General features: G+C 36.3%; 8 protein-coding genes and 1 long non-coding RNA gene across 9 annotated transcripts; all 9 read left to right on the top strand.

Moving 5' to 3' along the window:
• The first annotated feature begins 17,877 nt into the window (after positions 1-17,877).
• On the top strand, positions 17,878-18,875 carry LOC102918672 (olfactory receptor 4A5-like). The gene has a single exon (XM_015991096.3). It carries the CDS (start codon positions 17,934-17,936, stop codon positions 18,873-18,875), a length of 942 nt encoding a protein of 313 aa, XP_015846582.2. The 5' UTR covers positions 17,878-17,933.
• Positions 18,876-31,502: 12,627 nt separating this feature from the next.
• LOC102918368 (olfactory receptor 4A5-like) lies at positions 31,503-32,518 on the top strand. Its single transcript, XM_006998188.3, has one exon. It carries the CDS (start codon positions 31,574-31,576, stop codon positions 32,516-32,518), a length of 945 nt encoding a protein of 314 aa, XP_006998250.2. The 5' UTR covers positions 31,503-31,573.
• An 815-nt stretch (positions 32,519-33,333) lies between these two features.
• Positions 33,334-52,062, top strand: LOC143272720 (uncharacterized). The gene is made up of 2 exons (XR_013050333.1): positions 33,334-33,464; positions 51,917-52,062. It is a non-coding gene; the product is annotated as an uncharacterized LOC143272720 (long non-coding RNA).
• An 18,019-nt stretch (positions 52,063-70,081) lies between these two features.
• LOC102918053 (olfactory receptor 4A5-like) lies at positions 70,082-71,023 on the top strand. Its single transcript, XM_015991098.3, has one exon. It carries the CDS (start codon positions 70,082-70,084, stop codon positions 71,021-71,023), a length of 942 nt encoding a protein of 313 aa, XP_015846584.3.
• Positions 71,024-82,894: 11,871 nt separating this feature from the next.
• Positions 82,895-88,384, top strand: LOC102921437 (olfactory receptor 4A5-like). Its single transcript, XM_006998194.2, has 2 exons — positions 82,895-83,829; positions 88,342-88,384. Exons 1-2 carry the CDS (start codon positions 82,895-82,897, stop codon positions 88,382-88,384), a joined length of 978 nt encoding a protein of 325 aa, XP_006998256.2.
• Positions 88,385-94,887: 6,503 nt separating this feature from the next.
• On the top strand, positions 94,888-95,918 carry LOC102917748 (olfactory receptor 4A5-like). Its single transcript, XM_006998187.3, has one exon. It carries the CDS (start codon positions 94,974-94,976, stop codon positions 95,916-95,918), a length of 945 nt encoding a protein of 314 aa, XP_006998249.2. The 5' UTR covers positions 94,888-94,973.
• A 5,522-nt stretch (positions 95,919-101,440) lies between these two features.
• LOC102917430 (olfactory receptor 4A5-like) lies at positions 101,441-107,800 on the top strand. The gene is made up of 3 exons (XM_076568701.1): positions 101,441-101,910; positions 103,412-103,598; positions 106,362-107,800. The coding sequence occupies exon 3, from the start codon at positions 106,596-106,598 to the stop codon at positions 107,538-107,540; it is 945 nt and encodes a 314-aa protein (XP_076424816.1). The 5' UTR covers positions 101,441-101,910; positions 103,412-103,598; positions 106,362-106,595; the 3' UTR covers positions 107,541-107,800.
• Positions 107,801-119,601: 11,801 nt separating this feature from the next.
• Positions 119,602-120,540, top strand: LOC102906814 (olfactory receptor 4A5-like). Its single transcript, XM_006998643.4, has one exon. It carries the CDS (start codon positions 119,602-119,604, stop codon positions 120,538-120,540), a length of 939 nt encoding a protein of 312 aa, XP_006998705.4.
• An 8,921-nt stretch (positions 120,541-129,461) lies between these two features.
• Positions 129,462-130,393, top strand: LOC102907124 (olfactory receptor 4A5-like). Its single transcript, XM_015991432.3, has one exon. It carries the CDS (start codon positions 129,464-129,466, stop codon positions 130,391-130,393), a length of 930 nt encoding a protein of 309 aa, XP_015846918.2. The 5' UTR covers positions 129,462-129,463.
• Positions 130,394-144,179: the final 13,786 nt, after the last annotated feature.

The following is a 144,179-nucleotide window of genomic DNA, read 5'->3' as shown; positions in this document are numbered from 1 at the left end:
ACCTTTCCTGCAGTGATGCAAGCCACTGAGCTCTTGAAGCCTCTGTCTGCTGTTTGCCTTTTTTGCAGTATAGGGTCTTGGCTGGTCGTTCCAAGCTGCTGCCTGTCGTTAGCCTTTCTCATAGCTTAGCCTGTCCACTTCTCACCGTCGCTTCTTCACGACTGAAAGCTTGCAGACCCTTGCAGCTAGTGTGGGCTCTGCTTTCACTGGCTCTTGGTGTGCGCTGCTTGGGAAGCTATGACTCTCCATGGGTCTCAGCTGTGGACACCTGGCTGCTGTTTTCTAACGCTGTTTTATGTTGTTATTGGTGGCTTTTAGAACTGCATAGTCTGCTAAGGATGCTATTTCCTGAGTCTCAGGTTCCTGCTCTACTCTAAACGAATTTATTAAACCTTCACTATATAATCCCTGTATTAAACCTTCACCATATCCTTAGACCCAAAGCTTATATCTTCTAAACCTACATTTCTCTGACTTATTTTATTTACACTTCTTATTTACAACGGACATGGCCATTACTGTGTGAATTTACATTAAGCGTTTAGGCTCACATTCAACATAAACTTTTTTATACTTCTTACAACTTTATATACTTAAGGGAATTCTACAGGACTACCTTAGCAAATATACTTTTGATATTCATACAAGCTTATACTCTTAAAGAAATTCTATAAGACTACCTCAACAAATATTCTAACCTAATATATACAAGCTTATATTGCTTAAAGAAATTCTACAGATTTATTTTACAAACTTGCATTCATAAGGAAACTATAGGGCTGCCATTAGCAAATATCTAACTTAGCAAGCACTTCAAAGATTTCTTAACACTTAGAAGAGATTTAAAAAAGATTTCTTAACATTTTTACTTCTCACTCTTAACAGAACTAACTTACGCTAGGAAGAATCTCTTAACTATTGTTACCTATCTTTTAAATTTATATCCAGCAAGACAGAGAGTAATTTTTCTATAAACCTTACCTAAGTCTTACTTAAACCTACACAATAAACCTTCATTCTATAGGACTAATTTTTAAACCTTACCTAAGTCTTACTTAAACCTTTATTTAAACTTACATTCTGTAGGTCTACTTTATAAACCTTGACATCTAGAAGAGATCTCTTAACTATTACCACTATACATATAACAGAACTAACTTAACACTAAAGCAAACATCTATAAGATATTTCTTAACCCAATAATTCTATATACTATCTTACTCTAAATTTCTTCCTGCACTATATTACTGCACTCTACCTTCCTTAATTTTTATAGATAGAAGAGAGAGAGAGAGAGAGAGAGAGAGAGAGAGAGAGAAAACCTAATAGAGAGAAATCTGCAGGATTGTGGTTTTTCACCCCTAACCTATACACCCAAGAATGAAATACCATTGCATTCATTTTATAATTTTCTTTTTTTTATATTAAGAAAAAATTTCCATTCATTTTACACACCAAAGATCCCCCTCTTCCCTCTTCCCACCCTCAGCCTTCCTTCTCAACCCACCCCCACTCCTACCCACAGGGAGGCAAGGCTTCCCATGGGGAGGCACATATAGTAGAGGCAGGTCCAAGCCCTTTCCCCTGCCTCAAGGCTGCATGAGGTGCTGGATATAAATTTAAGAGATAGGTAGTGGACCCTAAAAAGCCCACTCATGCACCAGAGATGGATTCTGATCCTACCGCCAGGGGACCCCCCCCCAAGCAGATCAAGCTACACAACTGTCTTACCATGCAGAGGGCCTAGTCCAGTTCCATATAGGCTCCACAGCCATTGATCCAACTTTTATGATTTACCACTAGTTTGGTTTGGTCATCTCTGTATGTTTCCATGCATCATGACCCTTGCTCAGAGAATCCCTCCTCTTTCTCTCTGACTGTACTCTTGGAGCTCTGCCTAGTGTTGGATGTGGATCTCTGCATCTGATTCTGTCAGTTACTGGAGAAACGCTCTGTGATGACAGTTGAGTATTCACTGGTATAATCACTGGTGTAGACCTGTTTGGTTTGGACACCCTCTCCATTATTGCTAGTAGTCCAAGCTGGGGTCATCCTTGGGGATCCCTGGAAATTTTTTCTGGCCCTGGGTTTCTCTCTATCCCTATGATATCTCCTTCTATCATGGTATCTCTTTCATTGCCTTCCCCCTCCATCCCTGTTCCAGCTCAACCATCCCATTCCCTTATATTCTTATCCCCTATCTCCTACTCTCCATTGCCCACCCCTCATCCTCAATTTACTCATGGAAGTATTGACTATTTCTCCTTCCCAAGGTGATCCATGCATCCTTTTTTTGGGTCTTGCTTATTAGTTGGCTTCTGTGGAGTTGTGGTTTGTTGTCTGATTATGTTTTGCTTTACATCTAGTATCCACTTATGAGTGAGCACATACCATGTTTGTCCTTCTGAGTCTGGGTTACCCCACTCAGGATGATATTTTCTAGTTCCATCCATTTGCTTGCAAATTACATGATGTCACTGTTTTTCTCTGCTGAGTAGTACTCCATTGTGTATATGTACCACATTTTCTTTAACCATTCTTTGGTTGAGGGGCATATAGGTTGTTTCCAGGTTCTGGCTATTATGAATAATGCTGTTATGAACATAATTGAGCATGTGTCCTTGTGGTATGATTGAGCATTCCTTGGGTATGTGCCCAAGAGTGGTATAGCTGGGACTCAAGGTAGATTGATTCCCAATTTTCTGAGAAACCACCATACTGATTTCCAAAGTGGCTGTACCAGTTTGCACTCCTATCAGCAGTGGAGGAGTGTTCCCCTTGCTCCACATTCTCTCCAACATTAGCTGTCTGCAGTGCTTTTGATCTTAGCCATTCTGACAGGTTTGATAGTATCTTAGAGTCATTATTTTGATTTGCATCTCCCTGATGATTAAGGATGCTGAGCAATTCCTTAAATGTCTTTTAGCCATATGAAATTCTTCCTTTGAGAATTCTCTGATTAGCTCAATAGCCCATTTTTAAATTGGATTGTTTGGTATTTTGGTGTCTAGTTTCTTGAGTTCTTTATATATTTTGGATATCAGCCCTCTGCCAGATGTGGGGTTGATGAAAATATTCTCCCATTCTGTAGGCCGTCATTTTGTCTTATTTACTGTGTCCTTTGCCTTAGAGAAGCTTCTCAGTTTCAGGAGGTCCCATTTATTAATTGTTGTTCTCAGTGTCTATGCTACTGGTGTTATATTTAGGAAGCGGTCTTCTGTGCCAATGAACAGTTCAGTGTAACTGGTTTTATATTGAGTTCTTTGATGCACTTGGACTTGAGTTTTGTGCATGGTGATAGATAGGAATTTATTTGCTATCTTCTACACATTGAGGTCCAGTTATGCTAGCACCACTTGTTGAAGATGCTTTCTTTTTTCCATTGTACAGTTTTGGTTTCTTCATCAAAACTCAGGTGTTCATGGGTGTGTGGGTTAATGTCAGGGTCTTCAGTTCAATTCCATTGGTCCACATGTTGGTTTTTAATCTAATACCAAGCTGCTCTTTATTACTATAACTCTATAGTAGAGCTTGATGTCAGGGATGGTGATACCTCCAGAGGTGGCTTTATTGCACAGGATTCTTTTAGCTATGCTGGGTTTTCTGTTTTCCAAAATGAAGTTGAGTATTGTTCTTTCCAGGTCAGTGAAGAATTGTGTTGGAATTTTGATGGGGATTGCATTGAATCTGTAGATTGCTTTTGGTAAGATTGCCATTTTTACTATGTTAATTCTACCTATCCATGAGCATGGGAGATCTTTCCATTTTCTGATATCTTCTTTGATTTCATTCTTCAGAGACTTAAAAGTTCTTGTCATACAGGTCTTTCACTTGCTTAGTTAGAGTTACCCCAAGGTATTTTATATTATTTGTAGCTATTATAAAGGGTGATGTTTCTCTGATTTCTTTCTCAGCCATTTATCATTTGTATATAGGAGGGCTACTATTTTTTTTTTTTAGTTAATCTTGTGTCCTGTCACATTACTGAAGATGTTTATCAGCTGTAGGAGTTCCCTGGTCGAATCTTTGGGGTCACTTATGTATATTATCATATCATCTGCAAATAGTGAAAGTTTCACTTCTTCCTTTCCAATTTGTATCCTGTTGATCTTTTGTTGTCTTATTGCTCTAGCTAGAACTTCAAGTAGTATGTTGAATAAATATTGGGAGAGTGGACAGCCTTGTCTTGTTCCTGATCTTAGTGGAATCGCTTTGAGTTTCTCTCCATTTAATTTGATGTTGGCTGTTGGCTTGATGCAAAAAGCCTTTATCATATTTAGGTATGTTCACTGCATTCTTGGTCTCTCCAAGACCTTTATCATGAAGGGGCGTTGGATTTTGTCAAAGGCCTTTTCAGCATCTAATGAAATGATCATGCAGTTTTTTTTCTTTCAGTTTGTTTATATGATATATTACATTAACAGACTTACAAATGTTCAACCATCCTTGCCTCTCTGGCATGAAGCCTATTTGATCATGGTTGATAATTTTTTTGATGTGTTCTTGGAGTCTGTTTGCCAGTATTTTATTGAGTATTTTTGCATCAATATTCATGACAGAAATGGGTCTGTAATTCTCTTTCTTTGTTGCATCTTTCTTTGGCTTGGAAATCAGAGTAACTATAGCCTCATAAAAGGAGTTCAGTAATGGTCCTTCTGTTTATAGTTCAGTAATGGTTTTTCTGTTTCTATTGTGTGGAACAATTTAGAGAATATTGGTATTAACTCTTCTTTGAAGATCTGTTAGAATTCTGCATTGAAAATATCTGGTCCTGGGCTTTTTTGGTTGGGAGACTTTTAATGTCTGTTTCTATTTTCTTAGGTATTATTGGTCTATTTAAATTGTCTATGTTGTCTTGATTTAACTTTGGTATGTGGTACCTATCCAGAAAATTGTTCATTCCTTTTAGATTTTCCAATTTTGTGGATTGTAGTTTTTTTCAAATATTATCTGAAGATTCTCTGGATTTCCTCTTTTTCAGTTGTTATATCTCCCTTTTCATTTCTGATTTTGTTAATTTGGATGCTCTCTCACTGCCTTTTGGTTAGTCTGGATAAGGGCTTGTCTATCTTGTTGAATTTCTCAAAGAACCAACTCTTTGTTTCATTGATTTTTTGTATTGTTCTGTTTCTGTTTTATTGATTTCAGATCTTAATTTGATTATCTCCTGGCATCTATTTCTCTTAGTTGACTTTGCTTCTTCTTGTTCTAGAGCTTTTAGGTGTGCTGTTAAGTCACTAGTGTGAGATTTTTCCAACTTCTTTATGTGGACATTTAGTGCTATGAATTTTCTTCTTAGCAGTGTTTTCAGAGTGTCCTATAAGTTTGGGTATGTATTATATTCATTTTCATTGATATCTAGGAAGTCTTTAATTTTTTTATTTCTTCCTTGACCCATTGACGATTCAGTTGAATATTATTAAGTTTCAATAAGATTGTAGGCTTTCTGTAATTTTTGTTGTTCTTGAAATCTAATTTTAAGGCATGGTGGTCCAATGAAATACAGGACGTTATTCTATTTTTTTTTTGTATCTGTTGAGATTTGCTTTGTGACCTAGTATATGGACGACTTTAGAGAAGGTTCCATGGGCTGCTAAGAAGAAGGTATATTCTTTTTTTGGGGGGTGGAATTTTCTATGGATATGAAGTAAGTCCATTTGAGTCATAACATTCAGTTAGGTCCCTTATTTCTCTGTTAAGTTTTGACCTGGTAGATCTGTGCATTGGTGAAAGTAGGGTGTTGAAGTATCCCACTATTAATGTGTGGGGTTTGATGTGTGATTTAAGCTTTAGTAATATTTCTTTTACATATGTGGCAGCCCTTGTATTTGGGGCATAATTGTTCAGAATTGAAATTTCATCTTGGTGGATCTTTCCTGTGATGAGTATGTAATATCCTTCTCATCTCTTTTGATTGATTTTAGTTTGAAGTCTATTTTGTTGGATATTAGGATAGCTACATCAGTTTGCTTCTTAAATCCATTTGATTGGAAAGACTTTACCCAGTCTTTTACTCTGAGGTAGTGTCTGTCTTTGAAGTTGAGGTGTGTTTCTTGTATGCAGTAGAAAGATGAATCCTGATTTCATATCCATTCTGTTAGCCTGTGTCTTTTATAGGTGAATTAAGTCCATTGATATTAAGGGATATTAATGACCAGTGGTTGTTATTCCTGTTATCTTTTGGTGGTAGTGTGTGTATATTTCCTTTCTTGGGGATTTGCTGCTGTGGAGTTATCTATTGCCTGTGTTTTCATGGGTGTATTTGACTTCTTTAGGTTGGTGTTTTCCATCTAATGCTTTCTGTAGGGCCAGATTTGTGGATAGATATTGTTTAAATTTCGTTTTCTTTTGGAATGTCTTGTTCACTCCGTCTATGGTGATTGAAAGTTTTGCTGGGTATAACAGTCTGGGCTGGCACCTGTGGTCTCTTAGTGTATGCATTATATCTACCCAGGACTTTCTGGGTTTCAAAGTCTCTATTGAGAAGTCAGGTGTTATTCTGATGGGACTGTTTTTATATGTTACTTGGCCCTTTTCCTTTGCTGCTCTTAATATTCTTTCTTTATTCTGTATGTTTAGTGGTTTGATCATTATGTGGTGAGGGTATTTTTGGGGGAGGGGTCAAGTCTATTTAGTGTTCTATAAGCTTTTTGTATCTTCATAGGCATTTCATTCTTTAAGGTGGGAAAGTTTTCTTCTATGATCTTGTTGAATATATCTTCTGTACCTTTGCATTGGTATTTTTCTCCTTCTTCTATCGCTATTATTCTTAGGTTTGGCCTTTCATGGTGTCCCAGATTTCCTGGACATTTTGTGTTATGACGTTTTTGGCTTTGGTATTTTCTTTGATTGATGAATCTATTTCCTCTATTTTATCATCTACACCAGAGATTCTTTCATCTCTTGTATTCTTTTGGTTATGCTTGCATCTGTGTTTACTGTTCCTTTACTCAGATTTTCTATTTCCAGCATTCCCTCTGTTTGTGTCTTCTTCATTGTTTCTATTTCACTTTTCAGGTCTTGAACTGTCCCTCACATGTTTAATTGTTTTTTCATGATTTTCTTGGCTTTCTTTAAGGGATTTATTGATTTCTTCCAAGTTTTTTGGTTTGTCTTTTCCTCAATTTCTCTAAGGGAAATTTTCATTTGTTCTTTAAAAGTCTCTAGCATCTTCTTGAAGTTATTTTTAAGGTTTCTTTCTTCTGCTTCTACATTGTGATGTTCAGGTCTTGCTGTTGTAGAAGGGCATATTGCTTTTTAAGTTGTTGTATGTATTTTTACACTGGCATCTACCCATCTCTTCCTCCAATAGGTGTCAGAGGTGTCTGTGTCTGAGTGAGATGCTATTGGTCCAATCTGTGCTTGCTGTGTCTGTGTCTCAGGGGGCCCCTCTGGTGTAATCTTAGCTCTTAGTCTAATTGGAGCTGGCAGATTTTGTATCTGAGGGAGCTGCTCTTGTTCCAATCCAAACTAGTTGATTCTGTGGCTCAGAGATACACTCTTGGTCTTATCAGGGCTCTTGGTACAGTCAGAGCTGACAGATTCTGTGTCTCAGGAAGCCACTCTTTTCCAATGACAGCTGATGATTTCATGTCTCAGGAAGTTACTGGAGTCCCAGGTCTGATGGGGGCTTTTGGTGGGGAGCGTTTTCTGCAGGAGTTTTCCTTGCTGGCCAGCAACTGGGCAGAGTTGGGTTGGCATTCCCAGGCCATTTTTTAATTTCTTATAAGCATGCCTACACTAACAGTGCCCCCTTAATCCTTTCACCAAGGACTAGGGTTATTTTTTCTTGTCTTTTTCTTTATCCTTGTTCCTACTCACTGTCACCATCTGTGGGGGACCAGGCCCCAAATTTATTCACCCAAGGGACTCTTGAGGAATGAGGGATAAGAGCCTTAGTTAGAAATAAAGAGGTGAGAGAAACAGAGAAATGCAGCATAGTTTCAGGTGGGCCTGGATCCTTATCCACCAGCCCACAACTTTATTCCAAAAGGCTATTTATAACAATGCCAAGGGGTGGAGCAAAAATATCCCCCTTGCTAGTTACAATCAAGTGTAGACCCTTACAAACACCTGGTACCCAGGCCCATGGTCCAATCATCCTCTTTTGCAGACCTGCTGGGTATAGCCACTAGGAAACCTAGTGGGCTCCAACATACCACCTCTGGTTTTGACAATCTTTCTACCTCTTCTTCTGCATAGGCATAAGCCTTGAAGGGGTGCATTAGATAGAGATATTACATTTAGGACAAAAATGAGTTATTTAGTCCTAAATGTTTTTTTTTTTTTTAAATATATTTGGTTCAGTGGAATTCTTTAGGCATCCTTTCAACTAATTCTATATATTTTCATATGGATTATAAAATCTCTTCTTATTATACTTTTTCTATATACTTTCATTTATTTGGATTAACAAAAATTTCTAATTTAATTAAACTTTAGTTAGAAAGAGTTCTCTTTAAATTTTTTTCTAGATTAATTAAGTTACTCATAATGTGTGGTCTTTTCATGTTGTTCTGAATTGTGTAAGAATTGTATAGTGGTAAATTATCTTAATTTCCATTTTGTTATCACTCATGCTATTTTTATCTGTGTGATGAGAAACCCACAATCTACTTGTTACACATCGTAGACCGGGGCAATTTTTATTATTTTAATAATTGTTCCTTTTTGTTACCTCCAGAGTGTTTCCTAGTTTGATGCCCTACCATGTCCTTTATGTTTTGTGTTAGTGTTCTTATGGATCTATTTCCAGACCATTTAATTTGGTGAATTGAACTATTTCCTAATTTAATACTTTATTATTAGATGCCAGTGAAGGAGGTTTTGAAAAGTAATAAAATATATGCTATTAAATAATCTTATTCAAACAACCTATCCACAATATGATAGCTTTGGCTGGTGGTGTGCTAACTGTGTAAGTAGTTTAGAGAAGAGCTGATGTCTTGATCTGAGTAGATCTTTTCTTTGGGGGACAGGAAAACTATCTTTCTGCTGGCCCTAGAAACCATCAGCATTTTTCTCTCAGTTTGTTTCATCATTCAGAAGTTTCACATTTTTCCTTTGAATTTGTGTAATTTGTGTTATTTTAATTACACTTTAAAAATGCTTTCCATCCTGAATTTTCTAGTGACCATCACATATATGTAAGGAAGTTAAGCCATAAATTTAGATACTTTATCTTTGTACAATGTGATGAATTGTTTATTTCTTGGATTTGCTAGATAAAAATGATACCATCTGAAGTAAGTCTTTTTATTTCCAACAAATTCTACCCAATATTTATAAAACATCTCTTCATTAGGCTGATAAATTAGTTAAAATTGAAAAATCGGAATCATCATTTGGAAGATACTTCCTAGTTTATTTCATGGAGGCAATCAAAATCTATTGATAAAGCTCCTCACTAACTAGCCATTTGGTTTATTTTAAATGACCATAACCCCCTCACAGAACTCTTTAATTTACACTCTGAGAACCCAGTTAATGGCCAGTGTCCTGAGAAGCTTTATCAAAGAAGAGCCATGTTAGGTTGCACACAACTGAATCACCATCAGTATAGAGAGATTTAGCTATTGTTTACATGATCTGCAGAGCAAGGAGTCTTCTTAAATGTGATGCTATGTTTCTCTTCAACATATTTATGGTAATTACAACTGAAACATGAATTAGTGCTTCTGTTATCAGTAATAGAGTCTTTTTGATAATATAAGCTCTATGATATATTATTTATAAATACATGTAACAATAGGGAGTTTGAAATTTACATGGAATGAATTACTGAGTGAAAATTTTATGCTTATACAACTCTAAAGTCATTTTTCTTTTTAATATTAAAAAATACCTCTTTGCAGATGCCATGCTCCTATACTTAAACTATACTAAGGACTCCACCAGAAAATCTTAGTTATGAAAACCATTTTCAATTAAGTGACAGGTTTACAAAATCACCATTCAAAAACAAATGGAATGGTGGGTGGGAGGCAGAGTGGTGCACAGAGTATGGGGAAGGATAACGCTCTCCACACGTATATAGTTGGTTAACAAGTTGCATGTTGTTGAGTTTAAAAAATTGTATAATTACTCTTAAGGCCCAGGGTCCATTATTGAAGGTGTGGGGAAGTGGAAAGTTTGAAAATGACAGAGAAAAATGGGGACTGGAGTGAAACCATGTCTTCTGGTCATGGAAGAAAGTAAACTGTGAAACTATAAAATCCCCACATATTAGAACTAATACCTAGCACATATGCAGATGGACTACCAAATATGTGTTTCAGAGCTCAGTTACTAATTCAATTCTTCTTTTCATACTTTCCATTCACGGTTCTACTAATAATGAGACATATACCATTTAATTTTAAAATATGTAGGGATATTAGCAACACTTTAGTGATTAATGTTTTTTTTCTTACATGTAATTCAGGTTTTAGCCTGTTGGAATCATAATATGATACAGGAAACTTTAAGGGGAAAGCTTTAGTAGGTGTTTGAATTCAGAATAAAAGACATAGAGTTGATGTCTTCATATATTTCAATTCTTCATCTTTGAGTGATAATTTCAGCTTCAGAAATTTGTGCCCTTTGTCTGTTTCTTCCATTTACTAACAAGAAAAGCATCTTGATTAGACATGCTCTTTATCTTACAAACAATGCATTGAAGTTGGGACCTTGTATCTAGGTCTTTGCAACACAGAAGATCCAACCTGGAAGTAAGCACGTGGGAGCATCTACTCACTGGAGCTGATGACTGCTGTGAGCCACAGAAACGTGAAGTAGGAATTTAGCTGACTACAGCAAAGCTAAAACCTGCAAGAGCAGGGCCCTTCCAGAGGATACAGCCAATCCTGAAGGAGCCTTGGTGATCCTGGCTTTTGAATATATTAGCTGTTTCCTACAATGAATTTCTTGTGTAATCAGCTTTCCCATTTTATTCTTTCCCCAAGAACTTCTAACAGTGTGGCTGAATCATATTTGGACAACATCTCCCAACTGTGCTGAAGGCAGTTACACAGCCAAGACCTATTTCAGGCCTTTCTGTAATTATCATCATTAGCAACATCTGGCCAGGACCATCTCCAGATGAAAACATTTTATCTGGGATACTTTCCAGACCTTTTTTTTTTTTTTTTTTTTTTTTTTTTTTTTGGTTTTTAGAGACAGGGTTTCTCTGTGTAGCTTTGCACCTTTCCTGGATCTCGCTCTGTAGACCAGGTAGACCAGGCTGGTCTTGAATCACAAAGATCCGCCTGCCTCTGCCTCCCAAGTGCTGGGATTAAAGGCATGTGCCACCACCACCCAGCTTTCTATGAACAGATTGCAGACAGATATGCATCCATACTATCTGTTAGTTCCTGAGGGAAGATAAAAACTTACACTGAGACAACCACCCAGGTTAGGCGGATATGCTAATTAAGCTTAACCTTCCTTCTTCCAAGTGCTAGTTTTTGTTCTAAATCTCCCTTTAACAATTAACTCAGAACTAAAGGGCTTTTACATACTAGATACATCTAGCCATGACTCAGGTTGCCTAGTTACTAAGTACACTTCCCCTGCCCTGCCAGAAAATGGTGCAGCTTGGATAGATTTGGCTCCAAAGGGGGGGGGGGAGAAAGGGAGTTTTGTAGCAGGAATCTTAAAAGTTCTTATTAATAAAAACAAACCCGGAGCCAAGTATTGGGGTGAACACTGTGATAGACCCCAGACTCAGGGTACTACCTTCTCGAGGGGGCGCCCCAAGAACCCAGACTCCAGTCCAGCTGATGCAACAGCACGAGGTTTTTATTGAAGCGACTGTACAGACGGGCAAACTCTGCTCCTAAGAGCAGGAGCCACATCTTACTGTAGCCACATGGGGGCTTTTAAAGGAAAAACTCACAAAAGCCATAAGATTACAATTCCCACACAATTTTGTTTCACAAGATCATGGTCTGATCACAGAGTGGGTACAGTCACATCCACATGTAAATTCTTCCTAAAACCTCAAGGGGGGTATCAGGGCGGGAGTGGAGTTTACACAAAGGTCACAGTGGTCCTTCCTGGAACACTTGCAACTATCCCAGTCACACTTGAGTACATCTCTTAACATAAACCTTTTTACATTGTTACATTGTTACAGGGGAGATTGAACAATGATTGAGTCACCTTGCCCTTGGAACTAGATTTTTAGTTTCTCATTTCCTGGGGCTTGGGGGGTGTAAGCCTGAAGGGTTAGGGTCTTTCAACTGGAAGATCAGAGAGCCAGAACAAGCCACAGCTAACTTCACCTGGCCAACTTCTCAGTTGATCTTGTTTCCTTAGACTGGAAGCCTCTGTGTCCTCATATCCGAATGGCTCTCAGCTGAACTGTGCTGCTAGAAGCCTGAAAGCTTAACCAGCCAAATGCTTCTAGTTTCTGGTCCTCATGTCTTATATACCTTTCTGCATTCTACCACCACTTCCTGGGATTAAAGGCGTGTGTCACCATGCCTGGCCAGTTCCAATGTGGCCTTGAACTCACAGAGATCCAGAGGGATTTCTATCTCTGGAGTGCTAGGATTAAAGGAGTGAGTGCCAGCATTTCCTAGTCTTTGTATCTAGTGGCTGTTCTGTGTCTGACCCCAGATAAGTTTATTAGGGTGTACAATATTTTGGGGAACACAATACCACCACAGAGTTTTATTTTTACTCAGTGATATACAGAATCCTAACATTTCACTTAATCACTTCCTAGAATATAGTTTGAGCACTATATATATGTAATCTCCCCTTTTTCTGATCTCTTAACTGAATTTAGCCCCTAAAAGATTCTTTTCCCATTAGTCACTTTCTGTTTGGGTTGCTAATGACAGCTGACAATTACTGCTATTTGTGTGGACTTTATCACCCCTCCTTTTGACCCTGAATGCATTCAAGCCTGGTGACCTTGCCTTGACCAGAATACTGCTGATTGCTTGGGTATATAACTGAAAACCTCAGAGGTTTAGGGAAGAATTAAGATAGGAAGAATTTAGATGGAAAAGAACAAGATCACAAAGAACTAAGATGGTAAGAACTTGATGGGGAAGAATTAGATGGGAAAGAACTAAGGTGGGAAGAACTAAAATGGGAGAATTAAGATAGAACTTAGAACAGCAGAAAAATGTAAAGAGAATCAGACAAGAAAGGAGCTGAGTATGAGACCAGGAAAAAAAGCTGTGTAGAGAGAGAACTGACATAGAAGAATAAAGTGAATGGACTAAAGAGATTTTTTTTTGTATGTGGATTCATTTGATATTGTCTAAGATTAGATCCTCAGCTGATTGTAGATTTTTCTACAGACCCTGGGAAAAGACTATTAAGGTTCTGGACCCCAGTAATGTTTGTTAGATGACTAAATCACAAGCTCAATAACAGAGGAAGATCTTAATCAGTGTTATTTTTTGTTTAAAAATAACAATTTCTAGTAGAGTCATTCAATTAATATATAGTAATTACAGAATTGAATGAACACAACAAAAGTCATTATAATCCTTTCTCACATAATTAAGGCCTCCATCAAAAGCTTCCATACTACCAAATAGCAGAAATATTGTCTGTCCCAAAATTAGATAATAAGTACAAACTTCACAGACTGCACTTCAAACTCTGCAGCTCAAAGCAGCTGTGCAGATTCTCTCTGACCATCAGTGAAGGACTGTAGTTTTCTGGGGTGAGGTTGGGAATGGGGACTAAGGTTGCTTCCTCTTCAAGGATGCTTTAAATGTTACCCACATCACTTAAATATTTCGTACTCCAACATCAGCTCATAGCCTCTTGATGAATACACCTGGAAATTTGTTTTCTTATTATACATATTTCAAATCAACTTGGCTGTTAGCTACTCATTCTTGGCAAGATTCAAGGTTTTTACCTCTAGGGATTATTGAAAAGAAGTCTGTTCAAAACAGATGAGCTCGTTTGAACTTGTTCCAAATATTTTAACAAGCTTATCTATTTAAATAGTGATGGTACAAAAAAGTCATAGACAGTATTGTGAATATAAATGGAAAAAAAATGTTTTCCTGACCAAATGACTCAGGAAGCCTCTGGTATTTACCCCTTGATGTATCCCATCCTTGTGCTTTATTCATCATTATGACAGTCTGTGGATAGTTTCAAGTTCCTGGAGTATTCTACAAACAGGGAATTTTTTTTTTAAACAAGAAATGAAAGGATTTTACAGAGATTCTGTCTGAGTGATGGAAAAAAAGACTTCTGGTAGTAGTCATGAGAAACTTCCACCATTAATGCTTCAGTAACTTAAACCACTATTTTGTCATGTTGATTATCTGGATTATTTGTGAGACACAAGGATGCTGTTGTACTTTCTTAAAGTCAAGACCTTTGGGATGCCTTTAGTACAACTGACTAAAAGAAAAATTCATAAATTAATTGTAGGGTTGTGAATTTGTAATTAATATGAGCACATAAAGAGAATTAACAATTTCTAATTATTTGGTGGACTTTTTATACACATGAAAATAATATCTCTGTACTTTTATGAAGAAAATTTCTCAGAATGTGAGATTATTCACCGACCTTTTTGAGTAAGTTTTGATATTGAATTATAAATTTTAACTTGGATATTCTGTACATTCTTTCATGTAAGTCTTTGAAAGACTTAGATAATAGGAAACTTTGTAGAAATGTGTTTTCTACAGTCTCTTTGTGCTCTTTCCTCATCTGTTGAATAATGTTCATATGATGTCATGTATTCCATGAAGTCACATAGGTACACAAAATAGTTGCAGCCCTACCAGCAAAAGAACCTTTGATTTTTATGGAAGAAAATTTAGAGCCATGTTGTGAGTCCATGAGACCACAAATAATGAATGCTAACTAAAGATTCCTGTGATACATTGAAATACAGCTGATATTTTAAGTCACATATTCTAACAGTAAGTATCTAACTTGGGAATATTAAGATGCTAAAATCAATCATAAAATACAAGTATATTTTCTATGAGTGTCACAGACTACTATTTTTGGGGGCAGATTGCATGGTCATGTTCCATTCGGCCAAATAGCAAGTGAAATTTTTTTGTGTATTATAAAGCACAGTGATTTTTATTTTTATTTTATGGGACATTGTGTTTTGTGTGCTTTGTTAAAATGGATGCATAATCACTTCAGATATTTGAAACAGGGAAATTAAAAATTCTGTATCTTCACAAGTGCTTAAGGTGTACAAGATCAAATATCTATTATATTTCAGTTGATTGATGCTGGATTTCATGTGTGTATCTTAAAATTGTCCAATGAATATATTAGTATATGTAAATAGAGAACATAAACATATAGTAATGTGTCATCTTCTGCCATATATGTTTGTTAGTTTGGTATTGTGTAGTACTGTATATGGTATTAAAACCTCGACAGTTTTCCCTCATATTTTTCCTTCCACTCTCATGTCTTCTGTGAGTGTATGATTTCATGTATCTCCTGAAATCCTAAAACTCACAAATGAGAGAAAACTTAACAATGTTCCTTCTGATACTGAGTTAAATTGACTAATGTGTTTATTTTCACTTGTATCTGTGTTTTGTCAACTGATATAACTTTACTCCTCTTTATGAGTGATAGAATTTCAGTGCATGGCAAAGTATTTAAATATATAAGACTTTTTCAAAAACGTGTTCTTAATAATTGATTATACTACTATTTATCAGGAAGTGTATCAACAGTAGTTCCAAATGAAAGCAGTCACACTATTCTTCAGTGTTTATAGAATTGACCCTAGATAATGTACATTATATGTGTCTAGTTTTGTGTAGCTTATGTACTCTGTTTTTTCTCTATTACATAAATAATCATGTAAGACTCTAGAATGTTTGGCCTGGTGAAAATCAATGCTGATCAATATTGAAGGCAACTGAACTGTGTAGAAGTAAAATGTAGAAGTCAGACTTGGGCATAAGTTATATGATAACGGTATGTTCTGTGACAGGCATTCCTATGGCAGTTGGGAACTTAAAAATGACAATGATAGATGTTCTGACTCAGATGGAAGCATATATTGTGAATGAGGCATGTGTAAGCTGCATCCCAACTGCTTCTACAGTTGCTCTGACTGCACATGGCCTTTTTGATGACAAGTCAGGGCAAATGGGATTTTGCTTGCTGTTACTCCAATTATATTCCTTCACAGGTAAATATTGATAATATTTTGCATGTAATAAATGAATTAGTATATACGATAAAATAAATCATTCCTAAGATATGTGAGTTGAATCCAAGTTCATAAAGTGGCTCATGAGGCACACATATGCTGTTTTTTTTTCTAAGTCAGACTATGTCTATATTCCTGTTAATGGACAGAAATTCTAGTGACTTATTGTCAGAGGGTGCTCACAGTGAAACATTTAAGAATAGCAATCATAGCCACCACTGAGATGTCGATGTCTGATGTGCTGGATGGGGTTTAGGCATTTATAAGAACAACACCTACCCCTCTAGGAGATGGATATTATGGATGTTTCTGTGATACAAATGGTGAAACAGAGGCGAGGGAAACTTACTAAGATGGTCAAGATCAGGATGATACAACAGGAATAATCCTCATGCTGTAACCAGGTGTGTGGCTGCAGGGTCCACAGCTTTCATCACTGCTGTTTTTCTGTCCAAGTATGTCTCACATTCTTTCCTGCTACACTTTGTACAATAAAGTTAGAGATATTATTTGGTCACAGTAGTTTTTAAATTTAATTTTACATTATTTGTATCACTCAGGAAGCCATGTTAAACTTGGAAATATTGTGTAAATGTGAAGAAAGGAAAAATGACATCAGAAGAGAAAGGGAAGGGGTCAGAAGTAACAGTGTTACAGACCATTAGAGACTGTGAGACTGGGAAAGACTGTGCGATATTGTCCAACCCCTTGATTATCAGGATGCAAACAGAGACATGGAAATGAACACAACCAACACTTGCATTATGGTTGTGCATTTTCTTTGAGTGATTTGCTTTTGTGGATTCAGGCAATGAATTCCAGTGTGAGGCCCCTCCTCATCTAGAATGTATTAAGATTTAGTATTAACCATTTACTATTCACTCAGTATTCAGTATTCAGACTCTCTATTCAGTTTCTATTTCCCTCTGTCTCTATGCCTAGTTTTTCCTGAGAGTTCTGGAAGAAGTAAAATGTCTGCTGATGCTGACATAGTAAAAACAATGGATAAGATCAGGTAAAGTAAAAATACTTGAGAAAAACATGCTGGTGGGTGTAATTGTGTTACTAATTATTAAAGAAAGCATCATATGGAACTGTAACTATTAAAATGTCAGAGTCAGATGAAGTGATTGTGCTTAATAATATTGGAAGCATTTGGTGCAGTTCAAAATCTACATTTTTTTAGATTAAGTGATATGTGTATGATGACTAAAATTATCTTGTGACATGTAGTGTCTATGCCTAATACTACAGCAGTGTAATAGTACTGGCATGGATCTTTGAGGACCAGTATTATTGTGGGCACTACCCAAGTTCAGTTTTTAAAATATTATCCACAGGTATTATCAGCTCAAAGTCTTGCTCTTTATTAGTTGATATACTTGGGTTTAATGCCACAGTCCTTTTCAAGTTTCTTACAGGAGAGTCCTTTTCTCTGTTCACTTGCTGCTATCAATGCCAAGGTGTAATGTGCTTTAAATAACTACTTTTAAATTATGGGGCACAGAGATACCTCTGTATACTTTTCTGTCTAAGGATTCACTGATATTGAGATAAACCTAGTAGTTAGAGATTTTAGCAGAAAGTCATGGAGCTTATTTCAAGGAGAAGCTCAACAGATATTTACTAAATGCCTAGTACTGGTTAACTACTGTAGAAGACAGCATGTGCAACATTATGACAGAATGTATCATGGTCTTGTTCACAATTTGTGGCAGGCCCTGTTCTTCTGTGTTCCTTTTCTGAAACAAGCCTGATAGAAGTTTAAATGGGCCAGAACAACAATGTCACCGAATTTATTCTGCTGGGCTTCACTCAGGATCCTGCTGGGCAAAAAGCATTATTTGTTATGTTTTTAATCATCTACATTGTGACAATGGTGGGAAATTTGCTCATTGTGTGGACAGTGATTGCCAGCCCCTCCTTGGGCTCCCCAATGTACTTCTTCCTTGCCTCTCTGTCACTCATGGATGCTGTTTATTCCACTGCCATCTCACCCAAGTTGATTGTAGACTTGCTCCGTGTTAAAAAGACTATCTCCTTCAAGGCATGCATCAGCCAGCTCTTTATAGAGCATTTATTTGGTGGCGTTGATATTGTCATTCTGGTGGCAATGGCCTATGATCGTTATGTGGCCATCTGTAAGCCCCTGCATTATTTGATTATCATGAATCGACGGGTATGTATCATCTTCTTAGTGATGGCCTGGGTGGGAGGTTTTGCACATGCTTTGTTTCAAGTTCTTGCTGTGTATAAACTTCCTTTCTGTGGTCCTAATATCATTGACCACTTTGGCTGTGACGTCTATCCACTATTGCTACTTGCATGCACTGATACCTACTTCATTGGCCTCTCTGTCATTGGCAATAATGGGGCCATGTGTATAGTGATCTTCATCCTCCTACTACTCTCCTATGGAATCATCCTAAGATCTCTCAAGAATCACAGTCAGGAAGGGAGGCGCAAAGCTCTGTCCACCTGCAGCTCCCATATCACTGTAGTTTTCCTCTTTTTTGTTCCCTGTATTTTCATGTATGTTAGACCTGTTTCTAGTTTTCCTATTGATAAAGCCATTACTGTATTTTATACCATTGTCACTCCCATGTTGAATCCCTTAATGTATACTTTGAGGAATTCAGAGATGAAAAATTCTATAGAAAAGCTCATGCAAAAGTTATTAAGTCCCAATAGATTAAGCCTTTCTTCTTGATGCTTATGTTACTTAGCACTAGGCAACAATCATGAATGAATTCTAGTAGTATGTATTCCATCTTGAACATTCATCAGCCCTTGATATTTTGAAAATACTAGTACTTGTAAATACTGTTCTCTGTTGTGATTTTTAAAAATAATTAGTACAATTGCTTATAGTGTCATTTATTTTTAGCTATTCCTTTTAACTATTTTTGATGAGTTGCATATTTTAGTTCATGTCAAATTTTCAATAAATAATTTACTTCAAATTTTTTTCAAACAGTGTATTTTAATCATGTTTTTCTTCTCTTCCATCTCATCCCAGATCCTTTTTCCTTCCTGTCTCAATCAACTTTATTTTCTCTCTCTCTCTCTCTCTCTCTCTCTCTCTCTCTCTCTCTCTCTCTCTCTCTCTCTCTCTCTCTCTCTCTCTGTACTTATCCCTCCTAACCGTCCCTAAACCAAACATAAAAAAAAAAACAAGCAAAAGCCCAACAAGATAAAAATGGCAATCCAAACAAGATGAATGACCCCCCCCAACACACACACACACACACACACACACACACACACACACACACACACACACCAAAATAAATCCTTGGAGTTCATTTTCTGTGGGCTAACTGCTCTTGGGCATGAGGCCTGTCCTGAAGTGTGGCTCATATACCTAGTGACAGTGCATTAAAAATATATATTTCTTTCCTCTCCCAGGAGTTATCAATTATATATAAATTCTTGGTTAGGTATGGAACTTTGTGTCCACTTTCTTTTTACAGGACTGGGACATTGCATGGTTTGATTCTGTACAGGTTGTGCATGCCATCACAGTCTCTGTGAAACCATCTATACATCAGTGTCTGGAAAACATTGTTTCTTGAATTCATCCACCACCTCTGGCTTTGATAATCTTTCCATCACTCCTTCTGCATAATTGATGAGCCTTGAAGGGAGGCATTAGATGGAGCTATTCCCCTTGGGCCAAATGTGATGTACTTATCTTAAATCTTAAATGGTTTTCTTAATATAATCAATTTGGTGGAAATCTGTAGGTTTGCCTTTCAACTAATTCTATATTACTATTTGTGTTACAAAATCTCATCTATTTATAGCTTTTGCTATACTACTTTATTTTGATTAATAGAAATTATTTTTAAAAAATTTATTTAATTTTCTTTATTAAGAATTTTTTTGTTCATTTTACATATCAACCACTGATCTCCCTCTCATCCCCCTTCCGTTCAGTCCTAGCTTCTCCCACAACCAAAGCCCCATCCCCTCCTCCCAAAAGGTAAGGCTTCCCATGGGGAGTTAGCAAAGCCTGATATATTCAACTGAGACAGGTCCAAGCCCCTTCCCCCTACCTCAAGGCTGTGTAAGGTATCCCACCATAGGTAATTGGCTCAAAAATATTAGCTCATGCATCAGGGATGATAGATCCTGATCCTACTGCCAGGGGCCCCTTAAATAGACTAAGCTACACAACTGTCTCGCTTATGCAGAAGGTCTAGTCAGGTCCCATGTAGGTTCCACAGCTGTTGGTCTACAGTTCATGAGTTCCCACTAGCTTGGTTCTGTTGTCTCTGTATATTTCCCCATCATGATCTTGATTCTCCTTGCTCATATAATCCCTCTTCCTTCTCTATGAATGGATTCCTGGAGCTTGGCCTGTTGCTTAGCTGTGGATCTCTGCATCTGCTTCCATCCATTACTGGATGAAGGCTGTATGGTGACAATTAGGGTGATTACTGGGGTAGGCCAGCTCAGGCACCCTCTCCACTATTGTTAGTAGTCTAAGCTGAGGTCATCCTTGTAGATTCCTGGGAACTTTTCTAGCACCAGGTTTCTCTCTATCACCATGATGTCTCCCTTTATCAAGACATCTCTTTCATTGCTCTCTCACTCTGTCCTCGTTCTAATTTGACCATCCCATTCCATTATGTTCTCATGCCCCATCTCATACCCTCTATTGTGCTCCCTCACCCCCAGTTTACTCAGGAGATCTCATCTATTTCCCCTTCCCAAGGTGATGCATGCATCCCTTTTAGGGTCTTCCTTGTTAGCTAGCTTCTCTGAAGCTGTGAGTTGTAGTCTAGTTATCCTTTGCTTTACATCTAGTATTCACTTATGAATGAGTACATATCATGATTGTCTTTCTGAATCTGGGTTGCCTCACTAAGGATAATATTTTTCCTTCTATTTGCCTAAAATTTCATGATGTCATTGATTTTTACTGCTGAGTAGTACGCCATTGTGTATATGTACCACATTTTCTTTATCCATTCTTCAGTTGAGGGGCATCTAGGTTGTTTCTAGGTTCTGACTATTATGAATAATGCTGCTAAATAGCATTGAACTCATTGGCACAGGAAACCGCTCCTTAAATATAACACCAGTAGCACAGACACTGAGAATTACAATTAATAAATGGACCTCCTGAAACTGAAAAGCTTTTGTAAGGCAAAGGACATGGTAAATAAGACAAAATGACAGCCTACAGAATGGGAAAAGATCTTTACCAACCACCAATCTGACAGAGGGCTGATCTCTAAAATACATAAAGAACTCAAGAAACTAGACACCAAAATACCAAACAATCCAATTTAAAAAGGGTCTACAGAGCTAAACAGAGACTTCTCAACAGAAGAATCTCAAATGGCCAAAAGACGTTTAAGGAATTGCTTAGTCATCAGGGGAATACAAATCAAAATGACTCTGAGATACCATCTTATACCTCTCAGAATGGTTAAAATAAAAAACACTGAGGACAGCTTATGTAGGAGAGGATGTGGAGCATGGGGGACACTCCTCCACTGCTGGTGGGAGTGCAAACTTGTACAGCCACTTTGGAAGTCAGTATGTTGAATTATCAGAATATTGGTAATCAGTCTACCTTAAGACCCAATGATACCACTCTTGGGAATATACCCAAGGAATACTCAATCATAACATAAGGACATTTGCTCAACTATGCTATAGGAGCATTATTTGTGATATGAATAATTTGGGCTGGAGAAATAGATCTGTGGTAAAGAGCACTGACTGCTGTTCCAGAAGACCCAGGTTTGATTCCTGGCACACACAGGGCAGCTAACAAACATCTTTAACTCCACTTCTAGGGATTCTGATGCATTTCTTCTGTTCTTTTGTTTTGTTTTGTTTTGGTTGAGTTGGGTTGGGGTTTTGGGTTTTTATTTGAGACAGGGTCTTTCTACATAGTCATGACTGTCCTACAACTCACTATGTAGACCAGGCTGACCTTAACTCACAGAGATTCACCTGCTTCTGCCTTCAGAGGTTTTAGGATTAAAAACTCTGGGAAGAAAAAGTGTGCACCAACACTTCATAGGTTTAGCTTCTGACATTACTACTTGACACAATGAAAAACTCCATGGTCCTCTGGATCTAACAATCTTTCAGACCCCTCTTCTGCAATGTTCCCTGAGCCTTAGGTGCAGAGGTGTTTAATAGGTATGCCCATTGGAATTAGGTGCCACAACTCTGTATTTTGGTTGGTTGTGATTTTCTGTAGTGGTCTCTGTATGTTGAAAAGAGAAGTATCCTTGATGATGAGTTAAGACTATATTTATCTATGAGTATAATGACCAATGCTTATAGATTGTTGTTAGGGATTATGCCAGTTTAGTAAATTAGTGGCTGGCTGTAGAGTCTCTTCTTGTAACCATTATTTCATTAGTCCTGAGTAGCTAGCGAGGTATCCATTCCAGGAATGGGATCCTTCTTGTTGATCAAGTCTTAAGTTCAGTTAGATTACTGTTGGTTACTAGTGAGTTATACACACTGCTTCTGCACCCTTAGGGTTATCATGCCATGTTTGTCATTCATGTAGCTCATTGCCATCCTAGCTGGGTAGGACTCTTGGGTGTTTCCCTCCTTTAGAAGCATGCATGGTACCTTTTGGAATCATAAAAGCTAGTCCTCAGAAAGGGCACATTCAGATGAATACTAGCTCAGCTTAGAGTCTTTAACAATAGAGACTTAACTTCCAGCTCTGGGGAGCAACCATGGGAAGTGGCAACATACTGTGTGTTTTGAGAGTCTCTTGGAAAACCCTACCCAGCAACTCAAAAGAGAGCTTCTCATGTCTAGTATTGGGAGGGGGAGTTGTCAGGTGGTCTTTAGAGTCTTGGAAGGAACATTGTCAACCCAGGTAAGTTTTTCTTTGGCTCTTTTTCTCCTATTAGTTTGTTTACTCCTATCTTAATTTTTTGTTATGTTTTATCTTATTTATTATATTATTATTTCCCCCCCCCTTTTTTTGAGACAGGGTTTCTCTGTGTAGCTTTGCACCTTTCCTGGAACTCCCTTTGGAGACGAGGCTGGCCTCGAACTCACAGAGATCTGCCTGCCTCTGCCTCCCCAGTCCTGGGATTAAAGGTATGCACCACCACTGCCGGGCTTAGAGACCTGTTTGCTTTCTAATGAAAGACAGAAAGTGTTTTATCTGGAGAGGAAGGCAAATGGGAATGAACGGGAGAAATTGGGAGACAGGAAACTGTAATCACTGTATATTATTTAAAAAAACTATTTTCAATAAAAAAGAAAATAATCATTAAAACAACATGGGTATATTTATACACAGCATTATTGTATTAGAGGTTTGTTATTTGGGCATCTTTGTGAAATGTTAAGTGGCTGGACTTCCATGTACTCACATTTCAGTCTTCTATTGTGTTCCATTTATTTGCATGTCTACTTTTCTGCCAGTACTATATTGTTTTTATTACTATAGATTTGTAATATAATCTTAGGATCTGAAATGGTAATCTCTCCAGCATTGTTCTTTTTAAATAGAATTAGTCTGGTTGAATTGTATGGTTGTACTTTCAAGTAATTCTATATTGTCATATGTATTAAAAATCTCTTCTATTTATAGTTTTTCTACACTACTTTCATTTATTTCCATTAACCCAAAATTCTAATTTGTTTAAACTTTAGTTTGAAATAATTCTGTTTAAATGTTTTTCTATATTAATTAAGATAAATACAATCTGTGATCTACTCATGTTGTTTTGAATTGTATAAGCATTGGATAATGGTAAATTGACTTAATTTTAATTTTGTTATCACTCATAGTATTTATTTGTGTGGTGTGGTGAGAAACCCACAATCTACTTGCTATCCCTTGCAAACTGTGGTATTTTCTCATTATTTTAATAATTGTTTCTTTTTGTTGCCCTAAAAGCATTTTCTAGTTTGATGACATACCATGTTCTTTATATTTTATGGTCATGCTGTCATGGATCTCTTTCCAGATGATTTAATTTGGTGAACTGATCTTTTTCCTAATTTAATTCTTTATTATTAGATGCCAGTGAAATAGGTTTTGAAAAGTAATAAAATATATGTTATGAAATAATCTTATTTAAACAACATTTCTACAATAGGAATAGCTTTGGCTGGTGATGTGCTAACTATAAGTAGTTTAGAGAAGAGCTGATGTCTTGATTGGAGTAAATCTTTTTTTTTTTTTTTGGAGAACAGGAAAAGCTATCTTTCTGCTGGCTCCAGAAACCATCAACGTTTTTTTTTTTTTTCTCAGTTTTTTCATCATTCAAAAGTTTCACAGTTTTCCTTTAAGCTTTTTTTTTAATTTGTGTTATTTTAATTATACTTTAAAAATGCTTTCTATCCTGCATTTTCTAGTGATCATGAAAAATATGTAAGGAAGTTAAAACAAGAATTCTGATACCATACCAGGAATCTTTATCTAATGTGATAAAATTTTTGTTCATTCCTTGGATTTGCTAAAAAAAAAAATGTTACCATACTGAAATAAGCGTTTTTGTTTCCACCAATTTCTACCCAATATTTATAACATATCTCCTTATTAGGCTGGTGTATTTGTTAAAATTGAAAAATAAGGATCATCAATTGGAAGAGACTCCCTAGTTTATTTCATGGAGGCAATCAAAATCTATTTATAAATCTCCCCCACTAACAAGGCTTTCAGCTTTTTTTAACTGGCCATAACCTCCTCACAGAATCCTTTAATTTACACTCTGAGAATCTCAGTAATGGCTGATGTCTTAGAGAAGTTTTATCAAAGAGCCATGTTAGGTTGCACACAACTGAATCATCCTCAACATGGAGGGATTTAGCTGTTGTTCATATGATTTGTGGAGCAAGAAATCTTCTTAAATGTGATTCTATGCTGCTCTTTCTTCAACATATTTAAAGTAATTATAACTGAAATATGAAGTAATGTTTGTGTTATCAGTAACAGGATCTTCATGGTAATAAAATCTTTATGATATATTATTTATAAATACACATAAAAATAGGAAGTCTGAAAATTACATGGAATGAATTACTGAGTAAAAATTTTATGCTTATACAAATCTAAAGTTATTTTTCTTTTTTTACATTAAAATATAAATATACCCTCTTTGTGGATGGCATGCTTCTATACTTAAACTATACTAAGGACTCCACCAGAAAATCTTAATTATGAAAATCATTTACTATTAAGTGACAGGTTTGCAAAATCATCATTCAAAAACAAATGGATGTGAGGCAGAGTGGTGGTCAGAATATGAAGGAGGATAACATCTTCCACATATATGTTGTTGGTTAATAAATTGCATATTGTTGAGTTAAGAAATCTATATAATTACTCTCAAGGCCCAGGGTCCATCACTGAAGGTTTGGGGAAGTGGAAAGACTATGAAAGACAGAGGATAATAGGGACTGGAGTGAAACCGCGCTCTCTGGTGGTCATGAAGAAAGCAAACTGTGAAATGACAAAATGCTCACATTTTAGAACAAATAACTACCACATATGCAGAAGAACTATGAAGTGGGGGTGTTTCAGAACTCAGTCACTAATTCAACTGTTCTTTTCATACCTGACACCCACACTCTGTTATTTTTATTATGTTAACAGCATTTTTACATCATACCTTTTGTAGAAATCATGTAACTATTAGAACCAGCAAAGTTCCTCCACGTAGGTGAGAAGGGGCTCTAATGACTTTTTGTCATATCCACTGACTTCCTGACACACATAAGAGAAAAATTCAGTTTGATTCTTTAGAAGCAGAAAGATTGCAAAAGTCAGAGATTTGGGAAGACCGCTGTAAAAAACTATCTTCTCAACATGACAATGTCATTAATTCATGACCCCATAACAGCTGGAGTTGACTGTACAAATCAGGTCGGTTAGTGTTTCATTCAGTTAGTGGGGCAAGGACTCCCAGGCCACTTCCCCAGCTGAGGAGCTATTAGCAGTTAATAGTTTCTGGGTGAGAGGAAGTTTTCTTCAGTGTGTGGCTCCTAGTAGATTACTAATGCTGTGGTGTAAACTGTCTTAATTGAACACAGTGGGATGTATGAAAAATAAATAAGTAAGTAAATACATAAATAAAACATGAGGAGTATGTGGTGATTGGTTCCTAGGAATAGCTGGAGGGATGGGGTATGGGTGAACATGATCAAAATATATTGTATACATGTATGAAATTCTCAACAATACATTAAAATTATCAAAACATTAAACAATTCATTTAATAATATTAATTATTATATAATTCAGTATTAATTTTTTTAAATTTAAAATTTTTTTTTTTTTTTTTTTTTTTTTGGTTTTTTCGAGACAGGGTTTCTCTGTGTAGCTTTGCGCCTTTCCTGGAGCTCACTTGGTAGTCCAGGCTGGCCTCGAACTCACAGAGATCCGCCTGCCTCTGCCTCCCGAGTGCTGGGATTAAAGGCGTGCGCCACCACACCCGGCTAAAATTTATTTTTAAAAAGCACCAAGAGTACAGTTGCTGTTTATCTTGCAAATAATACATTTGACATTACAGGATTTAATCCATTTGTTTCGTAAAATTTAAAACGTTTAAAATTGTTTAGTAATTCCATCACCTATCAGCTGTAGTTCACATTTAGGCCTTTGTGACACAGAAATACCAATATGTATCTAAATGTCTGAAGTACATGTGCTCACTGTGTTGATGACTGCCAAAATAAGAGAATAGGCTGGAAGCCCTTGAACACTGTCAATTTTAGGAAGACATGAATGCTTTTCTAATAGCAACAGTTGTTTAATATTGGACAGAAACTAAAGAATAAGATAAAAAGAATGAGGATCACTGTGGTTCCATCTCACACAGATCCAAGCCTTAATCAAAAGCTTTGTTTCCCTGAAAGTTAAAACACCAATTTTCAGCTCTAAGGGATGCAGAAGGCTCAGCTCTCAGCCTCTGTAGCTCATGGCTTTTTGGACTGATTGAGACTATGCTTTGTTGTGGTGTCCTTAATTGCAGGGACCAAGGCTGCTGCTATTTCATGCTGGTTTAACCATTACTTGCCTTATGTAAATGCATCATGATGTGCAACTCATAGTTCCTATACATTATATTTTGGAAATTTTCTTTTCACATTATAGGTTTTCCAAATGATCTTGGGAGTTAGGTCTCATTTTTGGCAAGATCTGAGGCTCTTATCTCCAGGGATTACAGAAGTGCAGAAGCCTGTTCAAGGGACACTGCTTCATTTGAATTTGTTCCAAATAGTCTAATTAGCTTATCTACTAAAATAGATGTGTTCATACAGTTAACATAAATGGAAGAACTATTTTTCTAATTAAATGATCTAGAGGCCTTCGAAAACTCAGAGATTGCCAAGCTGGAGTATACTTTCATTTGATAGTTAGTCCTTGTTATATTATGTTTTTACTTGCAGTATTTATCTTAGAATATGAAAATTTGTGGAATGTTTCAATTTTCCTGGATTTTTTGAATATGAAAATTTGTGGAATGTCTCAATTTTCCTGGACCTTCTACATATAAGGATGTGTTTCTAAACAGGAAGAAAGGGGTCTTAGTGAAATTCTATTTCAAGATCTTTAAAGATAAAAGATTTCTTTCAGTCATTGAAATTCTTTATCATCAGTGTTTTAAATATTTAAATCATTACCTTTTTATTGTTAGTTACTACTATATTTATGAGGGATATAAATCCTATCATATTTTCTGAAAGCAGGCCTCCTCAGAGTACCTCACTTCAGTGGACTGAAAATGGAAATAGTCTCATAATTAGTTCAGAGATAAAAATTTTTCATCAGTAAATACTGAAGTTGAGCAAATAATTTCCCTTTATTCTGTTAACTGTTTACATACTTGAATAAACACAGATTCTTTGTTTTTTTTTTTTTTCCTGAAGATATTTTCCCTGAGGATGAGACTATCCAACTGTCTTTTATAGTAAGTGTTGATGTTGTATTTAAATGCTTCTTGGTTTATATATTCACTTGGATACACTTACACCTCCCAAAAAGACTGAGATAAAGGGAAGTCTTGTGAAAATGTACTGGGTGCAGTCACTTGATAATCTTTCTGTGTTTAGTGAACAGCTATAAGTTAAGATGTTTTCTCAAAGGCACACAGCTGTGTGAAGAATTTGTAATCAATACAGTAAAAGACACTGCATTTTCCAGAACAAAAAAATAGACCTAAGGTATATGTTTATAATGCTAGCAACAAAACACATAACTTAAATATTCCTTTACTAATGTCTTAAAGGTCATGCATTCCCATAGGAAATATATAAATTGGGAATATTAAATAAAATCACACAAAACCATATGTAATCATAATATACAATGTATTTTTAAATATAGACTGATTTATTTATTTTCTATTTTACCAGCTAAAAAGTGAATGCATTGTATGTGTTCAAAATCAGCAATGGATTTATTATTTTATTTTATTGCACCTATAATGTGGATGTATTAACAAAGATGTGTAATTATTTTTATATACATTTAAATGAAGATATTTAGAATTGCATATTATTCCTAGTGCTTAGCATGTGGGGAAACAAATGTCCATCAAGTAGCTACTCTCTACTCTTTCTCTTTTAGCTACATACAAAGCACACATACATCTGTCATTTAGATGTATGCTTTTATATGTAGCTAAAATTATTCAATAGGATAGTATGTATGTAAAGAGTAATCCATAGTGAAGTAACTCATCCAATTAGGTTTGTTACACTGATATTGAAAAGTATTTTAATTAAAAATTAAAAATTTTAAATGTTATTGTGGTGACTCTCATAAGATCACTTTTCTAATAAGTATATAATGCACTTTGAGCCTATTTCCTCCCTAACCATCAACTTGCATTCCTTTCACTCTCTGCCTCTTATTTATATCCTTTATTCAGAGAGCTTCAATTTACCTTCATATTATCTATACACATACAATTTGACATTTCTACAAAAATTTGGGATCAACAAAATAAAACAATTCCACATTAATGTTTCAGAAATGGACTTAATTTCCTCATTATATAATTTTTTGTTACATCATCTTCCAGTAAGTGACATAGCTTCATTCTTCTCTATGGTTGAAAAAGTTCTAGAATTATAAAACTCTCTTTCAAAAAAGCAATTAATGCCTGGTTTAATTATTACTTTTTTTTTTCTGAAAGTAATGAACAGAAATTTAAATTTAAAGCATTTGTATTCTCTATTTTTTTGTAATCAGATCTTTAATAATCTATAGTCTAGTTTACATGAGCATAAATATAAGATGGCTGAAGAACTCTGTTCTCACTTTGTTATGTAATAACTATACTGGTTTCCAGAAAATTTGTTCTGGTGGAACCCAATGCTGGTTAAAGTTTGAAAGGTGCTAAAACATATAGAAAATTGATGTGAAAATGATAGGACTGGATGTTTATCCTTTTTTTTTTTTGAGACAAGTTTTCTCTGTGTAATAGCCCTAGCTTTCCTGGAACTAGCTCTGTAGACAAGGTTGGCCTCGAACTCATGGAGATCAGCCTGCCTCCCTCTCCTGAGTGTTGGGATTAAAGGTGTGTGCCACCTCTGCATGGCAACTGGATATTTTCTATTCTTATGCTGTACTAAATGTGGGCCTTCATCAGTCTGAAGCTTCAAGTATGGCAAGTGTAGATCTTCTACATCAGGTAATAGCCAAAATGTGTCTGAATTACATAGAAGGTTCATCACAGCTTACATCTGAAGGAAGTGAAGATTTTGCACATGCCCTTAACTACTACTAAGCCATGTAGATGAGTTTCTCCTTGCTTGTTTCCAGTTGAAACATAATCCTTCACAGGTAATGGTTGTGGACACTTTACTGTAATAGAACACCAAATCCCTAAACTACTTTTTTACCTATGTCCTAAAAGAAACACAAAGCACAGCACTACTAATAGCTAACATTCATTTAGATGTCATAAATAGTGAGGAGAGCAAGAAGAAAACTCAAAACTAAACAAAGCACCCTAGGAAGCAGATAGTGTAGCTCCCGGCAGTAAGATAATATAGGTAGTAAGTGAGTGATCTTGACACTGAAACACAAACACATGACTCAGAGTCCGCAGAATTCACCACTGTGCTACTCTCTCTGTTTAAAAGTGTGTTTGATGTTATTTTATGGTACATTATGAATAAAAAACAGAGTCATTATTTAGTGTCATGATCACATCCTATTTACTCCTGATTGTCATTATTAAATAAGTGAGTATAAGCTTAGAGATTGATTATGCAAAACAACTATGATAGCATCAGGAAAAAAATATAGTTTTGAACTAATCGTACTAATTGTACAGTAGACTACGAGGCTGGAAAAATTCTTAAATCATGTTTTCTAATCTCTTTAACTTACAATGTGTAAATTGAGTCATGTTCATAACTTGTTTAGTAAATGATCTATGGCCGTGCCTTTCCACACTAGATAGAATGTTTCTGTGAGCATTCTGTATTTGGAGATCTGGATCGAATTTCTTCTTGAGCACCTCAGGACCTAGGAAGCATCATTATCCATCTTTCAGTTTCTATTGCTCCTGTTTCATCACCCAGTTTATCACAGGAGTTCTGAAAACAAAGCTTCACCAGTGCTGCAGTAGTCAGTGACAACTGTGAGTTAGTTCATTTCAGGTAAAAGTATGTGGAGGCAATTATGATTCACTTAAATGTGTTTAATAAATGTGAAAGCCAGTGATTAAATGGACACAAATGTACCTCCTGAGAATCCCGACAATCAGAATCAGATAAAGGAATGGCTACAGATGGTACTATGAAAAATAATGCTAGAGCTATTTGATACAATTCAAAGGAAGTCTTTTGAGACTGAATAAAAGACATTTAAAGAATAAAAGTCTTTTGACATTTACAGTATTTGAAATATATAATAGTTAAAATGTAAATTATTGAGAGGGTGCCCTATTGAGAGGGGCCAGTCTTATTTTGGATACTGCACAGATCATATCGTGACATTTTCCCCTAAGATATTAGTAGTCAACACTCTATGTATACTAGTATACTATAAGTATACTAGTCTTAGGGTTTATTAACATTCCTCCTTCACAGGATTCTTAAACAGAGCTAATAATTCTCCAGTGTTTTGTGATATAATGTGCTTTAAATAATCACTTTTAAATGTATGAATGAGAAAGACACCTTTGTCTGCTCTTCTGTATATAAACAAGCTGAGATTTTTTGAGAGAAATGCTAATATCCACAAAATTATTAGAGCAGAACTATGGAAAATCCCCAAGAGGAACTCAACAGGTGGTCACCGAGGAACTACTGAGGTTCACCAATGTAGAAGATGTTGATGAAGACAGGCTTCTGGCAGAATGGAAATCTGGGTTTTGGTCACAATTAGTGTCAGGTCTTGTTCTCTGAGATGTTATCTCTGAAACAAGCCTGATAAAAGAATAAATGGGACAGAAAAACAATGTTACAGAGTTTATCCTTCTGGGTCTCACTCAGGATCCTGCTGGTCAAAAAGCATTGTTTGTCATGTTCTTACTCATCTACATTGTGACAATGGTGGACAACCTGCTCATTGTGGGGACAGTGATTGCCAGCCCTTCCTTGGACTCTCCAATGTACTTCTTTCTTGCTTTTCGGTCACTCGTGGATGCTGTTTATTCTACTGTCATCTTGCCCAAGTTGCTTACAGACTTATTTTGGGGAAAAAAGATCATCTCCTTCACAGCTTGTCTGGTTCAGCTTTTTGTGGAGCACTTATTTGGTGGTGCTGAAGTCTTCATTTTGGTGGCAATGGCCTATGATCGCTATGTGGCCATCTGTAAGCCACTGCACTATTTGACCATCATGAATCGACAGGTTTGCATTCTCTTGCTTTTGGCATCCTGGGCTGGAGGATTGGCTCATGCTCTGCTTCAAGTTATCTCTGTTTATATAATTCCTTTTTGTGGACCCAATGTCATTGATCACTTTATCTGTGATATGTACCCATTATTAGGCCTTGCATGCACTGACACCTACTTCCTTGGCCTCACTGTTATTGGAAATAATGGAGCAATGTCTGTAGTGGTCTTTATCCTTCTCCTTGGCTCCTATGGAATCATTCTGAACTCTCTTAAGACTCACAGTCAGGAAGGGAGACGTAAAGCCCTGTCCACTTGCAGCTCCCATGTCATGGTGGTTGTCCTCTTCTTTGTTCCCTGCATTTTCATGTATGTTAGACCTGTCTCAAACTTTCCTATTGATAAATATATTACTGTATTTTATACAATTTTAACTCCCATGTTGAATCCTTTAATATATACTCTGAGAAACCTTGAGATTAAAAATGCCATGACAAAGCTGTGGAGTAACATGTTCACTACAGACATAATAAGAATTTCTCCTCACTGAACATGCTTTACTAATGGTAAAGAAACATTCAGCAATCAGTTTTAGCAGTATGAGTTTCAATGTTCTGCATTTGTACCAGTACTTGTCATTGTGAGAACCTAGGTATTTTTTGGCAATGTAGTGGGTATAGGACCGGTAGTCACCATGATTCTAGTTTTCTTTATTGTTACTTAAGTTAATCATATCTTCATGTTTATTGGGCATCACACTTTTGTCATCTTCCATAATATTTTTTGTCCAATTTTCAATAAAGTGTACTTCTCTTATAATTTTATTGATGTTTTTTTTTTGGCTATACTGTAAACTAAATACTTTTTATATATCACGTTTCTTGTGTGTGAGTTTTGTGTCACCATTACCATTTATTTTGATGAACACAAACTTGTAATTTAAACTTATTGTATAAGAATTTAAATAATGTTTAGCATTTATCAAGAAAATTATTAATATTTACAATGTACATAATTGTTCAGAAATGTGTATGTATCTGTTGGCCCAGCCTAATGTGGGAAGTACCATGCCTGGGTAGGTAGTATATAAAAAGTCCAAATGGTGAAGTAATAGGGAGCAAACCACTAAGTAAAGTTTGTACATGGTCTCTGCCTCAGTCACTGACTCTGGCTCATACCCTCACTTCCCTTCATGATAGACTACAATCATTCTATGGAATAAACACTTTCCTCCCCAAGTTAATTAGGTTATGGGGTTTTATCCCAGCAATTAAAACTCAATAAAGACAAAATAGTTGTGATTGTGACATCACTGTGACAGACCCAGACATGTATTTTATGGAGGATTGTGATGGCATTTAAGCTGGAAAGGCTATGGAGTGCTTAGAGCTCAGTGGGATGTTCTCTGAGACCTTGGAAAATAAGAATGTTGAGAACATTGCTGACAATGGAGGCCTGGCTTGCGAGGTTTCAGAGGGAAGCAAAGGCTCTATCAGGTATATTGTGTATTATTTTGGACTAAGAATCTCTGGTTCTGGTCAGTTTGAGCTGAAGTGTTGGTTTTGACTAACAAGACACCAGAACCACTAAAGTGAAACTTTTGCCTTGTTGGGACAATCTATCGTGGTCATCTGTGGTAAAGGTATCAGCTGTGATTAAGAAGAGACCAGGAGAGGGGCAGGAGGGGCTAGAACAAGGGAATCCATGGCTGATATGTAGAACTGAATTGTATTGGGAAAAAAAAACCCAGAAACCCTAAAAGAAAGAAAAAAAAAAAAAGAGAGACAAGCATAATTGAGGCAAAATCTAGGAAATATTTCCTCCTGGCCAGCCCATAGAAGCACAGAGGGAGCCATGGCTGTTCTTTGTGCTGGCAACTCCACTTGATAATGTGCAAGAGTTTCCCAGGTGCTACTGGTTTTGAAGGCCTGAGGGGGTCACGGAGATGCTGAGATTTTGTGCTACAAGAAATCAGGAAAGGCCATTTGTGAAGGGATAGTCTCAACTGCAGTAGAAACCCTAAGACAGAGTGTACCATAAAATGATAAAACTGTATTTATGTATGTGTTATCTTGCATAGCAATTTTTTGTGATACTGTGTGATCTACATTTAAAGTAATTTTAAATTTGAGTATTTGCTTTCTTTCTATAGTGATAATAAAAATATTCCCAACACATTTATATAAAATAATCTCTTCCTTTAGCTGGTTATAATCTATGTTCATTATATACTTTGTGTGGAAGTACCAATATATGTTTATCAGTTGTGTTAACTTACTTGATTATTCATAAAGTTCATAATTTGGAACTTTATTATGTTCCAGTAAAGTAGATTTTAACAAACATTAATAGGTTTCTCATTAATAGTTTTATTAAAACAAACTCCAGCATTCAAAGTCTTCACAAATGTAAAATGTTTATAGACCAAGAGTAAATTAATGTAAATAATTTGGAAGTAATTGACTTCTTCATCATTTTCAAACAATCTTTTGGGATAAATTCTTTGTTTTATTGATTTTTTTTGCATTTTTTTGTTTTTATTCTATTAACTAGTACCATAATCTTAATAAGTTTTATATGTCTAATATGTTTAGGTTTGGTTTGGAATTGCTTTGCTAATGACCTAATGTACATAATTAAGATTTTTATTTAAGTCCTAGCTGATATTTGATGTTGGCACTTAAATCTCTAAACTTCCTTCTTCCGATTGCCTTCATTGCAATATGCAGTTTTTTTGTGTCTTGTATTTTCATTCAATTCTAGACTCATTTGATTTCTATCTTGATTGCTATAGTCACTGATTTATCACTCTTTGATGTGTTATATAATCTTCATGATTTATGACCTTCAGTTTATGGTGGTTATATAAAATATAATGAATTATTTTACATTTTTTTAAAAATTTTTAAATAGTTGCTTTGTGATCTAGTATATGCTATATTTTAGAGAATGTTTCATGAACTGCTGATAAATGTGTCTTTTGCAGTGTTTTGATGGAAAGGAATTCGATTTCCTTTGTATACTAATATATTAGTTATTATTAGAAATTGGAATTAGATTATTGGAAATGAATGGAGAAAAAAGATAAAAGAAAATGCAATAAGTTTAGTGATTAGTATAAAGATGATAGAGAGAAAGTAAAGGTGGGAAACAGAAGAGGTAATTGGAGGCCCAAAAAGTCAGGATGAAGAGAATTTTGTCTAAATAGACTGAAGAGGGAGAGGTAAAAATATGCTTTTAGGTAAAATAGAATATTTAATCTTCCAGGAGGCAATGAAAGGGACCCTGCAAACCAGACCCAATTATATCTTTGGGGAAAGGAGAAAGCAAAATGAAGGATTTGGAAGAGATTGGGGAAAAGCAAAAACAAAACAAAAGAAAAAACCAACAAGAAATGTGGAGAAAGGAAAAAGCAGAGTCCAGATGACTGGCAACTCTCAGCTTTCAAATATTACAATTTGAAAATTTTCTCTTTACATTTCAAAGTTTTCAAATCAATTTGGCAGTTAGCTACTCATTCTTGGCAAGATTCAATCTGTGGTGATATTTTGTTTGTGCTCTACCAAATAAAGCTTGCCTAGAGATCAGAGTGGGGAGCTATGCTATGGCAGGGTGGAGAGAGGAATTGATAAGGCAGGGTGGAGAGAGGAAGTGATAAGGCAGTGTGGAGAGAGGAAGTGATAAGGCAGGGTGGAGAGAGGAAGTGATAAGGCAGGGTGGAGGTAGGAACTTGGCCCTTTCAGTCTGAGGATTCTGAGAGGAAGGAAGTCTTTCCAGTGGCTGGCTGCTCTGCTTCTCTGGTCTTTCAGCTTTCACCATATCTGACTCCGGGTTTTTATAATTAAGACAAGTTACCATTCCTGCTACACCAATCTCTTGCCTCTAGTGATTATTTAAGGGAAGAAATCTGTTTAGGAGAGATTACTTAAATTTTTTTGAAATTTTCTAAAATTTGTCATAAGCCTATTTATTAAATATAACAATGGTGTAAAACAAGGTAATAGGCTATGTTGCAAATATAAATGGAAGAAATATTTTCCTGGCTTAATGATTCAAAAGGTTTCATTTTAGCTCAAATACTAGGTATCAACTTTTTGCTGAAATCATTATTTAGGGAAGTCTGTGGAGGATCTCAATGTCCTGGCATCTTCCACATAGAGGAACACATTTTATTTATTTATTTATTTCCTTTTATTTTATTTTAGAATATCATTCAGTTCTACATATCAGCCACAGATTCCCTTGTTCTCTCCCCTCCTGCCACCCTCCCCTTCCCCCCAGCAAACTCCCCATTCCCACATCCTCCAGGGCAAAGCCTCCCCCAGGGAACTGAGATCAACCTGGTACACTCAGTCCAGGCAGGTCCAGTCCCCTCCTCCCAGACTGAGCCAAGCGTCCCTGCATAAGCCCCAGGTTTCAAACAGCCAACTCATGCACTGAACACAGGACTCAGAACCACTGCCTAGGTGCCTCCCAAACAGATCAAGCCAATCAACTGTCTCACCTATTCAGAAGGCCTGATGCAGTTGGAGGCCCCTCAGCCTTTGGTTCATAGATCATGTGTCTCCATTCGTTTGGCTATTTGTCCCTGTGCTTTATCCAACCTTGGTTTCAACAATTCTCGCTCATATAAACCATCCTCTTTCTCGCTAATTAGACTCCTGAAGCTCCACCCAGGGCCTAGCCACGGATCTCTGCATCCAGATCCCTCAGTCATTGGATGGGGTTTCTAGCACGACTGTTAGGGTGTTTGGTCATCCCATCATCAGAGTAGTTCAGTTCCGGCTATTTCTCGACCATTGCCAGCAGTCTATTGTGGGGGTATTTTTATGGATTTCTGTGGGCCTCTCTAGCACTTTGTTTCTTCCTTTTCTCATGTGGTCTTCATTTACCATGGTCTCCTATTCCTTGATCTCCCTCTCTGTTCTTGATCCAGCTGAGATCTCCCCCTCCCACAGGCTCTCTTTCCCTTCACCCTCACCCTTCATTACTCCCACTCATGTCCAGGTTGTTCATGTAGATCTCAGCCATTTCTCCATCATTGGGTGAACCCGTATCTTTCTTGGGGTCCTGTTTTCCAGGTAGCCTCCCAGGTGATGTGGGTAGCAGTCCAGTCATCCTTGTTCCACATCTAGTATCCTCCTATGAGTGAGTACATACCATATTTGTCTTTCTGAGTCTGGGTTACCTCACTCAGGATGATTTTTTCTAGATCCATCCATTTGCCTGCAAACCTCATGATGTCATTGTTTTTCTCTGCTGAGTAGTATTCCATTGTGTATATGTGCCACAATTTATTTTTCCATTCTTCAGTTGAAGGGCATCTAGGTTGTTTCTAGGTTTTGGACATTACAAACAATGCTGATATGAACATAGCTGAGCAAGTTGTCTTGTGGTATGAGTAAGCATTTCTTGGGTATATGCCCAAAAGTGGTATAGCTGGATCTTGGGGGAGATTGATTCTCAATTTACTAAGAAACCAAGAAAGCGCCATATTGATTTCCAAAGTGGTTGTACAAACTTGCATTCCCACCAGCAGTGGAGGAGAGTTCCCCTAGTTCCACATCCTCTCCAGCATAAGGTGTCTTCAGTGTTTTTGATCTTAGCCATTCTGACAGGTGTAAGGTGTTATCTGAGAGTCGTTTTGATTTGCATTTCCCTGATGATTGTGGATGTTGAGCAATTCCTTAAATGTCTTTCAGCCATTTGAGTTTCCTCTGTTGAGAATTCTCTGTTTAGTTCTATAGCCCATTTCTTAATTGGACTGTTGGTCGTTTTGATGTCCAATTTCTTGAGTTCCTTATATATTCTGGATATCAGTCCTCTGTCAGATGTGGGGTTGGTGAAGACTTTTTGCCATTCTGTAGGCTGTTGCTTTGCCTTGTTGACCATATCCTTTGCTCTATAAAAGCTTCTCAGTTTCAAGAAGTCCCATTGATTGATTGTGTCTATGCTACTGGTGTTGTATTTAGGAAGTGATCTCCTATGTCAATGAATTCAAGACTACTTCCTAATTTCTCTTCTAGCAGGTTCAGAGTAGCTGGATTTATGTTGAGGTCCTTGATCCACTTGGACTTAAGCTTTGTGCAAGGTGACAGATATGGATCTATTTGCAGCCTTCTACACGTTGATATCCAGTTATGCCAGCACCATTTGTTGAAGATGCTTTCTTTTTTCCACTGTAAAATTTTGGCACCTTTGTCAAAAATTATATGTTCATAGTTGTGCAGATTAATGTGAGGGTCTTCAATTTGATTCCATTGGTCCACATGTCAGTTTTTATGCCAATACCAAGCCGTTTTTATTACTGTAGCTCTATAGTAGAGCTTGAAGTCAGAGATCTTGATGCCTCCAGAGGTTGTCTTAATATACAGGATTCTTTTGGCTATCCTGTGTTTTTGTTTTTCCATATGAAGTTGAGTATTATTCTTTCCAGGTCTGTGTTGGTATTTTGATGGGAATTGCATTGAATCTGTAGATTGCTTTTGCTAAAATTGCCATTTTTACTATGTTGGTCCTGCCTATCCATGAGCATGGGAGATCTTTCCATTTTCTGACATCCTCTTCAATTTCTTTTTTCAGGGACTTAAAGTTCTTGCCATATAGGTCCTTCACTTGCTTGGTTAGTGTTACCCCAAGGTATTTTATGTCATTTGTGGCTATTGGAAAGGGTGATGTATCTCTGATTTCCTTCTAAGTCTGTTTGTCCATTGTATATAGGAGGGCTACTATTTTTTATGAGTTGATCTTGTATCCTGCTATGTTGCAGAAGGTGTTTATAAGCTTTATCAGTTCCTTGGTGGAATCTTTGGGGTCACTCAAGTATACTATCATGTCATCTGCAAATAGTGAAAGCTTGAATTCTTCCTTTCCAATTTGTATCCCCTTAATCTTGTTATGTTGTCTTATTGCTTTGGCTAGAACTTCAAGTACTATATTGAATAAGTATGGGGAGAGTGGACAGCCTTGCCTGGTTCCTGATTTTAGTGGAATTGCTTTGAGTTTCTCTCCATTTAATTTGATGTTGGCTGTTGGCTTGCTATAAATTGCCTTTATTATGTTTAGGTATGTTCCCTGTATTCCTGATCGCTCCAAGATCTTTATCATGAAGTGGTGTTGGATTTTGTCAAATGCCTTTTCTGCACCTAGTGAGATGATTATGTGTTTTTTTTTTCTTTGAGATTGTTTATATGGTGTATTACATTGACAGACTTTCATATGTTGAACCACCCTTGCATGCCTGGGATGAAGCCTACTTGATCATGGTGGATAATTGTTCTGATGTGTTCTTGGAGTCTGTTTGCCAGTATTTTATTGAGTATTTTTGCATCAATGTTCATGAGGGAGATCGGTCTGTAGTTCTCTTTCTTTGTTGCATCCTTGTTTGGTTTAGGAATCAGGGTAATTGTAGCCTCATAGAAGGAGTTTGGTAATGTTCCTTTTGTTTTTATTGTGTGCAACAATTTAGAGAGTATTGGTATTAACTATTCTTTGAAGATCTGGTAGAATTCTGCACTGAAACCATCTGGTCCTGGGCTTTTTTTTTGCTTGGGAGACTTTTAATGACTGTTTCTATTTAGGGGTTTTTGGACTATTTACATAGTTTATCTGGTCTTGATTTAACTTAGGTATGTGGTACCTATCCAGAAAATTGTCCATTTCTTTTAGGTTTTCCAGTTTTGTGGAGTAGAGGTTTGTGAAATATGACCTGATAATTCTCTGGATTTCCTCAATGTCTGTTGTTATGTCCCCCTTCTCATTTTTGATTTTGTTGATTTGGATTCTCTCTCTGTCTTTTGGTTAGTTTGGATAAGGGCTTGTCTATCTTGTTGATTTTCTCAAAGAACCAATTCTTTGTTTCATTAATTTTTTGTATTGTTTTCTTTGTTTCTATTTTATTGATTTCACCTCTCACTTTGATAATTTCCTGGTGTCTATTCCTCTTGGGAGACTTTGCTTCTTGTTCTAGTGCTTTCAGTTGTGCTGTTAAGTCACTAGTGTGAGATTTCTCCAACTTCTTTATGTGGGCATTTAGTGCTATGAATTTCCCTCCTAGCACTACTTTCATAGTGTCCCATAAGTTTGGATATGTGGTGTCTTCATTTTCATTGATCTCTAGGAAGTCTTTAATTTCTTTCTTTATTTCTTCCTTAACCCATTGGTGATTCAGTTGAGCATTATTTAGTTTCCATGAGCTTGTAGGTTTTCTGTAGTTTTTGTTGTTATTGAAATCTAACTTTAAACCATGGTGGTCTGATAGAACACAGGAGGTTATTCTAATTGTTTTGTATCTGTTGAGATTTGCTTTGTGGCCAAGTATGTGGTCGATTTTAGAGAAGGTTCCATGGGGTACTGAGAAGATATATTCTTTCTTGTTAGGATGGAATGTTCTATAGATATCTATTAGGTCCATTTGGGTCATGACATCAATTAAGTCCTTTATTTCTCTGTTAAGTTTCGATTTGGGAGATCTGTCCAGTGGTGAAAGTGGGGTGTTGAGATCTCCCACTATTAATGTGTGGGGTTTTATATGTGGTTTAAGCTTTAGTAATTTTTTTTTTTTTACATATGTGGGTGCCCTTGTGTTTGGGGCTTAAATGTTCAGAATTGAAACTTCATCTTGGTGGATCTTTCCTGTGATGAGTATGTAATGCCTTTCTTGATCTCTTTTGATTGATTTTAGTTTGAAATCTATTTTGCTTGATATCAGGATGGCTCCACCTGCTTGTTTCTTAAGACCGTTTGATTGGAAAGTCTTTTCCCAGCCTTTTATTCTTAGGTAGTGTCTGTCTTTGAATTTGAGATGTGTTTCTTTTATGCAGCAGAAAGATGGGTCCTGCTTTTGTATCCATTCTGTAAGCCTGTGTCTTTTTATAGGTGAATTAATTCCATTGATATTAAGGGATATTAATGACCAGTGATTGTTCATCCTTGTTATTTTTTGGTGGTAGTGTGTGTGTACTTCTCTTCTTTGGGGTTTACTGCTGTGGCTTTATCTATTGCCTGTGTTTTCGAGTGTGTATCTGACTTCCTTAGGTTGGAATTTTCCTTCTAGTGCTTTCTGTAGGGCTGGGTTTGTGGATAAGTATTATTTAAATCTGGCTTTGTCTTGGAATGTCTTGTTCCTTCCGTCTATGATGATTGAAAGTTTTGCTGGGTATATTAGTCTGGGCTGACATCCATGGTCTCTTAGTGACTGCATTACTTCTGCCCAGGTCCTTCTGGCTTTCAAAGTCTCCATTGAGACATCAGGTGTTATTCTGATGGGTTTGCCTTTATAGGTCACTTGGCCTTTTTCCTTTTGCTGCTATTAATATTCTTTCTTTATTCTGTACATTTAGTTGTTTACTTATTATGTGTCGAGGGGACTTTTTTGGGTGGGGGTCTAGTCTGTTTGGTGTTCTATAGGCTTCTTGTATCTTCATAGGCATTTCCTTCTTTAAGTTGGGAAAGTTTTCTTCTATAATTTTGTTGAATATATTTTCTGTGCCTTTGAGTTGGTGTACTTCTCCTTCTTCTATCCCTGTTATTTGGAGGTTTGGTCTTTTCATGGTGTCCCAAATTTCTTGGACATTTTGGGTCATGACTTTGTTGGCTTTAGTGTTTTCTTTGACTGATGCATCTATTTCTTCTACTGTATCTTCAACACCAGAGACCCTCTCTTCCATCTCTTGCATTCTGTTGGTTATACTTGTATCTGAAATTCCCGATCGTTTACTCAGATTTTCTATTTCCAGCATTCCCTCTGTTTGTAGCTAGAGTTTTCCTGCTTTGCCCACAGTCAGGACAAATCTTTGTCACTCGCCAGTCCCACAGCCTCTCAGACCCAACCAAGTAAACACAGAGACTTATATTGCTTACAAACTGTATGGCCGTGGCAGGCTTGCTAACTGTTCTTTTATCTTAAATTAACCATTTCCATAAATCTATACCTTGCCACGTGGCTGGTGGCTTACTGGCGTCTTCACATGCTGCTGGTCATGGCGGCGGCTGCAGTGTCTCTCCGCCTCAGCCTTCCGCTTCCCAGAATTCTCCTCTCTCCTTGTCCCACCTACTTCCTGCCTGGCCAGTGGCCAATCAGTGTTTTATTTATTGACCAATCAGAGCAATTTGACATATAGACCGTCCCACAGCATCTGTTTGTGTCTTCTTCATTTTTTCTATTTCCATTTTCAGGTCTTGGACTGTTTCCTTCATTTGTTTCATTGCTTTTTCATGATTTTCTTTCAGTACTTTATTGTTTTCTTCGAGGACTTTATTGTTTTCTTCGAGGACTTTATTGTTTTCTTCTAATTTGTTTGCCCTTTCCTCTAGTTGTTCATAGCGTTCTTCCCATTTTTTTTGGTCTTTTCCTCTACACAAGCCTCTACCTTCTTCATGATGTTTTTCATAAGGCTGGTTTCTTCTGTTTCTTCCAATTTTTGATGTTCAGGTCAAGATGTTGGAAGCAAGCTAGGTTCTGGTGATGCTGTATTGCTCTTCATTTTGTTGTATGTACTTCTGCCTTGACATCTTCCCATCTCCTTGTGGTTCGTTCTTGGTCTTCTCAGTGCACTTGGTCCAGACAGAGCTGACAGATTCAGGAAGTCTCTCTTTCTTGTCCAAATGGGAGCTCTCTTGTCCAAATGGGAACTCCAGGGCAGGATACGAGCTCTTGCCCAGACAGGAAGTCCAGGGCAAAATGGGCACTCTTGTCCAGAAGGGAAGTCCAGGGCAGGATGGGAGCTCTCTCTGGTCCAGAAGGGAAGTCCGGGGCAGGATGGGAGCTCTCTCTGGTCCAGAAGGGAAGTCCGGGGCAGGATGGGAGCTCTCTCTGGTCCAGAAGGGAAGTCCGGGGCAGGATGGGAGCTCTGGTCTAGAAGGAAAGTCTGGGGCAGGATGGGAACTGGGGGCCGGTCTCTAAGTCTCAGGAAGTGGCTGGGGTCTTGGGTGTATGGGCATGGGGGCAGGGTGTGGAGATTGCAGGGTCTGCCGGGGGTCTTGGAGAAGGGGATCCTTTCCAGTGAGGCTAGAAGGGAATCTGCCTGGTGGCCAGAACCTGGGGGCAAGTTGGGCAGGTCTTCCCCGGAGTGGCTGGTGCCCAGGGATGTGGTCCAGGCTGGAGGAACACATTTTAAATGAGGAAGAAACCAGCTTTAGGGAGTCTGCTCAGAGGTCTCAAAGAGTGAAGACTTTAACTTGTACAACATCTACCACAGTGTTTCTGAGAACGGAAATCACTGATTTGTTAGGTACTTGCCTTGTTTGTGAGGCACAATGGTGTTATTTTACCTCCTTAAACCCAGCTCCTTGATGGCTTCAGTATAATTGATTGAAAAGATAGAATTTCATATAATTTCAGTGATGCTCACTTTTGCATTTGTTGGGTGAGCTAATTTCTATTTATTAGATTGACTTTTGCTATGCATAGAAGCATAGCATTTTGATTCTGTATGAAGATATTTTCCTAGAGTGCGAACATTTTTAGTAAGTTTTGACATTATTTTTCTGTGTTCCTTATATTTCAGGTATTCACTAGTATACTTGGAAACTTCTCTGAAAGACAGAATGGGAGTGATGTTGAAATGTGTTTTTATAGCAGCTTGGTACTCTTCCTACATCTAAGCAACAGCCTTTAGTTAACATGTCTTCTGTGAAAGTACATGGATATATACTGTATTTGTAGGCACCCAATAAAAAGGGTCTTTGGTTTATGGCAGGAATAAGAAAAATAATATCAATTTGTTACAGATGATAATAAGAATTGTAGCTAAAAGTTTCTGTGACGACACCATATATGTCAAATACAGGACTTGGAGGACATAAGCTGTGTGTGACCCACAATCTTCCTTCCTGAGGACTAGCATTCATAGTATTGGAAGGCGCTACAAGCTGAAAATGGAAGGAAGTAGCCAATGTTTTTACCCAGCCGTGATGTCTATGAGCCACAACAATGATCAGAATGGCAAGATTTCCCTAAATGTGCAATAGTTGTATTAGTGTCTTGGAAGTAACCAACAACTGCCAACAGGAGGGCAATCCTGTCTGGTTCTGTTATTCTAACCAATTACCGGCAGCTAGCGAAGTTAAGGATCATAATGGAGTATCCTTCCTCACCACTTTATTAAACCAGAATAATTCCTAATTGTGTTATAAATACTTTTCTTTATATGCAAAGATAAGTGTAACTTTCACTATATCAGAAAAACTTCTCTTTGCAACAGATGGTGTTCATTGCAGGACACTTCAGGTGACCATCACAGAACCACAACTGGTCCAAACAGAACAACTGCTTATGGGGTACCCAGCCCAGTGGGCGAATCTATAACACAGCATCTCTGTATATAAGGCTCAATGGTCATAGCAGAGGAAGAGGTGGGAATATAAGAAGGAATGGGGAAAGTGTGTACATTCTATCCATTCCTTTATAACAAAACAATTTAAACTGTAATAATAAGAGAAAGAAACAAAAGAGATATTATATACCCCTTACATATACATCTGTGTAATGGAATATTATTCAGTCTAAAAAATTACTAACTAAATAGGACATGGATGAATATGGAGAATAATAACAGTTTTATATATAAATACATAATATTTTCTTTTTTTGAGAATTTCATGTAAGATATTTTGATCCTATTTACCAAATAGGATCTCCTTTAGCTCCTCCCACATCTACCCTTACTTCCTTACCCACCAAACTTCTACTTTTCTCTTTTCCCCCTAAATACATGGAGTTCAGTTTGTGTTTCTCAGCTACTCTTAGGAGTGTTGTCTTTACTCAAGTGTGATCCACTTATCAGGGTCACACTGTTAGTGAAAACTGATTCTTCTCCTAGCAGTTACCAAATACCGATAACTCCTCAGCCAGTTGTGATGTTTGTTCCCACCTTTTATCCTTCACATAAGAGATTTTTTATGGCTTGAACTTGTACAGGTCCTGTGCATGTTGTCACAACAAATGTGAGTTCATATGTGCAGCTATCAATCAATTTCCAGAAAACACTGATTTCTTGAAGTTTCCCACCATGTCCGGCTCTTACAATCTTTTTGCCTCATCGTCCATGAAGTCTATGAACCTTGTAAGAAAGGATATGTGATATACATATCCCATTTAGGCATGAATACCCCCAAGACTAATTCTTTGCAAGTTGACCAGTTTCAGGTATCTGTGTTAATTTCCATTTACTGCATAAGAATCTTCTCTGAAGAATGTTGAGAGATGCACTGATCTATGGCAATCCCAATAAGTTATTAGACATTATTTTAATATTATGCCCATTTATCAGAAAATAATATTAGGTTGTACAATCAGGCCTTCATGTGCTTGGCTTTTGGACCACTTCTAGCACCCAACTATTTTCCCAGACTTCATCAATCCCACATCATCTATCCTCCTGTGTCCTGCCTGGTTGAGTACTCCAGACATCATCCACTCTTTTTTTTCTCAGACCATCAGATTTAGCCTGGGATCACAACCAGTGCCCAAACTTTTCCTACCTCCATGGCAAAGGAGCTCTGTGTTTCTGCCAGGATCTTCCCCACCTACTCACCAAACCAAATGGGTTTCTAATGTTAAATTGAATCTTCCTGCTCTGACCTATCTTCCTGCCTCCATATACTGCCTGTTCTTTGTAGCTGGAGAGTTTCTCTCCAGCTTCTGCCAAGCCCCGGCAGTCCCACAGCCCACTTATAATAAAACACACAGACGCTTACATTATTTAAACTGTTTGGCTTAATGGCTCAGGCTTCTAGCTATCTAGTTCTTACATCTTAAATTAACCCATTTTTATAAATCTATACCTTGCCACCTGGCTTGTGGCTTACCAGTATCTTACATGTTGGTACTCATGGCGGCGTCTGGCGGCGTCTCCTGACTTAGCCTTCCTGTTCCCAGAATTCTCTTCTCTGCTTGTCCTGCCTATACTTCCTGCCTGGCTTCTGGCCAATCAGCATTTTATTTATATAGAGCAATATCCACAGCAGTTCTTAACAGTAAGCTTGTCCCATATACCATCTCAGTCCTCTCTATCCACCTGACTTCATTCCACCCAAGACAAATCAAAGCCTAGACCCAACCTCTCCCTACATGTTGTCTTCTTCCCCAAACTGCTTTATCCATAAAAAACGCAGACCTAACAAAGGAAGTACACATGACCAGATCTCATCATAAGAATACCAAAAACATGAAAGACCAAGCCAGTATCTTCTCCCCAAAACCTTGCCTTGACTAATTGACCATTTCTAGAAGTTTTCTGGTAGAAGTTTGGGGATTTCTAATGTACAGCTTTTTGCCATCTGCAAATAGCGATAATTTGACTTTAACACCCTCTGTTTATATCCCTTTAAATCTGTTCTCTTTCCCTATTGCTCCAGCTCATATTTCAAGCACAATATTGAAAAGGAGTGGAGACAGTGGACACCCCTGTCTCCTTCCTGATTACAGTGGGTGATTCAGGCTTTTCTCTAGTTAGGATGATGTCAGCTGTGTGTTCCTCATATATAGCTTTTATTGTGTTGAGGTGATATTCCCTTTCACCCTATCTCTGAGACTTTTTTTTTATCATGAAGGCATGTTGGAAGTTTTTTCAAAGGCTCTTTCTACAAATATTGAGATGATCATGACATTTTGGTCTTTAAGTCCATTTATATGGTTTATTAGATTTATTGACTTGTACATATGTTGAAATATCCCTGAATTTCAGGGATAAGGCTAATTTGGTCATGGTGTACAATATTTTTGATGTATATCTGTATTCTGTTTGTAAGTATTTATTTGAGTACTTTAAAGTCTATGTTCATTAGGGGTGTTAGATGTAGTCTCCTCTGCATTGTCCTTAACTGGTTCATATGTCAGTGTGATACTGACTTTGTAGAAGGAGCTTGAGACAATTCATTTTGGCTCAATTTTTTTAAAATAGTTTGAGAAGGGCTGTTTGTAGAATACTGTGGCAAATCTATCTGTTCTTGCCTTTTTAAAAAACTAGAATGATTTTATTACTATTTCTACCTCCCCAATATGAGTGTTTATGTTGTTGACTTTTTGGCTTAATATTGGGTTTTGGATGAATCCAAAACGTGTACATTTCAGTTACATTTTTCCAGCTTTACTGAGTACAGGTGTTTTTTAAAAATAATAATTTGTATTATTTATTTAAACATTTTATTTTATTTAAAAATTGTTTTTCATCTTACATACCAGGCACAGTTCCCCCTGCCTTCTGCTTTTCCAATCTTCCCACCTCTCCCCCCACTCCCTATCCACTTTTCTTTGGGGTAGAGCCTCCCTTGGGTAGTCAAAACAGGCTGACATACCAAGTTGGGGCAAGACCAAGAGCCCCCTGCTGGATCCTGGCTGAGCAAGATATCCCACCATAGGGAATGGTCTCCAAAAAGCCACTTCATGTACCCAGGATAAGTTCTGGTCCATTTGCAAGAGTATTAGTTTCAGTTTGAATCCATTTTGTCAGATATTGGGATTGAGATGTCTCTTGCTTCCTGTCTCATTCACCAAAGTAGTTTTGTTCATCTTTTACTCTCAGGCAGTGCCTATCTGTAGCTGGAGTTTTCTCTCTGGGTCCCACCAAGCCCCAGCAGTCTGACAGCCCACTTATAAAATAAACATACAGATGCTTATATTATTTACAGACTGTATGGCCATGGTAGGCTTCTTGCTAACTGTTCTTATATATATATATATTTTTTTTTTGGTTTTTTGAGACAGGGTTTCTCTGTGTAGCTTTGCGCCTTTTCCTGGAACTCACTTGGTAGCCCAGGCTGGCCTCGAACTCACAGAGATCCGCCTGGCTCTGCCTCCCGAGTGCTGGGATTAAAGGCATGCACCACCACCGCCTGGCTCTGTTCTTATATCTTAAGTTAACCCATTTCTATAAATCTATACCTTGCCATGTGGCTCATGGCTTACCGGCATCTCCACATGCTGCTTGTCATGGCGGCGGCTGGTAGTGTCTCCCTCCACCTTCCTGTTCTCTCAATTCTCCTCTCTGTTAGTCCCGCCTATACTTCTTGCCTGGCCACTGGCCGATCAGTATTTTATTTATTGACCAATCAGAGCAATTTGACATACAGACCATCCCACAGTACTTCCCCCTTTTTTTCTTTTTCTTTTTTTTTAAAGAGGAAGTTTTTCACTTTTACACATCTCCAAAGCCAGCTTGGTATATTTGGGAATTTGGGCATAGCTCCTCTTACTACTTCCTGCAGGAGGGGTGCATTGTATCTTATGGGGACACAAAGAAAATTTTAGGATTATGGAGTAGTCCGTGAGGGTGTATAGTCTGAGCCAGTTGCCTTGAAACGGTTCTGGATGTTGGATCATCTAGGCTTTGGTGTCATTGGAGACCTTTCTGGGGGTCTTGGCTGGTCAAACCTGATGTATCTTAATCTGGGACAAATCCATAGCCTCTGGCTTTCTGTGGAAACAAAAGCAGAGACTCCTTTCCAAAGCAACATATCCTTACATCCAAATTTTGAAGTCAAGGTACAAAATATATATTTTGGCATAACTCAACAGCTTTTGCAATCAAATGTTTTTCTTTAGTTACAGATATCAAAGGGAACATAATCTAGATTCTCTGTGTGGTAGCCATCTTTACATGGCTTATTTTTTATATTACCTTGAGTCTATTGCTTTAAACTGCAGCATTCTAAGACTGAAACTGTGGCTGCTGGCTCCACCCACTTCAGCTTCCCAACATGGTGGTGGTACGTTTTCCACCAGCTCTGGGAGCCATCAACTCTCAGAAATAGTGGGTCTATGCTTCTATCAAAGCAGCGTGTAGCCCAGAAACCTCTTTTTCTGTTTTGTACTAGCAAAGGCTAAATCTACCATGCAGCTTAATGTGCCACTTGCCTATCTTTAAACTAAGACATGTTTATGGTAGACAGCAGATAGATGGATTTTGTTTCTTGATTCATTCATTCAGTCTATGTATTTTGATTGGAGAGTTGAGGCCCTGATGTTCTGTTCTCTGCTTAACTAATTTTACATGTTAGATCTTCCTTTGGGATTTCTAGTTTAATATTGTTTTCTTTCTTCCAAAATATTCCCTGATCTCTGAGGGGAAGGGCCCAATAGAGATCTCCAAATTTGACTATCTGCATAATGTATTGCTGTGGGTCTCTGCATTCATTCCCATCTGCTACCAGAAGAATCCTCTCTGATGATGAAAGGACAAGGCAATGATGTATGAGTACAGCAGAATATCATTAGGAATAATTTCCTTGCTTTCCTTTTTTTCTTTCTCTTTTTCTTTCTCTTTTTCTTTCTTTCTTTCTTTCTTTCTTTCTTTCTTTCTTTCTTTCTTTCTTTCTTTCTTCCTTCCTTCCTTCCTTCCTTCCTTCCTTCCTTCCTTCATGGACTCCCTCTTATGGAATGGCCCTCAGGTAAATAAGACATTTGTTGGCCACTTCCACAAGTTCTGTGTCACCATTGTCCCAGCATCTCTTGTAAGGAGGGCAAATTATAGGCAAATGTTTTTGTGGGTGGGATGGTGCCCAGGTTTTACTTTTGGTATCATGCTGCGTATCTTCCTTCACTAAAGAGACTTGAGTTTAAGGGTGAGGGCTCCATGCAGATACAGTCTTGGCCTGTCTATGTGCAATGTGTTGTGTGAAAGGTATTCTTGACAATGGGACTAACTGTCAATTTGTAGAGAGCAAACTTCTGTCCTTGTGTCAGCTTGGGTTGTTTGGTGAAACCCATAAGATTGTCTTGTCCTAAAACTACAAATACAATATTATTCCCATCAAAATTCCAATAAAATTTTTACAGATATTGAAAGGACAATGCTCAACTTCATATGGGAAAGCAAAAAACCCAGGATAGCTAACACAATCCTGTACAATAAAACAATGTCTAGAAGTATCATCATCCTTGATCTCAAGATCTACTACAGAAATTTAATAATAAAAACGGCATGATATTGGTATAAAAACAGACAGTTGGATCATTAGACTCAAATAGAAGCCCCAGGCATAAATCTACACACCTATAAACACCTGAGTTTTGGCAAGGGAGCCCAAGTTATACAATGGAAAAAGGAAAGCATCTTCAACAAATGGTGCTGGTGTAACTTGATGTTGTCATGGAAGAAGCATGCAAATAGACCCATATCTATCATCCTACACAAAACTCAAGTACAAGTTGACCAAATACCTCAACAAAAATCCAATTACACTGACCTGACAGAAGAGAAAGTGTGAAATAGCCTTGAATATATTAGCACAGGTGATGACTTCCTAAATCAGTAGCACAGTAGCACCAGTAGCACAGACACTAAGATTGACAATTAATAAATGGGACCTCATGAAACTGAAAAGCTTTAAGGCAAACAACACTGTCAATAGAAACAAAACAACCAGTAGCATCCAGAAGGGGAAAAGATCTTCACCAACTCCACATTTGACAGATGGCTGATATCCAAAATATATAAAGAACTCAAGAAACTAGACATCAAAAACCCAAATACTCAAATTAAAAAATGGGGCATAGACATAAATAGAGAATTCTCAACAGAAGAATCCTAAATGGATTAGAAACACTTAAAAAAAGTTCAACATCATTAGCCATCAGGGAAACGTAAATCAAAATGACTCTGAGATTCCTTCTTACACCTGTCAGAATAGCTAAGATCAAAAGCACATATGACAGCTTATGCTGGAGAGTAAGTAGAGCAAGGGTAACACTCCTTCATTGCTGATGGGAATGCAAACTTGTATAGCCACTTTGGAAATCAACATGGCAACTTCTTAGAAAATTGGGAATAAATCTATCTTAAGTCCCAGCTATACCACTCCTGGGCATATATCCAAAGGATGCTTGATCATACCACAAGGCCGCTTGTTCAACAATATCCATAAAAGCTTTATTCATAATACCTAGAACTGAAAACAATGTATATTCTCCACAACCAAGAATGGATAAAGAAATGTGGAATGGAGTGTGTGATATTTTATATGCTCTCTAACAAATAAAGATTGCCTGGGGATCAAAGGAAAAAGCCTTCCACTATATTAAACATAGAGATCAGGCAGTGGTAGCACATGCCTTTATTCCTACCATTCAAGAGGCAGAGATTCATCGGGATCTCTGTAAATTTGAGGTCACAATGGGAACAGAGCCAGGCATGGTGGCACATACCTTTAATCCCAGTACTAGTTGACCATAAATATCGGGAGATCTATATAGACAGACAGGAAGTGATAGAGCTGGGCTGAAAGAGGACGTGATGTAGCTGGGCATAGAGAGGAATTAAGATGGCAGGGCACAGAAAGGTATATAGGAAATATCTCTCTCTTGGGCTGAGGATTTCCTAGCAGTAAGAATTTGTGACTGGCTTGTTCTATTCCTCTGATCTTTCAGCTTTCACTCTAATATCTGGTCCAGGTTTTTTTCACTAATAAGACCATATAGCAATCTGTGTTACAATGGTGTATTACTCAGAAGTTAACAACAACAGCATCATGAGTTTGCATACAAATGGATGGAACTAGACAAAATCATCCCAAGTAAGATAACACAGATCCAGAAAGACAAACATGGTATGTACTCATTCATAAGTTAACACTAGGTGTGAAACAAAGGATAACCACACTACAACCCACAGCTCCAGAGAAGCTAGGTAAGAAGGAAGGCCAAATAGGGAATGCACAGATCTCCCTGGGAAAGTGAAATATGAGAGATCTCCAGGGTAGATTTGGGGTAGTTGGGATGGGAACTTGAGGGATCCAGTTGTATTGTTTTTTTTTTTTTAAATTGGCTTAGTGGCTACACCTGAATTTATTGATATTTTAACTACCATTTGTGGCCCTATGACCTCATGGCCAGTGCTCTGTAGCTCAGGCTGCATCCTGGAGGGATTTCTGGTCCTGTCAGCACTTGCTCTGCTGCTGCCACCAAATGTAGTTTTTAACTCTGTCTCTATCATTCTGTTTACCAATATAGACTTGGGAGTTGTCAGATTGCGGACTAACAAGCTGCTAGCTCAAAGAGGCTGAGAAGAGATCACCTGACCTTCCTCTTTTCCAGAGACCCAGCAAGAGAGCATCTCTCCAGCTATCTCAAATAAAAAAAAGACCGCCAAACTACAAGTCTCTCCATGGTCCTTCCTGGGCATCTCTCTATCTGTCTTCCTGGCTCCTCCATACTCTCTACCACTAATTCCCATCAGCTGGTTGCAGGATCCACCTCCTGACCTAAGGCTGAATTTATTAATGCAGTCTTGGGTTTCATAATACACTCAAACATCTCAGCTGCATGTGCCAGGCTCTGCTGACTCCCCATGGGAGACCTTGACTTGGAAAACATGGGGATGGGAGTGGGTTGGGGGAGAATACTGGGGGGTGGGAAGAGGGAAGAGGGGGAATCTGTGGTTGGTATGTAAAGTGAAAAGAAAAAAATAATAATAAAGAATTACATTCACAATGTGCAGTCCATTTGTATTTGCAAATTCAGAGAAAATACTCTATTATCTATCCTATTGTGGTGTTCCAAAGTTTGGTACCTAAACCACTTCCTATCAAAACTTGTATTACCACTCTAAAAGTACCCTTTTAAAACTTCATATATTTTCTTAGATAGACAATTTAAGTTTTTATGTCTCTCAACATTGATAAACTTTACATATCTTTTATGTTTTTCTTTTTTTAATTTGGTAACAAAGAAAATGGTAGAACTATAACTATCTATTCTTCAACCCCATCAGAGACCTGAGAAGGATAAACCATTGTCTGAAAAAATAGAAGTGTAGAGTAAGTAACTTCCAAAACGATAGAAATGACAGAGACAGCTGGCTGTCTGGACAGTCAACCAAGGTTCCTCTGCAACTTTGGAGCATCCATTTTCTTCCTACATTCCTAGAATATCTGACAGACTTTTCCATGAAGCAGAAATTTTGAAGGACTGGACTACTTTGTTTGGGCAAAATTCAGCAGTTAACTTCTTTTGTGTCCTGCTTGTCCAATTTGGACAGTATACTGTCATCAGTCAGAGAAAGAGGCATTTCTTATCCAGTGGTTAGCTTTGCCACATTGAAAGCAAACTCCATATAGAGGCTCTTTGGTGCCCATCATCTCCTTTGAAGTAGATTGGTGCTGCCAGGAGTAGACATATCTCACTGTCATGAAAAGCCTTGTGTTATTAAAACATCTTAAATGCCATATTCTATAGATTTCTAAAGTGTTTAAAGACTACCTACCTATCTAAAATATATCTCCATTTAACTTTGAAAGCGTACATGAGGCTAAATAAGTCTTATTTCTGTAATTAATTAAACTAGTACCTAACATGACTACAAGTTTGATTGTTATATGTGATGAAATACCAGCCTTCATTTCCTAATTATCCTAAACAGTTTGCAATAGTAGCTTTCAAGGAATAGAACTTTACATTACATTTATAAATAAGTTACATAGGTATGATACAGTAATAAGAGTAGAAGCATGTATAGAGTATGTTGTAGCAAAACTAACCTTAAATTTGTATAATTATAAAAAATCCATACCAATGGAAACTAGTTGAGACTAGTAGTTGCTTTTTAGTTTAAAAGTAGATTTAGCAATCTACCCTTTTATCTTATCATTCCTATATCTTCTTTTTTTTTCTTTTCACAAAGAGATCCTTGAATCTAACTTCCTTTGCTTAGTTTTTCCATGATAACTTGCAACTAACCCCCTAAACTATGACAAACACCCATTACCCACTGAATGACCAAAAACCACCAACTCCACCTCTTGGGATTGTGTATGCCATGTTCTTAAAATTACTTCATGTTATTTTGGGGTGACAGCATATTTAGTGGACCCTGGAAACTTTGGAATAAGTATCAAGCTGTGGGAGAGCTAGCTGTATCACTTTTTGTCCAGTCTCTGTGTGATGGGGAAGTACAGAGCTTAACTGACATCCTGGCTAGAGTAGTCTGTGAGGCTGGACCATCTCAGCTAGCTTCTTTGAAGTTGTCCTGAGCAGTTTATAGTCCAAAACTGATCTTTAAGTGGTGTGTTTCAGCTTAATGATGAAAACAGTCCAGGTGGTTTCCTTACTATTGACCATTTGGTTTCATTGTTGCAGGGCCCCATTATCTTTTTGGCTACCTCAAAGGTCAGTGCCAGAAATGGCCATGGTTCACTGTAAAAAGCTTAAACATTTTAAATACCATATTCAGCAGATCTCTGAAAGGTTAAAGGACCACAATCTATTAAGTATACCCATGGTACACAAACTTATTCCTAATTACCATCTTCAGACTCAAACCCCAAAACACATACAGGAAGCTAGATGAGGCTTTTTTCTAGAATTAATTAGTACTCTGTATGACTAGTAAATCCAGACAGAAAGTTTATTTAAGCATAATGATCTTATAGATTTTGAGATAATATTTATATCTTAAGAAAAGTTTTAAAGAGTCAAAACAAAACAAAACCATTATGAGATTAATGGCAATAGAATAGTCCCTTAATTTTGGTTTTCTTCTGTCCCATGCCAGCTGGCTTTTCTGACATGAGATGGAGAATTTCAATTTACCATTTACAAGCATGCTTGGGTTTAGAGAAGAAAAGAGCCACACTCCAACTCCAAAGCCAGCCTTGATTTTTAATTGAATAGAAACCATAAAAGGCCTATTTTCCTTTTATGTTTGTATAGAGCTGCAAAAACAAGTATTTGGGAGATTTATGAAATTCTACAGTGTGGGAGATGTGCTATACTGCTAGGCTAATTTACTGTTTTTCTTGGGATATTTTCTCTTGACGATTCATCCCTTTTCTTCTGATATCTCATTGTCCAGTGATATTTAGATTCCTTAAGTTGAATGTTTTTATTCTCCTGGAAAGACAAAAACAAAACCTTGTCCAAACCTTAACTTTGAGGAGTTTCTTTTCTTTTCAGATTATATATTTGCTAAGGCATTTTTTTTGCAACAGAAATAAATATTATCTTTTAATTGAATTTTTACCTTTTTTCATATCCAATCAAATGGAAGGCATTTGTTCATCTTATAAGTTAGTTTGGATTGAATGGCCAAGCTGTTTGATGAACTATCACCTCTCTTAATCAAGAGGTTTGTCCTCTTCAAAATCTTTATCAATTTTGATGGTATCCATAACTTTTCTTCTCCTGTGGAAACAAAAGCAAAACCTTACCCAGTGAAAACCATATCCTAGTTTCCATTCTGAGATCAACACATCTTTAAAATATACAGTCTGATTTAATTCCACAGTTTTTCTACTATCCAGTGTCTCTCCACAGCTGTTTCTCCTTATTCATAAACATTTAAACATTTCAAAGTTAATAAAGCACTGTGTAATCTATGTCTGGTGATTTTTTACCCCTTCTGTTTATTAAGCATATCTTTTAAAGTGTTACTAGGTCTTTCTCTAACTAGTTTTCTTGTAGGATTGTGTGGTATACCTGTAATATACTTTATGTTGTAATACACAAAAAAAATAACTATTTAATTTTACTAGAGACATATGCTAGAGAATAGTCATTCTTAATTTGTACAGGTATCCCAATAATGGCTATGACTTCTAAATAAATGTGTAATCAGCTTTTTCAGAACTTGAAGCAGTTACCCATTGAAATCTCGAATATATATCTATGGTATGATGGACATATTTTGATTTTCCAAGCTTTGCAAAATGAAACACATTCATTTGCTAAATATCATTTCTTTGTGTACCTTTTGGGTTACTTCATGCAGGTAATGGAGTTTGGTTATACAAAGAAGAAGTAGGACATTTCTTTATAATTTCCTTGACTTGTTCTTAAGAGATATAAAAAAATCTTTCTTCAAAACTTTGTTATTAATATGGTACTCCTTATGAAATTCTGAGGTTTCTAGCACATTTCCTATCAATAGCTGATCAATTTTACCATTACATTTTGCCATAGGGCCTGGTAGACCAGTATGAGATCTTATATGTATTATACACAAGGGATGATTTCTATTTCTGATTAATTGTAACTGAATAAATAACAAAGTTGATTCTGAATTATTCTGAATAAGTTCATCAGTTTCAATATGTAAAACAACTCTTTCTGCATATTGAGAGTTAGTAGCTATATTAAGAAGTTCTGGAAAATCTAATAATACCACAAGAATAGTACATAATTCTGGTTTTGAACTGAACTGTAATGGCTTTGAACCACTTTAATTATTTTTCCTGACTTATATCCTGCTTTTGTTGATTTATTTGCATCAGTATAGAATGCAGGGGCTCCAAAAATTGGTGTTCCTCATACAATGTGAGGGATGACCCAATTAGTTCTTTTTATATACTGAAGTCTCTTGCTTTGGGCTTATTTGTTGCTAATCTCCCCTAAAAATTTACTGCAAGCTCTTTGTCAATGTTCATTTTCTTCCCATAATGAGTCAATTTCAGCATTAGTAAAAGTTTACCACAATTTCTGTTGTGTCTATTCCTGCTAATTGATGAAGTCTCAATTTTCCTTTCAGAATCAATTCAGAAACTTTTTCTTCATAGCTCTTTTATTGTTTGCTGTTTGTGTGATAAATATATCCATTCTAAAATATTATCTTATTTCTGAACAAGAATTCCTGTAGGTGACTGAGTAAGTATAAGGTAGAATGATTAGGATACCATCAAGCTCTGGATCCAGTTGATCCACATGTGCATCCTGTAATTTCTTTTTTAGTAGAACTAATTCTCTCTCAGCCTCAACTGATAATATTTTTGGACTATTTAAGTCATTATCACCTTTAAGATTGGGAACAAATTGCTTAGCTCATGAGTGGTGAATCCAATTGTGGACTGTAGCTAGTTTATACCTCCCAGCAATTTTTTCATTAATAGTTTGTAATTGATATCTTCTGATTTGTATTTTCCGTGCGTGAATGTTCTATAAACCTATCTTATACCTTAAATAATTAATAGAATCTCCTCTTTGTATTTTTTTCAGAAGCAAGTTGTAATCCCTAACAAGGAAAAATTCTCTTTAATTCATTAGATGTTTTGTTCTAAGGTATCTGTATCTGAAGCAGTCAGAAAGATATCATCCATATAACAGTAAATTATAGATTGAGGAAATTGTATACAAATTATTTTAATGATTTTTGTACAAAATATTGGCACAAGGTGGGGCTGTTTAACATTCTTTGTGGAAGAATTTTCCAATGATACTTTTTAACAGGCTGGGAATTATTAAAAGTAGGCACTGTGAAGGCAAAATTTTCCATATTCTGTTTGTGTAAAGGTATAGTAAAAAAGGAGCCTTTTAAATCAGTTTCTATAATAGACCACCGTTTATATAACAAAGAAAGAAGAGAATTCCAGGTTGTAAAGAGACCATTGGATGGATCATTTTACCTATAGCTCTCTGATCTGTTGCCATTCTCTATTTTCTCAGATTTTTTTTTAATGACAAATATAGGAGAATTTCAAGGACTGGTCATTTCTTCAATATGTTGGACATTTAGCTGCTCTTGTACCAGCTGTTCTAATGCCTGTAATTTTTCTGATATCAAAGGCCATTGTTCTACCCAGACAGGTTTGCAAGTTAACTATTTTAAAGGGAAGGCTGCTGTGGATATCACTCTATATAAATAAAACACTGATGGCCAATGACCAGGCAGGAAGTATAGGTGGGACAAAGAGAGAGGAAAATTGGGAAAACAGGAAGAAGGGGAAAGAGACACTGCAGCCACCGCCAGGACAAGCAGCATGTAAAGACGCCGGTATGCCACCAGCCACGTGACAAGGTATAGATTTATAGAAATGGGTTAATTTAAGATAAAAGAGCAGTTAGCAAGAAGCCTGCCACGGCCATACAGTTTGTAAGCAATATAAGTCTCTGTGTTTACTTGGTCAGGTCTGAGCAGCTGTGGGACTGGTGGGTGACAAATATTTGTCCTGACTGTGGGCAAGGCAGGAAAACTCTAGCTACAGAAGGCTGTTGATATCTTTGAAAGACCAACAGTGGTTATGTCCTGGTATATTCAATCTGAACGATCTGTGACTGTTCTTGATAGTATCTTTTAATATTTCTCTCAGAAGTATTCTTTATTTTATGGTTTGTTTCTGAGATTGAAGAAATGTTCATGTGTGTTTTTCATTGCTGTAAAACAAATCACATCCCCATAAATTCATTGCTACGTTAGCCACATATGGCTTTAATTTCCCTACCTGTTTTTCCTGACACTATACATTTGACCCACCTTGTACTTTGTTTTACCTGAGCTAAAGTTCCAGTCCCTAGAAGCTGAATATTTACCTCTTGAAGAGGTCAACCTGGATGCCAAGATTTTGGTGAAATTATTGTTATATCTGTTTCTGCATCTATGAGACCTTTAATTAAAATGCCATTTATTTGTATTTTATACTTTGGTCTTTGATCATTTATAGAAGTTTGTCAACATACTGGTAATATGGTCTCTCCTGAATTTTTTGTTTTATCTACTGAAGCTGTTTTGTCTTTTTTCACATTCAGATCAATATGTTTCTTAACATTAGGCATTATGTCTTTTAGTCATTCTGTGGATGAGTGTCTACAATGCTAACAGGGAGGGATTGAGCCTTATTTGATAATGAGGCCTATAGGAGACCCCTAAGGCATTTCCCAATGATAAAGGGTTACTTTGCTTGCCCCTTGTTAATTTGCATTTATTAGTCCAATGACAGACTTTGCCATTCCTTCTGCATACTCCTGAAGGCTGGGACCTGATCAGTCAAGTTTTTATATTTGGCACAGTAATCAAACCACTTTTTAAAGGATTAAATATGAATTGCCAAACTGTTACTAATTATAATTGACATTATGTCAATCCCAGCTAAGTCAGTTACCCCTCATCTATTTTTTTCCATTTTCAATCTATCCATTGTAGCACCATTCAGAGTCCCAACTCCCTACCTGCATTGTGATAGTTCCCATTCTTAATGTGGGGAAGATTTTTCTTTTTAATATTTAATATTATTTAACTCTCAAGAATTTTTTGGGTGTCTCACCAATCTGCTGACCTTTCAGTTTGCCCACAGCAGCAATGTCAGCAGCGAGCTCAAGATCCATTCCACAATTGTAAGGAGCATATAAGGCCTAGGGTGAACAACCCTGGTCAGGTGTGATAAGCAATAGAATGACATAAGTAAACCACAAATGGAGTAGTGATAAGCTATAAGCTATCTGTGGAAGTAAGGGTAAGACTAGAAACCTAGCCAGAAAAAGAATATAAAAGATGAAACCTCAGACCCAGCCAACAGAGCTCGTCAGGCCCTCCGGTGAGATGACTCTCCTCCACTAGAGACGTGAGATCCTGTCCCCAGTGCAGACGTGGCTGACATGAGGAAGGCTGACCCAAGATCCAGAGGAACAGACGTCCCGAGTCCGGATCTGTACACCCGGAGAGGTACTCCTGCTTCCATTTGGAAGGCAGGATAAGTATTGCTTGTAATCTTATTGTGTGAATAAATGAGTGTTATACCAAGTCTGAATCAAAAGTGATTATTCATCCCCTGTAACCGGGGTATGTTCTCGCTACAACAATGAACCAGGAGCCACCCTCTAGAGTCTCTTAAAGCTGTGTCAGTGGCGGGAGCAGAGCCTTGTGAGGGAAACGTCCAGCTGCTACACTGCTGGCTGGTGTGGCTTCTCCATTTGTTTGGCCATGCTCCATAATGCAATGCCAGATGTTGTTTTTCTGTTGGCTTAGCTTAGCAGCTGCACCTGAATCTGATATTTTAACTACTGTCTGCAGCCACGTGGCCCCCACTGTCAGTGGCCCACCACTCAGTCTGTGGCCTGGTGGGATTTCTGGTCCTGCCTGCACTGGCTCTCTGCTGCTGCCAAATGTAGGTTTTTACTAAGTCTCTATTGTTCTAGTTACCAATAAAGACTACAAAGTCAGATGTTGGGAAGAAAACCTGCTAGCTCAGAGAGGCTGAAAAGCAACCAGCTGACCTTCCTTTATGGCCAGAGACCCAACAAGAGAAGCATATCTCCACTCATCCTGAACAAAAAAGGTTGTAAATATCTAAGTCCTTCCTTACTCCTTCCTGTGTATCTCTGTATACATCTTCCTGGGTCCTCAGTACTTTCTATGACTAATTCCTGTCAAGAAGTTTCTGCCTGGGCCTCCTGAGCCAAGGTTGATTTTATTAATATAGTCTCAGGTTTCATAGTGTGATCAAAATCAAATATCCACAACAGGGTTGGCAGTGGATGGAATAGAAGAAAACTGAAAGAGATAATTGGAAAAGGGGGGCATTTTGGGGTCAGATAGAAACCTGGTACAAGGCCAGGTAAATATTACAACAGGCTCCTAATAACTTAGTTGTAGTCCTCAGTTCTTGCTTCTTGAAATGGAGCAGGCAGTTTCTGAGAAAGCCCTGAACAAAGCACCATCAATCTCCAATGCCCCTGACAGCAGGGATGAGGGAGATAGGACACATCAATCCTGGGCCACTGGGCCAGCCCCCAAAGTCAATAGCTCAAGGTAATAAACAAATAAGGACAGGGCCTGGGACTTCTCCAGACTTGCTCCAAATGGAAAAACTGTAGCCTTAACCAGCCCCTGCCAACCCTAGTACATTTGAATGTACTAATATGATTGCCAATTGCATAAGTCAATCAAATCTGAGATAGCTATCTCTGAAACTCCTCTTAGCTATGCTTAAAAAGAGCCTGCAAGCCTCTCTCAAGATCTCCATTTTGCCTTTGTGTCAGATGTGTGACCCCAGCATACTGGTGCCTTACTCTCCAGATAATAAATGCCCTTATTGATTGCATATGTGAATGGTGGTCTTTTGAGGGACTTCTCCAGGACTATAACAATGATCTCCAGCTAAGACTCCAAGCAATAGTGAATATGTAGCCTGAACTGACCATCTCCCATGGTCAGATTGGTGACTACTTCAATTGTCATCAGAGCCTTAATCCAGTAACTGATATAAACAGATGCAGAGAGACTCACAGTCAAAGATTAGCCCAAGCTTGGAAAACTCTGCTGAAGATAGAGAGGAAGAATTGTAGGAGCCAGAGGGGTCAAGGACAACATAAAAAATCCCATAGAAACAACTAACCTGACACATAAAATGTCACAGTGTCTGAACCAACAACCAGGGACCTTGCATGGGACCAACTTAGGCCCTCTACACACATGTGACAGTGTGCAGCTTGGTCTACTTGTGGGACTCCTAACAATGGGAGAAGGGACTGTCCCTAACACTTTGGTTGGTCTTGGGAACCTATTCCTCATATTAGATTGCATTTCTCAACTTTAATAAAGGAGGAGGAGCTTATTCTAACTGCAACTTGAAATGCCAAGCTTGTTGATATCCATGGGAGAGCTGCCCCTTTCTGAATAGGAACAGAGGAGGAGTGGATCAAGGCAGGGCAGAGGGAAGGTGGGGGAAGATAATGGGTGGAGAGCAGGGAGGAGAAACTGTGATTGGGACGTAAAATAAATAAATGAATTAAATAAAAGAACAACAAAATCAATTAAAAAAAACAAACAAAAACCTCAGTTGAGTGCAATCTAGTCCCACCCTTGTGAGCCTTGCCTTGCTACAAGAGATGACCAGTTGAAACTTTGTATACTGTGTTACTATGGGATCCTCCCTAGGATCACTCTCATAGGTTTCAGGAAGTGTTTCCCCCTAGGTTCAGCCCTCTCTCCTCAAACTCACTCTCTGTATCCCATATCCCCACTCATTAATCCCCCCTGCATCCCCATCCACCCTCATTCCACCAGCAAAATCTATTCTATTTTCCCTCTCCTGGGAGATCTATTTGTAACACTAGAGACCTCCTTTTTTTTAACCTAATCTCTTACAGGTGTAGCTTGGTTATCATTTACTTAATGACCAATATCCACTAATCATTTACTTAATGACCAATATCCATTAATGAATACAAATCATATTTGTCTTTCTGGGTCTGGGTTACCTCACTCAGGATAATTTTTTTTTCTAGTTATATCAATTTGCCTATAAATTTCATGATGTCATTGTTTTTAAAACTGAACAATATTCCATTGTGTAAATGTATCACAATTTCTTTATCCATTCTTTGATGGGCATCTAGGTTGTTTCCATAATATCCATAGTCTGGCTATTATGAATGAAGCTGCTATGAATGTAGTTGAGCAAGTGTTTTTGTGGTGGGATGGAGTATTCTTTGGGTATATTTCCAGCTAGATCTTTGGTAGATCAACTCCCAACTTTCTTCAGAACTGCCCTACTGATTTCCATAGTAGCTGAACACATTTACACTTCCACCAGCAATGGAGGAATGTTCACCCTTCTTCCATATCCTCACATGAACTGTCTCTTGTGTTATTGATTTTACCCATGCTAATAGGTGTAAGATGGAATCTCAGAGTAATTTTGATTTGCATTTCCCTGATGGCTAAGGATGTTGAATATTTCTTTAAGAGTTTCTCAGGCATTTGAGATTTCTATGCTGTAAATTCTGTTTAGATCTCTATCCCATTTTTTAATTTGGATTACTTGTTTTTGATATCTAGTTTCTTGTATTCTTTATTATTTTGGATATTAGTCCACTATGGTATGAAGCAATGGTAAAATATTTTCCTATTCTGTAGATTGCCTCTTTTTCTGATACCAGTGTCCTTTGCCTTACAGAAGCATTTCAGTTTCATGAGGACCTACTCATTTACTGATTGTTGATCTTTATGCATGCATTATCAGTGTTCTGTTCAGGAAGTTGTCTCCTGTGACATGCATTCAAGGCTATTTCCTACTTTCTTTTCTGCCAGGTTCAGTGTATCTGGTACTATGTTGAGATCTTTGATCCATCTGGACTTGAGTTTTGTGCAGGGTGATAGATATGGTTTTATCCACATTCTTCTACAGGTAGACAACCAGTTTGAACAGCACTATTTGTTGAAGATTCTGTCTTTTCCATTGTATATTTCTGGCTTCTTTAAAAAAATCAGGTGTCCATAAGTGTGTAGATTTATGTCTGGGTCTTCAATTTGATTCCATTGATCAATATATCTGTTTTTATGCCAATACTATGCAGTTTTTTTTATTACTATAGTAGTGTAGTACAATTTGAAATCAGGGATTGTGATACCTGCAGTAGTTTTTTTATTGTTTATTATTGTTTTATCTATTCTTTTTTTTCCATCTGAAGCTGAGAATTGTCCTTTAAATGTCTTTAAAGAATTGCTGGAATTTTGATGGAGATTACATTGTATCTGTAGGTTGTTTTGGTAGGAAGGTCATTTGATAGTATATATAAATGATGCTAAAAATTACATCAGGGAACTTCTACAGCTGATAAACACTCCCATCAAAGATACTGGATACAAGATAAACTAAAACATATCATTAGCCCTCATATATGCAAATTACAACAAACTGACAAAAAAATCAGGGAACCAGAACAATTCACAGTAGCCTCAAATAACATAAAATATCTTGAGGTAACTCTTACCAAGCAAGTAAAAGACTTGTATGACAAAAACTTCAGGTTTTTGATGAAAGAAATTGAAGAAGATATCAGAAGATTGAAAGATCTTTCATGCTCATGAATGGTAGGGGTAACAGTAAAATTGGTTTGATATTTCACATTGTTGGCATTCTGATGATTATCTGGGCCTATGCACTCCTTTTATTAGTTCTTAACTTGTTATGGATAAGGCAGGTTGGGGAAGAAGAGAAGATCTAGGGGCAGGATGGGTCTAGGGTTTGTATTTGTCTTGAGTGGAATGAAGTTGGTTGGACAGAGGGAAATGAAATAGTATTACAAGTCAATAGTGTGTGTGGAGATAGGTCAAGGTAGAAAAGTTTGGTTTGATATGGGAGAATCTTTTGGTTTAGTAGCTAGGTGAGGAGAATCCTGGCTGAAGTCTAGAGCGTTTTGGCATGGAAATAGGGAAATCCAGATAGGATTGTGCACTGATTGTGAACCTCGGCTATATCTGGTGGTTGAGGCAGATTTTTAGGAAGCTTAGAAGTAAGCTGTGGCACAGGTGGTAGTTGTTAGATTAGGATGGAACACAGTGAGTGTTACCCTGAGATAGAATAGAGGACTACTGCTGCACACCTATGGGTGGTCAGAGTAGGCCAGGCTACTGGCTGTGGAAACTAGGCTTGACTTGGCTGGTTGCAGAGAAATGAAGATCAGGTTGCAGTGAGTATTCAGAAAGCTAGACTCTAGAGAAGTCACTGGAGACTGGGTATGGGGTGTGGTAGTTAAAGCTGATCAAAGCAACTTGTGGGTAGGTGCCTGAAGGGTAAGTCCAGGAAGAAGTATAGATATTGGTGGCAGTGCAGGAGGAGGTGGTCAGAATAAACCTTGCTCTCGCTATGGGACCATTGCTGGATCTGATGGGTTGAGGAAAAAATGAGAATTGGATTGTATGGATTGTATGGATTCACAAGATTAGACCCAGAAGGAAAACATATATTTTCTGTTTCTTTTGAGGATGCATTACACAATTAAATATAAGAGATCACTGGACACATGTGCATATATGCACATATATACTCACAAAGATGTTAGTAGATTTATGACTGTAGTCATGCTATTATACTATTATCCAAAAAGTATTCATCATTAATCATTGAGAAATATTCTATAAATTATCTATCATCTACCCTTTTCCCATTTGTATACATGTATGTGTGTGCATGTGAGAGTGTGAGGGTGTGTGTGTATGTGTGTGTGTGTGTGTGTGTGTGTGTGTGTATCAGTCTATAATCATGAATATAAAAGAGAAAATAATTAGGACAAAAGGACTTTGTTAATTACTTCATTTTTAATTGACAAAATTTATAGGCATTTATGGCATACAATGTGATATTTTTATATCATTTGGGAGAACATGGATGGTCCTAGAGGACATTGTGCTAAAATTTGTAAAACAGATGCTTTTTGCAATAATTTTTCAGTACTTAAATTCTTCGGATAGTTTTGCATGCTTATAGGCTATCAAATGTTTTCATCATTGTTCAAAATATTTTCAGTTTTCACTATAATTTACTTTTCATATGAATTGATCAAAAATGTACTATTTATTTAAAAATATGTAAGAATATTGGTAAAACCCTTGGTTATTAATTTTTTCCTTACATGCAATTCAGATTTTGGCTTGTTGGAATCATTATATGATACAAGAAACTTTAAGTGGAAAGCTTTTGTAGGTGTTTGAATGCAGATGAAAAGGACACAGAGTTGATGTCTTCATATATTTCAATTCTTCATCTTTGAGTGATAATTTTAACCTCAGAAATTTGTGCCCATTGTTGTTTTTTTCCATTTACTACCAAGAAAAGCATCCTGATTAGACATGCTTTTTATCTTATAAATATCATATTTGAAGTTGATGGATTTAACTAATTTGCAACATACATTTAAATTTCCAAATTCAGTGGAACCTATCACCTGCCAGTGTTGTAACCTAGGTAGGTCTTTGTGACACAGAAGATCCAACCTGGAAGTAAGCACATGGGAGCATCTACTTACTGGAGCCAATGACCAAATAACAAGCTCAATAACAGGAAGTTCTTAATTATTGTTACTTTTTTGAAAAATAATTTCTAGTAAAGTAACTCAATTAATTATTAATAAGTAATTATAGACTTGAATGAATACATTGAAATTCATTATAGTCCTATCTCACATAAATTAAGGCCTCCATGAAAAGTTTTTATACCTACCAAATAACACAACCATTTGTCTCCCAAAATTAGATCATAAGTACCAACTGCACAAACAACAGATCCAACTCTGCAGCTCAAAGTAGATATGCAAAGTCTTTCTGACCATTAAGTACAAAACTATAGTTTGCTGGGTGATGTTGGGAATGGGGACTGAGGTTGCTTCCTCCTCAAGGGTGTTTTAAATGTTACCCACAATATGTAAATATTTCATACTTCAACATTAGCTCATAGTCACTTGGTCCAAAAAAACCCTAGACATTTGTTTTCTTATTATAGATTTTTCAAATCAGCTTGGCTGTTACCTACTCATTCTTGGCAAGATTCAAGGATTTTACCTCTGGGGATTATTGAAAAGAAGTCTGTTCAAAAGAGATGAGTCTGTTTGAACTTGTTCCAAATATTTTAACTAGCTTATCTATTTAAATAATGATGGTGCAAAAGTCTTAGACAGTATTGTGAATATAAATGAAAGAAATGTTTTTCCTGATCAAATGACCCAGGTAGCCTCTGGTATTTAACCCTTGATGTGTACCATCCATGTGCTTTATTCATCGTTATGACAGTCTGTGGATAGTCTCAATTTCCTGGAGTCTTCTACATACAGGGCAATGTTTTTTAACAAGAAAGGAAAGGATTTTATGGAGATTATCTGAGTGATAGAGACAGAAGACTTCTGGTTCTAGTCATGAGAAACTTTCACCATTAATGCTTCTGTAGTTTAAACCACTGATTTGTCATGTTAAGTATCTGGATTATTTGTGAGATACAAGGATGCTGCTGTACTTCATTAAAGTCGAGACCTTTGGGATGCCTTTAGCACAATTGACTAAAAGAGAAAAATTTATAAAATTAATTGTAGGGCTGTGAGTTTTTAATTAAAATGATCATATAAAGAGTGCTAACAATTTTTATTTATTAGGTGGACTTCTTATATACACACAAATAATACATCTTTGTACTTTTATGAAGAATTTTTCTTAGAATGTGACAATATCTACCTACCTTTAGGAGTAAGTTTTGACATTAAATTTCCATATTTTTCATTTAAATTTAACTTGGATATTCTTACTTTTCTCTGAAAGACTTAGATAATAGGAAACTTTGTGGAAATGTGTCTTTTACAGTGTCTTGGTCCTCTTTCCTCATCTATTGAAGTTCATTTCTTGTAATGTGTTCCATGAAGTCACATAGGTACACAAAATAATTGCAGCCCTACCAGCAAAAGAGCCTTTGATTTTTTTGGAAGAAAACTAAGAACCATGTTGTGAGTCCATGAGACCACAAGCAAGGAGTACTAGCTAAAGATTCGTGTGATATACTGAAATACAACTGACACTGTAAGTTATATGTTCTCATAGGAAGTATGTATATTGGGAAAATTAAGATGCTACACAGAGAAATTTATCATGAAATACAAGTACATTTGCTATCAGTGTCACAGACTACTTTTGGGGTTGTTGCTCAGTTATGTTCCATCTGGACAAATAGGAAGTGAAAAATCTTATACGTTATAAATGACAGTGATTTATTATTTTTTATTTTGTGGGACATTGTGTTTTATTAAAAAGGATGCACAATCACTTTAAATATTTGAAACAGGGAAATTAAAAATTCTGTATCCTCACAAGTGTTTAAGGTGAATAAGATCAAGTATCTGTTATATTTCAGTTGCTTAATGTTGTATTTCATGTGTGTATCTGAGAATTGCCCAATGAACATATTAGTATATGTAAATAATGAAAAAGCATAAAGGGATACTTCATCTTCTACCATAGATGTTTGTTAGTTTGGTATTGCATAATACTGTACATGGTATTAAAAACTGGATAGTTTCCCTGATATTTTCCCTTCCACTCTCATATCTTCTGTGAGTATATGATTTTATGTATCTACTGAAAGTCTACAATTCACAAATGAGAGAGAAAATGTAATATCGTTTGTCCTGATACTGAGGTAAATTGACTAATTTGCTTATTTTCATTTGTATCTGTGTTTTGTCAAAGTGATATAAGTGAAGTGATATAAGAGAAGTGATATAACTTCACTCCTCTTTATGGGAGATACAATTTTCATGCTAGCAAAGTATTTTTAAAATATAAGACTATTTTTTTTTTAAAAAAAAGACATGTTCTTAATAATGGAGTATACTATTATTTTTCAAGAAGTATGTTAACAGTAGCTCAAAATGAAAGCAGTCATACTATTTTTAGTGTTTATAGAATTGACCATTTGATAATGTGCATTATATATATGTCTAGTATTGTATAGCTTATGTAGTCTTTTTTTGTCTATTACATGAATAATCACATTAGGCTCTAAATGGTTTAACCTGGTGAAAACCAATGCTGATCAATATTGAATGCACTGAACTGTGTAGAAGTAAAATGTGCAAGACAGAATTGGGCATAAGTGATACAGTATTCTTATGTTTTGTGATAGGCATGCCTATGACAGTGGTGAACTTCAAGAATGACAATGATAGATGTTCCGACTCAGATGGAAGCATATATGTGAATGAGACATGTGTAAACTGTGTCCCAGGTGCTTCTACAGATGCTTTGACTCTGCACATGGCCTTCTTGATTACAAGAACGTGCAAGTGGAATTTTGCTTGTATTAGTCCAAATATATTTCTTCACAGGTGAATATTGATACTATTTTACATATAATAAATGAATTTATATATATAAAATAAAACAAGATAATAAGATATATAAGTTCAATCCAAGTTCATAAAGTGGTTCATGAGGCACACGTGCTGTTTTTTCTAACCCAGACTATGTCTATATTCCTGTTAATGGACAGAAATTCTCATGACTTATTGTCAGTGGATGCTCACAGGGAAACATCCAAGAATAGCAATCATACCCACCACTGAGATGTCTAATGTGCTGAGTGGGAAGTGGTTAGACATTTCATAAGAACACCAACAGACCACTCTAGGAGAGGGATATTATGGAAGTCCCTGTGGTATAAATGGTGTAACAGAGGCAAAGGGAGACTTACTAAGATGGTCAAGATCAGGATGATACAAACTAAAAGAATCTCATACTATAATCAGGTGTGGCTTCAGTGTCCACAATTTTCATCACTGGAATTTTTTTCTGAACAAGTATTTCTCACATTCTTTCTTACTATACCATGTAAAACAGAGTTAGAGATATTATTTTGTCACAGTAGGTACTAAATTCCATTTTATATTATTTGTATCATTCCAGAAGCAGTGATAAACTTGGAAATGTCCAAATGTGACAAAAAGGGAAAAAATGACAGCACAAGAGGAAGGGAGGGGGTCAGAAGTGACTGCTGTAGACCATTAGGGACTGTGAGACTGAGAAATACTGTGGAATATTTTTCAATCCCCCTTTTTTTTCAGAATGCAAACAGCAGCGTGAAAATAAATACAACGTACATATTTGCATTCTGGCTATGCATTTTCTTTCAGTGTTTGGCTTTTGGGAATTCAGGCAAATTCCAATGTGAGGCCCAGCAGCATCTAGAATGTATGAAGATAAAATCCATTCAGTATTCATAACTCAGTATTCAGTTTTTACTTAATATTCACTTGCTCATTTCTGTTTCTATTTCACTCTGTGTCTCTGCCTAGATTTTTTTCTGAGAGTTATGGAAGAAGTAAACTCTGCTGATGGAGGACATGGTAAGAGCAGTGGATTAGTTCAGGTAAAGTAAAAATACTTGTGAAAAACCTGCTGGTGGATGTAATTGTGTTACTAATTAGTATAAGAAAGCATCACATGGAACTGTAACTGCTAAAATATGTCACAGTACTAAAATATGTCAGAATCAAACAAAGTAATTGCTGCAGGTAATGATGTGCTCAATAATATTGGAGGCATTTGGTGCAGTTCAAAATCTACTTTTTATTAGAATAAGTGATATGTACATGATGCCTAAAATTATCTAGTGAGGTTTACTGTACATGCTTAATAGTGTAATATAATAGTAATGGCATGGCTCCTTGAGGATCAGTGTTTTGTGGGGACTACCCAAATTCATATTATAAAATATTACCCACAGCTATTACCAGCTCAAAGTCTTGCTCTTTATTAGTTGATATACTTGAGTTTAATGCCACAATCATTTTTCAAGTTTCTTAAAAGAGATACCTTTTCTCTGTTCAGTTTTTGCTATCAATGGCAACGTGTAATGTACAGTAAATAACTACTTTTATAGGTATGGGTCACAGAGATACCTCTGTCTGCACTTCTGTATAGAGATTCACTAATATTGAGATAAACTTAGTAATTAGAGATTTAGTAACAGAAAGTGATGGAGCTTGTTTCAAGGGAAAGCTCAATAGATATTTACTAAATGCCTAGTACTGGTTAACTACTGTAGAAGACAGCATATGCATCATGCCAGAATGGGTTCACAGTCTTACTCACAATTTGTGGTAGGCCCTATTCTTAAGAGCTCTTTCTCTGAAACAAGCCTGATAGAAGTTTAAATGGGCCAGAACAACAATGTCACCGAGTTTGTCCTGCTGGGCTTCACTCAGGATCCTGCTGGGCAAAAAGCATTATTTGTTATGTTTTTACTCATCTACATTGTGACAATGGTGGGGAATCTGCTCATAGTGGGGACAGTGATTGTCAGCCCCTCCTTGGGCTCCCCAATGTACTTCTTCCTTGCCTCTCTGTCACTCATGGATGCTGTTTATTCCACTGCCATTTCACCCAAGTTGATTGTAGACTTGCTCCGTGATAAGAAGACCATCTCCTTCAAAGCATGCATCAGCCAGCTTTTTATAGAGCATTTATTTGGTGGTGTTGATATTGTCATTCTGGTGGCAATGGCCTATGATCGTTATGTGGCCATCTGTAAGCCCCTGCATTATTTGATTATCATGAATCGACGGGTATGCATCATCTTCTTAGTGATGGCCTGGGCAGGAGGTTTTGCACATGCTTTGTTTCAAGTTCTTATTGTGTGTAAACTTTCTTTCTGTGGTCCTAATATCATTGACCACTTTGTCTGTGACACATACCCATTATTGCTACTTGCATGCACTGATACCTACTTCATTGGCCTCTCTGCCACTGTCAACAATGGGGCCATGTGTATAGTGATCTTCTTCCTCCTCCTACTTTCTTATGGAATCATCCTAAGATCTCTCAAGAATCACAGTCAGGAAGGGAGGCGTAAAGCTCTTTTCACCTGTGGCTCCCATATCACTGTGGTTTTCCTCTTTTTTGTTCCCTGTATTTTCATGTATGCTAGACCGGTTTCTAGTTTTCCTGTTGATAAATCTATTACTGTATTTTATACTATTGTTACTCCCATGTTGAATCCTTTAATATATACATTGAGAAATTCAGAGATGAAAAATTCTATAGAAAAGCTCCTGCAAAAAGTGTTAAGTCCCAATAGATTAAGCCTTTCTTCTTGATGCTTGTATTACTAAGCACCGTGCAATAACCTTGAATAAATTCTAGTAATATGTGTTCCATCTTGAACATTCACACTAACCCTTGTATTGTAAAACTGCTTGTATTGTGAATGTAATTTGTAAATACTTTTTGTTCTGATTTTTTAAATAACTAGTGTATTTGCTTATCATATAATTCATTTTTAGTTATCCTATTTAACCATTTTTGATGAATTGCCTGTTTTAGTTTATATCAAAATTTCACTAATTTTTTTCTTACAATGTATTTAATTCATGTTTTTTTCTTCTCTCCCATATCTGCCCAGATCCTTCTACCTTCCCATTTCAACCAAGTTCATGTTCTCTCTCTCTATCTCCCCCTGCTTTTCTGTACTTTCCCTCTCAACCCTCCCAAAAACAAACATAAAAAAACATCAAAATAAACAGACAAAAAAATACAACAAGAGAAAAAAATCCCAAACCAAGCAAAATGACCTCTGCCACACACCCAAACAACAAAGCAAAGCAAACCAAACCCATGGAGTTCATTTTCTATTGGCCAAGTACTCTTGGACATGGTATCTGTCCTGGAGTGTGGCTGATATACCTAATAACAATCCAGTTGAATTCTACTTTTTCCTTGCTCAGTAGGAATCAATTATAGAAGGCTTCTTGGTTAGGTATGGAACTTTGTGTCCCTTTTCTTTTCAGTGGTGGGATTTCGTGTGGCTTGAATCTGTACAGGCAGTGTGCATGCTGTCCCAGTCTCTCATAAATGCAAAAGTGTCAGAAAAACGAAGCTCCTTGAATTCATCCCCCTTTGACAATCTTTCCACCATCTTTTCTGAATAGGTCCTTAAGCTTGAAGGGATGCATTCGATGGAGATACTCCATTTAGGACAGATGTGATTTTTTTTTATCCTAAATGTTTTTTAAATATAATTGGTTTGGTGAAATTCTTTGGGTTTTCCTTTCAACTAATTCTGTATTGTCATGTTTATTAAAAATCTCTTCTATTTATAGTTTTTCTGCACTACTTTCATTTATTTTGATTAATACAAAATTCTAATTCGATTAAATTTTAGTTTGAAATAATTTTTTGTAAATATTTTTCTAGATTAAGATACTTACAATCTGTAATCTATCTACTCATGTTGTTTTGAATTGTGTAAGCATTGATGTGGAAAATTGACTTAATTTTCATTTTATTTTCACTCATAGTATTTATTTCTATGGTGGGAAATTCACAATCTACCTGCTATGCCTTGTAAACCTTGGTATTTTATTTTTATATTAATAATTGTCCCTTTTGGTTGTCCTAAAACTATTTCCTGGCTTGATGATGTACCCTGTCCTTTATATTTTATGTTTGTGTTCTTTTGATCTCTTTGCAGACAATTTAATTTGGTGAATGGATCTTTTTCCTGATTTAATTTTTATTATTAGATGTTCAGGTTCTGACAAGTAATAAAATATATCCTATTAAATCATCTTATTCAAACAACATTTCCATGATAGGATAGATTTGGCTGGTGGTGTGCTGTGTAGGTAGTTTAGAGAAGAGCTGATATCTTGATCTCAATAAATCTTTCTTTGGGGACCAGGAAAAGCTATTATATTGCAAGTCCTAGAATCCAAGAATCCATCATTACTTTTTTCTCAGTTTGTTTTCATCAATCAGTTTCAAATTTTTTCTTTGAGTTTTTGTACTCTGTGTTACTTTAATTATACTTTAAAAATGCTTTCTATTCTGCATTTTCTAGTGATGACAAATGTGTAAGGAATTTAAACTATGAATTCTTTTTTATTTTATAATTAATTAAATTTTATTTATCAGTCATGGATTCTCCTGTGCTCCTTCCTCCTGCTCTCCCCCTTGAGCCCTTCCCCCCACCCTCCCCTCAATCCACCCCCCATTCCCACCTTCTCCAGGGCAAGGACTCCCCTGGGGATTCAGCTCAGCCTGGTAGATTCAGTCAAGGCAGGTCCAGTCCCCTCCTCCCTTCACCCAGGCTGAGCAAAGTGTCCCAGCATAGGCCCCAGGCTCCAAAAAGCCAGCTCATGCACTAAGGACAGGTCCTGGTCCTGGTCCCACTGCCTGGGGGGCCTCCCAAACAGTTCAAGCTAATCGACTGTCTCACTTATCCAGAAGGGCCTGATCCAGTTCCATGGGGGCTCCTCAGCTATTGGTTCATAGTTCATGTGTTTCCACTAGTTTGGCTATTTGTTCCTGTGCTTTTTCCAATCATGGTCTCAACATCTCTCGCTAAATGAAGACCCCATGGGAACAGGAAGAAGCAAAGTGCTAGAGAGGTCCCCCAAAGTCCACAAACATACCTTTAGCGAAAGAGAGGAGGGATTGTATAAACTATGAATTCTTATACCTTATCAGGAATCTTTATCCAATGTGATGAAATTTTTGTTAATTCCTTGGATTTGCTAGACAAAAATGATACCACACTGAAATAAGTATTTTTGTTTCCAACAATTTCTATCCAATATTCACAACATATCTCCTCATTATGCTGATGTACTAGTTAAATTGAATAATAAGGATCATCATTTGGAAGATACTCTCTAGTTTATTTCATTTAGGCATTCAAAATCTATTTATAAATCTCCCCCACTAGCAAGGTTTTGGTTTTACTTTAACTGGCCACAACCCTCTTGCAGAATCCTTTAATTTACACTCCGAGAACCTCAGTAATGGCTGGTATCCTGGATAAACTTTATCAAAGAAGAGCCATGTTAGGTTGCACACAATTGAATCCCCCTCAACATGGAGGGAATTACCTGTTGATCATATGATCTATGGAGCAAGAAGTTTTCTTAAATATAATGCTATGGTGCTCTTTCTTCAACATATTTACAGTAATTAAAACTGAAATATGAATTGATGTTTCAGGTTATCAGTAATAGGATATTTGTAGTAATACAAGTTCTTTGATATATTATTTATATAAAAAACCCTCAACAATAGGGAGTCAGAAAATTATATGGAATGAATTATTGAGTGAAAATTTTATGCTTATAGAAATCTAATGTTATTTTTCTTTTTTATATTAAAAAGTCAAACTATCCCTTTTTGCAGATGACATGATCCTATACCTAAACTGTATACTAAAGACTCCACCAGAAAATCTTAGTTATGAAAACCATTTTCAATTAAGTGACTGGTTTGCAAAATTATCATTCAAAAAGAAATGGAATGGAGGATGGAAGCAGTGTTGGTCAGAGTATGGGGAAGGATAACATCTTAGACATATATCAAGTTAATTAACAAATTGCATGTTGTTGAGATAAGAAATCTATATAATTACTCTTATGTCCCAGGGGCCATCATTGAAGGGGTAGGGAAGTAGAAAGATTGCAAAAGACAGAAAAATGGGGACTGAAGTGAAACCGTGTTTTCTGGTTATGAAAGAAAGCAATCCATAAAACTACAAAATGCCGACATTTTAGAACTAATACCTACCACATATGAAGCAGGACTACCAAATAGAGTGTTTCAGTACTCAGTTATTAATTCAACTCTCTTTTTCATACCTGCCATTCACAGTTCTGTTATTTTAATTATGTTAACAGCATTTTTACATCACACCTTTTATAGAAATAATATAACTAATTAGAAACAGCCAAGTTCTCCCACATAGGTGAGAGGGGCTCTAATGAGTTTTTGTCATATCCACTGACTTCCTGCCACACATAAGAAAAAAATTCAGTTTGATTCTTTAGAAGCAGAAAGATTGCAAAAGTCAGAAATTTGGGAAGGCAAACACTATCTTCTCAATATGACAGGGTGATTGCATTCATGCACCCATATCAGCTGTGGTTGCCTGCACAACATCAAGTCAGTTAGTGTCCACCATGTATTGGCAAGGGCTTCACAGGTCTTTTCCCTAGCTGAGGAGCTATTGGCAGTTAATAGTTTCTGGGTGAGAGGAAGTTTTCTTCAGTGTGTGGCTCCTGGTAGGTTACTAACACTGCACTGGAAGGCCCTACACTAATGCTCATTTAGACTGTCTAGTTGAATACAGTTGGATGTATGAAAAACAAACAAATAAAAAAGTAAATAAATAAGACATGAGGATTATGTGGTGATTGGGTCCTAGGACAAGTTGGAGGGATGGAATGGGAGTGAACATGGTCATAATATATTGTATGCATGTATGAAATTCTCAAAAAATATTAAAGTCATCAAAATATAAAACTATTTATTAAATAATAAGTATTAAATAATTAAATATTTAAAATATTTTTAAGATTTAAAATTTATTTTTAAAAAGCACAAATAGTACAGATGCTCTTCATATTGCAAATAATACATTTGATATTACAAAAATTAATCCATTTGTTTCATAAAATTTAAAATGCTATTGTTGAGTAATTCCATCACCTATCAGTTGTAGCTCATATCTAAGCCTTTGTGACACAGAAGAACCAATATGTATCTAAATGTCTGAAGCATATGTGCTCACTATGTTGATGACAGCCAAAAGAAGAAATTAGGCTGGAAGCTCTTGAACACTGTCAGTTTGAGGAAATCATTAACATTTTTTTCCTAATAGAAACAATTGCTTAATATTGGAGGGAAAGTAAGAATAAGACAAAAGGAATGAGGATCATTATGGTTCCATCTCATACACATGCAAGCCTCAATCAATAGCTTTGTTTCTCCAAAAGTTAATACACCAATTATTAGCACCGATTTTTGAGAGCTGAAAGACCTTGACCTCAGCCTCTGTAGCTCAACACTTTTTGGACTGATGGAGATTGCACTTTGTAGTAGTGTCCTTCACTACAGGGACCAAGGCTGCTGCTATTTCATGTTGGTTTAATCATTACTTGCCTTATACAAATGCATCATGATGTGCAACTCATAGTTCCTATACATTATACTTTGGACATTTTCTTTTCACATTATAGATTTTCCAAATCATCTTGGGAGTTAAGTCTCATTGTTGGCAAGATCTGAGGCTCTTACCTCTGGGGATTACAGAGTGAAGAAGCCTGTTAAAGAAAAATTGCTTAATTTAAATTTGTTCCAAATAGTCTAATTAGCTTATCTACTAAAATAGATGTGCTCACACAGTTAATATAAATGGAAGAACTAGTTTCCTAATTAAATGATCTAGAGGCCTTTGAGAACTCAAAGACTACCAGGCTGAAGCATGCTTTCATTTGATATTTAGTCCTTGATAGATACAGTTTTCTAAAGTATTTATCTTTGAATATGAAAATTTGTGGAATGTTTCAATTTTCCTGGACCTTCTACATACAAGGACATGTTTCTAAACAGGCAGAAAGGGGTCTTAGTGAGATTCTATTTCAAGATCTTTAAAGATAGAGAATTTATTTTACTCATTGAAATTCTTCATCATCAGTGTTTCAAATTTAAACAGTTACCTCTGTATTATTAGATGCTACTATATTTATGAGGGATGTCAATCTGATCATATCTCCTCAAAGCAAGGCCTCTTTGGAGTGCTTCACTTCAGTGGACTAAAAATAGAAAAAGTCTCTTGATTAATTTGGAGATCAACTTTTTGCATCAGTAAATATTGAAGTTGGACAAATTAATTTCCCTTTCTTCTATTAACTGTTTACATACTTGAATAAACACAGATTCTTTTTTTGAATATATTTTCCCAGAAGATGAGACAATCCAACTGTCTTTTACAGTAAGTTGATGTTATATTTAAATATTACTTGATTTTAGATATTCACTTGGATACACTTACACTTCTGAAAAAGTCTGAGATAAAGGGAAATCTTGTGAAAATGTACTGGGTACAGTCACTTGATAGTCTTTCTGTGTTTACTGAACAGCTGTAAGTCACCATTTATTCTCAAAGGAACACATGCACATGAAAAAATTGTAATCAATACAGTAAAAGACCCTTCATTTTCCAGAACAAAAATTAGACCTAAGATATATGCTTATGATGTCAGCAACAAAATGCATAATTTAAATATTCCTTTCCTAGTGTCTTAAAGGTCATGCATTCCCATAGGAAATATATAAATTAGGAAGATTAAACAAAAATCAACTAAACCGTACATACAAAATCATAATACACACAGTATTTTTTATTATTGACTGATTTGATTTTCTATTTTAAAAATAACAAGTGAAAATATATTTTATGTATTAAAAATCAATAATGGATTTATTATTTTATTTTATTGCACATATTATGTGGATGTATTGACATAGGTGTGTAATTATTTTTATATACATTTAAATGAAGATATTTAGAACTGCATATCATTCAAGTGCTTACTATGTGGTGAAACAAATATCCATCAAGTAGCTACTCTCTACCCTCTTTTAGCTACATACAAAGCACACATACATCTGTCATTTGGATGTGTGCCTTTGCATGTAGCTAAAATTATTGAGTATGATAGTATGTATTTAAAGAGTAATCCATAGTGAAGTACCTCATTCACTTAGATTTGTTATGTTGATATTGTAAAGTATCTTGATTATGAGGAGTAGGTGGGGGTGGGATGGGGGAAGTGGGAGGAGAGTGGGAGAAGGGGTAGGAGGGGAAACAGTGGTTAGTATGAAAATTGGAAAAAAAACTTTAAACAAGTAAACCTTACAAAAGAAAGAAAAAGAAATTAAAAATGTTAAATTTTATTGTGCTGACTCTTATAAGATCATTTTCTAGTAAGTATATAATGCACTTGGAGCTTATTCCCTCCATAATCATAAATTTACATTGCTCTCACCCCACTGCCTCTCACATATATCTTTTATTCAGAGAGTCTCAGTTTTACATTCATACCACCTATGCACATACAATTTGATATTTGTATAAAAATGTGGGATCTGTGCATTACCAAAGGAATTGAAATCATTATGTAAAAACAACATGAGCATCCCTTTGTTTGTCTCAGCACTTTTCATAGCAGCCAAGAAATGGCAACAACTTGTCTGTTAAATGATGAATTTATTAAAAACTTTGGCATATGTACACCACAGGATACTATTTAGCCATTAAATTAAAACCAAAATCCTGCTACTTATGACAACAAGATTATAACTGTTGTCATTATTAATCAACAGTCTAGATGATGTGCTTGAATTACATAGATGAAACACCATAGCTGACTTCATAAGGAAGTGAAGATTTTGCACGTGTCCTTAACCACTGTTAAGCCATGCAGATGGCTTGCTTCAACATTTCATATTTCAACATTAGCTCATAGTCTCTTGATAGATATACCTGGAAAATTTTTTTCTTATTATAGATTTTTCAAATCAATTTGGCTGTTAGCTACTCATTCTTGGCAAGATTCCAGGCTTTTACCTCTAGGGATTATTGAAAAAAAGAAATCTGTTCAAAAGAGATGATCTCATTTGAACTTGTTTCAAATATTTTAACAATCTTATCTACTTAAATACTGAGGGTACAAAAGTCGTAGACAGTATTGTGAATATAAATGGAAGAAATGTTTTCCTGATCAAATGACTCAGGAAGCCTCTGGTATTTACCCCTTGATGTATCCTATCCTTGTGCTTTATTCATCATTACGACAGTCTATGGATGGTTTAATTTCCTGAAGTCTTCTACATACAGGGAAATGATTACAACAAAAAAGGAAAGGATTTTATAGAGAGTGTGAGTGATAGAGACTGAAAGCTTCTGGTTGTAGTTATGAGAAACTTTCACTATTAATGGATGCTTCAGTAATTTAAACCACTGAATTGAAATGTTGAATATCTGGCTTATTTGTGAGACACGAGGATGCTGCTGAACTTCACTAAAGTCAAAACCTTTTGGATACCTTTAGTACAATTGACTAAAAGAGAAAAATGCATATAATTAATTGTAAGATTAATTAAGTCTGTGAATTTTTAATTAACATGACCATATAAAGATTGTTAATAATTTCTAATTGTTAGATGGAATTTTATACACAGATAAATAATACATCTTTGTACTTTTATGAAGAAATTGTTTTAGAATGTAACAATATCAACCTACTTTTTTGGAGTAAGTTTGACATTTAATTTAAATATTTTCTGTTTAAATTTTAACTTATATTCTGACATTTCTCTGAAAGACTTAGATAATAGAAAACTTTGTGGAAATGTGTTTTCTACAGTCTCTTGGTACTCTTTTGTTGTCTATTGAACATATATTTTTTTCATGTGTTCCATGACTTCACATAGGTACATGAAATAAATAAAGCCCTACCAGCAAAAGAACCTTTGATTTTTCTGGAACAAAAGTAAGAACCATGTTGTAAGTACACAAGACCACAAAAAAGGAATGCTAGCTAAAGACCTCTGTGATATAATGAAGTACAGCTGATATTTTCTGTTATGTGGTCTCACAGGAAGTATGTAAATTAAGAAAACTAAAATGCTAAAAATGGAAATTTATCATAAAATATAAGTCTATTTGCTATCAGTGTTACAGACTATTTATTTTATTGGGGGAGGTTGCACCATTATGTTCTATTTGGCCAAGCAGCAAGTGAAAAATTTACATTTTATAAATGACAGTGATTTATTATATTTATTTTATGGGATATTGTGTTTCATGTGCTTTGTTAAAAAGGATGCATAATCATTTTAGATATTTTAAACATGGTGATTAAAATTTGGTATCCTCACACATGCTTAAGTTGTACAAGTTCAAATACCTATATTTCAGTTGCTTGATGCTGTATTTCATGAATATCTTAAAAATGTCCAATACATATGTTAGTATATGTAAATAGAGAAACACAGAGGAATGCCTCCCCTTCTACCACAGACATTTTTTGGTTTGGTATTGTGTAGTACTGTACATGGTATTAAAACTGGATCATTTCCCTCATGTCTTCTGTGAGTATATGATTTTATGTATCTACTGAAATCTAAAACTCATTAATGAGAGGGAATGTAGTTTTGTTCCTTCTGATACTGAGGTAAGTTGACTAATATGCTTATTTCCACTTGTATCTGTGTTTTGTCCAGTGACATAATTTCACTCCTCTTTTGTGTGATAAAATTTCAGTGCTAGGCAAAGTATTTTTAAAAATATAAGACTATTTTTTAAAAAGAGTTAATTTAATTTTATTTTTTATTAAGAAATTTTCTATTCAATTTACATACCAACCTCAGATCTCCCTCCCCTCTCTCGTCTCACTCACAAGTCTTCCCCCCCGCCATCCTGCTCCCATCCCCTTCTCCTCCAAGGCAAGACATGTTTTTAATAATGGATAATACTATTATTTTTCAAGAAGTGTGTTAGCAGTAGTTCAAAATGAAAGCAGTCATACTATACTTCAGTATTTATAGAATTGACCCTTTGATAATGTATATTATATATAGGTCTAGTATGATGTAGCTATTATACTCTGTTTTTTCCCTATTACATAAATAATCACATAAGACCCTAGAATGTTTGGCCTGTTGAAAACCAATGCATATCAATACTGAACACAACTGAACTGTGTAGAAGTAAAATGTAGAAGACAGAATTGGGCATAAGTGATACAATATTCCTATGTTCTATGGCAGTTGGGAACTTCAGGAATGATGCTGATAGATGTTCTGACTCAAATGGAAGCATATATGTGAATGAGACATTAGTGTAAGTTGCATCCCAACTGCTTCTACAGCTGCTCTGACTCTGCACATATCCTTCTTGATGACAAGTTCATGCAAATGTCATCTTGCTTCTGAGAATTAGTCCAAATATATATCTTCACTGGTAAATATTGATAATATTTTACATGTAAAAATGAATATATATATATATATATATATATATTTCCTAAGAATTGAATATATGAGTTTAATTCAAGTCTAGAAAGTGGTTCATGAGGCACACATATTCTGTTTTTTTTCTAACCCAGAATATGTCAACATTCCTGTTAACAGACAGAAATTCTCATGACTTATTGTCAGTGAATACTTACAGGGAAACATCCAAGAACAGTGATCATAGCCTCCATTGAGATGTCTGATGTGCTGAGTGGGCAGTGGTTAGACATTTCATAAGAACACCAACAGACCACTCTAGGAGAGGGATATTATGGAAGTCCCTGTGGTACAAATGGTGCAACAGAGGCAGAGGGAGACTTACTAAGATAGTCAAGATCAGGAGTTTACAACAGAAATAATCTTCATGCTGTAGCCAGGTGCGTGGCTGCAGGGTCCACAGCTTTCATCACTGCTCTTTTCCTGAACAAGTATTTCTCTGCTGTGGATATTGCTTTGTATAAATAAAACACTGATTGGCCAGTAGCCAGGCAGGAAGTACAGGCTGGACAAACAGAGAAGAGAATTCTGGAAAGTGAAAGGCTGAGAAAGAGAGATGCTGCCAGCCACCGCCATGACAAGCAAGATGTAAGGTACCGGTAAGTCACGAGCCACGTGGGAAAGTATAGATTTATAGAAATGGGTTAATTTAAGATAAAAGAACTAGATAACAAGAAGCCTGCCATGGCCATATAGTTTATAAGCAATATAAGTTTCTGTGGGTTTACTTGGTTGGGTCTGAGAGGCTGCGGCACTGGCTGGCGGGTGAGAGAGATTTGTCCTGACCATGGGCCAGGCAGGAAAACTCTAGCTACATTTCTCACATTTTTTCTTGCTATACCATGTACAGTAAGATTAGGGATATTATTTGGTTATAGTAGTTATTAAATTCAATTTTGCATTATTAGTATCATTCAGGAAGCTGTGGTAAACTTGGAACTATTGCGAAAATGTGAAAAAAGGAAAAACAATGACAGCACAGGAGGAAGGGAGGGGGTCAATAGTGACAGTGCTGTAGACCATTAGAGACTGGGAGACTGTGAAATATTGTTCAATCCCCCTTGATTTTCAGAATGCAAACAGAGATGTGTTTGTACTTATGTTTAGACAATGAATACAACCAACACCTATGAATTTTGACTATGAATTTTCTTTGAGTGTTCTGCTTTTGAGGATCCAGACAGTGAATTCCTTTGTTAGGTTCCTCAGCAGCTAGAATGTATTAAGATAAAAACCATGCTTCAACTAGTATTTATTCTCTCCTTTGTATTTCTATTTCCCTCTATCTCTTTGCTTAGATTTCCCTGAGAGTTCTAGAAAAAGTCTACTGTCTGCTGATGCAGGATATGGTAAGAGCAATGGGTTAGTTTAGGTAAAGTAAAAATACTTGTGTAAAACCTACTGATGGTTGTAATTGGGTTATTAATTAGTATAAACAAGCATCACATAGAACTGTAACTAATAAAATATCATGAGTAATATGAAGTAATTGTGTGCTCAATAATATTGGAGGCATTTGGTGCAGTTCAAAATCTACTTTTTTTTAAGAGTAAGTGATATGTATATGATGACTAAAATTATCTAGTGAGGTGGAATGTATGCCTCATAGTGTAATTTAATAGTAGTGGCACAGATTCTTGAGGATTAGTGTTTTTGTGGGCATTACACAAGTTCATATTTTAAAATACTACCCACAGTTATTACCAGCTCAAAGTCTTGCTCTTTATTAGTTGATATAATTGAGTTTAATGTCACAATCATTTTTCAAGTTTCTTGAAGGAAAAACCTTTCCTCTGTTCATTTGCTGCTATCAATCTCAAAGCGTAATGTGCTTTAAATAACCACTTTTAAAGGTATGGGTCACAGAGATACCTCTGTCTGTATTTCTGTCTAGAGATTCAGTGATATTGAGATAAGCCTAGTAATTAAATTTATTAGGAGAAAGTGATGGAGCTTGTTTCAAGGGGAAGCTCAACAGATATTTACTAAATGCCTAGTACTGGTTAACTACTGTAGAAGACAGCATGTGAAACATCTTGACAGAATGGATCATGGTCTTGTTCACGCTTGTGGCAGGCCCTGTTCTTCTGTGCTCCTCTTCTGAAACAAGCCTGATAGAAGAATAAATGGGCCAGAACAACAATGTCACCGAATTTATTCTGCTGGGCTTCACTCAGGATCCTGCTGGGCAAAAAGCATTATTTGTTATGTTTTTACTCATCTACATTGTGACAATGGTGGGGAATCTGCTCATAGTGGGGACAGTGATTGTCAGCCCCTCCTTGGGCTCCCCAATGTACTTCTTCCTTGCCTCTCTGTCACTCATGGATGCTGTTTATTCCACTGCCATTTCACCCAAGTTGATTGTAGACTTGCTCCGTGATAAGAAGACCATCTCCTTCACAGCATGCATCGGCCAGCTCTTTATAGAGCATTTATTTGGTGGTGTTGATATTGTCATTCTGGTGGCAATGGCCTATGATCGTTATGTGGCCATCTGTAAGCCCCTGCATTATTTGATTATCATGAATCGACGGGTATGTATCCTTTTATTAGTGATGGCTTGGGCAGGAGGTTTTGTACATGCTTTATTTCAAGTTCTTGCTGTGTATAAACTTCCTTTCTGTGGTCCTAATATCATTGACCACTTTGGCTGTGACATCTATCCACTATTGCTACTTGCATGCACTGATACCTACTTCATTGGCCTTTCTGCCACTGTCAACAATGGGGCCATGTGTATAGTGATCTTCATCCTCCTCCTACTCTCCTATGGAATCATCCTAAGATCTCTCAAGAATCACAGTCAGGAAGGGAGGCGTAAAGCTCTTTTCACCTGCAGCTCCCATATCACTGTGGTTTTCCTCTTTTTTGTTCCCTGTATTTTCATGTATGTTAGACCGGTTTCTAGTTTTCCTATTGATAAAGCCATTACTGTATTTTATACTATTGTTACTCCCATGTTGAATCCTTTAATATATACATTGAGAAATTCAGAGATGAAAAATTCTATAGAAAAGCTCCTGCAAAAAGTATTAAGTCCCAATAGAATAAGACTTTCTTATATTACTAAGCACTAGGCACCAGTCATGAATAAATTCCATCTTGAACATTCACACTAGTCCCTTATATTCTGAAACTACTTTTATTGTGAATGCAATTTATAAATATTTTTGTTCCAATTTTTTATAATTAGTGGTGTTGTTTATAGTATTATTTATTTTTAGCTATCATTTTAAACTAATTTTGATGAATTTCATGTTTCAGTTTATGTCATATTTTCAATAAATAATTTTCTTTTCCTTATTAAAAATTTTTATTTGTTTTACATACCAACAACAAATATCCCTCACATGCATCCTCCCACTCCCCCACAACCTTCTCCCACCAACCTATCCTCCATCCCCTCCTTTGAGAAGGTATGGCCTCCCATGGGGAGTCAGCAGAGTCTGGTACATTCAGTTGAGGTGGCTTCAACCGCCCCCCTGCATCAAGGCTGTACAATGTGTCCCACTATAGGTAAGGGTTCCAAAAAGCCTGCTCATGAACCAGGGATAGATCTTGACCCCACTGCCAGGGCCCCCTTAAACTGTCCAAGCTACACAACCCTCTTGTTTATGCAGTGGGTCTAGTCTAATCCCATACAGGCTCCACAGCTGTTGGTTCCTAGTTCATGAGTTTCGACTAGCCTGGTTCATTTATCTCCGTAGATTTCTCCATTATGATCTTGATGTTCCTGACTCAGGATCTTTCTCCCTTCAACTGGACTCTTGGAGCTTTGCCTAGTGCTTGCTTGTGGATCTCTGCATGTACTTCCATCAGTTACTAGATGATGGCTCTATGATCCAACTCAGGCACTGTCTCCACTACTGTTATTAGTCTACATGGGTGTCATCCTTGTGGATTCTGGGAAACTACCCTAGCACCAGGTTTCTCCTTATCCCCATGATGTCTCCCTCTAGCAAGATATCTCTTTCACTGCTCTCCCACTCTGTGCCTGTTTCGGCTTGACCATTCTGTTTCTTTATGTTCTTACCCTTCGTCCTCTACTCTCTATTGTCCCCAGTTTACTTAGGAGATCTCATCTATTTCCCCTACCCAAGGCAATCCATGCATCCCTCTTAGGGTCTTCCTTGTTACTTTGCTTCTCTGAAGCTGTGTGTTGTAGTCTGGTTATCATTTGCTTTACATCTAATATCTACTTATGAGTGAGAACATAGCATGTATGTCTTTCTGAGTCTGGGTTACCTCATTCAGGATGATATTTTTTAGTTCCACCCATTTGTCTGCAAATTTCATGATGTCATTGTTTTTTATCATTGTTTATATGTACCACATTTTCTTTATTCATTCTTTGGTTGATGGGCATCTAGGTTGTCTCTAGGTTCTGGCTATTACAAATAATGCTACTATGAACATGGCTGAGCAAGTGTCCTTATGGTATGATTGAGCATGCCATAGGTATATACCCAAGAGTGATATCATTGGGTCTTGAGGTAGATTAATTCCCAATTTTCTGAGAAATAGCCATACTGATTTCCAAAGTGGTTGTACAAATTTGCACTACCACCAACAGTAAAGGAGTGTTCCCCTTGCTCCATATCCTCTCCAACATAACCTGTCATCAATGTTTTTGATCTTAGCCATTCTGCCAGGTATAATATGGTTTCTCAAGGTCATTTTGATTTGGACTTCCCTGATGACTGAGAATGTTAAGCAATTCCTTAAATGTCTTTCAGCCATTCGAGATTCTTCTGTTGAGAATTCTCTTTTAGATCTGTAGCCTAATTTTTAATTGAATTGCTTGGTATTTTGATGTCTAATTTTCTGTGTTCTTTATATGTTTTGAAGATTAGCCCTCTGTCATATGTGGGGCTGTTGAAGATATTTTCCCATTCTGTAGGCTGTTCTTTTTCTTACTGTGTTCTTTGCCTTACAGAAGATTTTCAGTTTCAGGAGGTCCCATTTATTAATTGTTGATGTCAGTGTGTGTGCTACTGGTGTTCTATTCATCAAGTTGTTTCATATGACAATCCATTCAAGGCTGCTTCCTACTTTCTCATCTATCAGGTTCAGTGTAACTGGATTTATGTTGAGGTTTTTGATCCACTTTTACTCAAATTTTGTATATCGCAATAGATATGGATCTATTTGCAATCTTCTACATGTTGACTATTTTTGATGAATTGCCTATTTTAGTTTATGTCACACTTTGAATAAATAATTTTCTTTCAATTTTTTCATACAATATAATTTATTAATTTTTTTACTCTCATCGCTTTCCAGGTTCTTCTTCCTTCAAATCTCAACCAACTTCATGTTGTCTCTTTCTATCTCCTTTCCTCTATATCTTTTTCTGTGTTTCACTCTCAACCCTCATAAAACCAAACATAAAAAACCCCATCAAAATAAACAAACAGAAACTCAACAAGATAAAAGTTCCAAACCAAACAAAATGAACCATGCCTCACACACATAACAAACCAAACCAAACTAAACCCATGGAATTCATTTTAAGTTGGTCAACTACTCTTGGACATGAGACCTGTGCTGGAGTATGGTTGATATACCTAATAGTCCATTGAAAAATATTTTTCTTCCCTCTCCCAGCAGGTGTTAATTATAGATGGCTTCTTGGTTAGATATGGAGCTTTGTTTCTTCTTTCTCTTTTCAGAACTGTGATTTTGTGTGGCTTGAATCTGTACAGGTAGTGTGCATTCTGTCACAGTCTCTATGATTCCATACATGCAAAAGTGTCTGAAAAACAGAGTTCCTTCAAGTTATCTACCACCTCTGTCTTTGGCAATCTTTCCACCTCCTTTTCTGCAAAAGTCTTCATGCCTTGAAGGAGAAAGCATTAGATGGAAATATTCCATTTAGGACAAATGTGATGTTCTTCATCCTAAATGTTTTTTTTTTAAATATAATTGTTTCAGTGGAATTCTTTAGGTTTTCTTTTCAACTAATTCTATATTGCCATGTATATTAAAAATCTCTTCTATTCATAGTTTTTCTACACTACTTTCATTTATTTTAATTAACAAAAAATCCTCATTCAATTAAACTTTAGTTTGAAATAATTCTCTGTAAATATTTTTCTAGATTAATTTAGATACTTACAATCTACAATCTACTTACGTTTTGAGTTGTTTAAGCATTAATGCTGTAAATTGACTTAATGTTCATTTTGTTTTTACTCATAGTATTTATTTCTGTGGTGAGAAATTCACAATCTACTTGATATGACTTATAAACCCTGTTTTTTTTTATTATTTTAATAATTGTCACCTTTGGTTGCTCTAAAAATATTTTCTAGTTTGATGACATACCATGCCCTTTATATTTTACATTCATGTTCTTTTGGATATCTTTCCAGACAATTTTATTTGATGAATGGTTCTTTTTCCTAATTTTATACTCAGTGAAGTAGGTTTTGAAAAGTAATAAAAATACATCCTATTAACTATTCTTGTAGCTGGAGAGTTTCTGTCCTGGTCCTGCCATGTCCTGCAGTCCATTTATAAAGTAATCACTCAGATGCTTATATTACTTATAAACTGTATGGACATGGCAGGCTCCTTGCTATCTAATTCTTACATCTTAAATTAACTCATTTCTATTAATCTATAATTTGCCACATGTTCCATGGCTTTGCCTGTTGCCTTTGCATGTTTCTCCCTGGATGGCAGGGTGGAGTCTCCCCATCAGCCTTCCTGTTCCCAGAATTCTCCTCCCTCTTTGTCCAGCCTATATTTCCTACCTGACTACTGGCCAATCAGCACTTTATTTATTAACCAATCAGAGCAACACATTCAGGGCATACAGAACATCCCACAGCATAATCTGATTCTAACAACATTTCCAGAATAGGAGTAGCTTTGACTAGTGGTGTGCTAACTATGTAGGTAGTTTAGAGAAGAGCTGATTTCTTGATCTCAGCAAATCTTTCCTTTGGAGAACAGGAAAAGCTATCTTTTGCAGGTCCTAGAAACCATCAATAGTTTTGTTGTCATTTTAGTTTATTTTTATCAATCAGAAGTTTCAGATTTTTTCTTTGAGTTTGTATAATTTGTGTTATTTTAATTATACTTTTAAAATGCTTTCTATCCTGCATTTTCTAGTGATTGTGACAAATATGTAAGTAATTTAAATCATGAATTCTGATACTTCATCAGGAATCTTTATACAATGTGATGAAATTTTTATTAATTACTTGGATTTGCTAGATAAAATGATACCATCTGACATAAATGTTTTTGTTTCCAATAATTTATACCCAATATTTACAACATATCTCCTCATTATGTTGATGTATTAGTTAAAATTGAATAATAAGGATCATCATTTGGAAGATATTCCCTATTTTATTTTGTTCAGGCATTCAAAATCTACTTATAAATCTCCCCAACTAACAAGGATTTGGGTTTATTTTAACTGGTCATAACTCCTTTGAAGAATCCTTTAATCTACACTCTGAGAACCTCAGGAATAGTTGGCATCCTGGAGAAGCTTTATCAAAGAAGAGCCAAGTTAGGTTGCACACAACTGAATCACCCTCAACATGGAGGGATTTAGCTGTTGTTCATATGATCTGTGGAGCAAGGAGTCTTCTTAAATGTGATGTTGTGCCTCTATTTCTTCAACATATTTATAGTAATTATAACTGAAATATGAACTAACTTTTGTGTTATCAGTAACAGGTTCTTTTTGGTAATAAAAGCTCTATAATACATTATTTATAATAAAGCTGAACAATAGGGAGTCTGAAATTAAATAGAATAAATTACTGAGTGAAAATTTATGCTTATACAAATCTAAAGTTATTTTTAAATAAAAAATTAAAATATTCCTGTTTGTAGATGTAATATTCCTATAGTTAAACTCTACTAAGGACTCCACCAGAAAATCTTAGTTATGAAAACCATTTTTAATTAAATAGCAGGTTTGCAAAATCATCATTCAAAAGCAAATGGAATGGTGGGTAGGAGGTAGAGTGGTGGTCCTAGTGGACTTTATCTTATCAATTAATGATAATCTTTTTTTCTTATATAGTGTCTGGAGAGTTACTGTTCTGTTCATTAAATATTTACATTTATTATCAATAAGATCAATTTTTGGTTTAAGCCTGTTTTGTAAATCTTGATCAGCAGATTCCAGAGAGAGAATCTTTTTTTGTAAGCCTTTATTGCTATCTTTTAAAGCAGATTCCAGAGAAGGAATCTTTTTTTGTAAGCCTTCATTGTTATCTTTTAAAGCCTGTATCAGTCCCAATAACGACTCATCTTTGTTCTTGTTATTAAACCAGTGTTTGAACACTGTGTGAATTATTACAATGAATGCCAAAATGGTACAGGCCAGATATGCCTTAGGAATGTCGTATATTTCCAGGAAGATGTCATTTATCATACAGGCAAAAAGGTTTTTAAATTCTTGTGAGGTAATGTTGTCGGCCATATTACAAGAATTACTCAAAATTTGTTAGTCAATTTTAGGGTGTAAAATTATCAAGTACCTTTACTTGAAACAATATGCTTACCTTTTCTGGTTTTGTGGCATGTAGTAGCACTTTTTAGCCAGCAGGTGGTGTTGGTACAGCTCCAAAGCAGGACCTGCTGGCTATCTTGGCTGGAGTCTAGATGGCAGAAACCGGAGCCAGCACTCAGGGAACAGTGAAGTGCCTCTTTCACTGGTCTCGGGGCTAAGCTAGGGAACTGAGACCTGATTAGCTGTTCCCTTTTTTGGGAATGGAACCTTGTAGGCGTTCCCTGGTTATATGGAACTTTGTAGGTGGGTTTAGGTACCCGCCAGCTAGGGAGGAGAGGGTGGGAGTGGCCTAGGCCTTTGGAATTTGCCCCATGTTGGGTGCCAGATATTGGTGAAATTATTAAGGCCACTCCACATAGTTAAAAGGATATTTATTTAATGGCGTAACTTACAAATGAAGGGATAGGTAGGTCGCGGGGTCTGGGGAAGGTGTATTGCAGTCCAGCGGTGTTCTCTGGAGCTCTGCTCGGTCCACTGTTCAGGGTCCCAGAACAGAGAGAGCGCTGGAACAGAGAGAGCACTGCCCCATCCAGATCTCAGGGCTCCAGGTGCCTCCCCTGGCTCTGTCTCGTAGGCATGACAGTTGCCAAGGTCTCAATGGGGGTTGGAACTTCCAGATCAAAGCTGGAATGGCTACCCACTACAGTGGGATGTATGAAAAATAAATAAATAAATAAATAAATAAATAAGACGTAAAGTTGGGAGATTTATGTGGTGGTGGGGTCCTAGGAAGAGTTAGAGGGATGGAGTGGGTGAGAACCTGTTCAAAACCTATTGTGCACACTTATGAAATTGTCAATGAAATAATAAAAATTATTTTTAAAAAGCACAAAGTCTAGAGATGTTTTTTATGTTGCAAATAACACATTTGACATTACAGGATCTAATCCATTTGTTCTGTAAAATTTAAAATGCTATTGTTTAATAAGTCCATCACCTAACTGTTGTAGCTCACATCTAGGCCTTTATGGCACAGAAGAACCAATATGTTTCTAACTGTTTGGAGTATATGTGCTCACTGGATTGATGACAAACTAAAATAAGAGATTGTATTGAAAGGTCTTTCACACTGTCAATTTTAGGGAAATAACAGTGTTTTTCTAATAGCAACAATTGCTTAATATTGGACAGAAACTGAAGGATAAGATAAAAAGAATGAAGATCATTATGGTTCCATCTCATACGAATTCAAGCCTTAACCAAAAGCTTTGTTTCTCCCAAAGTTAGAACACTAATTTTCAGCACCAAGAGATGAAGAAGGTCCAGCTCTCAGCCACGGTACCTCAAGGTTTTTTTTTTTTTTTTTTTTTTTTTTTTTTTTTTAACTGATTGAGACTGTGTTTGCTGTGGTGTCCTTGACTATACCAAGGCTGCTGCCATTTCAGCCTGATTTAATTATTACTTGTCTATTGTAAATTCATCATGATGTGCAACTCACAGTTCCTATACATTGCACCTTGGAAATTTTCTTTTCACATTATAGGTTTTCTAAATCATCTTTGGAACAGCTACTCATTGTTGGCAAGATCTGAGGCTCTTATCTCCAGGGATTACAGAAGTGCAGAAGCCTGTTCAAGAGTCATTGCTTCATTTGAATTTGTTCCAAATATTTTAACTAGCTTATCTACAAAAATACATGTGCCCATAGAGCAAATATAAATGGAACAACTATTTCCTAATTAAGTGATCTAAAGGCTTTTGAAAACTCAAAAGACTGCCAAGGTTGAGAATGCTTTCACTTGATATTTAGTCCTTGATATACTATGGTTTTTGTAGTGCTTATCGTTATTTATGAAAGTCTGTAGATGGTTTTAATTTTCTTGGACCTTCTACATAAAAGGACATGTTTCTAAACAGAAAGGAATTGAACTTAGTGAATTTCTACTTCAAGATATTTAAAGACGGAAGGCTTCTTTTACTCATGGGAATTCATCATCAGTGTTTCAAAATTTAAACCATTACCTTTGTAATGTTAAGTACTACTATACTTGTGAGTGATGTCAATGCTATTGAACCTCTTTAAAGCAAGATCTCTTTTGAGTGCCTCACTTCATAGGCTGAAATGAGAAAAATTTACATAATTAATTTAGATATCAATATTTTTGTGTAGAAAATAATGGAGTTTGACAAATTAATATTCCATTTATTCTATTAACTCTTTACATACTTCCATAAACACAAATCCTTTGTTTTCTTCTGGAAGATATCTCCCCAGAAGATGAGACAATCCAACTGTCTTTTACAGTAAGTTGATGTTATATTTAAATGTTCCTTGATTTTAGATATTCGCTTGGATACACTTATATCTTTCAAAAAGACTGAGATTAAGGGAAGTCTTGTGGAAATGTACTGGGTGCAGTCACTTGATAATCTTTCTGTGTTTACTGAACAGCTGTAAGTTACCATGTGTTCTCAAAGAAACATAAGCATACGAAGAATTTGTGATCAATCAATGCAGTAAATGACCCTTTATTTTTCAGAACAAAAATTAGACCTAAGGTGTATGTTTATGATGCCAGCAACAAAACACATAACTTAAATATTCCTTTCCAATGTCTTAAAGGTCATATATTACCATAGGAAATATATAAATTAGGAAGATTAAACAAAATTACACACACAAAGTCAGAATATACAAAGTATTTTTATTATAGAATAATTCATTTCATTTTCTATTTTTTGAAATAAAGAATGAAAATCATTTTACATATTAAAAACAGTATTGGATTTATTTTATTTTATTGCACATATTATGTAGGATGCATTAACAAAGATGTGTAATTATTTTTAAATACATTTAAATGAAGATATTTAGAACTGCATATCATTCCTAGTGCTTAGCATGGGAGGAAACAAATATCCATCTAGTAGCTACTCTCTACTCTCTCTTTGAGCTATACACATATACAATATACACACATATATATATATATATATATATATATACACAATCTGTCATTTGTATATGTGCTTTTGCATGTAACTAAAATTATTCAGTATGATAGTATGTATGTAAAGAGTAATCTATAGTGAAGTACCTCATTCACTTAGATTTGTTATGTTGATATTATAAAGTATTTTACTTAAAAATTAAAAATGTTAAATTTTATTGTGCTGACTTTCATAAGATAATTTTCTAGTAAATATATAATGCACTTTGAGCCTATTTCCTCCATAACCATCAATTTACATTTCTTTCACCCTTCTGCCTCACTTATACCCTTTATTAAGAGAGCTTCAATTTACCTTCATATCACCTATACATATCTGAATTTACATTTGTATTAAAATTAGGGATCAATAATTAAAAAATATAGAATGTTAGTGTTTCAGATATGGACTTAATTTGCTTAATATAATCATTTCCAGTTGCATTAGTATTCATATAAAGGATGTAGCTTCATTTTTCTTTATGGTTGAAAAAGTTTCCAGATATAGGACTGTGTTTTTAAAAAGATATTAATGTCTATTTAATTAATAAATTTTCTTAAAATAATTAACAGCAATTTAAATGGAAAGCATTCATAGTTTCTAATTTTTATGGAATAATATCTTTAATAATCTATAGTATAGTTTACACGAGTTTAAATATGATGTGGCTGAAGGACACTGTTCTCACTGTGTTGTATAATAACTATATTGGCTTCTAGAAAATGTGTTCTGGTGGAACCCAGTGCTGATTAAAGAAAGAAATGTGCTAACACATACAGAAAATAGGTGTGAAAGTTACAGAACTATGCTTATGCTCTAGTATATGTGTGTCTGCATCAGTCTGAAGCTTCAAGTACGGCAACTGTAGATCTTCTATATCAGGTAACAATAGAAATGTTTTCGAATCGTGCAGAAGGTTTATCATAGCTGCCAGTTGAAGGAAGTGAAAACTCTGCATGTGGCCTTACCCCCTATTAAATCATGTAGATGAGTTTTCCCTTGCTAGTTTCACATTGACATATTCCTTCACAGGTAACTGTTGTGAGAACTTAAATGTAATAGCCTGCAAAATTTCTAATATCCTCTTAACCTGTGTCCTAACTGTTGATCACGAGGCACTCAGGGACTATTTTTTTCTACTCAGGAGTATGTTTGTAAAAATCATTAACAGAGATTCTCAAGGTTTCTTGTAACTGATACTGTGACAGAAAAACAGCATTACTAATAGATAACATTCATTTGGATGTCACAAGTAGTGATCAGAGCAAGAAGAAAACTCAAAACCAAACAAAGCACCCTAGCATACAGATAGTGTAGTTCCCTGTAGTAAGATAGTATAGGTAGTAAGTGAGTAATCTTGACACTGTAACACCAGCCAGCACATGACCCAGAGTCTGCAGAATTCACCACTGTGCTACTCTCTCTCCTTTTCAAAGTGTGTCTGGGATTATTTCATGGTACATTATGAATAATAAATCTGGAGTCACTGTTTAGTGTAATTATCATATCTCATTTATTACTAATTAGCAATATTGATATAGTAAATATAAGCTTATAGATTGATTAAATAAATGTGAAAAAAGAAAACTAAGACAACATCATGAAAAAAGCTAGTTTTGAGCAAATGTTGCTGGAGACAAAGAGACTAGGAAACCTCTTAAATCATGTTGTCTAATTTCTTTAACTTAAAAAGTAAAAATGGAGCCATGTTTGTAACATGTTTAGTAAATGATCCATAGCCATGCCTTCCCACACTAGTTATAATGTTTCTCTGAGCATTCTGTATTTGGAGATCTGGAAATAGACACTGAATTTCTACTTGAGCAGCTCAGGACCTAAGAAGCATCACTATCCGTCTTTCAGTTTCTATTGCTCCCATTTCATCACCTAGTTTATCACAAGAGTTCTGAAAACAAAAGCATCAACTAGTAGAGTAGTCAGTGACAGTTGTGGGTTATTCATTGCAGGTAAAAATATGTAGGACAATTATTGTCCCTTTAAATGTGTTTAAGAAATCTGAGAGACAGTGATGAAATGGACAGAATTGTAGCTCTGGAGAACCTTGACAATTAGAATCAGATAAAGGAATTGCTACAGACGGTACTGTGAAAATTAATGTTAGAGCTATTTGATACAGTTCAAAAAGACTTTTGAGATTGAATAAAAGATATTTGAAGAATAGAAGTATTTTGAAATATTCCATGCCTCCTCTGTATATAGTTAATGATATAATAGCATTGAAAGAAGGATTCAGGGCCATTCTTATTTTGGGTACCACACAGATCATATTGTGACATTTTCTTCTAAGATACTAAGAGTCAGCACTCTATGTATATTGGTTGATAGTCCTAGGGTTTATTAACATCACTACTTTGCATTATTCTTAAAAGGAGTAATACTTCTTTTATCTTTTGTGATGTAATGTGTTTTCAATAACCAGTTTTAAATGTATGAATGAGAAAGACACCTTTCTGCTTTTCTGTATATAAATAAACCGGGGATTTGAGAGAAATGCTAATATCTACAAAATTATTAGAGCAGAACTATGGACAATCCCCAAGAGGAACTCAACAGGTGGTCACTGAAGAACCACTGAGGTTCACCAATGTAGAAGATATTGGTGAAGACAGGCCTTCTGCTGGAATGGAAGTGTAGGTTTTGATCACAATTAATGTCATATTCTGTTCTCATGAATGGATATCTCTGAAACAAACTTTATGGAAGAATAAATGGGACAGAAAAACAACGTTACAGAGTTTATCCTGCTGGGTCTCACTCAGGATCCTGCTGGTCAAAAATCATTGTTTGTCATGTTTTTACTCATCTACATTGTGACGATGGTGGGCAACCTGCTCATTGTGGGAACAGTGATTGCCAGCCCTTCCTTGGACTCTCCAATGTACTTCTTTCTTGCTTTTCTGTCACTCATGGATGCTGTTTATTCTACTGCCATCTTGCCCAAGTTGCTTATAGACTTAGTTTGTGAAAAAAAGACCATCTCTTTCACAGCTTGTCTGGTTCAGCTTTTTGTGGAGCACTTATTTGGTGGTGCTGAGGTCTTCATTTTGGTGGTGATGGCCTATGATCGCTATGTGGCCATCTGTAAGCCACTGCACTATTTGACCATCATGAATCGACAGGTTTGCATTCTCTTGCTTTTGGCATCCTGGGCTGGAGGATTTGCTCATGCTCTGCTTCAAGTTATCTCTGTTTATATAATTCCTTTTTGTGGACCCAATGTCATTGACCACTTTGCTTGTGACATGTACCCATTATTAGGCCTTGCATGCACTGACACCTACTTCCTTGGCCTCACTGTTGTTGGAAATAATGGAGCAATGTCTGTAGTGGTCTTTATCCTTCTCCTTGGCTCCTATGGAATCATTCTAAACTCTCTTAAGACTCACAGTCAGGAAGGGAGACGCAAAGCCCTGTCCACTTGCAGCTCCCATGTCATGGTGGTTGTCCTCTTCTTTGTTCCCTGCATTTTCATGTATGTTAGACCTGTTTCCAACTTTCCTATTGATAAATATATTACTGTATTTTATACAATTTTCACTCCCATGTTGAATCCTTTAATATACACTCTGAGAAACCTTGAGATTAAAAATGCCATGGCAAAGCTATGGAGTAACATGTTCACTACAGACATAATAAGAATTTCTCCTCACTAAACATGCTACTAATGATAAAGAAACATTCAGCAATCGGTTTTAGAGGTATGAGTTCCAATGTTCTACATTTGTACCAATACTTATCATTGTGAGAAGCTAGGTATTTTTGTATGCAGTGCATACGAGACTAGTGGTCACTGCAATTCTGGTTTTCTTTATTGTTACTGAAGATAATCATATCTCCATGTTTATTGGGCATTCCACTCTTGTCATCCTCTGTAATTTTTTGTTTTCTGTCCTGTTTCTAAATAATGAACTTCTATTATGATTTTATTGATGGATGTTTTTGGCTGTACTATAAACTAATTTATATTTATATATCACAATATCTCTTATTTATGAATTTTTGTCACTATTGACATTTATTTTGATGAACAACAACTTGTAATTTAATTTAACTTTATTTAATGAGAATGTGAAAAATGTTTAGCATTTATCAAGAAAATAATTCATATTTATAATGTACATAATTTTTCAGAAATGTGTATGTATCCGTTGGCCCAGTCTACTGTGGGAAGTACCAAGACTGGGTAGATAGCATATAAAAAGGCAAAATGGTGAAGTAATAGGGAGCAAACCACTAAGTAAAGTTTCTGCATGGTCTCTGCTTCAGTCACTAACTCTAGACTCTTGCCTCAGGTTCATGCCCTCACTTCCCTTCATGATAGACTACATTTGTTTGATGAAATAAACACTTTCCTCTGCAAGTTACTTTGGTTATAGTGTTTTATCACAACAATAGAAATTAATTAAGATAAAAATAGTTTTTAGTAGTATGATTTCACTTGTGACAGACCCAGACATATATTTTAGGGAGCATTGTGGTCGCACTTGAATTTTGGGTTAGGAAAACCCATGGAATGCTTAGAGCTCAGTGAGATATTCAGCAAGATCTTGAAAAATAAAAATGTGGATGATATTTAGGAAGTGATCTCCTATGCCAATGCGTTCAAGACTACATCCTACTTTCTCTTCTAGCAGGTTCAGAGTAGCTGGATTTATGTTGAGGTCCTTGATCCACTTGGACTTAAGTTTTGTGCACGGTGACAGATATGGATCTATTTGCAGCCTTCTACACGTTGATATCCAGTTATGCCAGCACCATTTGTTGAAGATGCTTTCTTTTTTCCATTGTACACTTTTGGCTGCTTTGTCAAAAATTATATATTCATAGGTGTGTGGGTTAATGTCAGAGTCTTCAATTCTATTCCATTGGTCCACATGTCTGCTTTTATGCCAATACCAAGCTGTTTTTATTACTGTAGCTCTATAGTAGAGCTTGAAGTCAGGTATTGTGATGCCTCCAGAGGTTGTTTTATTGTACAGGATTCTTTTGGCTATCTTGGGTTTTTTGTTTTTCCATATGAAGTTGAGTATTATTCTTTCCAGGTCTGTGAAGAATTGTGTTGGTATTTTGAGGGGATTGCATTGAATCTGTAAATTGCTTTTGGTAAGATTGCCATTTTTACTATGTTAACCCTGCCTATCCATGAGCATGGGAGATCTTTCCATTTTCTGACATCTTCTTCAATTTCTTTTTTCAGGGACTTAAAGTTCTTGTCATATAGGTCCTTCACTTGCTTGGTTAGTGTTACCCCAAGGTATTTTATGTCATTTTTGGCTATTGTAAAGGGTGATGTATCTCTAATTGCCTTCTCAGTTTCTTTGTCCATTGTATATAGGAGGGCTACTGATCTAGGCCCTTGGTGGAGCTCTGGGAGTCTAATTAGTGAGAAAGAGGAGGGTTTATATGAGCAAGAATTGTTGAAACCAAGGTTGGATAAAGCACAGGGACAAATAACCAAATGAATGGAAACACAAGAAGTATGACCCAAAGGCTGAGGGGCCCCCAACTGGATCAGGCCCTCTGAATAGTTGAGACAGTCGATTGGCTTGATCTGTTTGAGAGGCATCTAGGCAGTGGTACCAGGTCCTGGGCTCGTTGCATGAGTTAGCTGTTTGAAACCTGGGACTTATGCAGGGACGCTTGGCTCAATCTGGGAAGAGGGGACTGGACCTGCCTGGACTGAGTCTATCAGGTCGATCCCAGTCCTCGGGGGAGACCTTGATCTGGAGGAGGTGGGAATGGGAGGTGTGCTGGGGGGAAGGGGAGGGGAGCAGGAAGGGAGAGAACAAGGGAAGCTGTGGCTATTGTGTAGAACTGAATAGTATTGTAAAATAAAGAAAAAAAAGAAAAGAAAAAAATGTGGATGATTATGGCCTGTGTTGTGACTTACATCTCAGAGGGAAGTAAAGACTCTATCAGGTATAATTTATAATATTTTGAATTAAGAGTCTGTGGTTCCATCTTTACCACAGCCCATCTTGTAGGCAGGACACATTGTAGGTTGAAGGGTTTGTGACTGGCTTGGTGTCCTAGTCCCCCAACTGGAAGGAAGTCTTGCCTGGTCACAAGAGATGGCTGGTTCAGGCTCCTTATCTCCTCTTGCTAAGGTTTTTCACTAGAGTCATCCTCATTGATTACAGAGATTTCCATTGCTCTATTATTCTAGTTCATCCCAGATGCCCCAGATTTCACTTGTCTCTCCCAGTACTCTCCACCACCATCCTCTCCAAACCTGATCCCTCCTGTTCCCGCCCTCATTTTTCCTTCCTAGTCTGCACCCACTCCATCTACTATCAATATCCATTTTCCCTCTCATAGTGAGATTCATACATCCCCCCACCCTAGAGCCCTCCTTGTTACTTACCTTCTCTGAGAATGTGGTGCAAATGACCAACAAATGACTGGCCTAGCTGGAGACCCACACCCTGAGAGGGAGATCCCCCATGAGGGCCAGAACCCAGAGGTGGGATAACCTAGAGACCTAGGGTAGAACCAAACAGGAATGGCAAAAAATGTTAATGAAATGATTCCTAATGATAGTCTGCTATAATCATAGATTGGTTCCAAGCCCAATTATATCAGAGAGGCTTCACCCAACAACGGATGGAAACAGATTCAGAGATCCATATCCAAACATCAGGTGGAGCTAAGAGAGTCCTGCTGAAGAGGGGAAGGAAGGATTGTAGGACCCCGTAGGATAAAGTACACCACAAGAAAACCTACAGAACCAACTACCTGGGCTCATAGAGACTGAACCAACAATTAGGGAGCCTCAAAGGATTTCCCTAGGCCCTCTGCTTATATACTACAATTATGTAGCTTGGTCATCTTGTGAGACTCCTAATAGTGAGATCAGAGGCTGTCTCTGACTTTCTTGCCTACTTTTGGGATCCATTCCTCCTGCTGGATTGCCTCGTCCAGCCTTAACAGAAGAGGAAGTGCTTCATCTCATTTGCGACTTGATATACACACTATGGCTGGCTGATGTCTATGCCAGTATGGGAAGGGAAACAGAGGAGAAGGAATGGATGGGAGAGGGGAGCAGGAATCATGAGGGTGGTGGAGGTGAGGGGAGGTTAAACGGAGGAGAGGAAGGGAAGGGAGAGGAAACTTCAGTGGGATGTAAAAAAAAAAAAAAAAAAAAAGGAAGCCTAGAATAATTGAAGAAAAACCAAGAATCTGTGGTTCTGGTCAGTTTGAATTAAGAATTGGCTCTAACAAGGCAGTAGAACCATAGTGAAACATTTCCTTGTTGGGACAATCTGTCCTGGTCATCTGTGATAATAGTATCAACTCTGATTAAGAAGAGACCAGGATAACTGAGGCAAAATCTAGGAAATATTTTCTCCTGGTCAGCACATAGAACCACAGAGAGAGCCAAGGCTTTTCTTTGTGCTGGAAACTCCACTTGATAATGGTTTTGAAGGCATGAGGGGGTCATGGAGATGCTGAGATTTGGTGCTGTGAGAGGTTAGGAAAGGACACTGGTGAAAGGGGTAGCCTCAATTGCAGTAGAAACCCAAAGACAGAATGTACCATAAAATGGTAAAATTGTCTTTATATATGTGTTGCCTTGTATATTATTTTTTGTGAAATTGCATGCTCCACATTTAAAGCCAACTAAAATTGAAATATTTACTTTTTTTTTTAACTAAAGTGATAATAAAAATATTTCCAACACATTTATATAAAATAATGTCTGGATGTAATAGCTGGTTATAATACATGTTCATTATACTTTATGTGGAAGTATCAATGTATTTTTCTCAACTGTGTTAATTTAATTGTTTATAATTCACTACTTTATTATTATATGTCAATGAAGTAGATTTTGACATAGATTGAAAGGCTTCCCACTTAATACCTTTTAAAAAACATACTTCAGCATTGCAGTAATTCCAAAGTCTTCACAGATATAATAACTTTATAGACCAAGAATATATTAAATGTAAATAATTTAGGAAGTAATTGACTTCATCATACTCAAACGATCTTTTGGGAGAAATTTTTATTTTATTGATTCTTTGCAATTTTTTGTTTTTATTTTATTAACTAATACCACAATCTTAATGGGTTTTATATGTCCAGTATGTTTAGATTTGGTGTGCAATTGTTGTTCTAATGCCCTAATGTGCATAATTAAGTTATTTTATTTGAGGCCTCTCTGATATTGGCATCTCTTTCATGCTGGCACTTAGAGCTCGAAACTTCCTTCTTCAGATTGCTTTCATTGTAATATACAGGTTTTTGTTTCTTGTATTTTATTCAATTCTAAGACTCATTTGATTTCCAACTTGATTGTTGTAGTGACTGATTTTTCATTCTGTGATGTGGTATATAATCTTCATAATTTTATGAGCTTCAGTTTATTATGGTTATATTGAATATAATTATTTCTTTTTTTCAAAATTTTTTAAATATTTGCTTTGTGACCTAATATATGCTAAATTTTCAAAAATGTTTTATGAACTGCTGATAAATGTGTCTTCTGTAATGTTTTGATGGAATGGAACTGAGATGGATCAGTAGTTAAGAGCACTGGTTGCTCTTCCAGAGGACCTGGGTTCAATTCCTGGCTCCCACATGGCAGCTCACCACTGTCTGTAACTCCAGTTACTGGGGACATAACACACATAGCAAACTATCAAAATGCACATAAATTAAAAATAAATAAATTAAAAATATATCTAATATGCTATTAGGTAACAGAATATCCCATCTTTCAGAAGGCTGTGGAAGGATCCCTGCAAACCATGACCAACTATATTTTTGGAGAAAGGAGAAAGCAGATGAAGGATTAAGGAGAGATTGGGGGAAAGGCAAAAACAAAACTAAAGAAAAGCAACAACGCAATGGAGAGAAAGGACAGAGCAGGCTCCAGATGGCCCACATCTCTCAGTTTTCTGATATTGCACTTTGAAAATGTTCTTTTCAGACTTTGAAATAGTCAAATCAATTTGGCAGTTTTCTACTCATTCTTGGCAAGATCCAATCTTTTGCCTCTAGGGATTATTTAAAGGAAGAAATTTATTTAAGAGAGATTACTTATTTTTTTTGAATTTTTTCCAAATATTATATCAAGCCTACCTATTAAAAACAGCAATGATGTAAAATAAGGTAATAGGCTGTGTTGCAGTTGCAAATATAAATGGAAGAAATGTTTTCTGAATTTAATGACCCAAGAGGTTTCTGAAAGCTCACATCTACCCAAGCTGGAGTTTTCTTCATTTTGTGTTTAGTTCTTGAGATATGCTTTTGCTGAAGTTATTGTTTAGGAAAGTCTGTGGAAGCTCTCAGTGTCCTGACATCTTCCACCTATGGGAACATGTTTTACGTGAGGAAGAAACTAGTCTTAGGGAGAGTCAGCTCAAAGGTCAGAAAGACTGACAACTTTGGCTTGCACTCCCTACTTAAGCAAAAGCCTTTTGTTAATTTCAGTATAATTGACTACTGAAAAGAGAAAAGTTCACTTATTTTCAGTGTTGCTCATTTTTGTATTTATTTATATCAGCAAGTAAAATTTTTGGGGAGGTTATTTTTTAATTTACTAGGTTGACTTTTTTATATTTATATAAGCATAGCTTTTGATTTTTTATGAAGATACTTTTATCTGAAATGTGTGAACATTTCCAACTACCCTTTTCAGTAAGTTTTGACATTATTGTTCAGTATTCCTTATATTTTAGGTGCTCATTTGTATACTTGGACACTTCTCTGAAAAACAGAATGGGAGTGATGTTGAAATGTATAGCAGTTTGGTACTTTTCCTACATGTAAGCAATAGCCGTTAGTTAATATATCTTCTGTGAAAGTACTTCTACATATGATGTATTTGTAGGCAACCCAATACAAAAGGCCTTTTGATTATGGCAAAAATAAGACCAATAATGTCAATTTGTGAAAGACAACAAGATATGTAGCTAAAAATTCCTGTGAATTATTGGAACATAGCTAATCATTTAAAGGTTATTATATTCTCTTATGAAATTTCTAAATAGGAAATGTTATGGTGAAAATATATATAATTAATCAGAATTAAGTACCTATTTGTTACAAACTGATTGATTTTATTTTCCATTTGGCCAAGTAACAATGGAAACAAGTTGTACGTAATTAAAAACCCAGTGATTTTACTATTTATTTTATTTTATGAGATATTTATTTCATATGATGTTAATGAAGATACGTGGTTATGCTTATATATATTTCTATTAGAAGAATCAATATTTCTTAGCATCTCAAGTATTATTAGTATGCAAGAGAATAAAAATCAAATAGTTCCAGTAGGTACATGTAGGCTTTTGTGTGTTTCTTAAAATTATCCCTGAAAAAATGTTAGTATGTCTATGTAGAGAAACTCATAGAGGATACCATCTCCATATAGATTCTATATTTTGTTGTTACATAGTTTTTATGGTTGTATTTATAAAGCATTCTAGTTATACTGGATTATATAATGCAACATTCATGAGAGAGTATTATGCATTTCAAGAATTGACTCCTACCCCATTTCTTCCTACTCTCCCTATTTCTTGTCCTTCTCCTTTCATAGAGCCCCTTAGTTTCCCTAGATAGTTCAACTTCTACTTCTAGATCTCCTGTGCATATTTGATTTTGTGTATCTGTATTAAATCTAGAACACAAAATGAAATGAAAATATGATATTTGTCATCATTAGGCCAGTTTTTTCATTTAATATTATTTCAGGTTGTAGCAATGTTAATGAAAGGTATAATATCATTCTTCTTTATAGTTGCAAATAATATAGAGGACCCTTTTGAAATTATAAGACCATTTTTAAAAGCCATGTTCTTAATAACTATAACATTATTTTTAGAATAATGTTAAGGACAGCTTAAGCTTAAAGCATTTATATTATTCTTCATTTTTTATGGCACCAAATATTTGGTAGTTCATAATACAGTTTACCTGAGCTTAAAAATGATATAATGTAAGAATTCTATTTTCATTCTACTATATAAATAATTAAAATAGCATTCAGATTTGTCCTAGTGAAATTCAACATACTGAAAACATGATACCAATATTATTGATAAATATTGACAGGTGCTAAAACTTGTAGAAAACAAGAAGTGAATGAGGCAAAAAAGTCATAAATTATATTATATCTTTATGTTTACAACAGGCCAGGCTTTTGTGGTCTGTGATTTGATGGGCTTCTGCAGATCTGACCCCGAGGTAAGCATTCATTGACTGAATGTTTGCAGAAGGTGCATCACAACTACTAAGAAAAGCTCGAATTCTGCACAAGACCTCCACCATCAGGTCTACATGAATGGGATTTGTTTGCTTAATTTACTTGTTTACAACAGGTAAATGTTGGTAGTACTTACACACAATGAAACAGACAATCTCTTAGATTTAATTTTAGCATATCTTCAAGAAGTTCAAGGTTAATTCAGGTCAAGTAAAAAGAAAAGTATTGTGAAACCACAATAGTATGTGTAATTATGAGAACTGATATTGGCAATGATGAAATGGCAGAATTATAATTCTAGGAAAACATGACAGAGAAATGAAGTCATTGCTAGGCAACAATGTGTTAAAAATAACATTGGAGTCATTTGATACAGTTTAAAATCTTACTTGAGATGAATGGAATATATTTAAAGAACAAAAGTGTTTTGAGATTAGTGGGGCTCATTTCTTTTCCTTTTTTTTTTTTTTTTTTTTTTTTTTTTGGTTTTTCGAGACAGGGTTTCTCTGTGTAGCTTTGTGCCTTTCCTGGAACTCGCCTTGGAGACCAGGCTGGCCTCGAACTCACAGAAATCCTCCTGCCTCTGCCTCCTGAGTGCTGGGATTAAAGGCGTGAGCCACCACCGCCCGGCTATAGTGGGGCTCATTTCTAAGAGTACACTATCACAACACTCTACTAGAAGCACAAGAACATTAGGAACTACACAGACTATGCTGTAAAATATCTTCTCATAACACTAGCTAAAAACTGGCTCTGTGGAAGTTAACAAAATTAACTGTATTGCTACCATTTCTTTACAGATTAAAAAACATTTTATTAATTCTTTGAGAATTTTCTACAATGTGATTTGATCATATTCATCCCCAACCACTTCTCACCTCCCTACACACTCAACACTGAGTTTTATTTTCTCACAAAAATGTTTTGTTAACCCCTTGATTCCAATTTCTGCTGCTCAGCTATTTTTAGAGTGAGGCCAGTGCTATAGTGTGGTAGACCTACTAGGGTTGACACCATCAAAGAGCACTGATTTCCTTTCTCCTGGTAGCTATAAAATGCCAATAGCTCCTCAGCAAATGGAAGGATTTCTTGGCCATTACTTCTTCATTCTGGATTCTGTCTGGCTTGATCTTGAGCAAGTCTTGTGCATATTGTCGCAATTCCTGTGAGTTACTACATGCAATTGTCCTGTTTTGTCTGAAAAACACTATTCTCTTGAAGTTACCTATTACTCCTGATTCTTTTTTTAACTAATTTTTTTTTATCATTTTACATAACAAACACAGATCCCCCTCTCATTCCTCCTCCTGCTCCCCTGCCCCCAGCCTTCTCTTCAAGCCCACTTCTTATCCCCTCCTCCTCCTCCTCAAAGGTAAGGCCTCCCATGGGGAGTCAGCAAAGCCTGGTACATTCATATGAGGCAGGTCCAAGCCCTTCCCCTTGCATCAAGGCTGTGCAAAGTATCCCACCATAGGTAATTGGCTCCAAAAAGCCAGTTCATGCATCAGGGATAGATCCTAGTCCCCTTAAACATACCAAGCTACACAACTGTCTCGCTTATGCAGAGGACCTAGTTCAGTCCCATGCAGATTCCACAGCTGTTGGTCTAAAGTTCATGAGTTCCCAGTAGCTTTGTTCGGTTGTATCTGTAAGTTTCCCTATTATGGTCTTATTGCCCCTTGCTTATAGAATCCCTCTTCCCTCTCTTTGACTGGACTCCTGGAGTTTAGCCTGGTGCTTGGCTGTGGATCTTGGCATCTGTCTCTATCAGTTATTGGATGAAGGTTCTATGATGGCAGTCAGGGGATTCACCGATCTGATTACCAGGGTAGGCCAGCTCAGGTACCCTCTCCACTATTTATGATAGCCTAACCTGGGATCATCCTTGTAAATTATTGGGAATTTCCCTAACACTAGTTGTCTCCCTATCCCTATGATGTCTTCCTCTAACAAGATATCTTTCATTGCTCTTCCACTCCTTCCCTGTTCCAGCTTGACCATATTGTTCCCTTAACTCCTGATTCTTATTATCTTTCGATCCCTTCTTCTGAGAAGATTCAATATCACTGGCAGGGAAGGGTATGACATGCACATCTTATTTGGCATTAAATACACCATAGTATCTCAATCTCTTTATGTTGACCAGTTGAGAGTCTTTTTGTTAATTGCAACTACTGTTAAGAGGAAGCTTCTCTGATGAGGGCTGAGAGATGTATTAATATATTGGTGTAACAATAAGTTATTAGAGATAGTTTTAATTATGTCCATTTAGCACTATTAAGTTCTCCTATAGGGCCTAGAGTATATCAATCCAAAAGTTCTTTGCTCTATTAACAGTGTGAGGTATGGGCTCATCTCCTGAAATAAGCTTTAGATCTAATCAGGAAGTGGTTGCCTATTCCCATAATATCAGTGCCATTATTGTACCAGTGGGCATGTCTCTACAGGCCAGTTGTTTTTGTAAGCTGTAGGGTTCATATGCGGGTGAGATTGATGATTATTTTTCTCTTCTGGTTTAATGCACAACATCTTCCAGCACTTTCCACTAATCTAGGCCATTGGAATGAAGCCTCCTGTTGAGTACCTGCTTAATTTCTGTGTTCAATGATGCAACTATGTAGTGTCTTTAGCAATAGGATATTTTCATCAAGTTCTAAAATGGTAACCAAAATAATTGGCAATGCCCAGTAATATTTGGGGTTCTATTGACCAATAACTGCAGAAGTGGTAATCCATTCCGGGTACTGGGAGTTTAATTGTTAACATGCAGTATCTAGTTAAAAGAGGAACACTTCCACTTTGTTTATTGATGTCTATTTGAAGATAAAACACGTTTGAAATATAAATGATTGAGATACCTGTCTCCTCTTTTGTATAGATATACAATGAAGTCTTGTGATAGAAAAGAGTACTTAGAGACTTATTAACAGAGAATGAGGAAGCTCTTCACAAGAACTGCATAGATGCTTGTTATATGTCTTCTGTGGGTTTACCACTGTATAAGATAATAATGAAAATGTGTTTCCTGATGGAATGGATTCATGGACTTCTTCAGAATTCATAGTACATCCTCTTCTGAACTGTTTTGGAAATAAGACAGATAGATGAGTAAATGGGACAGAGTAACAATGTCACAGAATTTATCCTCCTGGGCCTCACTCAGGATCCTACTGGGCAAAAAGCATTGTTTGTTATGTTTTTGCTCATGTACATTGTGACAATTGTGGGCAATCTGCTCATTGTGATGACAATTATTGCCAGCTCCTCTTTAGCCTCTCCAATGTACTTCTTCCTAGCCTTTCTGTCACTCATGGATGCTGTTTATTCCACTGCCATCTTGCCCAAGTTGCTTAAAGACTTAGTTTGTGAAAAAAAGACCATCTCCTTCACAGCTTGCTTGGTTCAGCTTTTTGTGGAGCACTTATTTGGTGGTGCTGAGGTCTTCCTTTTGGTGGTGATGGCCTATGATCGCTATGTGGCCATCTGTAAGCCACTGCACTACTTGACCATCATGAATCAGCAGGTTTGTATCTCACTCCTGGTGGTAGCCTGGGTTGGAGGTTTTGCACATGCTCTAGTTCAAGTTCTTTCTGTATATAAACTTCCGTTTTGTGGACCCAACATCATTGACCACTTTGGCTGTGATATGTACCCATTATTGGCACTTGCATGCACTGATACTTATTTTATTGGACTCACTGTTGTCGCCAATAATGGAGCCATGTGTATGGTGGTCTTTATTCTTCTCCTATTCTCCTATGGAATTATCTTAAGCTCCCTTAAGACTCATAGTCAGGAAGGTAGACGCAAAGCCCTGTCCACCTGCAGCTCCCACATTATGGTAGTTGTTCTTTTCTTTGTTCCCTGCATTTTCATGTATGTTAGACCTGTCTCCAACTTTCCTATTGACAAATCTATTTCTGTTTTTTATACAGCTATCACTCCCATGTTGAATCCTTTAATATACACATTGAGAAATTCAGAAATTAAAAATTCTATGGGAAAGCTCTGGTGTAAAATGTCAAGTATAGACAGAGTCAGAATTTTTCCTTGCTGAATGTGTTATTTATTGGAAAGTAACAATAATTAGTTTTAGTAGTATATGTTCCAAGTACTAAATTGGTTACAACACTTGAAATTGTGAGATGTTTGTATTTTTGTAAAAGTAATGGGTAAAAGGCTAATATTAATTGTTTCTCTCATTTTCTTAATGGCTACTGAAGTTAAGCATGTGTTTGTTGGGCATAACAATTTATCATTTCTTATAAGGTGCATATTTACATCTTTTGTCAAATCTCCAATAAATTATTTTCCTATATAATTGGGTTAGTAGAGTTCTTTATGAGTCTTGTCACTAGCTATTTATGTTTGTGTGTTCTACAAAGTCTTTTCTAGTTGTGTTTTTATGCTATTATTATTAATTTAATTAATATTATCTCCCCAATTTTCTTATTTTAAAATATTTTTTATTAAATATTTTTACAAATTTATGAAGAAAATCCTAAAGTTTGACATAATCTCATGTTATTTTGAAGTTTAAAAGTATTATAGAGTGGTAAAATTGACTAATTTCCACATGTTCTGTCATATCATTTTCTTGTGGTCAGAACACATATTCTACTTTTTAAGTCATTGTCTATCATGATATATATTCCTTACAATTATGATAATTTTCTTTTTGATTTGTATTATCATTATTAAAACTTAAAAAATATAATTCTTCCCCTAATCTCATGATATCCCATCTATATTATATATCACTATCTATGCTATATCATTTAGGTCAATTGATGATTTTAATTAAATACTTTATTATTATATGCCTGCAAAGTAGATTTTGAAGTGGAATAATAAAAGGATTTTCATTCTTTATTTTTGTTTAAACAATAATTTCAAACTTTGAAATAATTTTAGAAGGTGGCATTGTGTAATAGTTTTATTAGCATACATAATGAGTTTACTGACATTACATTACATGCATATGCCATCTAGAAATTGAGATCTTGAGCACAATAAATCATTCTTTTTGATATCATATAAAAATTCTTTGTCTTTGGGTTCTTTTGATTTTTCAGTAATTCTTTCCTTTTATTTTCATATCAATTTTTCCTATATTTTGTTTATATTTAGGCATTTTAATTGGAATGATCTTAATTAAATCAGTGCCCTTCACATTATATTTTCAAATGGTTATGTCTAGTCTTCATGTAAAGGGAAACCTGGCTATAAGTAGTTTATTGATGTCCCTTATTAAATGTGTTAGATTTTTCATAAACTTATGGATCATTGTAAACAATATTATCTAAAATAAGTTTTGTATTTTTTAATTTTATGGAAAACAGATTTTTCTCTCATACAATGGGGCTGGGAGGAATAGAGAAAAGGGAAACTGTGATCAAAATAAATTTTTTTGAACCGAAAATTTCATTTTTAATATTTTCTGACACAAATCATTTTATTATGTTATTGTACTAATTAAAATAGGAAAACAAATATCAGTAACTAAAACCAAAATAATTAGAACTTGGTCAAGGAGCATGTTATAGCTACTGATATGTGTTTTCCAATTATGGTGATGCTCATGATATTTCTCTATAAAAACATATTCATTAAAATGGTCATATAAACCTGTAAACCTGAAAACCAGTGTTGTGACCTTTTCTAAAGAACAATTAAAAACTATTTACAAGGTTTCTCCACTAACAAGATCTTCCATGTGACTCAATTATCCTACTCCTGAGTGTGAGTGCAAAGGAATTTATTACTACAGAGACACTTGCACATCCCTGTTCATTGCTGCTCTGTTCACAATAGCTTGAAAACATAGTTAACCTACAGGTATATCAGATAGATAAGTAGTAAAAATGTAGCATACACAGACACGCAAACACACACACACACACACACACACACACACACACACACAGCACAGCACATATTATTCAAATATAAAGAAAAATGAAATCACAAAATTTTCAGGTGTGTGGATGGAACTGGAAAAATTATACTTAGGCTGATTTGACCCCTGAAAACAAAATCGTCACTTTCTCTCTCATTAGAGATTCCTGGCACTATCTTTTGTTTTATGTGCTTATTTGTAGAAAAATATGAATCTAGAAATGGGCCATTGGCAGAAGGGATGCATTTAGAAAGGAGGAAAACAGAATATGGGTAAAATGAAAGTGGAAAGGGGGAAAGTGGAGGCAGGAGTTTTCAAGTAGGGAGTAGAGTAATGCAGAAAGGGAGAGGCCATTTGAAGCCTCAGACAGAAGGAAGTGTGTGTGCAGAAGCTCCTTGGCAACCTATGATTTGCAATCCAAGTGAAATAAAATGTAAGAAGGGCTAGTAGAATATATTTTCCATGAAAGCCTGGGTGGAGAGTACTAAAAGCTAAAGGTTTAAGCAGGGAACGAGGCAGGGAGGCAGAGGATATAGGTGTAGTGTGGGTTAATTAAATCTAAGGAAGCTTGAAGAAGCTTTTTAAGATCCCACTAGTTTGTAAGCTAATGGAATATATTTGTAAAATATTATGAGTAATCTACACATATATTATATATTATACTATATGTTATATAATTATATGTAATTATGTATTATTTATGTAATAGATATCATATACACATATCTTATTATAAATAGCAATATATTATCACATATATTATATAAGTAATACCTATATATAATAATACTATATATATGTCACAATAATAAAGGCTACTGCCATTGCTCTTGACTTCCAACCATAATTAGATACTAAAAATCTATTGTTGAAGACACAATAAATTTGGTTGCAAGACACAGAGAAATGAGTCTTGAACTGACCAAGAAACTCTCTGTTGGCTAGCTTTCACAGTAATGGGTGGTTCTATGCAGACACTTGAGGGAGAAAAGATACCTGTGGTCTTTTCGAGTGCTGGGCCCTAAATGCTATAATACTGACCTGATAGACAATTGTGTCCAATTATCCAATAGTGGCAAGACTGTTTATGGAGTAATCAATCCTTCTCTTATTAGGTTTGAGACTTGCTCCACAGGAGTGAGTATCTGCATGGTACTGTAAAAATATCAAAACCCATGCAAGTGGGATCATAGGTCCTAGAGAAGAGTCACTTGATGTTGTTTTTCTAAATGGTCAAATTATCAAACTTCCTTTTAAATACATATGCCCATGTTCCTTGGTCAGAGAAGTTTCTTAATTTAGAGGGTAGTGGTCAATGCTTACTCATTACTGTTTAAAATGCTGAAAATAAGCAACTATGAGCACTGGAAATGGGTATCTAAGAAATTGAGTGCTAAGGATAGGACATCTGTATAAATCCCCTGCCAAGACTCAGTGGGCACTGCAAAAGTGGTGGTCAAAGGAGTATAAGATTGGAGGATGGGAAAGAGGCCCTTAAAATGCTATTGCACACATGAATTCACAGAAACTGTGATTGCATACACAGGATCTGTGTCAGATCTAATCAGTTTAAAATCCCAGCAGGCTTTAATATAAACTGAATAGTTAACAGCAAATGATGGCTGCAGGGTGAGTGGGTGGAGGGGGAGTCACACTTCTTTAGAGATGTGGCCACTGTAATATTCCCTATGCCCTATGAATTGTCCCATGTCCATATGAAGATGGGAAACAGATATTGGACTCAGTAGGTATAACAATAAATAAGAATGACAAGAGGATACATGAAGTTGAGAGGGAGATGTGACGGATGGACCTCTAGGAGCTGAAGAATCAGACTGAAGTATGGATATAATCAGGAAACATTGTATGCACCAGATCTGGGGAGGTGTGTGGGAGGGAACTGCAAGGAATGAAGGGAAGCTGTGGTTAGGATGTCCTGTATGAGAAAAGAATAAATAAAAATTAAAAAGAAAATATGTGCATGTAAAACATTTTCTAAGAATAAATAAAAATAAAAAAGAATCAACTTCCAGTGTATTACGGGTTTCTATGCACCACTTGACTTTATGAAATTAGTAGAGGAAAATTAGAGGAGGCATATTTGAGAGCATCAGAATGGGCAAGAGTATTTTGGATTGACCATAAAGGTTTTACAATACTATCAAAATTTGACTATCATCAATAACATCAAAATATAAATTGTCTTCAGGTGAATTAACCTTTAGACTGAGTAAAATTATTTTCAGAGTTTATCTGAAATGGTTTCTATCCAAATGTAAAAAATCTCAAACATCACAACAAAAAATGTATCAAAATGTATCATCTGTGTAATCTTAACACTATACAGAGAAGGTTGTGTTTATGTATTTGCAATTACATATATATTTACATATATATATATAATTAAGGATAAAAGAGGCTATGGATTTGAAAGATGTCAAGGAGAGGCATATGGGAGGGTCTGGAGGGAAGAAAGGGAAGAGGGGAATGGTGTTATATTATAATCTCAAAAAAAGCAGTTAAAATTGGTACACAATTTCAGTAGATATTTTACAATAGAAAATAGAGTAGAGGAACAGAAGTATCATCTAGATGTAATAATTTGTTTAAGATACAAATAATAAGAGAATTCAAATCAAGTTCACAATGAAATATCATTCTAGGTAGCCTCCCTGGAGTTGTGAGTAGCATTCCAGTCATCTTTGTTTTACATCTAGTATCCTCCTATGAGTGAGTACATACCATGTTTGTCTTTCTGAGTCTGGGTTACCTCACTCAGGATGATTTTTTTCTAGATCCATCCATTTGCCTGCAAAGCTCATGATGTCATTGTTATTCTCTGCTGAGTAGTATTCCATTGTGTATATGTACCACATTTTCTTTATTTATTCTTCAGTTGAAGGGCATCTAGCTTGTTTCCAGGTTCTGGCTATTACAAACTATGCTGATATGAACATAGTTGAGCAAGTGCCCTTGTGGTATGATTGAGCATTCCTTGGGTATATGCCCAAGAGTGGTATAGCTGGGTCTTTGGGGAGATTGATTCCAATTTTCTAAGAAAGTGCCATTGATTTCCAAAGTAGTTGTACAAGCTTGCAAACAGATCAGGCCCTCTGGATAAGTGAGACAGTTGATTAGCTTGGTCTGTTTGGGAGGCATCCAGTCAGTGGGACTCAAGACCTGTCCTCAGTGCATGTGCTGGCTGTTTGGAACTTGAGGCTTATACAGGGACACTTGGCTCAGCCTGGGAGGAGGGGACTGGACCTGCCTGGACTGAATCTACCAAGCTGAACTCAATCCTCAGGGGAGTCTTTGCCATGGAGGAGAAGGGAATGGGGAGTGGGCTGGGGGGAAGCCAGTGGGGGCAGGAGGGGGGAGAACAAGGGGATCCGTGGCTGATATGTAAAATTAAATTAAATTATAAAATAAAATAAAAAAGTTATGTAAAAGTTAAAAAAAGAAATATCATTCTATCTTAGTTTAAGTGGGTATTTCACAAGGTCATATGACCAATAATATTGAAGATGCAGGACAAGTGAACTCTCATATACTGTTCTCAGAAAATTAGCAAACTAACACGACATTTCACTATGTAGGTTCCTCAGAACCTAGAAATAGAACTACCAAATGAATCAGAAAGCCCACTGTTGGCTGCACACTCCCAGTTAGTGCGATAAACACACAAAAGAGATACCTGTGTGTTTCTGTTCATTGTAGGATTATTTGTAGATGAGGTTTGGAAACTTCAGGAGCTATCAACTCAAGAACAGACTGGAATGGGAGCTGAAATCTGGGAGATATAAATGAATTGATATAATACAGCAAATATATAGGATGACTGGAGAGATCTAACATACAACATGAGGACTACAACACATTAAAGTATGTTAGTTATAGAGTTTCACTAAATTGAGCAGATTGTACCATCATGAGCCACAGCAGAGAAAAATAGATGAGTAGGAGTGATGATGGATATGTTAATTGCTTTATCAATAACAACAATTTCATTATATATGTGTGTTATAATATTCTTCCAATATTTGTTAAATATATAAAATAAGACTCATTTTCACAAGACATGTGTCTTTGCAGATCTAAATGGCCTACTCTAGTTTTCCCTCAAGTGGTGAAAACCACTTTCTCTCATATCACTGTCCATCACTGCATTTATTGATCACCCATTCATCAAAGGCTTGCCAGGCCAGGCAAACAATGAGGCTACCCACACAAGTCTCTGAATATCCAGACATTATTCTGTGCTTAAAAAGCAAATGGTTAGTCAGTGGAACTCATATTTTGGCCTTTGATCATGTTTTACCAGTTACAGGGAGAATTTCACTAGATACCCAGATGGATTTTGCTCTCCAACTCGAGAAGTTCCTTTGGAAATAAATAAAGGATCTTGGGTTTTTCCCCAATTTTAAGCAGGAGTTGTAGTTATGTTCATATTAATATGAGTAAAAGGCACATGAATATATACCCACAAGAACACACATGTAAATATCGACATGTGATACAATGTGGTAATATAAACTGATAGTGCTGTCACTAATATTTAAAGAACATATTCATTGTTAACAAAAATCTTTCTACTTTTTATTAGTGTGTATAAGTGAAACATTCAGACCTTTAAAAGACAGAAAATTTCAAATTAGCACAAAATGGAATATTTAGTAACATAATTTTATTTGACAAGTAAAATCTCTATGTAATTATAGGATAAAACATGTTTAGCATCATTTGTAATGATATAGGTAAGCCTGGAGGGTCTTATTCTCAAAGAAATAATTTCTTGAATAAACATTTATTACATTCATTTTTCAATATTTATAATTTTGTAATACATGATAGTAAGATTTTGACTGCTTCAGAACCTATCACAAATTATACTCTCAATACCCTATTGCTCAATATATTTCTGGATTTTATTGTATTTTTACCCTAAAGGTTATAGAGAAGTGTATCAATTCATTATCAAGAATATAGAAGTTTTCTGACATATGAGTATTTTCCATGCTCTTTTCTTTATAGGAACTTTGTTCAGATAAACAGAAAGCATTAATGGTACTTTGGACTCAGATGGCAGAAGAAAGAGATAATGACTTCTGATCATGTGTAATCCTTTCATCTTCTAGTGATAATAAACCCTTCAGAAATCTGATCATTGCAGAGTTGATTTTTTTTAATGTAAAATATGCACTGTGTATCTTTTCTCACTCACCAGCAAGGGTAGGCACAATTATAAATGTATCTGTTACATATGATGTTGGATTTATCTGTTGTTACATAAGATGAAAATAGTTAAGTTTTAGTAGAGTCCATCTGGCCTCTTGACACAGAAAATTCTATTTGCAAATAAAGATAACAACGATAAATACCGACTAGTGAAGATAATAAGCCTAATTACAGAACTATAAGTGGAAGTCCTGGCTACAGTTCATTTTAAATTCTAGAAGAAAACATAGGCAGAATCCTACATGATATAGATGCAGGAATGTTCTTCCTTACTATCACACCCTTTGTCCAAGAATTAAGGTCAACAATTGACAAGTGAGACTTCATGAAACTGTATGGGTAAAGAAACAATCAATCAGGTGAAGAAGAAGCCTACATATGGGAGAGAATCATTGCCAGCTGCACGTTTAACAGAGGATTAATATCCAGGATATATAGAGAACTTAAAATACAGTAAAAAAAAAGAAAAAGAAAAAAGAAAAAACACAAAAACCCACCACTACCACCACCATCACTGCCACCACCGACAACAACAAAATAAACAAAACCAAATGACTTGTTTGGAAAATGGGCTTGGGACCTGAAGAGAGAGTTCTCTTTAGAAGAAAAAAAAATTGTTTAAGGGATATTTTTTAAACATGTTCATCATCCCTAGCAATCAGGAAAATACAAATCAAAACAACTGTGATATTTCATCTTAGCCCAGTCAGGATGGTAAAGATCAACAGAACAAGCAACAACAAATGCTGGAGGGATGCAGGGAAGACAGTTCGATTTTAAATAAAAAGTATTCAATGCAAAATGGCTTGAGATGAAGGGGTTGAAGAATGGTATAAAATTACTTGTGACTCCATATTAAGGGAATATGGAATCTACCCAAGCTCTCCACTCTATCCAAATGGGTATGGCTGACAGTCTACTTAAGAATTATTATGTCAGCTACACAAGATTCTGCAGTGCAGTTTCAAAGTTTTTTTGTTGGAACCTCAGAGTTTCTGGGCAGGGCCCTGACACTCTCAAGAGTGAGAGTGCCATGCCATTGTGTGGGTAGTTGAGGAGTCTGGGCTGCTTGCTTTCTGTAGGTGATTGAATATTACTTGTCTTTCCAAAACATTTCATAATGTTTACTTGTCCAACTGTTAGTTATTAATCATCTCACTTTGGATTTTTCTTATTTCACATTATAACTTTTTGTGTCATTTGGCATTTAATTACTCTCACTTTGTAATATACAAGTATTTCCTCCCTTGAGATTTTTCAGGGGAACAAACCTATACAGGAGAGATTTCTTTTTCTGAATTGGTTCCAAGTATTTTAACGAATTAATCTATAATGAACACAGTTTCTCCCTGATGCTATAACTAGTCACCTGTTCAAATAAAATGATGCACTAAAGTAGAGGAATTATTTATCTTTTTTAATGGCATGGGGTACTCTGGAAACAGTGTGTCCAAGCTAGATACATGTAGTTGGTATCTAGTCTTCAAGGTATCATTTTGTCTTGTTATATTCATCATTACTTATAGAAGTCTGTGGACAATATCAGTTTTCTTTTGGGATGCTTGGTGATACAAGATGATTTTCTTTTTTAATTAGAAGATAAGAATCTTAAGATTTTATTTCAATGAGTAAAGGAGTGAAGAGATTATCCTCGAGTTAGGAGAAAGTGCCACTCAGTTTTCTATGCGGCTAAATCTCGAGCCTTCTACAATTACATAAAATGTTTAATAACTAGACAAACAGCTTGTTACTTTAATCCTCAAATGAAGATTCTCACTTTGTTTCATCACAATAGAAGAGGGAAAAATTTATATAAGTACAATTTTAAATAAATTTTTTTACTATCCATACAGAGTTTGAACATTAGTTTCTGCTAATTAAGTTACTGTCTCACACTGATATGTGAATGTAGCATTTTATTTGATTATAGCAAGTAATAACATTAAACTACCTTTATAAAGTAAGTATATTATATTTGATAGTCCTTATATCTCTCTTCATAAATGTATTTATCTTTCTATACTTCATTTATACTGAGTAAAGGAGGCAATGATTTTATCTGACAAGATAAGAGTTTTGCAACACCAGACTAGGAACAAAATGTGATATTCTTGTGTTGTACTGAAATAAAGCAAAGCTTTAAAGGTCAGAAAGTTTCAAAGAGGTACCAAAACTAGTAGAATAAATCTGGAAAACACAGAAGCTCATTGGATGATACAAAATATATTGGATTAATTTTTTATACTGACATGTTTATTTTCCACAATGACCAATAACACATATTATATATTATATAACTAAATATATAAAACACAATTATTTGTTATTTATGTAATGGATATATTTTACATGATATGTTAATAAGTATGTACTTATACATATTTATGTTAGAAAATTTAAATTATATACACTAAATGTGTTAGAGTAAAAGGGGAATGTTTTTAATGAGTATTTTGGAGGCTTGATGTAGGCATTCATATGTGAATCTTAAAATGATGGTTGGCCAGCAAGTTAGTACATATACATAAAGAAAACCGTGATTGGAGAGTTTCTTTTTTTTTTTTTTTTTTTTTTTTGGTTTTTCGAGACAGGGTTTCTCTGTGTAGCTTTGCACCTTTTCCTGGAACTCACTTGGTAGCCCAGGCTGGTCTCGAACTCACAGAGATCCGCCTGGCTCTGCCTCCCGAGTGCTGGGATTAAAGGCGATTGGAGAGTTTCTTACATACTATTACCAAGATTCATAAAAATGTTATATTAAGGGCTACCATGTCTTAAAAATTGTTATTTTCTAGAAAAGCTTAACAGCTAATGTTAAATGCCTCTATGCTGTTCTATATTGTTTGTAGTATAAAATCTTTGTACATGTAAACTATATAGCATACTAGATAGCTTGAGGGCTCTATACTTGCTATTTAATTGAAACACTCTGGAGACTGGTCCTCTTGAAATGGAGCAGTGATAATCAATGAGACTAAATATGTTTAAATGTTCAGGAAGTAAGATGTGAAAACATGTATTGAACACAGAATGCTTTTACTCTTAAGCTTTTCAGCAGCTGTGCTGTGACCAGCTTGTGGCTTCTGCTGTCCAGACCTCCTGAATCAGTACTTGACACTAGTGGGAATGATACATGTAAAAGTTGCATCATGGCTTCTAGACAGTTGTCAGACTTTCTCTTAAGGTTTCCTTGCTACCCCAGTTAATATATCCATGGCAGAAGATCTTCTTGATTGATTCTAAACAAAATGAATTTCTTTACAGGTAAATATTGCCAGCGTTTACTTTTGATAAAGTAGGTAATCCCTAAAATATCATTTTTAATCTATCCCTCAAATGGTGTTCATGAATTACAAGATATACTGCTATTTACATCCTTGGCTGTGAAAATCATTCTTACTTAGTGGATAGTGATTGAGATGGTTTATTGTCTTTGCTCAGAGTAAACTCTTAAAAGCATTGGTAATGTCAGTCATAAATCTAGATTTATACTGGATGCTAAGTGGTGCTTTAGTTATCTCATATATCAAGAATAACAGTGTTGGGGGTACATGCTAAGCATGTTCTCCCGGAGGAAATGATGAAGAAGCAGCATAGAGAGGTTTGTTATGGTTCCAAAGTTACCTTCATATCAAGTTAATGAACCTGCAGTTGCAACATGAGCTGCATCACTTCAGACTCTTCATCATTCACCACTGCCCTGTGCACTGCCTTCCAGTACATACTGGTTCCTCTATAGATAACATTCAATTAGAGCAACATAGCCATTATTTGGTCACAGTAGTTATCAGATCCTAATTACTACCAAGTAGAATTTTTCAGGATATGGAAGTAAGCCTGAAATCTGTTACATGACTGTGCAAATATAAAGAGAAAATAAATCAGTAGAATAGAAAGAGAAAGGGCTGCAGGAGTATACATGTAGATTGTTTACCTGGAAGCATTTTGAAATAATTTTCCTTAGTGACTGACTTTTGGTGTGACAACAGACATTTAGAAAAGGACTTGGGTGCTGGCTTTTCCATGTAGGACATGACGTTTCCATTTTTATTTTGATGCTCTGGGCTTGTCTGGATTTCTGCTTGAGTACTTTTTAAGCAGGAAGGTTTGTGTATAATGTATAGGCTGTTCTCTAGTGCTCTACCATTTTCTATTTTCTTCTGTTTCACTGTTCCTCCCATTTTAAGGTTTCTGAAACATATTAGCAGCCGATGAAATAGTCACTAACAGTCTTGGGTCAAAAGATTTCAGTTAAACTGTATTTGATCTCCTTGAATGCTGTAGTGTTATGATGTAATGGGGAGAATTATGACAACTACTGGAATTCTTCAGAGAAAGAATCAGGTGAAATCACTGTTCTGGACAGAAATGTACTAAGTACTTCTATAGTTGTTTGATGTTGCTTCATGGTCAATCTTTTAAAATTGAATAAGATATACAAGAAAACAGAAATCCCTTTTAGATGTGAAGATCATGTGTAACATCATAGCCATAAGCTGATTGCTCCTGAAGTTACAGATCATATTTTAAAGATATTCCCCACACCACAACCCCCTCCAAAAAGTTACTTTATGGTAGTTGATAAATTTAGACTTTAATGACACTAAAGAGATTAAGCTCATATAAATCAGGAACACATTCACTATTTGGTAGCTAACAACTATGCTAAAACATAATGTATTTTAAATAAAAAGCTTAAGTGTATGAATGAGGATGATATAGAGATCCATTGAAATCTTGAGATAGACTCCAATTCTTATATGCTTAAGAAAAGTATTTTAAGTGAAACAGGATCAACAGAAGACGTGCTCAGCTCTTGGTAATGGTAATTTAGAAATGTTTATTAAATGTCCACTACAGGTTCATGACCAAAGCAGATAAGGACAATCGTGTGCTCCATGCCATAATGGACCCATGGTCACGTACACAGCTCCATGCCAGGCCTTGTTCTTATGTATTTTTTCTCTGAAGCCTTATGAAAGGATCAATGGGCCAGAACAACAATGTCACAGAATTTATCCTTCTAGGTCTCACTCAGGATCCTGCTGTGCAAAAAGCATTATTTGTGATGTTTTTAATCATCTACATTGTGACAATTGTGGGAAATTTGCTCATTGTGTTTACAATTATTTCCAGTCCCTCTTTGGGCTCCCCAATGTACTTCTTCCTTGCCTGCCTTTCACTCCTGGATGCTGTTTACTGTAATACCATCTCACCCAAGTTGATTACAGACTTACTCCACGATAAAAAGACCATCTCCTTCACAGCTTGTATGGTCCAGCTCTTTGTAGAGCATTTATTTGGTGGTACTGAGGTCTTCTTTCTGGTGGCGATGGCCTATGATCGCTATGTGGCCATCTGTAAACCACTGCACTATTTGACCATCATGAATCGACGGGTCTGTATCCTGCTATTGGGAGTGGCCTGGACAGGAGGTTTTGTTCACTCTCTGCTTCAAATTCTCTTTGTTTATAACCTTCCTTTCTGTGGTCCCAATGTCATTGACCACTTCATGTGTGACATGTATCCATTATTGGGACTTGCATGCACTGACACTTACTTCATTGGTGTCACTGTGGTTGCCAATGGTGGAGTAAGCTGCATAATAGTCTTTATCCTTCTCCTAGTCTCCTATGGAATAATTCTAAACTCTCTCAGGACTCATAGTCAAGAAGGGAGACGTAAAGCCCTCTCTACCTGCAGTTCCCACATCATGGTAGTTGTCTGTTTTTTTGTTCCCTGTATTTTCATGTATGCCAGACCTGTTTCCAACTTCCCCATCGATAAATCTATCTCTGTTTTTTATACAGTTATCACTCCTATGTTGAATCCTTTAATATATACTTTGAGAAATTCAGAGATGAAACATTGCATGCAAAAACTCTGGCATAAAATTTTAACTTCAAATAGAGTAAGAAATTATTAGCTGTATACAATCAATGGGAATAAATTCTAACAAAGGTTTATGTTGTCTACTCAATGAATCTTAAACATGCTTTTCATTATATGAAGCCCCCAGAAAAGGAGAATACATTATCTTTTGAGCTTTTATACTAAATTTGCATGCATACATGTGATGTATTTTGATCAGGTCTACACTTCATTCTCTCCCCTTCAACTCCCCCTCTATCCTTCTCTTACAAATTTTCCTCCCAATATCATGTGTACTTTTTAAAAACCACTGATTCAACCTAAGTCTACCAATATGTGTATGAGTATAGAGTCATCTATGGAGTATGCTATGCTCCAAGAGCAACAACTCTGAAGAAAACCAACTCTTCTTCTCCCAGCACTCACCAATTGCCAAAAGATTTTCATCTAGATGGGCTATTTATAGCTCAGTTTTATTCTATGTCCATTTAGCAAAATAGTAGTAGTAGGTTCTCTCATAGCTCTTATGTCCTTTCTGGGCAAAGGTTCTTGGCCTAGTTAATGCTAAAAATAAAAATGTAAGTAAATATTCACATTCATGCCATGAAAGAAAGAAAAACAAAAAGCCAGCCTGTACTTGTATCGAATGATGAATGGCTTGTGTATGTATGTGGTACATACATACAAAGGGATTTCATTAAGTTGTAAGAAAAATGAAATTATGAAATTGGCACATAAATATATAGAGCTTAAAATAGTCATTCTGAGTTTAGGTAACACAGGCCCAGAAATAAAAAGAGGCATGTTCTTTCTCATGTGCACCTTTAGGTATATGAGTTTAAATTGAATTATCCATAAAAGTCAGAAAATTATTCAGGGCAATTGGGGAATTTCAACTTAAGAAGATAGAATGTGTGTAGTATGAAAGGGAGAAAAGGAAAAGATTAAATGGAGTATGGTATGATATAGGGTAGAGGAGGTAGTATGGGAAGGGATAAGTGACAACAAAAGCCTTTAAAAAAACTTATGTAGAAAACTACTAATGTAGATGCTCCCTAAAACATATACATATGTACAGACACATATGTAAATAATTTAAATGAGAATACTCTATAATGCAGCACTGGTGGTGCACACCTTCAATCCCAGCACTCTGGAGGCAGAGACAGGCAGATCTCTGTTAGTTTGAGGCCAGCCTGGTTTACAGAGGAAGTTTTAGGAGAGCCAGGGTAGTTACACAGAGAAACCTTGTCTCAACAAACAAACAAACAAACAAACAAACAAACAAACAAACAAAGCAGGAATGTCTTATAATGGGGATGGGTGGATGAGTGGATGGACACTATAGACTATCAGTTAAAATCCTATGCCAGTAAAGGTTACTTATTTTTGAGTTGTTAGTCAGTGAGGTCCCTGAAACTGCAGACTATTATCATTGTCCTTGGTTAACTTTCAGAACTTTATCTTAGGATCCTACTGCTAAAGACAATGCATACTTGAATCATAGACCTTGGATAAACCAAGGTGATACTAACCTGGAAATTTCATCCCTATTGGCTAGCTTTCATACTGGAAGGAACTATGTTTACCATCAGGAGAGGAAAGTATCTTATGACACAACATAAGTAAGAATAAAAAGGATGGAAAAGGGGACTGATTGAATGAAATGGAATCATCAGGGCCCCATATCATAGAAAATTGAACTCAGATATCACCATCCCTATCAATTGCTCAGAACTGTAGCTGACTATCTTTTCAAGAAATGTCAGCTACAACAGATTCTTCAATTCAAGTTCTCTTTTCAGAGACCAAGAGCTTCTTGGCTAGAGTCTCTCTCCAATGCCAGAGTAAGGCTGTACTCTGCCAGGTTATGGCTGGGCAGGGAAACAGGGTAAGCTTCTTTTAGACTGATTTACACATTTATTGTTTCTCCAAAGTGTTTCATATTGTGTAACAGTTCATTGATCATTTTATCTATAATCTTTTTCATTTTAACATTACAGCATTTTGGTCTAATCGATGAGAGTTTGCTGATAGCTGCAGAAATATGAAATGGGAACTCATCTGGCACTGACAAGGCTGGCCCATTATAGTCAGGGGCTCTGGTGGAGGTTGAAGCCAAAACATGAAGTGTTTTGGGGTTATTGCCTTTTGAATGAGTTTTTCCTGCAGTAGACTTCCTGTGTGCTCTTGTAGCTTTCCCATTTGATTCATTTCCCAAGAACTTATAACAGTGTGATTGATCATTTATTGGGCATAGTTTCCACTATACGTTTGGGGCATATGGATAACTTTTCTTTAGCTGTGTGTGAAAACAGTTATACAAGCAAATAACTGTTTCCCACAACCAGGTCTTTGTTCCTTTTCCAGTGTAAACTTAGAGGTCTGCCTTCCTGAAATTCCTTCATTAGCAGGCATTTGGTCAGTGTTAAGCATCCAGGCAAAAGTATCTCATTTGAGATATTCTCAGACATCCAAGGACATGTTTGAATTTGTTGATTCACAGTCTTTAGATAGATAAGGAACCAGCATGCCCTGGGCTTACCTTGCCAGCAGATAGGAAAGTGCTGCCACAAGCTAACCTCACCCTGACAAATTATTAACACTTTGTACTTATTTTCACCTTGTTTTACTAATTAGCTTATTATCTAACCACACTTAGGAATGCAATATTACACAGGGATACCCTTTTTTCCCTTCTTAGATTTACCTAATTGATTTACGGTCTCTGTCCCTCTCATTCGACCCTGTTGCCATTAATAGTTCACTGAGGCTTTTTAAAAATATATTTAAAGCCATTTATTAGTGGAGAATTCAATATAAAAATATTGAAAAATCACACAACCAAACTGTAAGAAAATAAATAATCTGCTTAAAATCAACAAAGGTTCTGATCAGAAATTTCTCAAAAAATATAACCAAATATAAGAGATACAGAACATATTGTTCAACATCACCAATTCACTAATCATAAAGATAATACAAATAACAAAACTGTAATAAAATATTAGTGTGTGCTTTAAAAAACTATGAACAACATAGTAGACAAAAATGTCTATCCAATATAGCAAATATTTGAATGTTGTTGGCAATAAATTAATATGATAATTATAGAAAGCAACATATACAATTTTCTCAAAAATGAGAAAAACCATGAGATTTGGTAGTCTCCTTTAAACATGTCTATCCAATGGATATTAAATTGATACATCAAGATTTCTGTATAATCTCATTACTTTTAAATTTTTAATTTATTATTATTATTATTTAATTTTATAATTTAATTTAATTTTACATATTAGCCACAGATTCCCCTGTCCTCCTTCCTCCCATCCCCCTCCTCATTGAGGCTTTTATAAATCACTCCCACCTTGAGTCATAAAGAAAGCCTAACAGTCACTGCCTGGTATAAACTCTTATCTGCTTTTATGACCTTAAAAGAATTCAAGCCTTATGACCTTGCTTTGGCCAAAGAGTTGCTGATTGGATGTGTATAAAAACTGGAAACTTCAGAGACTCAGGGTAGAACTAAGGTAGAACAAAGAGAGAACAGCAGAGAAATGGATAGATAGGCAAGAGAGGAGCTAAGAGAGATGAAAAGAAGCTGTATATTTAGTTAAAGATTACTTAGGACAATAAAGTGGATAGGCTGAGCATGGTGTGTATAGATTTTTGACACCCTCATCTTAGTAGATTCCAAGCTGGTTGTAGATTCTTCCTTGGACTCTGGGAGAAAGCTTTTGGGGATGGACCCTGATAGCTTTCATTAAGATTTTCATATACATATACAATGAATTTTGATCATATCCTCTCCATATTTCCTTCTCCTAACACTCCCAGAACACTATCTGAACATTTCTCCTCCTAACTTCATGCCATCTTGTTAGGAAATATTATTTTAAGGTGCATTACTTTTGTTCATTTTGCATTTGTAGAGACAAATGCAGGATAAGTTAAGTTAAGAAAAATTGGCTAGAAACTAAACCAAGCTAGGGCCAGGCATGCATAAATAAGAATAAGCCTCCATGTGTGATTTATTTGGGAGCTGGGTAGTGGCCCCTGAAAAAAGAGCAAAAACAAACAACATTCTCTGTTTAATTCATAGATCCAATTAGTGTTGCTCATGTGTGTATGATATAGGGCCATTCTCATTAACTTTCAATTACAAATAGCTCCTCAGTGGGATGTGAGACCCAGAATGTAGACTGACTTGATCTTGTAAAGGTCTTGTCTAGGTAAACCTGGCCACTGTGAGTTCATGGTTTAGTGACTATATCATGTTAGAATGACAATGATTTGACATAGTCCTCCCTGATTGTTGGCACTTACAGACATTTTGTCTCTACTTTGACTATGTTTTCTGAGCCTTGGAGGGGGAGGAAATGTGGCAGAGATGAGCCATGTAAGGCTAAACACTCCATAGTCAATTATTCACTTTTCTTTGCCTAGTTGTGGATCTCTTTAATAATGTTTGTCTACTGCAAGGAGAACGTGATTTTATAAGGGTAAAAGATTACACTAGTGTATGGGTATAGAGTTAAGCACTTAGAAGGCAGTTGGATACCATATCAATTTAACAAAATGGTAGTACTAAGATTTCCTCTAGCATCTATGACCTCCTGTCCAGCCCCATGTACTTGGCTAGGTTCACAGTACTAGGAATGAGCTCCTTCTTCAGGAGTAGGCCTTCAGTCCACTTTGATAGCTGTTTGTTACCTCCAAGAGTTTAGTACCTCTATTATACCAATGGACTATCCTGATTTACCAGTCACTATTTTAGGATTACTGCTGTGTAAGGGTGTTGATAACTTTTGTTCTTCAGTGGGATGCATAGTACCTTCTGATACCAAGAAAGGGAAGTAGTGACCCTTTAGAATTGTATGTGTAACATTATAGATTTCTCATGTCCCTTGGCATTTAATTACTCTCCTTGTGAGTAACTCAGCACCTTTCCTCTAGAGATTGTTCAGAAGAATAAGCCTGTCCAGGAGATATTTCATTTAATTTTCTGCCAGGCCTTCTAACAAGTTCATTTATTGGAAATGTTGACACAGAGCCACATGTACATGTAAGATTATCTATATACATAAATGAAAGATTATTTATTAGAATGACCCAATGGATTTTTGAAAACTCAGTTATACTTGAGGTAGAAGATGTCTTCTTATTTAGTCCTCAAGTTATTGTCTTCTTTTATATCCACTGTTTATTGAAGTTTGTGGAAGGTGTCAACTGCCCTGGAGTTAGTAAAAGACTGAAGAGGCTGCTCCACTTATGAAGAAGATGTCATCAGCTTTGCCAAGTACTTAATCTCTGCTTTTCTATTGTTATTTAAATGTTAGAAATATTGAAGAGCTGAACACATGGTAGCTTTGGTAAATCCTCAAGGAAATATCTTTTTATCTGCTTCACCAAAACAGACTGAAAGGACAAAAATTCTTATAACTCTCTTTAATGTTTATCTTTTGTTTATGTGTGACTGTAAAATGGGTTTGAATAATTAGCCTTCACTAATTTAGTGAATTTATATATATTTGTGTGAACTAAGTAACTTTACTTTTGTCTATTATTTTCACAGCAGCTAAGAAATTTCAGTCACATTTCTACAGTGAAGTAGTGGTAGTATGTCTTAATATCTTTGTACCTGTCTTCACAAGTGTACTAATATGTTTATAAACTACAGCATTCTCTAATAAAAGAATTCATGATTCCCTCCACTGAGGACAAATGCAAGATATGAGTACTTGAAGTATTGAACTTGGAATACAAGGTAAGTATTTTTACAATGTACTATGTATTTCTTGAAGGTTAGAGAGTCTCATGAGCAGCATGTGAATAGGGCAAAGTAATGTGAAAAAAAAACACAGAAGTTCATTGGAACATACAGAGTCCATTTGCTTTTAGTTTCATAACCTGGCTGGTGCCTATTTTCTATTTACCAATTTAAAACCATTTGAATGCTATGTGAATAACAATTAAAATTAATTTAATACTTTATATTATAATTTCCAAGACATTTATCAAAGAAAAAATCACATGTATATTTGTATTAGCAAATTTAATATTATATATATCATGTGTTTGAGTATAGGCAAAAAATGCTTTATGGTTTTGAAGCTTATAATGGGTTAATTTTATGTATGAATCTTAAGTGATACCAACCAACATGTTAGTACATATACACAGAAAAAAACAACAACCTATGATCAGACTGTTGGTCATATACTTTCACTTAGATACTTCTAATTTCTATGTTAAAGTACCATAATGCTATTGAAAATTGTGTGAAAATAGTTTTCCAGAAAAATCTTTATTGACTAGTGCTGAAAGCACAATCATAGTGTGTAACATGAATCTTAAATGGTCTTATAATAAAAAACACAGAGCCAGATATTGGGGTGAAAGCTGAAAGATCAGAGAAGCAAACAGCCAGCCATTGGCTTACCTTTATGAAATTCTCAGCTTCAAGAAAGCGAGCTCCTGTTTCCTCATGCCTTATTTACCTTTCTATGTCCTGCCATATTACTTTCTGGGATTAAAGGTGTGTGTCACCACTACCTGGTTCTGTTTCTTTCATGTAGCCCAGTGTGGGCTTGAACTCACAGAGATCCAGACAGATCTATCTCTGCTTCCTGAGTGATAGGATTAAAGATGTGTGCCGCCAATACCTGCCCTCTATGTCTAATTTAGTGGCTGGCTCTGTCCCCTGATATCCAGGTAAGCTTTATTGGGGTACACAATATATCACCACAATATTGTTAGAGAGTTATCATGGTACCCAACTTTTGGAAACTTTATGATATGGAATATGAGGTGTGTATTCATGTGATATACTGTAGTACATGCATTTATAGATGGTCAGACAATCTCATGAGGGGGAAAAGAATAGGGCAAATTAAATAAACACAAAAGTTTATTTGAACATACAGAGAACATTTGGTTATAGTTTCATAACCTGATTGTTGTCTATTTTTTCTTTTCTTACACAGAACAATTTAGATTTAAAATCTTCATTTTCACTCTGTTTTGAAATTCTTAAACTGGACAAAGAGATTTTTTCAGGCAAACTATTAGTAAATAAAAGTGAAGGTGCAAAACATTAATGAAAGTAAGACATGGAAGGTTGAGTACTGGATGCACAACAATCTATTTTGTCATTCAACAGGAGTGCTGTTTGCTGCCTGTAGCTTTTGTAAGTGCTGATCTCCTGAATTAGCTGAATCAGATGCTGGAATAATAGAAAGTGTACACACAGAGAGAGCATCATGTTAAGCTTCTTATTAGAGCTCATAAACTCTTTCACATGCTCCACTCCACTATTGAATCCATGCAAACAGAATCCTCTTGCTTGCTTCTAGGCATACTATATTCATTCACAGGTCAATAAATATTCCTTTTACTTATCTATGCAAAATAGATATAGTATTATTCTTGCACTAAGTCAGTAATTCTTCTATGACAGGAATTATGATGATTTTTGTCCTTCTCAAAACATTACGTACTGCTATCGTATGCATATTGGAAAAGACTTTGAGCAGTGCTTTATACATTCTGTCTGTACTTGCAGCAACAAAGTCACAAAATAAAGGTGAATCTAAGTGTGCTCCTCTGATAAAATGATGGAGTGGAACATTGAGAGATTTATGATATAGGCCAAGGTCAATTTCATGGCAAGGGAATCTGCTTGAGATTGAATGTAGCCAAATGATTTCAGAATCCATATTATCCAACACTGACATGTGTTCTTCTTGAAAATATGTTATGAGTCCTATCTACACACTGTCAATAAGATAACTGGAGTCATTATGTCATCATTGTAGTTACTATATCTCATTTATCAGTGATTAGAATTTTTCCAAATGCATAAATGAAAAAAAAATGTTAGCCAAGTGAAAAAACAGGTTGCATTAATTACCATTAGACAGTTTGGAAAGATTGTGAAATTATCTCATCTAATCATTTCTTTCTGTGTGAATTGTGACATATTTGTAACTAATTTAGAAAATGACCCAGACTAGTGCCTTCCTATCTGGAGGATTGGCTTTTCTTTTTAAGACACTGCTTTCCTGGATGTACACACTGAATACCTAGTTGAACAAATTGTAAACCAAAAAGTTGATACTTAAAACTAATAATAGCATTCCCTATCCCAGTTTTAAGTTTCTGTTTTCTCCTGTTTTACTACCTATGTCTTTTAAGAGCAAGAAAAAACTAACTACTGATAAAGATTTAATGATGCCACGGGCTAGAAGATTTCTGAGTTATTTGAATTAAGTAAAATCAAGGATGTGGTGCCAAAACTGTAGTTCCTGGGAAGTCTCATAACAACTAGTTCAAACAATTGCCATAGACAAAAATGTTTCAAATGCATTTGTAATTACTTGATGCAGTTTCAAGTAAAATCCCTTAAATTTCCTTGAAAGATCCATGCAGACTGAAAGTCTTTTGAGAAGTACAAGTCATATGCCTAAATGTTACTATATCATGGCAATGAGCTTTATGCTCTTAGAAATCAAGATCATATTTTGGAGACAGGCTTATCAGACAAAATGAGTTACAAAAATGCTTCTATTTTATTTGATATAATGAAGCTTTATTAATACCATAGAAACCAGATTTCTGAAAAGTAAGAGTTATTTTTTTGTCATTATTGGTGGCAGTGGTGATTTAATGTGTTTTAAATATATCAACTTCAGCGATGACAATAAAACATGGGACCAAGTAGGTAATGAGAAATAGGGTGCTAGTTATAGGGTTAATATAATAATCGTAGAAGAAATAGAATTATAAACAGAAAATCTGTTTGGTTTCATAGAAGCAGAACTTAAGAAGTGTTTACTTAATATCTACTACAGGTTCATCATTGTAGAAGAAAATGATGATGATATTCTCCATGTCATAATGGAATCATGTTCACAACATCACAAAGTCTTGTTCTGATGAGATGTCATCTTTGACACTAGTGCTCTGAAGGGCCAATGGGAGAGAGCAACAATGTGACGGAATTTGTCCTTCTGGGACTCACTCAGGATCCTGCTGGGCAAAAAGTATTATTTGTCATGTTTTTACTCATCTACATTGTGACAATTATGGGCAACCTGCTCATTGTGGTGACAGTGATTGCCAGCCCCTCCTTGGGTTCTCCAATGTACTTCTTCCTTGCCTGTCTTTCATTCCTGGACATTGTTTATTCCACTTCCATCTCACCAAAGTTGATTATGGACTTAGTCTGTGATAAAAAGTCCATCTCCTTCACAGCTTGCATGAGTCAGCTCTTTATAGAGCATTTATTTGGTGGTACAGAGATTGTCATTCTGGTGGCAATGGCTTATGATCGCTATGTGGCAATTTGTAAGCCATTGCACTATTTAACCATTATGAATCGAAGGGTTTGTATCATCTTGTTGATATTTTCCTGGCTTGGAGGTTTTACCCACTCCCTGATTCAAATTGTCTTTGTTTTCAACCTTCCTTTCTGTGGTCCGAATATTATTGACCACTTTATGTGTGACATGTCCCCATTATTGGGACTTGTGTGTACTGACACCTACATAATTGGTCTTACTCTCATTGCCCATGGTGGGGCCATGTGCATTATTGTCTTTATACTTCTCATACTGTCCTATGGAATCATCCTAAGATCTCTTAAGAATCACAGTCAGGAAGGAAGGCGCAAAGCCCTGTCCACATGCAGCTCCCACATCATGGTGGTTGTTCTCTTTTTTGTTCCCTGCATTTTCATGTATGCCAGACCTATTTATAACTTTTCTATTGACAAATTCATTACTGTATTTTATACAGTTTTCACTCCTATGCTAAATCCTTTAATATACACTTTGAGAAATTCAGAGATGAAAAATTGTATGGAAAAACTCTGGTGTAAAATGTTAACTACAGATAGAATATGATTGTCTTCTCAGTGAACATGTATCTAATTGTGCAGGAACAATTAGTGAAAAGTCTAGCAAAAGACAATATTGAATAATTACAGGTAACTCCTTCAGGAATGAGAATTTGCCTCTCCCAGGAATTAGCCCCCTTATTGGTTGTCTAGTGGAGAGGTTAACCCTGAAACCATATACACACAAGCAACAAAAATGTATTAAGCCAGTTATATTTATATATCTTTATGTTTGTATATATATATGTATGTATATATATGTATATATGTATGTATGTATGTATATGTATATACATGTATATATATATATACACACATATATATACATATGTTTATTACAATAATAAAAAGGCCCAGGAGACTATCAACTTGAGAGTAGAGGGGGCATAGGATGCATTCAAGGGAAGGCAGCTGGGAGGTACTGGAGGTAGGAATAGGGAGGTATAAAGTTATATATTTCTATTTCAGTTAAAACATAACTAAAAACAAAATAAGATAATATCCTCTACTCAATAGATTTCTCTGGGAAACTCTTTAAATGTAAATCCATAAAAATAGTAAAGTAGCCTTTGATATTAGAATCAATTAAAAGTGAATTTCAGGAAATGTACAAAAGATATATGCTTTGCTCCCATAATACAGAACACTAAGCTTACTTGAACATAATTTATCTCAATTACTATTGAAATAGGATTTAGAAGAAAATTGCCCATTAATTTCAGTTAATAAATAAGGTAATTTTGAGAGAATATAACCATTCACAATCATAAGAAAGGATTATGGTTTATAGATATATTATGTAGACTTTTAATCTGTCTTATTTTCTATTGTATAATGAATTTAATTTTATGTGCTTATGTTAGATTTATGTATGCTTATATGGAATATCAATTTACTACACAGTAATATTCCATTTTATATGTATTTACTAGTTTTTTAAATCTCTTTCCAATTTGGAGTTATCTGTATTATTTTCAGATACCTGAAATTATGAGTAACATATGAAATGTACATGCATATTCATGGCTAAATTGTCTTTAAACTTGAATAAATACTTATGAGTAACAGAACTAGTTTTAGTGGTTAACTTACCTTTGACTTCATAAGAAACTTCAAGAGTCTTTTGTATATTTGAGCTGGCACCAATTTACAGTTTCACATGTTTTTAATATTTGTAAGAACTTGATATTGCTGGAGATTTTTAAGTTATTGTCTTAGATAGTATATTAATGGAGATATTAATTATCATGTTTTCAGACACATGTGCCATTGAATTTTGTTCATATTTCCCTACATAAGATCCTTCCCATGTCATCCTTCCTCATGCTGGTTCACTTTCTTCCCCTCTTTGTCCCACTTCTGACACATATCAGTGAAATTTAGATAATACATATTAGAAAATTCAAGCTAAATTTTATATTAATTCTTCCCATGAGCTTCTCTTTTCCTTTGAAATTATTTAGAGTCCTTCCTTACTGAATTTGATGATTGTTTATTTGAGTCAAGATTTTGTGAATCAGAGAAAACACATTTGTTTTGGAGTCTGGCCTACTTTATTTAAACTGATGATCTTCAGTTCCATCCATTTTTCTTATAATGAAATCATCTGAGTTTCTAAAAAAAATGGGCATTCTAACTAGTATATAGTGGTACCTTGCATCTTTAATATTCTGATTATTATGAGAGATAAGCAATGAACATGGGTATGTTAATTCAGGTTTCTATTGCTGTGATAAAACACCATGACTAAAAAGCAAGTTGGGGAGGAAAGAGTTTATTTGGTTTACACTTCAGCTTTACTGTTTCACTGAAGGAAGTCAGGACAGGAACTCAAACAGGGCAGGATCCTGGAGGCAGGAGCTGATGCAGAGGCCATGGAGGAATACTGCTTACTGGCTTGCTTCCACGGCTATCTCATCCCACCTTCTTACAGAACCCAGGACCACCTTCCCAAGGATGGCACCACCCATCATGGGCTAGGCCCTCCCTCATTGATGCTAAATGAGAAAATACCTTACAGCAGGATCTCATGGAGGCATTTCCTCAACTGAGGCTCCTTCCTCTCTGGTAACTCTAGCTTGTATTAAGTCAACACACAAAACCAGCCAAGTTCAAGTATTTCTGTGGTATGTTGATTTAGAACCTTTAGAGGGGTAGAGCTATGTTCCATGGAAATTTAATTTTTAGTTTTATAATGCAGGTAGACTGGAGGCAGATAAGGATGGGGAACCAAGTGAGCAGACAGGGGATGGAGTGGAAGAGATAGACAGAGGGAGTGTAGGGAAAGACAGTTGAAATTAAATGGTATTTGGGGGCTGGTGTGAAAACTCAGTACAGTGGAAACTTCCTGGAATCTACGAGGGTGACCCTAGTGAAGACTTCTAGTAAGAGAGAATATGGAGTGCAAACTAGTCATCTTTTGTAATCAGGCAAGGCTTCCAGTGGTGGGGCAAGATTGCATTTGTTTGAGTTGTTAGCTGAGCCAGTCCCATAGAGATCCCTAAACAACTCAGGAAGATGCTAGGACAGAGATCTCTCTCTCTCTGAAAACTGACAGTGGGGCCACTAAGGACAACATCCACACAGCTCATTTGAAAGTAGAGAGGTCGAGTTGATGCCTGCATGGGGCCTTCGTCCCTACATTTTAGTCTCTTTGGCATGGGAAGGTACTCTGAAGGCTACAGAAAGAGAAACCTGGACACCAATTCCACTACAAAATTCTCAACCTATAATTTTTCCTGTCTGCAAGATGTACTGGGTCAGTGGTGGCAAAGAGCTTGTGGGAGTGTCCAGCCATTGTCTGGTTTAATTTGAGGCCAACACCATGAAGAGCCCATGCTGATATGGTCTGGATGGCCAGGGAATAGAGACTGGATAGTCTAGAGATCTAGGTTAGAACCAAATACAACTGGAAAAAAGAATCTATTTAAAAAAAAATAAAAAAGAAAAGAATGAAAAGAAGCCTACATCTTAAATTTCAAAATAACTGTACTAATTAACATTTTCATGAGTAATGTATGTGTATGTATCGGGATGTTATTTGTTTAATATATACAGATAAAAAAAACCTCTATTCTTTGAAGGACAAAATGATATGAGTCATATGAGACAAAAATATGAATCTTACCTAAATTGTGAAAAACTACTTCCTGGACAGCATTGACAATGTCTAGGTTTGCTGATTGCCCATTTATCAAAGACTCATCTGGCTGAATAACTTGGAAAATTACATACATGAAACTGTGAATAATTAGGTACTGCCCTACAATAAGACCCAAGTGATTAATCAGTGAACTCAATTTTGTGTCCTTTGACCATGCTTTTACCATTTAGAGGGAACATTTCAGGAGATTTCCATATAGAGTTTATTTTCCAATTTGGGAAGTTCCTTTGGGAAATAAATTGTCTTTTTTTTCTTTTTCTTTTCTTTTCTTTTTTCTTTTTTTTTTTTTTGTAAATTTATTTTACAACATCATTTAGTTCAACATAATAGCCACAGAGTCCCCTGTTCTCCCACTCTCGCCCCCTTCCCCCTCCCCCCCACCCCACCCCCATTCCCACCTCCTCCAGATCAAGGTCTCCCCCGAGGACCGGGATCGACCTGGTAGACTCAGTCCAGCCAGGTCCAGTCCCCCCCTCCCAGACCGAGCCAAGCGTCCCTGCATAGGTCCCAGGATTCAAACAGCCAACTCATGCAACGAGCCCAGGACCCGGCACCAACACACAGCTGCCTCCCAAACAGACCAAGCCAAATGACTGTCTCACCCGTTCAGGGGGCCTGATCCAGTTGGGGGCCCCTCAGCCTTTGGTTCATAGATCCTGTGCTTCCATTCATTTGGTTATTTGTCCCTGTGCTTTATCCAACCTTGGCTTCAACAATTCTCGCTCATATAAACCCTCTTCTTTCTCACTAATTAGAATCCCAGTGCTCCACCAGGGGCCCAGCCGTGGATGTCTGCATCCAGATTCCTCAGACCTTCCTTGGATGGGGTTTATGGCACAACTAACAGGGTGTCTGGCCATCCCATCACCAGAGTAGGTCAGTTCCTGCCGTCTCGCGACCATTGCCAGCAGTCTTTTGTGGGGGTATCTTTGTGGATCTCCGTGGGCCTCCCTAGCTCTCTGCTTCCTCCCCTTCTCATGTGGTCTTCATTTAACATGGTCTCCTATTTCTTGTTCTCCCTCTCTTTTCTTGATCCAGCTAGGATCTCCCACTCTTTTTCCCTCGACCGTTGCCCTTCATTGTTCCCACTCATGACCAGGTTGTTCATGTAGATCTCATCCATTTCTCAGTGTTTTTTTTGGGTCTCGTTTTCCAGGTAGCCTCACTGGTGATGTGAGTAGCAGTCCAGTCATCCTTGTTCCACATCTAGCATCTTCCTATGAGTGAGTACATACCATATTTGTCTTTCTGAGTCTGGGTCACCTCACTCAGGATGATTTTTTCTAGATCGATCCATTTGTCTGCAAACCGTATGATGTCATTGTTTTTCTCTGCTGAGTAGTATTCCATTGTGTATATGTGCCACAATTTATTTATCCATTCTTCAGTTGAAGGGCATCTAGGTTGTTTCCAGGTTTTGGCTATTACAAACAATGCTGATATGAACATAGCTGAGCAAGTGCTCTTGTGGTATGATTGAGCATTTCTTGGGTATATGCCCAAAAGTGGTATAGCTGGATCTTGGGGGAGATTGATTCCCAATTTTCTAAGAAAGCGCCATATTGATTTCCAAAGTGGTTGTACAAGCTTGCATTCCCACCAGCAGTGGAGGAGAGTTCCCCTAGTTCCACAACCTCTCCAGCATAAAGCGTCTTCAGTGTTTTTGATCTTAGCCACTCTGACAGGCGTAAGGTGGTATCTCAGAGATGTTTTGATTTGCATTTCCCTGATGATTAGGGATGTTGAGCAATTTCTTAAATGTCTTTCAGCCATTTGGGTTTCCTCTGTTGAGAATTCTCTGTTTAGTTCTGAAGCCCATTTCTCAATTGGACTGTTGGTTGTTTTGATGTCTAATTTCTTGAGTTCCTTATATATTCTGGATATCAGTCCTCTGTCACCTGTGGGGTTGGTGAAGATCTTTTCCCATTCTGTAGGCTGTCGCTTTGCCTTGTTGACCGTATCCTTTGCTCTACAAAAGCTTCCCAGTTTCAAGAGGTCCCATTGATTGATTGTTTGTCTCAGTGTCTGCGCTACTGGTGTTATATTTAGGAAGTGATCTCCTATGCCAATGCGTTCAAGACTACTTCCTACTTTCTCTTCTAGCAGGTTTAGAGTAGCTGGATTAATGTTGAGGTCTTTGATCCACTTGGACTTAAGTTTTGTGCACGGTGACAGATATGGATCTATTTGCAGCCTTCTACACGTTGATATCCAGTTATGCCAGCACCATTTGTTGAAGATGCTTTCTTTTTTCCATTGTACACTTTTGGCTTCTTTGTCAAAAATTATATGTCCATAGGTGTGTGGGTTAATGTCAGGGTCTTCAATTCGATTCCATTGGTCCACATGTCGGTTTTTATGCCAATACCAAGCTGTTTTTCTTACTGTAGCTCTATAGTAGAGCTTGAAGTCAGGGATTGTGATGCCTCCAGAAGTTGTTTTATTGTACAGGTTTCTTTTAGCTATCCTGGGTTTTTTGTTTTTCCATATGAAGTTGAGTATTATTCTTTCCAGGTCTGTGAAGAATTGTGTTGGTATTTTGATGGGGATTGCATTGAATCTGTAGATTGCTTTTGGTAAGATTGCCATTTTTACTATGTTAACCCTGACTATCCATGAGCATGGGAGATCTTTCCATTTTCTGACATCTTCTTCAATTTCTTTTTTCAGGGACTTAAAGTTCTTGTCATATAGGTCCTTCACTTGCTTGGTTAGTGTTACCCCAAGGTATTTTATGTCATTTTTGGCTATTGTAAAGGGTGATGTATCTATAATTGTCTTCTCAGCTTCTTTGTCCATTGTGTATAGGAGGGCTACTGATTTTTTTGAGTTGATCTTGTATCCTGCTATGTTGCTGAAGGTGTTTATAAGCTTTATCAATTCCTGGGTGGAATCTTTGGGGTCACTCAAGTATACTATCATGTCATCTGCAAATAGGGAAACTTGACTTCTTCCTTTCCAATTTGTATCCCCTTAATATCCTTATGTTGTCTTATTGCTCTGGCTAGAACTTCAAGTACTATATTGAATAAGTATGGGGAGAGTGGACAGCCTTGCCTCGTTCCTGATTTGAGTGGAATTGCTTTGAGTTTCTCTCCATTTAATTTGATGTTGGCTGTTGGTTTGCTATATATTGCCTTTATTATGTTTAGGTATGTTCCCCATATTCCTGATCCCTCTAAGACTTTTATCATGAAGGGGTGTTGGATTTGTTTTCTGCATCTAGTGAGATGATCATGTGGTTTTTTTCTTTGAGTTTGTTTATATGGTGTATTACATTGATGGACTTTCGTATGTTGAACCACCCTTGCATCCCTGGGATGAAGCCTACTTGATCATGGTGGATAATTGTTCTGATGTGTTCTTGGAGTCTGTTCGCCAATATTTTATTGAGTATTTTCGCATCAATGTTCATGAGGGAGATCGGTCTGTAGTTCTCTTTCTTTGTTGTATCCTTGTTTGGTTTAGGAATCAGTGTAATTGTAGCCTCATAGAAGGAGTTTGGTAATGTTCCTTCTGTTTCTATTATGTGGAACAATTTAGAGAGTATTGGAATTAACTCTTCTTTGAAGATCTGGTAGAATTCTGCACTGAAACCATCTGGTCCTGGGCTTTTTTTGGTTGGGAGGCTTTTAATGACTGTTTCTATTTCCTTAGGGGTTATTGGGCTATTTAAATAGTTTATCTGGTCTTGATTTAATTTAGGTATGTGGTACTTATCCAGAAAAATGTCCATTTCTTTTAGGTTTTCCAGTTTTGTGGAGTAGAGGTTTTCGAAATATGACCTTATAATTCTCTGGATTTCCTCAATGTCTGTTGTTATGTCCCCCTTTTCATTTCTGATTTTGTTGATTTGGATTCTCTCCCTCTGTCTTTTGGTTAGTTTGGATAAGGGCTTGTCTATCTTGTTGATTTTCTCAAAGAATCAACTCTTTGTTTCATTAATTTTTTGTATTATTCTCTTAGTTTCTAATTTATTTATTTCACCTCTCACTTTGATAATTTCCTGGCGTCTATTCTTCCTGGGAGACTTTGCTTCTTCTTGTTCTAGAGCTTTCAGGTGTGCTGTTAAGTCACTAGTGTGAGATTTCTCCAACTTCTTTATGTGGGCATTTAGTGCTATGAATTTCCCTCTTAGCACTGCTTTCATAGTGTCCCATAAGTTTGGGTATGTGGTGTCTTCATTTTCATTGATCTCTAGGAAGTCTTTAATTTCTTTCTTTATTTCTTCCTTAACCCATTGGTGATTCAGTTGAGCATTATTCAGTTTCCATGAGATTGTAGGTTTTCTGTAGTTTTTGTTGTTGTTGAAATCTAACTTTAAACCATGGTGGTCTGATAGAACACAGGAGGTTATTCTAATTGTTTTGTATCTGTTGAGATTTGCTTTGTGGCCAAGTATGTGGTCGATTTTAGAGAAAGTTCCATGGGGTGCTGAGAAGAATGTATATTCTTTCTTGTTAGGATGGAATGTTCTGTAGATATCTAATAGGTCCAATTGGGTCATGACATCAGATAAGTCCTTTATTTCTCTGTTAAGTTTCGATTTGGGAGTTCTGTCCAGTGGTGAAAGTGGGGTGTTGAGATCTCCCACTATTAATGTGTGGGGTTTTATATGTGGTTTAAGCTTTAGTAATGTTTCTTTTACATATGTGGGTGCCCTTGTGTTTGGGGCATAAATGTTCAGAATTGAAACTTCATCTTGGTGGATCTTTCCTGTGATGAGTATGTAATGTCCTTCTTGATCTCTTTTGATTGATTTTAGTTTGAAGTCTATTTTGTTGGATATCAGGATGTCTACCCCTGCTTGTTTCTTAAGACCATTTGATTGGAAAGTCTTTTCCCAGCCTTTTATTCTTAGGTAGTGTCTGTCTTTGAATTTGAGATGTGTTTCTTGTATGCAGCAGAAAGTTGGATTCTGCTTTTGTATCCATTCTGTAAGTCTATGTCTTTTTATAGGTGAATTAAGTCCGTTGATATTAAGGGATATTAATGACCAGTGATTCTTCATCCCTGTTATTTTTGGTGGTAGTGTGTGTGTACTTCCCTTCTTTGGGGTTTACTGTTGTGGCTTTATCTATTGCCTGTGTTTTCGAGTGTGTCTGACTTCCTTCAGTTGGAATTTTCCTTCTAGTGCTTTCTGTAGGGCTGGGTTTGTGGATAGGTATTGTTTAAATCTGGCTTTGTCTTCGAATGTCTTGTTCCTTACGTCTATGATGATTGAAAGTTTTGCTGGGTATATTAGTCTGGGCTGACATCTATGTTCTCTTAGTGTCTGCATTACATCTGTCCAGGTCCTTCTGGCTTTCAAAGTCTCCATTGAGAAATCGGGTGTTATTCTGATGGGTTTACCTTTATAGGTCACTTGGCCTTTTTCCTTGGCTGCTCTTAATATTCTTTCTTTATTCTGTACATTTAGTTGTTTAATTATTATGTGTCGAGGGGACTTTTTTTGGGGGTCTAGTCTGTTTGGTGTTCTATAGGCTTCTTGTATCTTCATAGGCATTTCCTTCTTTAAGTTGGGAAAGTTTTCTTCTATAATTTTGTTGAATATATATTCTGTGCCTTTGAGTTGGTATTCTTCACCTTCTTCTATCCCTATAATTCGTAGGTTTGGTCTTTTTATGGTGTCCCAGATTTCTTGGACATTTTGGTTCATGACTTTGTTGGCTTTAGTGTTTCCTTCGACTGATGGAACTATTTCTTCTACTGTATCTTCAATGCCAGAAATCCTCTCTTCCATCTCTTGCATTCTGTTGGTTATACTTGCATCCGAAGTTCCTGATCTTTTACTCAGGTTTTCTATTTCCAGCATTCCCTCTGTTTGTGTCTTTTTTATTTTTTCAATTTCCCTTTTCAGTTCTTGGGCTGTTTCCTTTGTTTGTTTCATTGCTTTTTCATGATTTTCTTTCAGTGCTTTATTGTTTTCTTCCAGGATTTTAATGTTTTCTTCCAGGACTTTATTGTTTTCTTGGAGGGCTTTATTGTTTTCTTCTAATTTGTTTGCCCTTTCCTCTAGTTGTTTACAGCGTTCTTCCAATTTTCTTGTCTTTTCCTCTACACAAGCCTCTACCTTCTTCATGAAGTTATTCATAAGGCTACTTTCTTCTGCTTCTTCCAATTTTTGGTGTTCAGGTCTAGATGTTGGAGGCGAGCTAGGTTCTGGTGATGCTGTATTGCTCTTCATTTTGCTGTATGTACTTCTGCCTTGATGTCTGCCCATCTCCTTGTGGTTCCTTCTTGGTCTTATCAGTGTACTTGTTTCACAAAGAGCTGACAGATTCAGGAAGACTCTCTCTCTTGTCCAAAAGGGAGTTCTCTTGTCCAACTCTTTGGTCCAGAAGGGAAGTCAGGGGCAGGCTCTGGTCCAGAATGGCAGTCGGGGACAGGCTGGGAGCTGGGGGCCGGTCTCTAAGTCTCAGGAAGTGGCTGGGGTCTTGGGCAGATGGGCGTGGGAGCAGGGCGCGGAGATTCTCTTTTTTGTTTTTTTTGAGACAGGGTTTCTCTGTGTAGCTTTGCGCCTTTCCTGGAACTCACTTGGTAGCCCAGGCTGGCCTTGAACTCACAGAGATCCTCCTGGCTCTGCCTCCCGAGTTCTGGGATTAAAGGCGTGTGCCACCACCGCCTGGCTTTGTTTTTCTTTAGAAGAAACAAAATTGTTAAATTTACTTTAATATAAAAACCATGCATGCATGCATACATATACTTATACGCAGACTTTAATGAAAATATAGATACACACATATACACACAAATGGAAAGAGAGAGAGAGAGAGAGAGAAAGACATGCACTACTGTAATGTTCAAAACTATAGTGATGCCATATCCTATATCAAAACATATTTATTCTTAATAGAAATTGTCTATTCTTTATACATACACATAAGTAATAGAATATTAATTAATCATAAAAGCGCAATTTTTCAAGCATAAGACTATAGATAAAAATGTACTTCTTTAATAACTGTACTTCTTTTGTAACTTTATTTTTATTTGATAAATAATGAATTCTTTGCAATTATAGGTTATAACATCATGTTTGACATTGTTCAAATCATGGATAAAATGGGGAATATTAATCAAAGAGAAAATGATGGCATACACAATTATTACAATAATTGTTAAGTTTTATAATTATTTCATAAATGATACTAAGTATTTGGCTAATACCTAAGCAGTAATTCATTATATTTTCAACACTGTTAAACCAGAAATATTTTCTAGATTTTGTTATAATTTATTTTTTATATGTTGTTGGGAAATAATTATGAAGTTATCAAGAACATAGAAAGTTTCTGAAAAAATATATGTTGATATTCTCAATGTATTTCTATGTTTGTAATGTTTAATAACCTTGTGGATAGTTTATTTTATGCTCTGATCTACTTGATGCACTTTCATGGGCATCCCTTTTTCTAGGTTTTGGTAATTTTCTTCTATGATTTTTCTGGAGATGTTCTTTATACCTTCATTATGGTATTCTCCCTCTATGCAAACAGTTCAGAGATTTGGTCTCTGAAAGGTCCCCAAAACTCTCTCATATTTTCCTTATAGTTTTTATATTTTCTTATTGGCCCTTATGGAGCTAATACATGTTCTCTACTTTGTCTTCTACCCCTGACTTTCTTTTCAACATGATCTGTTCTGATGGTAAGGTGTTCCACTGACATGTTAAATAATATTATTAAATAATATTGAGGGATTTTTTCCAGCATCATTTCATTTTGAATTTTCTTCAGCAATCTGAACTCAGCTTTCATGTATTAAATTGATTTCCTTATTTCACTCATGTATTTGTTTTCTTTGAATTGTTTAAATTATAGTTATAATCAGTTTCACAAATACTTTGTCAGGAAAACTTCCAGGTCATTTCCACTAGGGCCCATTGCTGTTACAATGTGTAGTTTTTGGAATAGGTGTATGTGTGTGTGTGTGTGTGCGCGCGCGTGCATGCACTCGTGCTCACCTGTCTGTCTTTTTCTTTTTCTCTTTTCCTTTTATTAAGATATTTTCTATTTGTTTTACATTTCAACCACAGATTCCCCTGTCCTCCATCCTTCCACAACCCAGCGCCCCCCCACCATTCCCTACTTCTCCTAGGCAAAGTCTCCCCTGCGGAGTCAGCAGAGCCTGGTAGATTCAGTTGAGGCAGGTCCAGTCCCCTCTTCTCTGCACCAAGGCTGAGCAAAGTGTCTCAGCATAGGCACTAGGTTCCAAAAAGCCAGATCATGCACTAAGGACAAATCCTGATCCCACTGCCTGGGAGTTCCCTAAACAGTTCAAGCTAAATAACTGTCTCACTTATCCAGGGGGCCTGGTCCAGTTCCATGGGGGCTCCTCAGCTATTGGTTCACAGTTTGTGTGTTTCCACTAGTTTGGTTAGTTGTCTCTGTACTTTTTCCAATCATGGTCTCAATATCTCTTGCTCATACAATCCCTCCTCTCTCTTGTCGATTGGACTCCTGGAGCTCTCTGCCTGGTGCTAGGCCATGGATCTCTGCATCTCCTTCCATCAGTCACTGGATGAGAGTTCTATCATGACAGTTAGGGTGTTTGGCTGTCTGATCATCAGAGTAGGTCAGCTCAGGCACCCTCTTGACCATTGCCAGTAGTCTATAGTTAAGTCATCTTTGTGGATTTCTGGGGACCTCTCTAGCACTCTGATTCTCCCTATTCCCATGGTGTCTTCATTTATCATGGTATCTCTTTCCTTGTTCTCCCACTCTGTTCCTGATCCAGCTAGGACCTCCTGCTCCACTAAGCTCTCTTTGTCTCAACCCTTGCCCTCCATTACCCCCCACTCACTCCCAGTTTGCTCATGTAGACTTCATCCATTTCTCCATTGCTGGGCAACCCCCGTGTCTTCCCTAGGGTCCTCTTTACTAGCTAGCCTCCCTTGAGCTTTGAGTTGCAGTCTGGTTATCCTTTGCTTTACATCTAGTATCCACTTATGAGTGAGTACATACCATGTTTGTCTTTCTGAGTCTGGGTTACCTCACTCAGGATGATATATTCTAGTTCCATCCATTTGCCTGCAAACCTCATGATATCATTGTTTTTCTCTGCTGAGTAGTACTCCATTGTGTATATGTACCACATTTTATTTATCCATTTTTCAGTTGAAAGGCATCTAGGTTGTTTCCAGGTCTGGCTATTACAAATAATGCTGCTATGAACATAGTTGAGCATGTGTCTTTGTGGTAAGATTAAGCATTCCTTGGTAGTACTTTTACTTTTTCATTGGAATTTGGTGCATCTGGAGTTAGTTTATTAGTTGAATTATTCATTCTTTCTCTAAATGTTCTAAAGACACTTTTTTTCTTTTATAGAGGGGTTTTACAATATTGAGTAATAGGCTACTTTATAGCAATGTTGGGATACCAATTTCATCTATTTGTATGTTATTTGGGACTACAGCCATTCTATTCCAGGTCTTGTTTGTCAGTTAGGCAAATGCATTCAGCAAGTTCTGGGAGCTTGGAACAAGTTTCTTCTGCTAAATAGCTTTGTCCTGGGTCTCTAGGTTGTATAAGGTAACTGGAGAATCTTAGGCAAGCAGTTGGCAGGATTTTGTGGCTCCTGGTTACTTGAGGTAGGTGGAGATTCATGGTTCAAAATGTGTTGGAATCTGTAGGTCCCAAAGAGAAGAAGGGCCAAATGGAGGTAGTAGTTTTTGGAAGGCAGCTATCGATCTTAGGTGACTTGAATGGAAGAAAGGAAGAAGGGGAGAGAAAGGCATTGAAAGCTGCAAGAGAGAATGATCAAGTCAGTTACAAAGGCTGTCCCATTCTATGAACACATGATTATTTGACAGAAGCCTTTAAAACCACAAAGGTTGTGAAAGATGTATTCAAAATCATGAAAGACTACAATTGTCAGCTCAGTGTTATACCCAGCAAAACTACCCATGATAAAAACAGATTAAAGGATTTTGTGATCACTAAGATCGTTTACAGAGGATATAAAGTCAATACTTCAGTTTTAAAGAAGGATAAACTTACCTAAGTGATTATAGTTAAGAAGTAAAAAATCCTAGGCTAAAAAATGAAAGAACTGAGAAAATATCTCACTGTATTTTTCTTATGGGAGAAAATATAGACTTGAAGTTCTTGCAGACTTGCAATACCTGATATATTGATTTCTTTAGGTTCATTCTCATAGGCTGAGACCCAAAGTTCCCTTAATAAGAAGAGAAGACAGAATGTTTCAAAAAATGAACAATTCTCCACCTTTCAACGATAATTGGTCCTTCAAAAATATAATCACATCAGATGGTTATTACACAATAAATATATACATCTGTGCATCTTTTCACACTTATGAATAATAAAGGAGAAATTTGACATATATATTACATTGCAGGAGGTTGGCCTTATTTTTTTGCAAGCTAAGTTGAAAATGGACAACTTTTAGGCCAAAGGCTTTTGTATCCCAGAAGAGATGATCTATAAATAATCACATGATGATATTTGCTCACTAGCTCTGATGACAAGTGGTTACAAGGATAACACTGTAAACATAGAAATTGTTCTTTTTTGAAAAGTAACAATTTCTTTCATATAGAAAGAGTCATTCAGTTAATAATGACTTGAGATTAAAGAATTTAATGAATGGAATAAAATCACTATGG

Source organism: Peromyscus maniculatus, chromosome 4 (assembly GCF_049852395.1).
Source record: "Peromyscus maniculatus bairdii isolate BWxNUB_F1_BW_parent chromosome 4, HU_Pman_BW_mat_3.1, whole genome shotgun sequence".
In the NCBI taxonomy this organism is placed as follows: Eukaryota; Metazoa; Chordata; class Mammalia; order Rodentia; family Cricetidae; genus Peromyscus; species Peromyscus maniculatus.
The sequence above is the reverse complement of the archived record's forward strand: the minus strand, read 5'-3'. Positions and strand labels throughout refer to the sequence as shown.

What these genes read in the sequence shown, in the direction of transcription:
- LOC102918672 (XM_015991096.3), top strand. Translation starts at nt 17,934, where the DNA reads ATGGGCCAGAACAACAATGTCACCGAATTTATTCTGCTGGGCTTCACT.
- LOC102918368 (XM_006998188.3), top strand. Translation starts at nt 31,574, where the DNA reads ATGGGACAGAAAAACAATGTTACAGAGTTTATCCTTCTGGGTCTCACT.
- LOC102918053 (XM_015991098.3), top strand. Translation starts at nt 70,082, where the DNA reads ATGGGCCAGAACAACAATGTCACCGAGTTTGTCCTGCTGGGCTTCACT.
- LOC102921437 (XM_006998194.2), top strand. Translation starts at nt 82,895, where the DNA reads ATGGGCCAGAACAACAATGTCACCGAATTTATTCTGCTGGGCTTCACT. An exon ending in CCCAATAGAATAAGACTTTC is followed by an intron (nt 83,830 to 88,341) that starts TTATATTACTAA and finishes CATGGAGGGATT; the next exon opens with TAGCTGTTGTTCATATGATC.
- LOC102917748 (XM_006998187.3), top strand. Translation starts at nt 94,974, where the DNA reads ATGGGACAGAAAAACAACGTTACAGAGTTTATCCTGCTGGGTCTCACT.
- LOC102917430 (XM_076568701.1), top strand. Translation starts at nt 106,596, where the DNA reads ATGGGACAGAGTAACAATGTCACAGAATTTATCCTCCTGGGCCTCACT.
- LOC102906814 (XM_006998643.4), top strand. Translation starts at nt 119,602, where the DNA reads ATGGGCCAGAACAACAATGTCACAGAATTTATCCTTCTAGGTCTCACT.
- LOC102907124 (XM_015991432.3), top strand. Translation starts at nt 129,464, where the DNA reads ATGGGAGAGAGCAACAATGTGACGGAATTTGTCCTTCTGGGACTCACT.